Raw genomic sequence first — 115,625 nt, forward strand, 5'->3', positions numbered from 1 at the left:
AAGTGTCACAATTCTATGAGAGCATCTCATGCGCATTTCCTAAAGTTCTTAAAATAGTTGTAAGTGGTTTTAGTTCCAAAAACAGGGCAGTTGTCCATAGGTTGTGTCTGGTATTACAACTTAGTCCCTACTTGCGAAGCTGCATGTTCAGATCTCAGTGGTTTATACCTCCTTTGATGAAGCGGTCAGGTGGGTCAGAAAATTAGGAAAAGGTATGCTGATGGCCAAGACAGATATTGAAGGGGAGTTCTGGTTACTGCCGGTGCACCCTGATAGTGTCTGACTGCTGGGTTGCTTTTGGGAGGGGGCATACTTTATAGATCAATTCCTGCCCATGGGCTGTTCCATTTCTTACTCCTTGTTCGAGGCGTTCAGTAGCTTCCTGTAATGGGTTGTACAGGATGTGTCTGGTGGGGTGCCAATAATTCATTACCTGGGTGAATTTTTGTGCTTCAGCCCAAAGAACTCACCACGATGTGAGTCTACATTTGCACACCATGGAATGGGTGGAGGAGAAATTCGGAGTCGCCCTGGCACCCGGGAAAACTGAGGGCCCGGCCGCGCAAATTTGTTTCCTGGGGATCGTTATCGACTCAGAGAAGTTGGAACTCCGTTTACCAGAGGAGAAGGTGGCGACATTAAGGGCCGAAGTGGCAAGGGCTAGGAGACTTAAAAAGATGATGTTGAGGGAGACACAATTGCTGCTAGGTAAGCTGAATTTTGCATGCAGGGTGTTGCCTATGGGGCGCATCTTCTACAGAAGGTTGGCAGGGGCGACGGCAGGCGTTAAAGCCCTTCATCACTACATCAGATTATCAAAAGAGCATAAGGAGGATCTGGTGGTGTGGGCCACATTCCTTGAAGGGTATAACGGGCGTTCATTGATAATGGAACAAGTGACGGACAATGTCGATTTAGAACAGTCCATGGATGCAGCAGGTAGCACAGGGTTCAGCGCTTATTTCAAGGGCCAATGGTGCGTGGAGGAATGGCCCAAGGATTGGAGTGAGGCAGGGCTGGTAAAAAACATTGCATTGCTCAAAATTTTCCTGATAATTGTAGCAGTTACACTGTGGGGTCTGCAATTTCGCAACAAATGAATCCGTTTACGCTGCGATAACATGAGAGAAGTCCTGGCTGTTAACAATATGTCAGCGTCTTCCCCACCAGTTGTCAGGGTATTACGACAACTGGTATTGGGAGTGTTTATTGATAAACGCCTGTATAACAGTTTTGCATATACTAGGCAAAAAGAATTCGATTGCTGATGCTCTTTCTCATTTTCAGTGGGATCGCTTTCGGTCGGTGGCTCCGGAGGCGGAGGAGAGGGAGCTCAAGTGCCCACAACACTTATGGAATGTGGCATTTCTGCAGCCCAACCATTATTAAAATCGTCCTTATCTCTTAGCACATGTAAGGCCTATCAAACAGCTTGCTGTCTGTGGGAGGGTTGGAAAAGGGGTATAGGTAATACTTTGTCCGAAGATGATCAGGTAGGATTGCTGCTCCTATGGTTAAGCGAAGGAGCTAGGGAGGGTTGGTCAGTTTCCAAACTAAATCGGTTAATTGGGATTCGGCTTTACGACAAGGGGTTTAGAGATTTGACAAATAACCCTCTAGTAACGCAGGCAGTTAAAGGGTTTTGTCGGGGGCGGGCACAGAGGGATGGGCGGCGCCCTGTGTCATTTCAGCTCCTGGAACGTTTGGGTAGGAATAACACTCTTCCGGCTAGCTTTTTCCTGGGCACTAAGGGTTAGCGAGCTGGTATCCCCATCTAAGAAAAAAGGTGGTGGGTGCTAACGAGGGACGTGTGGGCAGCAAAGGAAAGGGTGGAATTTTGGTTAAGGCACTCGAAAACAGACCAGCTGGGAAGAGGGAGGAAGGTATTGTTGGGAGAGGTGCGGGAGTCAGAGATGTGTCCTTTAAAAACCTTCAAGAATTTTAGGTGGCTTAGGGGGAATTCGGGCGGGCCACTGTTGCATCACGAAGATGTAACATTTTTATCGCAATACCAATTCACCAGCATTTTTTGAAAATGTCTGATCAAAGTGGGATTGGATGCGCTCAGTTTTGCCCCTCACTCCTTCTGGATAGACGCCACAGCTTGTGGTCTGAACGCAGAAACCGTAAAACGCATAGTGAGTTGTGAATCAAAATGGTTTTTATCATATGTGAGACCAGATGCGGTAGTTAACCTGTGAGAAATGCGTATGGGTGTGTTCTAACCATATATTGTCTTCTGCTTAGGTTCTCCTCTACTGGTTTGGATAATGGGCCAATTCTATGTCCACTGGGGTGCGTTGTGGGCAGACGTTAGACGAGATGGAAGGTAATCTCAAGGGACAAAGCCGCCATACTCTGGCTGGGTTTTAGAGGGATGGAATGGAACAGGGTACTGCAGGAGGTGAATAAATTTTATTCGTCTAGATCGCCCCCCCGGACATACTGCTGTTACACGTAGGGGGCAATGAATTAGGAGTTCGGCTATGTAGGGAACTAATTAAAGACGTTAGGCACGATTTCTCACGTCTCTGGGCATCTTTTCCGGGGATGGTGACAGTCTGGTCAGAGATTGTTCCCTGCAAGAGGTGGCAAAACGCCAGGTCAGTACAGAGTCTGAATAGAGCACGGAAGAAGGTGAACAGGGCACTTTCGAAATTTGTTTCCACGAACGGGGAGCGTCAATTAGACATTTTGGCTTGGAAGATTTTTGGTTGAGCAACGGAGTTCATTTAAATATTGACGGAAATGACGTATGGTCATCAGCCCGGCGGAGGGACATCGACTAGGTGATTTTTATGAACGGAAGGGGAGTCTCGAGTACTTAAGGTATGAAGTACTCTTGTGGTGGTGTGCTTAGGGTCCTTGAAGTTGGTTATAAATTGATATAGAAGTGTACACAGGATATGGAACCCTCGGTTATACGTGTGGTATTTGGGTCTGATGATTTGTGGGACTCGCGGCAAAGGAATGTCGCGTCCCGAGCTTGAGGTGCGCGGCTGGCAGTAAGTGGAGTTGTGTTATTGGGATCACCAAGCCCTTCTTAGCTTCAAGGACCTTAACGCGTCTTTATATATATATATATAAAAATACAACACGTTTTTATTATTGTGGTAATAAAAGGCCACTGTGCCCAATTACATCCAAGCCATGGTGTCTGTCGTTTTTGGGGGATAAAGTTAAGATGGGGGCCGGGGCCAACCCACTTTGAATTGACGATACCAACATCAGGAAGGAGGAAATGTGGGAAGTAATGTAGGAAGGATGATGGGGAGGAAGATAGGTGGGAATGATGGAGGGAAAGAAGCAGTGAAGGAAGAAGAGAAGGAAGGTGAAAAGTAAGGAAGAAAAGAAGAAAGGAAGGAAGGTGGCTTGTGTCACAATCTACTCCTTCAATGTCTACAAAAACTTCCATCTTACTCAACGTTGCCTCGCTCATGGGTCATAGTCCACCACTTAGCAGATGCTACGGTTGATGTTTTACATGATCTTGGGTTGTCCCCCAAAGATCTGCTGAGGGTATTCTGTTGATATGGGTGACTGAATACGTCACGACTATTGGATGGTTTGTCATGTTTTGTGTTGGACGTTTTATCTCGCAGACCAGTATCACTGCGGCTGGAGACACAACATACTCCTCGTCCGCCACCGCACATCCTGATGGAGTCTCCTCCAATTAGGAACCTACCAACAGTTCCCTCCACAGCACCCATGAAAGCGAAAATACCAACCACAGTAACACAGTATCCACGAATGAGACCAGCCATGGTGAACAAAAGCCGCAAAACGCAGGTAAGAAATGACCCACGAGGAGACAACACTGAAGACCACCAGGACCTTCTCGATCTTCTCCATCTTCATTCATTGTTCTTGTTCTAGGATTTGAAAAATCACTTACGGCTCCTTACAAACATGACAACGGACTCTACATGTATGCCCCCCATTTGTGGATCCTGGTGATGTGCTTTTATCTTCTTCCGGGGATGATTTTTATCATGATTTCCATCTTGTATTTGTTTAAAATGAAGAAGTCAGATAAAGGAGAAGAGGACACAGCATAGTATAGCCTGAGATCTTATCCATGAGACGGGCCAATGCTTCAAAGATAGAGATATTTTGCGTCAATAAAGATCTAGTAGTGAATAACTGAGTGAGCGGCATCTGATTATTGTGTGAACATGGATCATCTCTACTGGTGTCTCTAGTGGGGTTGATACTTGGGGCTTCATATTTGCATCTGCGCCTGGTATTTCTCTTTCTCTATTTTTTGGGGTATTTTTCACTTTTCATTTATGCCTTATTCTTTTAATTTGCACTTATTCTACTTTATGTGTCCTCCTGTTTTGTTTTGTTAAGTATTGCAATTGTGGGCATATTTATTGTTCAGTAGATGTTTTCTGCCAATTCATCAATTGCCACTTTTCAAAAAAATTTCAATAGTCCCCCTTCCCTGACGTAATTTTTTTAGTGATTTTTTTTTCCAGAAAACCTACCATATTTCAAACAGATTTTGTGACATTTTAGCTGAGTATGTTATAAAAAGATTAAAAATTAAGAGCATTTATCCAATTCCTTAAAATTCATGAATCGTGTTTTGAAGAATTTTACGTCAACAAAAAATATCAACTATACAACAAGACAAAAAAAAGTGACTTAAAAAAATGAAAATGATGAATCAGGCCCTGGGGGATCTAGAACTCTTAGACAATCCAAAACCTTCTGATTTAACTGATCACACAAGAGATTCATGTGATTGGTCGTTTCTTTGCAGAAACTGAAGTGAAATAGTAAAGAAAACATCTATGAAGCTGAGAGAATACTGAGATGATGACCATGTGATCATTATACATCCATATAGTCACATCATACCGCTATATAATCACATTGTACAGTCATATGGTCATGCTGTTTTTCCAGGTGGTCACATTATACCACCATGTGGTCACATTATACCACCATGTGGTCACATTATACCGCCATGTGGTCACGACCTATATCCATTTTCCTGGTAATCATCCATAAAGTTATTATTATTATTTAATTAAATAGCGCCATTGATTCCATGGTGCTGTACATAAGAAGGGGTTACATACCAAATACAGATATCACTTGCATTAAACAAACTAACATTGATAGACTGGTACGGAGGGAAGAGGACCCTGCGGGCTTATATTCTACAGGATTGGGGAAGGAGACAGTAGGTTGGGGGGTTACATTAACTCTGGTGTTGTTGAGGTGGCAGCAAGCAAGGTCATGGCAGGCTGTAGGCTTGTTTGAAGAGATGGGTTTTCAGGTTCCGTCTCAAGGATCCAAGTGTGGCGGATAATCGGACGTGTTGAGGCACAGAATTCCATAGGACGGGGGAAATTCGGGATAAATCTTGGAGGCGATTGCGTGAGGAACGAATAAGTGTGGAGGAGAGAAGGAGCTCTTGGGAGGACCGGAAATTACGTGAGGGAATATATCGGGAGATTAGTTCAGAGATGTGTGGAGGAGAAAGTTTATGGATGGCTTTGTAGGTCAGTGTTAGTAGTTTGAACTGGATACGCTGGACAATTGGGAGCCAGTGAAGGGATTTGCAAAGGGGGGAAGCAGAGGAGTAGCGAGGCGAGAGATGGGCCAGTCGCGCAGCAGATTTAAGGATGGACTGGAGGAGTGCGGGAGTGCTAGCAGGTAGGCCACAAAGGAGGTTATTCTGGAAATATTTTTGAGCTGGAGGCGTCAGGAGGTGGCGAGAGCTTGGGTGTGGGGTTTGAAGGACAAGACAGAGTCAAGGGTTACTCCGAGGCAGCGGATTGTCGGTACAGGGGAAAGAGTGATGTCATTTATTGTGATAGAAAGATCAGGTGGGAAAGATATGTGAGATGGGGAAAGATAATGAGTTCAGTTTTGTCCACATTAAGCTTGAGGTAGCGAGAGGAGAAGAAGGAGAATATGGCTGCTAGACATGCTGGTATTCTGGACAGCAGAGAGGTGGATCTGGGTGTCATCAGCGCACAGATAGTAATGGAAGCCATGGGATTTTATGAGCTGTCCCAGGCCAAGGGTATAGATTGAGAAGAGTAGGGATCCTAGAACAGAGCCTTGAGGGACTGCAACAGAGAGGGGGCGGGGTGAGGAGGTAGCGTGGGAGTGGGAGACGCTAAATGTGCGGTTAGAAATGTATGAGGAGATCCAAGATAGGGCAAGGTCTTTGACGCCAAAGGAAGAGAGTATCTGTAGTAGGAGGCAGTGGTCAACTGTATCAAAAGCAGAGGACAGGTCAAGAAGAAGTACAGAGAATTGACTGTTAGTTCTTCACTTGGTTGCATGCGTTTCTCGATCCATGACAGCAGGTATCTGCGAGGCAAGGGATAAATAGTACCCTTTTACTATAATTATTTTTTTCCCCCATTAAAATAAACACACCACACATTTCTTTGTTTGATTAAATTGTCCACAGCAGCCGTTTATTAACATAAAATACAAAGATTATAAACCACATCCTATAGGGGTGGTCCTCGAAGCCCCAAACTATTTTAAAGCAAGAAACCAATAGTGTCTTTGTCTCAGGCCAGATTGCGTATTACCTCCAGCCGCTAAGCACCAGCTCGGAGGCACCAATTCAAACAGCCTGGCCAATGAAACATGCCCCAAACCCATGGGCCCTCCAATCCATTCCCATGGGATCAACCACCCGCGACCACTGAATACCATGTAGGGGGGTCCAGAACTTCCCGAGGCCCCCCACCACACTGATCCACCATTAACCATGATCACCAACTTCAAGGACCTCCCCATGCCAGCTGCCATGACAAGCATATTAACATAATATAATAAGCACAGTTCTCAGAATTACCCTAGATTATCCAGCAGAAGATTCAAAGGGTAGGTGAGTGGGAGATGATATGTATGGGATGGTGGCAACCTAAAATGGCTGCCAAATTCCAAATGGCCATCCCTTATATACCCCACTCCTCCCCTACAAGTGCACCTGCCCCTTAAAATACCCTCCCCTACAATCCTTACCAACGAAATCCAATATGAATACCTTGCCCAAACCCCATTCACACCCCAGTTCAACCAGCCTTCCCTCCCTTTTATCCCGCATTAACCCTGTCATGCCGGCCTCCCTCTGAAGCCAGGGGCTGAGTACGACCTGAGTACTATAATTATTTTTGTCCCCCTTTAAAATAAACACACAACACATTTCTTTGTTGGATTAAATTGGCCACAGCAGCCGTTTATTAACATAAAATACAAAGATTATAAACCACATCCTATAGGGGTGGTCCTCGAAGCCCCAAACTATCTAAAACGAAGAAACCAATAGTGTCTTTGTCTCAGGCCAGATTGCGTATTACCTCCAGCCGCTAAGCACCAGCTCGGAGGCACCATTCAAACAGCCTGGCCAATGAAACATGCCCCAAACCCACGAGCCCTCCAATCCATTCCCATGGGATCAACCACCCACGACCACTGAATACAATGTAGGGGGGTCCAGAACTTCCCGAGGTCCTCCCCCCCACTGATCCACCATTAATCATGATCACCAACTTCAAGGACCCCCCCAATGCCATGAGCACAAATATTCTGACACCTCAAATATTTGTGTCCCTCCACACTCTTAAACCTTTTCTGTGCCCTCCTGAATTGCCAGGAACCACTTATCCGTACCAACTGCGTTTAAGTGCACCCCTTCCCTCCTCCAAAATTCCCCCTCACCAGACTCAAATTCTGTATGGTGTACGGCCGAAGCCCCATTTCGTACCATGAAACGCGTCACCGCCCTATTTACCTTTATCCGGGCTGTATTGATTCCCTCAGTTGATCGGGCCCTTCGCCAGACTTGTCGTGGAACAATATCAGACCTAATAACCAAAACCTTTGGGAACATTGCCCATAACCTCAATATATCAAATTTGATGTTCTTTATGAGTTCCCTGCAAGACCTCTTACCCAGGTCATTGCCCCCCAAATGTAGCACCAGCAAGTCAGGGACCCGATAAAGCCTCACAAAGTGATGGAATTCAGCCAGGAGTTGCCTCCACACCATTCCCCGTTTCCCAATCCACCGTAGAATGGCTTCATCCTCCAAGAATCCTAACTGACGACCGGCAAGCCTCACCGCTGCCCGTAATGCAGCCCAGAAGACAAAAGAATGGCCCATGAGCCATACGAGCCGGGGACTTTCATCTGTGAAGTCAAACAAAATGCAAATCTAAGATAAACGGTAACATCAAACAAGAACTGGGAACATTCTCTTGACTACAACCAAGCCGGGCGTATATCAGACCTAAACCGTATGGATTCCCACCGTCCGATCTTCTTGATTAACTCGTCACAGCCCCCTCCTGGCTGCCTCGGTAGCTGCCCCAATCCTGAAAGAGTGACCGCTAAACTCTTGGCGGGATACCGCCAGCCTCAAGACATTTTTTAGCACTGCTAAAAACTGGTAGCGAGATAGAAAAGAACCATCCTCGTGAACCAACAACGGTGATTTGTGCCCCCCTGAACCCAAACCAAATTCTCTCACGCAGCGTACCGGACACACGTCAGACCCAGCCACTGTGAACAACACCACTTTACACCCCTTTTTAAATTGATCCGTCTTTGAACAACGAAGAAATACTTCTATTCTATCCAAATATAAATTCATATCCTCTTTTGAAAGAGCCCCACTGATGAACCTTGATGGGCTAACCAACTCACCTAAACGAAAAGTTCCCGAAAAAGGCCAAAGAAAAGGCTAACCGGAATAGTCTGATCTCCCATGGCGACTTGTATACTGATGTGAGAAGCTGCCCCAATGTTAACAGCAATCCATATGATATGGGCCGCTTACAATCTCTCACCTTCCAACCCTTCCGCCAACCTTTCAGCGCTTGGCGAACCAATATCGCTTTTGTTACGTCCGGAATACCCCTTATTCTAAAGCCAAAGGCCAAACCTGCCATGAAATTATTTATTTTTGGCACCGACCACCCTTCCTCCCAGCAATGTCCAACCAATAATAATAATAGGCTATCACTTTCTAAAGGGTTTCCCATAGCAAATTTCCATTCTTCCCACAGCTGCCAAGCAACCTCATATGAAGACCAGGTCCTCGTAGATAATGAGTGACCAATCAGATTCCTTACAGCTCGAAGGGAAGATTCCATAGTTCTGGAGGGCATACCAAACCCCATAGAGCCAAAGAGACCATGATTGGAAAAAGGTTGATCAATGTATGATTACCCAACAAGTTCCGATCACGCCATAACGCTGGCCATTTCTCCTCAATCCAACTACCACGGAAAAAGATAGCAAAACCACGCTGACTGGACACCTCAATTAACAATCCCAATTCGTAGGCATTCACCAACGGAGCAATCCAAACCGACTTGCCGTTATAAGCCTCCAAAAACTGAGCCCATACTTCCAAATCGTCACGCAACTCCTTCCGCAACCTAATGAAGTGGTGAGGCGATTTTACTCCTGCCGTCGCTAATGACAAACGCCTACAAAATGCCCTGCCCATTGGCATAATACGGCACGCAAAATTCAATTTTCCGAGAAGAGACTGCAATTCACGCAATGTAACTCTATGTAGCTTTCTAATTCTGGATACCTCGCCCAACAAATCAACTACCTTATCAACGGGTAGCCTACACTCCATTTTAACTGTATCAATTAAAATCCCGAGAAAACTCAAAGACGTTACCGGACCCACGGTCTTTTCAACTGCCAAAGGCACACCAAATTTCTTAGCCACACTCTCCATTGTATGAAGCAACACAGAACAGACAGGAGAATTAGCAGGACCAACATACAAAAAATCATCCAAATAATGGATGCAGGAGTTTAGACCGGACACATCCTTAACAACCCATTCAAGAAAGGTGCTAAAAGTTTCAAAGTACGAACAGGACAGCGAGCAACCCATTGGGAGACACCGATCTACAAAAAAGCTGCCGTTCCAAGAGCAACCCAATAGATGCATGCTGTCCGGGTGTACTGGTAACAATCTAAAAGCCGCCTCTATGTCCGTCTTTGCCAATAATGCCCCTTTACCAAAACACCGGACCCAACTAACCGCCATATCAAAGGAATTATAACTCACCGAACACAAGCCTGGATCAATACCATCATTCACCGATGATCCCTTTGGAAAGGAGAGGTGATGAATTAGCCTGTATTTTCCCGGTTCCTTTTTTGGGACAATACCTAGCGGAGACACCCACAAGTTCTTTATGGGCTTTGAAATAAAGGGGCCGGCCATTCTCTCTAAAGCTACCTCTTTTGTTAATTTTTTGTCGACCATCTCAGGAAACTGTAACACGGATTTTAAATTTTTGGCATTAAATTGAACTTCACTATCAATAAACGGTATCCTAAAACCAACTCCAAAACCTTCTTCTAATAATAAGGCCGCCACCCTGTCCGGGTATCTATTTAGGAATAGCTGCATCTCTGCCAGACGCACTAGTGTCACCCCTCTTTTCACTACCCTCGCTGCTTCTGAACTTTCCCCCTCTGAAACATATGGATGCGCTATGGCTGCCACCACATGAGGAGCAGTCATATTTAAATTTACATTTATTTCCGAATTTACAAGATCCTTCATTGAAGAGGAAACATAAACCTTTTTGCACAGCTGCCGAGTGTCCCGATTGGTCAAGACCGCTGCTGCTCCCAGGAAAGGACTGGTTAATTTGCCCACTCCTACTCGGCGCTGTTACCCTCAGCCGTAAAGCAATATCCTTATGATCCCAACGGATACTAGATCGTACCGCTTTCCTGTGAAGAAATTGTTCGTCATAACTTAACCACACCTGTCCCCCATACACCCTATATGCCTCCCCAATTGCATCCATGTAACAAAAAAGCCCGGAACAATTTTCTGGATCTTTCTCGCCTATCACACTGGCTAGTATCGCAAAAGCTTGTAGCCAGTTCTTAAAGGTCCGTGGTATAAGACGGAACCTTCGTTTTTCTTCTTCCTCTTTTTTGGAATCATCCTTTCTAACCTTGTCTAGGTTAAAATGTTCCAATGGTAGTAACGAGAATATCTCTACATATTCTCCTTTCCAAATTCTTTCCCTCACTTCGATCTTCAAATGTGACCCCAAAGGCCCTTCAAAGCAAACATATACTTCCCCTCTTGCCATATTGTCTAGCCTTACATTGTCGCCCTTGTCCTTCTCGCTTTCGCCCCCCACAGCCTGTGTTGTTCCTGGTACCTTATGCCCTGTGACGTATTCGTCCCCATCCCCAATAATGAAGATAAATCCCTTAAACCCTGCATCAGCATACCAATACCCCCGCTAACCCCCCCAGAAATGTCTTGACTGTTAAACGCCAAAGAAGGTAACGGGGGCCTGAAAGGAAAAGTTAGCGACGACTCACCTGGCTGCCTGGGTGCTGTGAACCCAGCAGCCACTGATCCTGAATCCTGTAGCTGACGACCTCCATCCGATCCTTGCTGACCACCATATGATGTAAAAGGGGGACCCGAAGGGCCAGCAGCCTGCTGCCCCGTTAAGCGCACTGATCCTGAATCCACGTCTTGTGGGGAGTGAGCCGACCAATGGCTGCTGCCAGCCTGGCTAATGCCATGAACTGCTGATATTTCTGATAAGGGGCCTGGGCCAGCACTGTGCTGCCCGTATGGAGATTCATGAACTGTATGTGTGCTGCTGCCTACCCCCCCATCCACAGCGCCAGCCGCTTGCTGCCCGCAACTAAGGGCCAGATTGACAGCCGCCGTGGCCGCACTATGGGCGGAGCCTGCATTGTGGGCAGAGCCGGCCGGATCATGGCCGCCCACTGCTGATTCCATTCTCCCTGCAGCCCGGACCAACGAAGGATGGACAGAGCCGACCGCACGATCGACGCCGCTCCAACGCTGAGGGGCCCCCAGGTTTGGCTCCCGTCCTCGTGCCCTCCTCACCTCGCTGCGCCGAGCAGGTCCCCGCCGTGGCCCGGGGTCTGCCGCACCAGGTCCAGCTGTCCTGCCGCTCCGGGCTGTAGAGGAGGAGGCCGACACCACCTCCTGATGCAGGTCCCGGAGTGAACGTGGATTCCTCCCGGAGCGGGAAATACCGGCCGCGGCCGTGCGGGCCCTGCTCCCGACCGGAGGGTCCCTAGAGGGGCTCCTAACTTGCCACCGGACCCTGGGGGTTTCCTCAGGACTAAGGCGCGCATTACCAGTACCCTCAAGCAGACTTTGGACCGATGCCTGCAACCAATCCGCCCCATTCAGATCAGCTGCATCCCGCAGCTGCTGCAGCACGACATCAATGGCCTCCATCCTGGCACAGATGATATGTATGGGATGATGGCAACCTAAAATGGCTGCCAAATCCCACATGGCCGTCCCTTATATACCCCAATCCTCCCCTACAAGTGCCCCTGCCTCTTAAAATACCCTCCCCTACAATCCTCACCAACCAAATCCAACATGAATACCTTGCCCGAACCCCATTCACACCCCAATTCAACCAGCCCCCCCCCCTTTTATCCCGCATTAACCCTGTCATGCCGGCCTCCCTCTGAAGCCAGGGGCTGAGTACAGCCTCTCATAAGTTGCTTTCCAATAAGTATTGCATTCTGAGGTAGAAAGAGAAAGATGAGTCAAATACATGAGTGGAAGGATAAGATAAGCTGGCTCTGCAATGATGCACTGCGCTGGGAGCTGTCAGTGAAAGTGCCAGGACGTGCTTACTGCAGCCACTCAGTGCTGTGAACGGCAACTGTAGACGCTTCGTAGACACCAGTGTGACTGAAAGCCGTCGGTTCCTGGGATGAATAAAGTCCATTTTGTTCCCGTGAGCTGCACTTTCAATACAGCGGACTCTCCATGTATGCCCTCCATCTGTGGATGCTGGTGATGTGCTTTTATCTTCTGGGGATGATTTTTATCATCTTGTATTTGTTTAAAATGAAGAAGTCAGATAAAGGAGAAGAGGACACAGCATTGTATAGCCTGAGATCTTATCCATGAGACGGGCCAATGCTTCAAAGATAGAGATATTTTGCTTCAATAAAGATCTAGTAGTGAATAACTGAGAGAGCGGCATCTGGTTATTGCGTGAACATGGATCATCTCTACTGGTGTCTCTAGTGGGGTTTATACTTGGGGCTTCATATTTGCATCTGCGCCTGGTATTTCTCTTTCTCTATTTTTTGGGGTATTTTTCACTTTTCATTTATGCCTTATTCTTTTAATTTGCACTTATTCTACTTTATGTGTCCTCCTGTTTTGTTTTGTTTTTTAAGCATTGCAATTGTGGGCATATTTATTGTTCACTAGATGTTTTCTGCCAATTCATCAACTGCCACTTTTCCAAAAAATTTCAATACTCCCCCTTCCCTGACGTAATTTTTTTAGTGATTTTTTTTTCCAGAAAACCTACCATATTTCACACAGATTTTGTGACATTTTAGCTGAGTATGCAACTTTTTGTTATAAAAAGATTAAAAATCAAAAATTAAGCGCATTTATCCATTTACTTAAAATTCATGAATCGTGTTTTGAAGAATTTTACGTCAACAAAAAATATCAACTATACAACAAGACAAAAAAAAGTGACTTAAAAAAATGAAAATGATGAATCAGTTCCTTGGGGATCTAGAACTTTTAGACAATCCAGAACCTTCTGTATTAATTGTTCACACAAGAGATTCATGTGATTGGTCGTTTCTTTGCAGAAACTGAAGTGAAATAGTAAAGGAAACATCTATGAAGCTGAGAGAATACTGAGATGATGACCATGTGATCATTATACATCCATATAGTCACATCATACCGCTATATAATCACATTGTACAGTCATATGGTCATGCTGTTTTTCCATGTGGTCATGTTAAGGGAGGGCAATAACCCTTCACGGCTGACCAAGTGAGTGTCAAATTATTATGTTGATTGCGCAATCCACAGAAAACCAAACGGAGGCAATGCGTGCTCTGTATTGGGAGGATTCAAAGAATCTCTGATCCCATTTATTTTGCTTAGCATTTTATATTGTTTTGAGTATATCAAATAGCCAATTAACTCTACAGCCATACTACAATGCTATAGGCTAACTGATGTTAGTACAATTATTACGGAAAACACATATATGGTCATATTATCATTGTTAGTTTGAAGCACTATGGAAATTTTACAAGGTCAAACCTGGCCTAAATAAGTTAGATAACTGAGTGTCTGACAAAATGTTCTCTTGAGAAAAAGTTAGTGTGAGATAAGTTCCATGGGAAGAGAAAGAAAGAATGTATGTTATGCAAGGAGTGATAATAACATGATTTTAAAGCAAGCAGACAAAATGGAGTTGCTCTAGCATGAGTATCAATATTTCCTTTACATTCCCCCCTAAAAATTATGTTATCATCAACAATAGAGGTGCTTTTCCCAGTGTCATGTTTTGAGCCTGAGGGACATTGGTCTGCACCCAATTAGTGCCCTTGCTACCAATTGGGGCTATCGCAGCATGTCCATCCCCCCTTGTTAGTTGATATAATCATAAGCTCAAATCTGAGGTTTTAGTAAAACATATATTAACAAGCAAGCAACAATATGCCACACTCTTTGGTCAATTTGTTATGTTTGTTATACTCTTCCCTGAGTTTCCTAATGTCTTCCATTTTAGTCTTTAACCGTTTGGTAGAGTCAGGATCAATATAATGACAACAGGCTGGGCCTATAACTTGACACATCTCTTCTTGAGCTGCTGTCAAATAGTCCAGCACGAAAGTATTTTGATTAGCCACTATAATAAGTTGATTCTGCACCGCAACAGCAGTATTAATTACTTCCAATACACTCCAAATCTGGTCATCTAAGTAGTCAGTGACTTCCACTAACTTGTCCCACATTTGTGTTACCATAGGGTAGAGGAAGACGGTACTAACTATCTTATCGGGTATACTCATTCGGACTAAAGGAGGTCTTCCTGATGGGCGTGGGGTGTTGTCTTTGGCATGTTTAAAAATGGTATAAAGAGGGATGGCTCTCATATCTACTTTACTATGGGGAATAAGATAAGTGGCTGAAGTTAGCTGGGTCAATGTACAAGTCCCCCCTACTCCAACTGGGAGCCATTTGTACGCATTATTCCCACAGACCCAATATGTGGGAGAAGGTAAATCCCATAAAGCTGAATGCTGTAATACTAATTTATATAATTTATGCACCAAATCAATAAAAACGGTGTTATTTGATAACATACACCATGAAGGCATTTGTCCCAGGGGGCTACAATATTCAACATTCGGATTGCCACATGTTGGATCACTAGGCTTATATTCAGAAGATTCATTACAAGGGACGTTACCAGATATTTTATAACGTGTCATTGGTGCCTTTTATAAACAGATTTGCATGTACCCATGAGTGATTATGAATGTATCTTTCCAATAATGACGGTCTGGGACGGACCGCCAGAAAGGGCATACTAGCGGCTGAAACTGGTGAGTGAGTACATATCCAACAGTCACTGATCTGGTTCTTTTCTAATTGTCTCAATTCTTGTACCAAAATCTGATTTTGAGTAATGAACTTATTATTAAAGGGGTCAGTACTCTGTTGTAGACTATTCCAGGTATTGACTAGTTTAACCATACATTATACCACCATGTGGTCACATTATACCGCCATGTGGTCACGACCTATATCCATTTTCCTGGTAATCATCCATAAAGTTATTATTATTATTTAATTAAATAGCGCCATTGATTCCATGGTGCTGTACATAAGAAGGGGTTACTTACCAAATACAGATATCACTTGCATTAAACAAACTAACAATGATAGACTGGTACGGAGAGAAGACGACCCTGCCCTTGCGGGCTTACATTCTACAGGATTGGGGAAGGAGACAGTAGGTTGGGGGGTTACATTAACTCTGGTGTTGTTGAGGTGGCAGCAAGCAAGGTCATGGCAGGCTGTAGGCTTGTTTGAAGAGATGGGTTCTCAGGTTCCGTCTCAAGGATCCAAGTGTGGCGGATAGTCGGACGTGTTGAGGCACAGAATTCCATAGGACGGGGGAAATTTGGGAGAAATCTTGGAGGCGATTGAATGAGGAACGAATAAGTGTGGAGGAGAGAAGGAGGTCTTTGGAGGATCGGAAATTACGTGAGGGAATATATATCGGGAGATTAGTTCAGAGATGTGTGGAGGAGAAAGTTTATGGGTGGCTTTGTAGGTCAGTGTTAGTAATTTGAACTGGATACGCTGGACAATTGGGAGCCAGTGAAGGGATTTTCAAAGCGGGGTATTTGAGGATTAGCGAGGCGAGAGATGGGCCAGTCGCGCAGCAGATTTATGGATGGACTGGAGGAGTGCGGGAGTGCTAGCAGGTAGGCCACAGAGGAGTATTTGGCAGTAGTCGAAGCAGGAGATGATGAGGGCATGCACAAGCAGTATAGTAGATTGAGGGTTGAGGAAAGGACGGATTCTGGAAATATTTTTGAGCTGGAGGCGTCAGGAGGTGGCGAGAGCTTGGGTGTGGGGTTTGAAGGACAAGGCAGAGTCAAGGGTTCCTCCGAGGCAGCGGATTGTCGGTACAGGGGAAAGAGTGATGTCATTTATTGTGATAGAAAGGTCAGGTGGGAAAGATATGTAAGATGGGGAAAGATAATGAGTTCAGTTTTGTCCACATTGAGCTTGAGGTAGCGAGAGGAGAAGAAGGAGGATATGGCTGCTAGACATGCTGGAATGCTGGACAGCAGAGAGGTGACATCTGGGCCATAGAGGTGGATCTGGGTGTCATCAGCGTACTGATAGTACTGGAAGCCATGGGATTAGTACTGGAAGCCATGGGATTTTATGAGCTGTCCCAGGCCAAGGCTATAGATTGAGAAGAGTAGGGATCCTAGAACAGAGCCTTGAGGGACTGCACCAGAGAGGGGGTAGGTGAGGAGGTAGTGTGGGAGTGGGAGACGCTAAATGTGCGGTTAGAAAGGTATGAGGATATCCAAGATAGGGCAAGGTCTTTGACGCCAATGTAAGAGAGGATCTGTAGTAGGAGGCAGTGGTCAACTGTATCAAAAGCAGAGGACAGGTCAAGAAGAAGTACAGAGAATTGACTGTTAGTTATTCACTTAGTTGCATGCGTTCCGGTGACGCGTACCTTAGCATACTTGGGGCCCAGCCAGTTCCTCGATCCATGAGTTGCTTTCCAATAAGTACTGCATTCTGAGGTAGAAAGAGAAAGATGAGTCAAATACATGAGTGGAAGGATAAGATAAGCTGGCTCTGTAATGATGCACTGCACTGGGAGCTGTCAGTGAAAGTGCCAGTGTGAAGGTTTCACCAATTTAAGATACACTAGGTAACTGCTCTCCTCCAAATTAAAGATGTCCGAGAGCATTCAGAGAAGCTAAATAACCAAATCTGCTAATCTGGTTGAAAAACTTCACTCAGGGACTGAACCACGCAAATGGCATACTTTATTACGTCGACATGGGGTTATATAGTATTCTCCTTCTAGGTGGGATTAGTAAAATTTATTGCTCTTTTCTGATAACTCGGCACGCTGTAATTTGTTTGTCCATGTATCTTTTGACCTCAGTAACGCCTTAGGAATTCCGATGGGAGGGGTGAGTTCGTCTCTCAGCGCCATCTTTGCCAACTCGACATGAATCTCTCTGTTATCAGCCGTGCACATGCATACGTCATTCCCAGGAAATAATTTAGTTGTTCGTATCTACAATAAGAATAGAAGCTATTAGTTATATATTCATTAACTATTAACATAATCCATGTTCATATACACATTTCCATACATACATACACATAGATAATTCCATCATCTCTATATTGATTCACACTGATTAGGTAATCTATTAAAAGAAACTAATTGGTTTTCTATAATATATATTTTACCTTGACAGACCCCCCTAAAATCAATTATTTGCTTTTAATATCCATATGCTAAAAATCAGAGGGGGAGAAAAATTGACCCTATGTTAAGGCTATTCTGGAACCCTACGAGGTGACGGGCGCCCCGTCCCTTTTAGATGGACCCACCGACGTTCCTAAATCTAACTCATACGAAGACCTACAGGAAGGGGATGGAGACCCTAAAAGATCTAGTGACTGGGTAATCGAGGGCCACCCCTAACACAGAAATATGGATATTAACTTTACAAACTCATTTACTTCCGGTAATCTGTCTGATACAACACTTTTGTTCTAAAGGGAACTGTTTGTTCATAGATTTTGAGAGCCTTAGTAACTTTCCCTGTGGAAAATGCTCACCTATCATTTTGCATACCCCTCCTTTTTCTGTAAGTGACATATCCAGAGCTATTCTGTTTTGGAAGGCCATGGTAGATGTGGGTGCTAGTTGGTCAGCTGTCCCTTGTAAGGCATTTTTGGTGTAATTGACAAATCTTTGTTGGTTATAATATATGTAATTTATCCAATCTATATTCTTCTTAACGGTTATTATGGACTCAAATCCCGCCTTCACTTGGTCTCAGGCCTTGAATTCGTCTGGCACCCCCCTAAGCACTCCGAGGACATCAATATATATATGTGGGTCAAAACTGCCTTTGGGGTTAAATTCTCTCTTTGCCCTGTATGTGCATGCAAACGCAGCCTCTATTTCCTTTTTGGATTCCTGGGACTCAGATATAAGGTAAACAGACATTATTGCTTTAGTTAAGGCACATTCCCCAGTCTATTTGCCCTCCAATCTAATCCTAATCTTCATGTCACCACATTCAAGGAAGTGTTGTACCAGAAAACTGGAATATCATTCTCTTTAGTAATAATTGCTTGGAATGCACGTGTTACCGTAACAAAGGCTTCCCCCCCAGCTACTGTCATCAGACAAAGGAACATCAGGGTTGTGGGTCTGAGACCACCTTCTTGCAATGGGATGTGTGGACCCATGGTGTTCGGCCTTCGACCTTCACAGCCGTAGGTGATGTAAGCAACATTTGGTAGGGCCCTTCAAATCTGGCATCCAGTGTGCCTCGCACGTGATTCTTTATCCAGACAAAATCTCCAGGCTGGATGCTGTGAGTACCTGGTTCAAGATCTGAGTCTGGAATAGAAGAGTACACTGCAGCATGTGTTAGTTTTAACTCTTTAGCAAGTTCGACAACAAAATTCACAAGCTTATCATTCCCTGAACTAAGCTGCTCTGGGTAATATCGACCCATTCTAGGTGGCCCCCAAAACACGATCTCATATGGTGTGAGCCCTGTGGGTTGTCTCGGGGTATTTCGAACTGAGTATAGGGCAATAGGCAGCACCTACAGCCATGGAAGTGACAATTCTTTACTGGCTTTAAGAATTTTGTTTTTTTAAAGTGCCATTCATCCTTTCAACTTTGCCGCTACTTTGAGGATGATAAGGAGTATACAGGCCCAAATCCGCCCCAATCATCTCCCAGATTGATTTGGTAACTTCTGCAGTGAAGGTGGGTCCTTGATCACTTTCAATCACTTCTGGAATCCTGAATCTGCAGATAAGTTCTGCCAGAAGCCTTTTCACTGTAGTTCTAGCAGTTATGTTGGCTACTAGGTGTGCTTCTGTCTAGCCGGAAAACATATCCACCACCACCAGAACATATTCATATCTTCCACTCTTGGGTAATTGCATATGATCAATTTGGATTCTCTGGAATTGATACTGTGACTTTGCCAGTTTCTTCTTTGGCACATGTTCTGTTCTTCCGGGATTACAAGTGTTACAAATCTCCTAGCTCCCAGTATAGTTTGTAGCAAGAGCTGAGATCTCGGGTACAATATAGAGTTTATTGATAGCTGAAATCATCTGATTCTTCCCTCTATGTACCTTTCCATGAGCCCACTGAACGACTGCAGGATACAGTGCTCTTGGCAGATATATTCTTCTTCCCACTCTCCAGATTCCGTCATTACAAAACGTTCCTCCCCATCCGATCCATCCTTGTTTTCCTTTTTCCGTTACCGCATTCTGCCGGTCCACTTAAGTCCTGTGTGTCGGATTCTCTTCCAGTCTTTGCTCCTCTTCCTCTTCCTCCTCTTCTTCTTCCAACCCCAAATTTCTCATTCCCGTTTCTTCCTCATCCCCTCGTTGTCTCTGACTTCTGATAAGCACAAACACCTCCGTACCCCCCCGACACCTCTGCTTCCTCTGGAAATATTGGTTCCATAGCTGCTGCTTTTGCTGTAATGTCAGCCCTTGGCTTCCTCTGAATTCAGTTTCCCATGAGCCTTAATTTTGATCACAGCCACTTGCCTAGGTAACTTCAGAGCTTCTAGCAGACTTCTAACTGCCGCTGCATTCCGGATTGGAGCTCCACTGGCTGTCTTGTAGCCCCTCAGGGCCCATATCAGGCAAATGTTGTGGGCAATCCCGAATCCGTTCCTCGAGTCCATGTAGATATTGGCCACTCGACTCTCTGCGCACTTGCAGGCTTCGGTCAGAGCATACAGTTCGGCCTCTTGAGCTGACTATAAGATGGCAGCGGTCCAGCAGAAACAACCATTGGTGGGGACACCACTGCATATCCGGTATGATAAGTTCCATATTCATCTGCGTATCTGGACCCGTCAGTATACAGTATCAGATCTGCTTCAGGCAGTGGCTGCTCAGAGACAGTAGGTAGGTGAGAGGTTTCTGCCTTCATGACCTCAAGGCAATCATGGTCACTCAAATCAGGGTATTCATGGTCTTCTGAGGACCTCCCTAAGTCTTTAGAGCAGTCCCCCTTGACAGAGGAAGCAGAGTGGAGGGTTTCAAGACAGTACATCGCCGAAGAGCTATATTTTCTGGTAAAAGGAGCTCACATTGGATTCTGACACGACGTTGCATGGATAGATGGCTGTACTGGGTTTATGCAAAGATAGCTTACAAATCATGAGGGGCTAATATAGTTGTAGGATGGCCAAGTACAACATCTGCTGTTCTGTGGAGGAGTTCTGTAGCTGCGAGCACTCCTTTGAGATACATTGGAGCTGTTTGCGCCACTGGATCCAATTTACTGGAATAATATCCGATGGGTCTCATGTGGCCTCCATGTTTTTTGTGCCAGAACTCCTGAGGCATGGCCACACGCTTCAGAGACAAATAGAAGAATGGAAATTCATAGTTGGGAATCCCCAGTGCAGGGGCTGAAATGATGAGTTCTTTCAACTGGTCCATTGCATCTTCAGCTTCTTGGTCAAAATGCAGGTCAAGCTCAGAAGAGTGGACCCGATCATATAGAGGTTGCATGAGAGCTGACACATTAGGGATCCACTGCATGCAGTATGTGACCATTCCCAGGAAAGCTTGGAGTTCGTTGACAGTTCTCGGGTACGGGATGTCACGGATGGCAGTTTTCCACTCTTCGGTGAGATTCTTGGTACCTTGGGATATGCAATGACCCAAAAACACAACTTTGGTACAACACAATTGTAGTTTTCGCAGAGTAACTTTGCATCCGATGGTGGCCAGAAATTGGAGCAAAGATAGGTGAACCTGTGGCAAGTTTGGTCGTCGAGACAACAGAGGAGTAGATCATCGACATATTGTATCAATGTGACTTCAGGATTCTCACTCTTCCAGGGTTGGAGACTGGTAGTTAAGGCCAGTGTAAAGTGATGAGGGGAGTTCTGAGCTTCTTGAGGTATAACTGTCCAGGTGTACTGTACTCTGTGTGTAAAAGCAAAAAGATACTGACAGTCTGGATGTAGAGGCACACTGAAGAAGGCGTTTGGCAAGTCGATTACTGTAAAATGCATTGCCTCAGGGGGAATTTCACTGAGTAATGTATGTGGATTTGGCACCACTGGGGTCTCCAAGATTGTAACTGCATTCACAGCTCTCAGATCTTGCACCATCCTGAATTTATCCGGTTCTCCTCTTGCAGTTTTCTTCTTCACTGGAAACAATGGAGTATTAGCAGGAGAAACACAGGGAATTAATGCTCCTTTCTTGAGTAATTCTTGGATCTGGGCATCTAATGACGCTTCTTGGGCTGCTTTCAGTGGGTACTGTGGGAGTCTGGGAATCCGTGCACCTTCTTTCAGTAAAACTTGGACTGGCGGGACAGGCAGCCGGCCTATATCATCAGGACCTTGAGACCAGAGTTCAGGTGGTATGCCGTCAAGATAATGCTGTGGTATGACGGTTGTTGCAAATTGGATGACACACAATGGGAGGGCATGTTCCTTTGCTTGTTCCTCTAATGATAATGGAGTAGAGACATCTAAATGCATTCCATTCTCATCATATGATATCTGAGCATTTAACTTCTGGAGTTGATCTGCTCCCAACAAATTAAGCGGGCAGGCTTCTGAAACGAGCAATCTTGCCAGCAGCTTCTGTTCTTTCCCAATAGGCAATGGAAATGTTAGTCGGGATGAGTGTGGTTTTCCATCCACTCCCACACATGAAAGGAAATCATCAGATATAAGCGTTTCATAGGGAAAATCTCTTGACTGTATTACTGATCTGGCTGCACCCGTGTCTAATAGGAAAGGTAAAGTTCTGTCTTTTAAATCAATTTTGACAGTAGAAATCAGTCCAGATTAGTGGGGGCGTTTTCAACTGAGGTCAAAGTGAGCACGGGTTTGCCACTGTCCTATGCGGGGTAATTCTGGTCTTTCCCCGCAAACCGGCGTGGTGGGTCTCTGTTATTTTGGTACATCTGTTGTGGTGGCCGGTCTCTGTAACTCTGCACAGGTTCTCTTGGCATTGTCTCATACTCTCTCTGTGGTGGCTGCCGTGATGGCTGTCTATACTCTTGGCGGGAGTATCGTGGATTCCCTTGGTAGCGTGGAGAATAATCTCTTCTTTCAAATTGCAGGTTGTAGGAGAGTGGCATTGAGCCATAGAAAGGATCCCCTCTATTCTCCAGACATCCTCTTCTGAAATGCCCTGGTTGATTACAATGGTAACCGATTGGTTCCCTTAGTCTTAAACTCGGTCCTGTACATTTGTTGAGGACCCATCCATCGTGGGGTTGAGGGGTATAGTTGTTGTGGGTATCCTGGGGGATATGGCAACTGTTCTTGTTGATTATCTGCAGGTTGATAGACTGCTAGAGCATCTGGAGCAGGAACAGGAGTCAGTGTAGGTGCTGTTGTAGGCTCTGGAGCAGGCCTTGGAGCAGACCTTGGTACAGCATTCAATTGTTTCTCTATAGCTTTAGCAATGAGGAGTGCCTTTCGCGGGGACATGTCCACGTATTCTGGCCTGGAGTCTGTAAGTTTCGCTGAGATTTCCTTTTTGAGTCCCCTAACAAATGAAGTGACTAGCAGATTCTGTTGGATCCTCTGAGCTTCATCGAACCCTTGATCCTTGAACAGAGTATAGATTCTTGTGTAAAATTTTTCGACATTCTCCCCTAATTCTTGAGTACAGTCCGATACACTGGTAGATGAGTCTGTGAGCCGCTCCTTGGCCCATTGCTGAAATTGTTGACAAAAAGCTCCTCCTGATTGGTAAGTCTCCTTGTCTGTCACTTGGCTGTCATTCAGAGCTACTTGAATTATTGGCCAGAAGGCATCTCCCGCTTTAATGCTAGTGATTTCATGACGATCTTTCCAAGTGGCTGAATAAGTTTGTTGAATTTGTCTGATTCTTCTGTAGAACGCCATAGGGTGTCTGTCTGGGTCAGGTAGTTGACTAATCACTCAATAAACTTGCGAAGGTGTGAATGCCACATATCTATTATGGTAATCTGGCACTAGAGATTCTGACTGAGAAGATGTTGAGAGAGATACTGGCAACACAGCAACAGAAGATGGGCTTGCTTGTCTAGGAAATAGTTCATTTGGGTTATCTTCTGAAGTCCTCTGGCAGCTGAGTGGGTCTGATCTAGCTGTGACACTTTTCACAGCTCGGGTGAGAATTTGAGATTTATGATACTCATTGCTGATTAGTCTTATCTCCTCCAACATAGTTAGTCATCTATACTCCCGTATAGCTTGGACTATCGCTTGGGCACAGGCTTGCATAGGAAATCCATACATTCTTGAATTTATAGCAGGAAGAGCAATAGAAGTAAGGTTCCTTGTTCCAGCATATTTCAGAATATTGTTGATTGTAGCTCTAAGTTGTGACACACACTGATCATGATGATCTTCATCATACAAATTCTGGGTGTAGTGTGTATTGCGGCCTGTATTCCGGGTGTGCCAAGATGGCCACCGCCGGAAGGAAGCACACTACAGGAAGAGTGTGCCAAGATGGCCGCCACCGAAAGGGACATCTGGTCAGAGGCCGGAGATGATGCAATGGGTGTAGCAACATGGCCGCTGCAGGAAGGGTTGGAACTTCGGGTGGACATAGGTATAACAGATGAGGATGGGACACTAGGAGTGGCTTGGATAGTAGCAAGGGGTGGGCCTCCTGGACGGGTTGTATGACATGCAACACAATAATCTGCTGACAATGGATTCTGCTGGCCACAATTAGAACACCCCCAACAATTCATTGCGCCGCCATTATAGGGCGGTGGCGGAGGCATGGTGTAGAGGGGAGGAACAGTGTGAGGTCTGGGACGTGATGCCCCGCATGCAAGACAAGTATCTCTATTATCAGGATTCTGCTGACTGCAATTTGTACAGGTCCATCCCCCCCGTCTGCCATTATCGGGCGGTGGCTGGAGAGCAGTATCTTTGTAGTACACATAACATAGCATCTTTCCCTTATTGTCTGTATTTTCTTCCTCCACCCACCCTTCTTTTCACAAATTCTCTGCTGTTCTATACCAAGCCAAGGCTGTTTGTAACAATCCCTTATCATCTAGCTTTCCCTTTTTCTTTTTCATAATTTCTTGCCATTCTAGCAGCTGTAACCGGCCCTTACCTGGTAGCTCGCATATTTTAGTTAACTGTTTAAGTTTCTATACATACATTTTCCCTTCTTTCGATAACATCTGCGCAGCCTTTTTCCACATGTATTCACTTTGCAACGACCCATTACCAGTTTTCCCCTGTTTTCACTACTTGCTGCATTCAACATCTCATACTGTAATCTACCACCCGGGTACAACCCACACAATGACATTACTTTTCAGTTTTCTCTACATATTTCCTTCCTTCTCTTCTAGCAACTATATATTTGGGGTCCTGTCGCTCCTGATCGAGCGACCCCTGCGACACAAACAATGTCTTTAGTTTTTTCATGATTTTGGCTGCAGGTGTCCCGTCCCCTTAGACTTATGATCAGACCAGGCAGATGATACACAAGTAGAATTGTAACAAGTCCCTACACTCCCTAACAAGCACTGAATTGATTATTTTACGACTTAATGAGGCACTTAACACCTCGCGCACCCGTCCTAGTGACGTCTTAATATACGACTTAACGATGCAGTTGGCTCCCCCCCCTCCCCCCCGTATTCCACATCTTAATAGAGGATTGGTTAACTCCACGTGCCCGCATCCTAATGACGTCTTAATACACGACTTATCAGTAACTTCACTCCCCGCGTGTCCCCCAACTTAATACACGACTTAATAGAGAATTGGTCTGCCCCGCGTGCCCGCGTACTAATGATGACTTAATACACGACTTATCAGCAACAGCGTCACTCCCCGCGTTATAAACAAATACATTTTCCTGAATTCTCAAGTGTATACGTGTACGCCCCTGCGTACAAAGATCGTTCTAATGGGACGGGACCCCTGATATACCACAGAGCAGCAGCAGCCAGGAGCGACTACAAACCAGAGTTCTTGGAATCACACAGTGGGGACCCGCCCACTCGCACGGGGCTGTCCCTAAGTGCCAATCTAGACACCACAACCTCACCAGAGACCGCTCAAAATACGAGTAAGTTCTACGGATTCATTAAATCTGCAGACTTAATGTATTCAGTGATGAGAGTTGATCAGGCTTTCGCTTTGAGCAGTCCCGGCTCGTCCGTAGGTGGTCCGGTGATGGGCACCCCGAGACCTAGAGTTCCCCTCGAGTGTGATCCGAGTCACGGCACCATTTGTGAAGGTTTCACCAATTTAAGATATACTAGGTAACTGCTCTCCTGCAAACTAAAGATGTCCGAGTGCATGCAGAGAAGCTAATTAACCAAATCTGCTAATCTGGTTGAAAAACTTCACTCAGGGACTGAACAATGCAAATGGCATACTTTTTACGTAGACATGGGGTTATATAGTATTCTCCTTCTAGGTGGGATTAGTAAAATTTATTGCTCTTTTCTGATAACTCGGCACGCTGTTCGTCTATGTATCTTTTAACCTCAGTAACGCCTTAGGAATTCCGATGGGAGGGGTGAGTTCGTCTCTCAGCGCCATCTTTGCCAACATGAATCTCTCTGTTATCAGCCGTGCACATGCATACGTCATTCCCAGGAAATCATTTAGCTGTTCGTATCTACAATAACAATAGAAGCTATTAGTTATATATTCATTAACTATTAACATAATCCATGTGCATATACACATTTGCATACATACACATAGATTATTCCATCATCTCTATATTGTTTCAAACTGATTAGGTACTCTATTAAAAGAAACTAATTGATTTTCTATAATATATATTTTACCTTGACACCAGGACGTGCTTACTGCAGCCACTCAGTGCTGTGAACGGCAACCAGTGTGACTGAAAGCCGTCGGTTCCTGGGATGAATGAAGTCCATTTTGTTCCCGTGAGCTGCACTTTCAATACAGCGGACTCTCCATGTACGCCCTCCATCTGTGGATGCTGGTGATGTGCTTTTATCTTCCGTGGATGATTTTTATCATCTTGTATTTGTTTAAAATGAAGAAGTCAGATAAAGGAGAAGAGGACACAGCATTCTATAGCTTGAGATCTTATCCATGAGACGGGCCAATGCTTCAAAGATAGAGATATTTTGCTTGAATAAAGATCTAGTAGTGAATAACTGAGTGAGCTACATCTGGTTATTGTGTGAACATGGATCATCTCTACTGGTGTCTTTAGTGGGGTTGATACTTGGGGCTTCATATTTGCATCTGCGCCTGGTATTTCTCTTTCTCTATTTTTTGGGGAATTTTTCACTTTTCATTTATGCCTTATTCTTTTAATTTGCACTTATTCTACTTTATGTGTCCTCCTGTTTTGTTTTGTTTTTTAAGTATTGCAATTGTGGGCATATTTATTGTTCACCATATGTTTTCTGCCAATTCATCAATTGCCACTTTTCAAAAAAATTTCAATACTCCCCCTTCCCTGACGTAATTTTTTTAGTGATTTTTTTTCCAGAAAACCTACCATATTTCACACAGATTTTGTGACATTTTTGCTGAGTATGCAACTTTTTGTTATAAAAAGATTAAAAATCAAAAATTAAGAGCATTTATCCATTTTCTTAAAATTCATGAATCGTGTTTTGAAGAATTTTACGTCAACAAAAAATATCGTATTAAATTGTCACACAAGAGATTCTTGTGATTGGTCGTTTCTTTGCAGAAACTGAAGTGAAATAGTAAAGAAAACATCTATAAAGCTGAGAGAATACTGAGATGATGACCATGTGATCATTATACATCCATATAGTCACATCATACCGCTATATAATCACATTGTACAGTCATATGGTCATGCTGTTTTTCCATGTGGTCACATTATACCACCATGTGGTCACATTATAACGCCATGTGGTCACGACCTATATCCATTTTCCTGGTAATCATCCATAAAGTTATTATTATTATTTAATTAAATAGCGCCATTGATTCCATGGTGCTGTACATAAGAAGGGGTTACATACCAAATACAGATATCACTTGCATTAAACAAACTAACAATGATAGACTGGTACAGAGGGAAGAGGACCCTGCCCTTGCGGGCTTACATTCTACAGGATTGGGGAAGGAGACAGGTTGAGGGGTTGCAGTAGCTCCGGTGTTGTTAAGGTGACAGCAAGCAAGGTCATGGCAGGCTGTAGGCTTGTTTGAAGTGATGGGTTTTCAGGTTCCGTCTCAAGGATCCAAGTGTGGCGGATAATCAGACGTATTGAAGCACAGAATTCCATAGGAACGGGGAAATTCTGGAGAAATCTTGGAGGCGATTGCGTGAGGAACGAATAAGTGTGGAGGAGAGAATGAGGTCTTGGAAGGACCGGAAATTACGTGAGGGAATATATCGGGAGATTAGTTCAGAGATGTATGGAGGAGAAAGGTTATGGATGGCTTTGTAGGTCAGTGTTAGTAGTTTGAACTGGATACGCTGGGGGAATGGGAGCCAGTGAAGGGATTTGCAAAGGGGGGTAGCTGAGGAGTAGCGAGGCGAGAGATGGACCAGTCGCGCAGCAGATTTAAGGATGGACTGGAGGAGTGCGGGAGTGCTAGCAGGTAGGCCACAGAGGAGGATGTTGCAGTAGTCAAGGCAGGAGATGATGAGGGCATGCACAAGCACTTTAGTAGATTGAGGTTTGAGGAAAGGACGGATTCTGGAAATATTTTTGAGCTGGAGGCTGTAAGAAAGTCCTTACTAAGAGCTGAAAGAGCCTGGAAAACAGTGTAGGTAATTCTTCAAAGCAGAGAATGAAGTTTATTCAGAGGTACGCGGCAGAACAGTTCAGAATGCAGGCAGGGAAAATACACTTGACACTCGCAGGTGTCTAGATAATCAAAACAGCATTGGGATATCTGGCGATGGTCTGGTCATGGGGTGGCTTTGGTCTGGCGATGGTCTGGCCTTGGCGGTGGACTGCCTGTAGACTGGTGATAGCATGGCAATAGAATGGCCCCGAACAACAGTATCAGAGCCTTTTTATGCATAGCTTAAACAAAGGAACTACATATTGCTGGCGTATACATGATAACATCATACTGCAGGGAAGACGTGCATTTTAGAACAACTATGTGATAATGCAACATGACAATATTCATAAGTATTTTTACCAAACTCCATTAAATCCATAAAACTCCATGTCCTTACTTAAGAAATGACATATTTATAACTATATTGTCCTAATTTCTATACCACAATTACAATAACATTATTTACTACCCTATAACACCACTTATTTACTCTCACATTGACCTGCAGTATATGTTATTAACCTTTTGTATACCACCATACCTGCTAATGGCACTGACATCATTTTATCGCTCCATTGTGAGTAGGACATGTGTAGGACATGCATCTCATTAGCTGCAAAACTCAGTTCTCAAACTTCTGAACAAGTTGGCTGCTAGGTTTATCATGGCTGTTCAGAACATTAGGACTTCTCATTCTTTTACAGAGGCATCAGGGGGTGGCCAGAGCTTGGGTGTGGGGTTTGAAGGACAAGGCAGAGTCAAGGGTTACTCCGAGGCAGCGGATTGTTGGTACAGGGGAAAGAGTGATGTCATTTATTGTGATAGAAAGATCAGGTGGGAAAGATATGTGAGATGGGGGAAAGATAATGAGTTCAGTTTTGTCCACATTGAGCTTGAGGTAGCGAGTGGAGAAGAAGGAGGATATGGCTGCTGGGATTCTGGACAGCAGAGAGGTGACACCTGGGCCAGAGAGGTAGATCTGGGTGTCATCAGTGTACAGATAGTACTGGAAGCCATGGGATTTTATGAGCTGTCCCAGGCCAAGGGTGTAAAGTGAGAGGAGTAGGGATCCTAGAACAGAGCCTTGAGGGACTTGAATGGAGAGGGGGCGGGGTGAGGAGGTAGTGTGGGAGAGGGAGACGCTAAATATGTGGTTAGAAAGGTATGAGATCCAAGTGTTAAAAGGCTCGGATGCCGCACACAGCACGCAGAGAGCATGGCAGAGGTCTAATTCAAGATTTCGTTTCTCCACGAAGGGAGTGTAAATTTAAGTAACACAACAATAATACAGTAAAATCGGACAATAAACAATTGTGGTTTAACTATAACACAGAAAGGATGAACAATATGGCGCAGTCCCAAAAGTTCAGGCTGAATAAGAGAAGGTAGATTACTGGAGGCTTACACTTATCTGTCCTTTAGCGATAACTACGTCCGTCTTCAGAAACTCACTCCGGAGGGTGTCCGTCTTCTGGCGGCAGTGGGCGGTCTCGGGTCTCACCCACTGGGCCCCCAGTCCTTTTGACCACACAACAGCGGTCACGACTCCTTTAAGAGCCGTAGCAAGCTCCTCCGGCGTACAACAAACTGCGTTAGGATCACTAATCCCGGGTGCGTCCTCACCCGTAGGTCACCGACAGATGTGTGGAAAACTGTGCTGATGCAGGTAACTGAACGATCACTTTCTGTAGGCATCCCGGGTGCGTTCTCACCCGTAGGTCACCGACAGATGTCTGGAAAACTGTGGTGATGCAGGTAACTGAACGATCACTTTCTGTAGGCCCGGTACAGACCGCACACCCCTTGTTTTGCGGCAAGCTGTGTCACCCATTCGTCCGTCACCGCAGACAGATCAGCACGTCTCTAGTTCACCGAGGACAGGGCAGCACGTCTCTCTCTTGTTGTCGGCCGGTCAGACTGTTTCTCCCCAACTTCCGGTCTGCTCTCCAAAACCAACTGTCTCTTTCGCTCGAGCCCAGACACCTGACTTCCTCTCTTCCGTCCCTCTCCTCTGTCCCCCAGCATTGTCCAGGAAGTCCCCCGTTCACTCTTAATCCCGTCCCCTGGCAACACTAGGCAGAACCCTGGCAGTTCCGGAGCTCCGCACCTGTCCCTAGGCAAGTCTTCCTTCTTACACTCCCGCTACCTTTGAGCTCGCCATTCCACGGGCGAGAGTTTTTTCACCAGGCGCTCACACTCTCTGACCTCTTGGATGATACGTTGCCAGATGAACTGATCCTGATTGTAGCGGATAGGCGGCACACCAGCCGTGGATCGTTCGGACCAGCGTAAAGCAGTTGGAGCGCAGGGTACTTGAGAGTCGCTGGGGTTCCCAACTTCGCCCGGCCCAGCCTGACGGAGCGGTGGGCCCTCCTCTCTCGTGTGGGAAGCTGTGGGCGATGTGAGACTGGGGGTGGTGCACCAGTCTCTGCAGCCACTGGAAGGTCTTTTCAGGTCCAATGTGTGCTCCCCGCTCATGTGCTTCCTTGGCCAGTGTCCCGATCACACTCTCTGGAACCACTACTTGCCAAGTGTGGCCGAACTCCTGTACCAACTGGACCCGTCTGTACAACAAGCCGTCCTGCAGGCTCAGTCTCTCCCACTACCGCAGCATCTTCAGCCCCTCTGGCGTCAGGGTCCCCCTTTCTTCGCGGTTAGGGATTTGTTTCAAAGCCACCCACCCGCGCAATCTCTCCATCCATTTGCTGTATCCGTACCCATTCATCCCTAGGCCGCCCCAACACGTGTCCTTTCACTTCCCCGATATGTCCCTGCGTAGCGGACAACGGGCTGCCAACCCTCCGGAAGCTGGGCACCTCTTCGGCCTCCAGTTCTTCGTCTCGGTCACGGTCGGGGTGCTCATGGGTCACCCAGGAGAGGGCTTCAGCATGCGTGTTTTCAGCCCTAGGCCGGTAGGTGATCTTATACTGGTACCGAGCCATGCGAGCCATCCATCGTTGTTCCAGGGCTCCCAACTTAGCGGTCTCCAGATGAGCCAACGGGTTGTTGTCTGTCTTCACCAACACTTCAGAACCCGACAAGTAGTCCGCGAACTTTTCTGTCATTGCCCACACTAGGGCCAACAATTCCAATTTAAAGGAGCTGTAATTGTCTGGGTTCTTCTCCAAATCTCAGAGGGAGCGACTCGCATATGCTATCACCCGCTCTCTCCCCTCCTGCTCCTGCGACAGCACGGCCCCTAGACCAAGGAGACTTCAATTGGTGTGAAGAACGAAGGGCTGAGAAAAGTCCGCATAGGCCAGTATGAGAGCTTCCGTCAGGGCCATCTTCAAGGCCCTGAAGGCCTCCTCCTGTTCTCTTCCCCATTTCACTGTTCGATTTTTCGAGCCCGCAGGTATCCCTTGAAGGAGCTCCAGTAGTGGATTAGCGATGCGCTTGAAATTTTTCACGAATCTGCGGTAATACCCTGCAAGTCCTAGGAAGGCCCGCACGTCCTTTACAGTCTTCGGGGTGGGCCACTCTTGCACGGCGGCCACTTTCTCCTGAGAGGGCCTGACTCCTTCACCGGACACCGTGTGCCTGAGGTACTCAACCTGCTTGCGGGATATATAACATTTTTGTGGCTTCACCTTCAGGCCGTGATTTCGAAGGCGACTCAAGACTTGCTCCAGTCGTCGTAGATGTTCCTGGAAGATAGACAATGATGTCATCGAGGTAGAACAGTGTGGCCTCAAAGTTCAGATCGCCTAAACATCTCTCCATCAAGCGTTGAAAGGTCCCGGGATCGTTGGTTAGGCCAAAAGGCATCCGATTAAACTCAGAGTCCCATGGGCAACACGAATGCTGTCTTGGGCGGTCGTGTTCAGCCACTGGCACTTGCCAATATCCGCTGGCCAGATCCAGGGAGGAGAAGTATTTTGCCTTGCATAGGGCGGATAGAGACTCCTCGATCCTGGGTAAAGGGTACAAGTCTCTTACGGTGCAAGCATTTAGCCGCCTGTAGTCCACGCAGAATCGTAGGGTTCCATCCTTCTTCCTGACCAGGACGATTGGAGCCGCACACGAGCTCTGGCTTTCCCGAATCACCCCGTTCTGTATCATATGGGCCAGTATTTCCTTCACCTCCTGGTACATTTGCAGGGGTATCTGTCTATACCGTTCCCTTACCGGAGCAGCATTTTCCGTAGGGATCTCATGGGTGATGGCCTCGGTACATCCAAAGTCGTCCTCATGTCGGGCAAAGACGTCCTGGTACCGTCCCAGCATCTCTTCGACCTGGTACACCTGTTCCGTCGTGAGCTCTGTCAAATCAGCACGCATCTGTTCTAGGATCCTTCGAGCGTCCTTAGTCTGAGGTCGAGTAGACCCCGATCGTACGGTGATCGCCAGGGTCCAGGGATCCCCCCTTACGGCTGACAATTGTATCGCATCTGGCGGTTCCAGCTGTTCTGGCATCCCCAGGATCTGGGCTATTTCGGTCCTGGCGGAAAGAATGAGCTCACTCGGATTCAGGTTCACGCATCGTACCACCACGTTTCCCTTATGGACGGTAGCCAAGGTCCGCGCTACCAATAGCCCCGGAGACATCTTGTCCACGGTGGTTGACTCATTCTGAATCTAGAAATAGAAAGAGAAAGATGAGTCAAATACATGAGTGGAAGGATAAGATAAGCTGGCTCTGCAATGATGCACTGGACTGGGAGCTGTCAGTGAAAGTGCCAGGACGTGCTTACTGCAGCCACTCAGTGCTGTGAGCAGCAACTGTAGACGGTTCGTACACACCAGTGTGACTGAAAGCAGTCGGTTCCTGGGATGAATTAAGTCCATTTTGTTCCCGTGAGCTGCACTTTCAATACAGCGGGCTGGCACCTTTCTAACACTATTACCCTGCAGATTAACCCTACATCTGCAGGTTACTAGTTTTATCCAAAATGACAGGTTCCGTTTAAAGGGTTTGTCCACTACTCTGACAAACCCATCACAATCTGTATGCTTCCCTCTTGTAAAATAACACATACTAACTACTGGTACCGTACCAACAGCACCATTGATATGGTGGCAACAGTGAGTATAAGTGTTGTTATTTTACAAGGGGGAAACATAGGCATTGAGACGGGCTTGTCTGAGTAGAGAAAAACCTCTTTAAGGAGTTAGCAGCCGGTGGAGCTCAGTTCCATCCACGGCTGCGAGAGACTGATCCTGGTTGTAACCGCACCCCGGCACTGACAGCTGCTCAGCATTAGAGCCGGTAGTCAGTCAGGACGGGGGCGCTCACCTGCGCTGCGTCCAAACCGCTGTGTTGTACATTACAAGAACAGTGGATGGATTTATAGAAATCCCATGCCCACTGTACTTCTATTTTGCCTCTCCTAAACTCACCTGTGGCGGCAGTTTACGAGCCACAACATGTCAATTTCTGCTGCAGAGACACTAGTCTCCGCAACAGAAATGTCCCCAATGCAATGTATAGGATGCGATTTTACCTGCGTGATCGGATGCAGCAAAAATACACTGCGTTCAAAGTATAGTCTTAGTGCAGTGGCCGCATGACTTCAGAAGGCTATTAGCCTGCAGATTAACCCCATATCTGCAGGTTAATAGCATTATTTTGCTAGACAGATTCCCTTTAGGGTACGTTCCCACGATCAGTATTTTCTGTTGTTTTGACGCTGTGTATTTATAATGCGTCAAACCCGCAGCGTCCAGATGTTACAACTTAGTGGATGGGATTTCTAAAAAATCCCATGTCCACTATGCGTGCACCTGAGGCTGCGGATCACCCGCAGACACGGACATGCGGCACGTCTTTCTGGACCGCAGTATGTCAATTTCTCTTGCGGAGTCGCTAGTCTCTGCAACAGAAATTTAAACACTAGAAAGTATTGAATGCGGGAAATCTGCAAGGTTCAGTGAACACATGCGGATTCATCCTTGTTAAATACAACGCAGCATTTTAGATGCAGCGAAAATTTGCCATGTTCAAAGCTCTGCTACGTCCGGATCGTGGGTGCAGAGCCTTAAAGCTTTAAAGGGCTTGACTGGTTTTATAACATTAATCTGCAGACACGCTATGTGACTGCAGACCATGAAATAGTGACAGTAGTATGAAGGCATAGAAGCAGAATTTGCAGCGGCGCTCTGTATCTAAGGGCAAGGGGTCTTTTATTGTTGTGTATAAAATGTGAGGGATGGGAGTAGACTGAAACTACATGGAGCAAATGCCCCTGCACACTGTGCCCCTCCAGCTTCGAAACTTTGCAGGAGCACACAGTGTGCAGGGGCATTTGCTCCATGTAATTTCAGTCCACTCCCATCCCCCACATATTATACACATTTTAAAAACTACAATAATGGCCATTAAATACCTTATACATAACTCTGCTGCCACATTATAAATACTTTACTCGTAGACCCAGTGTAGGCAGCAGCTTTACAGGAGGCTTTAGGAGAGAGACCTGCCAGGCAGGCACAGCAGCTTGTCCCTCAGTCTTCAGGCTTCGCTCGAGCAGGCAGAGCTGACAAGCTTCTCCCCAACAGAACAGACAGTAGGCGTGGCTTCAGCAGACGTGCCCGAGCTCTGCATGCTAGGTACGTCCTGCTGAAAGCCATGCTGCACGCACACGGCGGGTCCAGCATTACTTAAGCGGCCCCTGTGCACTGCGGGTTATAATGAGGGCAATTACTTTTAGGACCATGGGCCCCCCGGAGCCTTGGGCCCCGGGTGGTAGCCCAGATTGCCCTTATTATAATCTGCCTCTGACTGTAAGCCATAATCATCAACATTAACAGAAATAAACACTTAAAATAGATCACTCTGTTTGTAATGACTCTATATAACATATGAGTTTCACTTTTTGTGTTGTAGAGCTGAAATAAATGAACTTTTTGATGATATTCTAATATTGTGAGATGAACCTGTATATAGTTTTTAACATAGTTTTTAAGGTTGAAGGAAGACTAAGTCCATCTAGTTCAACCCATAGCCTAAGATGTTGATCCAGAGGAAGGCAAAAAAAAACCATGTGGCAAACACTAAGCTCCACATTGGGGAAAAAAAATCCTTCCTGACTCCATACGACAATCAGACTAGTTCCCTGGAACAACACTGCCTACTTAATATTGCCATATAGTACCTACATAATAGTGTCACACAGAAACTACATAGTAGATTCCCTTATAGAACTTACATAATGAATGTTATAGAGGTCTGTCAAGTCTTTCAGCACTTTATTTGCCAGACCTGGCTTAAGTCACTTAGCATAGTAGATCTCAGGGAGCCTCTGGTAATAGTCATCCATTCACCCCCTATGAAGGGATCTGACCATTGATGCAGAAGCCCCCTGGGTTGGGTCTATGAAGTAGCTGCTGCTAGTTGAGGGTCTTCAAACTTCAGTTCCGGAGAGTTGGAGACGATGATGGAATTGATGGGCAAAGTCGTGGTCAGGAAAATAGCCAGTTCAAGTCAATATAGTTTTTTTTTGGGTTGGGGGGGGAGGGGGTTGGACTTTCACTAAGGGGCCACATGATTTCTATGTTCTCCTCTGTTTGTTGCTTCCATTTAGTAGAAAGCATGTAGAACAACTACAAATAGTGCCCTCTCTGGAGACCCTGCCATGTTCATATAGTAAAAGTACAATATATTAATGTGAATGGGCACTGTGTAATGTTATATTTCACCAGAGGCAGCACTGCAGGGAAAACAAACACTTAGTGTCATGTTTTCTCACAGAATAGAGCCGATCACTCAGAATCTGACCATTGGAGAGGGAGATACTGTTTTATTATACAATAGCTGCAGACTTATGCTGTGAGGGACCCTCTTGAGCCGACAGGAGATGACACTGTGTGAATTGTAAGAGTTTGTTAATGTGAGGAGCTGCCCACTTACTGAAGACTACTTTTCCAGCAACGGACCACCATTTTGTCAATATTATTATTGTGTTTTATTAGTGATTTACTTGTTATCTTTTATATAGTTCTGCTAACTTGTCAGTATGTGCACTAGATTCACTTGTAAAATGTCCAGCATTCCACTAATTTGTATCTCAAGATATCTGTATCTCAGGAGTATCTACCCATTGTTCCAACTGCCAATAATCTTATTATGTGGGTGTAGATTGTAGACACAGTGGAGCCGTCACCACAGGGGGTCTTACATGCAGTCTTAGATGAAGGCTTCTAGAATATTCTTCATTGTTTTTAGCTAACAGTAAATGCTTAAAGGGCAGGGTGATCACTTCTGACCTGGGAGGGGACTGATCCCAGTGAAAGAAAGGAGAGTCATGTTTTATGGAGAGTTGTGTGGAAGGATTGAAGGAAGAGGATGGAGACCGTGGACTTGGAAGGATGAATGAATAAACATGTTACCATTATAGATTTTGTAGTTTGGATTTAAACTTTATTAAAAGGAACTGCTGCTACTGGATACCTGTGCTTTCATCATTTTATCTGCCGTCTAGAGGATCATGGACTGTGGCTACAGACTATACTGGCTGGAGATATGAAATCTGTGGGCCAACAAAAAGTTGGGAGACAGTGAGTTTGGCCTTATACAAAGCCAGTGGAACTACTGAACCCAGATTGGGAACTTGAGGACTGAGAAAACTGTATTTTGGCCATTTACCTGGAATTGCTTTATTACCATGGCTGTTATCAATAAAATATGGTTGCATCGTTAACCTGCCTAGATGATTACTTACAACCTACAACCTCAGATCTTTACAGTTAACACTGTCCTGTGTAGTCTCTTTGATTTGTGTCAGTTGCTTTATGTCGAAAGTAAAACAGTTCATTGACCCACAATGTGCTGATGATTCTGCTGAAAGCTGCAATAGGGACAACCTGTGATCAGCTCACTCTCTGGCAATCATCCTACTTAAAAGGGATTTTTCCAAGCAGATTACTATTTTAAACCTCATAACGACTGATGACAATTATATCTGATACAAGTGGGCGCTGACTTCTGCCCAGCAATAGTGATATCCATCATTACAATATTGTGGGTACTGCCCAATGTACCTATGAGGTTGCAGTAGGTACGGGGTATAATACACAGACCTGCTCCTTCTGCAAGTATCGGTATTGGAGATAGCTGCGATCTGAGATTATCTATTCTTTTGAAATTTGAATCTGTCATGGATTTGTCAGAATTGAAAAGTACTGCAAAGCCTCCAAAGGCTTTTGTTCGAAGTATTAAATACATTTCAGTAAGCGTGTTCAATACTTTTTCCCTGTTCCAATCACAGGCCAGCAGCTGACGTCGTTGTGTACGTGACTGGGGGCGCATGGCAGTGACTTCATGCGCTCGCGTTGCTTTCACGCTGAAGTCAGCTGCCGGCTACAGAAGAGGGCGCCACATGGGGGGAGCGGAGGGAAGGTGAGTATAATGCTATATTTTCTCTTTGCATTAAAGAACAACAGCAGAATGAGGGACAGATACCAGAATGGGGGATATATATACCAGGATGGGCCCAGGATAAGGGACATATATACCAGGATAGGGCCAGAAAGGGGAACATATATACCTGTATATATATATACACTGTATATATGCCAGGATGAGGGACCTATATACCAGGATGGAGGACATATATACTAGAATATGGGGGGGTCCCCGGTCCAAATCTTGCACCGGGTCCCATCGGACTCTGGTGACGCCACTGCATGTGAGCTCTCTCTAGCTGGCAATCTTGTGCAATATCTAAAATAGACAATTCACGCAAATCATATTGCAAATTGTTTGACTATGCCAGGTTCAGCAAAGTCCTAGAAAATTCATCACGGATTCGATTTGCATCGAATCGATTCGCTCATCTGTAAATGTATCCCCTTAGATGGTTTGGTGCATATGGTTTATTGAGCTAAAGTCCTATCCTAAATGATTGCTTGTCAGTATATCACTAACAATAACTGCTCATCTACGGAGATCTGTAGTTGCAGGTGATAAGTGTAGCACGTCCGTTGTGCAATCATGATGACTGTGAATAGAAATTCTACGTTCTGCGCAGGCGTCCGGTTACTACTGAGGATGTTTATGCAGAAATCACTTTTTCAGCCTTTGCTCTTTGCAGAACATTCCTAAAATAACTTTACAGAAGTTAAAAATCTCAAGGGAGAGGCTAGCAAGGAGGATGAAGAGGAGGAGGCATTAACAATCCTCTGTGTGATAAAGTTCACAGCTTGTGAGTCACCGGAGCGTCCCTACATCTTGATATCAGGAGAGCGGCGTCAGCCAATCACAGCTCCGCATTGCACAATAGAAATTATTGTGCCATTACGTCGTCACTAACATAAGTCCAAGATTTTTCCTTGCAGTTTGCTAAAGTAGCCCAAGGCTTTGTTTGCTATTTTCAAAGCATTTAAGTCGTATAGCTTAGAGGAAAAAAAAAGTAAAATGTGCTGTGTTTAAAAAGAAAAAAATGGCATAAAAATAAAAACAATTTAATTATTATAGACATCAAACATGCTGCATGATTCTGTGTGCAACATCACCCCTCTTCTGGCATCTGATAGTCTGGCACAAAAGTCTGGCTCAAAACTGAATGTAATAACCAATAATTTTCAACTATGGCAGCGAATTTATCAAGCCTGGTGTTTCTTATACCGCTGGAGTAAGGTGTGTAAAATTTAAGAGGTGTTTTATAAATTTGGAGCCTCCTTGAGCTGTCTGCAACAGAAAATTAAGTGTACGCCAGTCACAAGCTGGTATAGATTTCAGCTACATGTGCCAGTTTTCGATTATGGTAAGTCAACCTTACTTTTAGTAATTTTTGCCCAATTTTTGTAAAAGTGTCAAAGCTAACATAAAGGGTAAAAAGTTACATAATTTGTCACAAATCCCACTTGTGACTTTTTGCCCCAAGTTTTCTAGCCAACAGGTGACTTATCCCTTATTGACGCAAAATTGGTGTAAAATTGGTGTAAAAAAGTAGCAACATTTTTTGCAAGTGATGTTTTGACACATTTTACATATATTTGCGCTGGATCTGATACTTTTACAAAAAGTGGGCAGTGTTTAGTAAAATGTGGCTTGGTTTACTACTGCGCAACAGATTTACTTATCATGTACGCCAGAAAACTGGTGAAATCTGCCAGATCATGACTTGTTCAACCCCTGACAAAAATTATGGAATCACCGGGCTCGGAGGATGTTCATTCAGTTATTTAATGTTGTTGAAAAAAAAGCAGATCACAGACTTGGCACAAAACTAAACTCATTTCAAATGGCAACTTTAGGGCTTTAAGAAACACTAAAAGAAATGAAGATTAAAAATGTGATACTCAGTAAGGGTAATTTTTTTCAGATCAAGCAGAGGGAAAAAATTATGGAATCACTCAATTCTGAGGAATAAATTATGGAATCACCCTGTAAATTTTCATTTCCAATACTAACACCTGCATCAAATTAGATCTGCTCGTTTGTCTGCATCTAAAAAGGAGTGATCACAGCTTGGAGATCTGTTACACCAAGTGGACTGACATGAATCATGGCTCCAACACGAGAGATGTCAATTGAAACAAAGGAGAGGATTATCAAACTCTTAAAAGAAGGTAAATCATCACGTAATGTTGCAAAAGATGTTGGTTGTTCACAGTCAGCTGTGTCTAAAATCTGGACCAAATACAAACAACATGGGAAGGTTGTTAAAGGCAAACATACTGGTAGACCAAGGAAGACATCAAAGCGTCAAGACCGGAAACTTAAAGCAATATGTCTCCAAAACAGGAAATGCACAACAAAACAAATGAGGAACGAATGGGAGGAAACTGGAGTCAATGTCTGTGACCGAACTGTAAGAAATCGCCTAAAGGAAATGGGATTTACATACAGAAAACCTAAACATAAGCCATCATTAACACCTAAACAGAAAAAAACAAGGTTACGATGGGCTAATGAAAAGCAATCGTGGACTGTGGATGACTGGATAAAAGTAATATTCAGTGATGAATCGCAAATCTGCATTGGGCAAGGTGATGATGCTGGAACTTTTGTTTGGTGCCGTTCCAATGAGATTTATAAAAATGACTGCATGAAGAGAACATGCAAATTTCCACAGCCATTGATGATATGGGGCTGCATGTCAGGTAAAGGCACTGGGGAGATGTCTGTCATTACATCTTCAATAAATGCCCAAGTTTACATTGATATTTTGAACAGTTTTCTTATCCCATCAATTGAAAGGATGTTTGGGGATGATGACATCATTTTTCAAGATGATAATGCATCCTGCCATAGAGCAAAAACTGTGAAAACATTCCTTGAAAGAAGACACATAAGGTCAATGTCATGGCCTGCAAATAGTCCGGATCTCAATCCAATTGAAAATCTTTGGTGGAAGTTGAAGAAAATGGTCCATGACAAGGCTCCAACCTGCAAAGCTGATCTGGCAACAGCAATCAGAGAAAGTTGGAGCCAGATTGATGAAGAGTACTGTTTTTCACTCATTAAGTCCATGCCTCAGAGACTACAAGCTGTTATTAAAGCCAGAGGTGGTGCAACAAAATACTAGTGATGTATTGGAGTGTTCTTTTGTGTGTTTGTTTTTCATGATTCCATAATTTTTTCCTCAGAATTGAGTGATTCCACACTTGGTGCAACAGATCTCCAAGCTGTGAGCACTCCTTTTTAGATGCAGACAAACGAGCAGATCTAATTTGATGCAGGTGTTAGTATTGGAAATGAAAATTTACAGGGTGATTCCATAATTTATTCCTCAGAATTGAGTGATTCCATAATTTTTTCCCTCTGCTTGGTCTGAAAAAAATTACCCTTACTGAATACCATATTTTTAATCTTGATTTCTTTTAGTGTTTCTTAAAGCCCTAAAGTTGAAATTTGAAATGACTTTAGTTTTGTGCCATGTCTGTGATCTGCTTTTTTTCAACAACATTAAACAGCTGAATGAACATCCTCTGAGCCTGGTGATTCCATAATTTTTGCCAGGGGTTGTATACGGTAGATTTAATTTTCTGGAGCATGGACAACCCAAAGATGCAAAAAATATACCATGAGGTGTGCGGCTTAATCAGCTTGCTGCATCTTAGTTGAACAAAATTCTAAGTCTATCATGTGTGATACTGGATGCTGAGATAAGTTATCTAAGCTTATCACATTTGATGCTGTTGGCTGAGTCAATGTATGTGCAGTAAAGCCTCATACACACTAGATAGTTGTCGGTTTGGTACACCTACGCCCAGGGCCGGCTCCAGGTTTTTCTGGGCCCTGGGCGAAAGAGTCTCAGTGGGCCCCTTTAATACATACCACGATTCATGATGCACAGATACCGCAGATATGAGCGATATCTATTGTAAATTCTACAAAAGCTCAGAAACGGGCGAATTGCTCCACACAGAATACTGGCCCCCATATAAGGCCCCATACGGAATACTGGCCCCCATATAAGGCCCCATACGGAATACTGGGCCCCATATAAGGCCCCATACAAGGCCCCATACGGAATACTGGGCCCCATATAAGGCCCCATACGGAATACTGGCCCCCCATATAAGGCCCCATACGGAATACTGGCCCCCATATAAGGCCCCATACTGAATACTGGCCCCCATATAAGGCCCCATAAGGAATACTGGCCCCCATATAAGGCCCCATAAGGAATACTGGCCCCCATATAAGGCTCCATACGGAATACTGGCCTCCATATAAGGCTCCATACGAATACTGGCCCCCATATAAGGCTCCATACGGAATACTGGCCCCCATATAAGGCTCCATACGGAATACTGGCTCCCATATAAGGCTCCATACGGAATACTGGCCCCCATATAACGCTCCATACAGGATACTGGCCCCCTTATAAAGCTCCATACAGGATACTGGCCCCCATATAACGCTCCATACAGGATACTGGTCCCCATATAATGCTGCATGCCGGCTGTTACCCGCCACATAATGCCCCATACAGGCTGTCCCCCCCCTTATAATGCTCCATGCAGGCTGTTACCCCCCACATAATGCCCCATACAGGCTGCCCCCCCCTTATAATGCTCCATGCAGGCTGTTCCCCCCACATAATGCATTATGCAGGCTGTCCCCCCCCTTATAATGCCCCATGCAGGCTGTTCCCCCCCCTTATAATGCCCCATGCAGGCTGTCACCCCCTCTCTCTATAATGCCCCATGCAGGATGTCACCCCCCCTCTCTTTATAATGCCCCATGCAGGATGTCACCCCCCTCTCTTTATAATGCCCCATGCAGGCTGTCACCCCCTCTCTCCATAATGCCCCATGCAGGCTGTCACCCCCTCTCTCCATAATGCCCCATGCAGGCTGTCACCCCCTCTCTCCATAATGCCCCATGCAGGCTGTCACCCCCTCTCTCCATAATGCCCCACGCAGGCTGTCACCCCCCCATATAATGCCCCATGCCTCCATACATTAAAAAAAAAAAATCAAATACTCACCTCCCTCCTCCTCACCTGCTGCAGCTGCTCGGGTCCGGACTCCAGCGTTGTCTGTGTCTTCCTGCTCTGCGCTCCCTGTGACGGCTTAGGGGGACGGCGCGGTGGAAAGACGTCACCGCGCCCTCTGACCAGAGACGTCACAGGGAGCGCAGAGCAGGAAGACAGCGGATCTGCGGAGGCACGGGGAGAGGTAAGTATCTGGCTGCCGGGGCCCTGAGCAAGCGGGGAAGAAGGGCGGGCGCTGACACCGCTCTCCTCCACCCATAGCCCAGCGGGGTGCGCGACTGCCAATGGGCCCCTCTGCCTGCTCAGGGCCCCGGCACTTGCCCGGGTGCGCCGGGTGCTGACGCCGGCCCTGCCTACGCCCCCATACTCAGTGAAGCTCGGCGTAGCATAGCACTCCTCGAGGAGAACCTTATCTCACAGAGAACTAAAGTATTGATGGTTGGAATCCAACGTGCTGATCCTTATATCCCCTGACAAAATCTGCCAGTGGAGAGTTGGCAGATACACATTAGACTGGTAGCCGATCAAACCAATATCGATAGGCTTGGCCGACTTTAGTCAAATGTATATGGGGGCCTTGAGCTTGCCAACTATCATACTGTCTGCTGAGTTGTGAAGAGGGGGTATCTATAATAGGTGCAGGGGTTGCAATCTCATCCGGGTCCTGGAGCCTAAGGGGCCCAAAGGGTCCCTTTGGCCCTTATGACAAGACTATTGCTATTAAATACCTGCAATAGGGGGCTCTGATTTTGCATTGGGGCCCATGAGGTTCAAGTTACGCCACTAGATGTGTATCTCAGCTCTTTACACATCACAGTCTTCTGATCTGTAGATGCATCTAATCCTATCATTTTGGATACTGTGTACTGAGTTGGTGTACCTAAGGCTACCATCTGTGATACTGTGTGAGCAGCTCTGCATTAGTTGCAAACAGTATAAGTCTTATCACCTAATACAAATGACAAATAGTGTGAACAGGGTCCGACACTTCTGAATAATCAGTTTAGTAGAAAGTCAGTAGCAGAGCTGCCAGTATCGTGATATACGTCACAGTTCAGATGAAATAGAGTGGATAAATCAGAGTGGCAAGGCACCCAAGTCGATAAGAACGGAATATAGAGTCGATCCACAAGACTGAATGAATAGTAAAAATTGTATTTATTATACTCACAAGTGTAGTTAAAACAGCGCTTTATGTCATAAACACAAATGCATTGAGCAATCCACCTTGTGGCAGACGCCGAGTGTGTAGCCTGTCCCAGGGTTTCGCCCTACAAATGAAAGCTTCTTCCAGGGCATGGTCGGTGTTCTGGTGATAAGTCCAACTATGCCATGCTGCATGTTTAATTACATCAAAAATGGTTTACAAGCCATGCAGTTTGATGTAATTGGCATAGTTGGCACTGTCATTATTTTAATTTTACACATTTGGGGGATTTTATTTTGCTTGCAATTCATTTGGTTTCATTATGTTGTATGGTATATGGAGTTACCACCAGAACACTAACAACAGCCCCAGAAGAAGCAGTCATTCGTAGGGCGAAACCCTGGGTCGGGCTGCACATGTGGCAGAACCAGTTCACACTATCTCTCATTTGTTTAGGCAGTGAGCATTCACTCCATCTCTACCTAAAGTTTTAGCGCAGTGGTTATTTGTTATTTCAGTTGTATATTTTCTGGGATTGAAGGATTTATCCCCAAAACTGCAACAGCTCCATTGGGACGTTTGTCAGGATTGCTGCAATAATGCAATTTCCTTATTTCCGACCCCATATTCTGTACTTTAATATGTTTGTGTGATCTGGATGTAATTCAGAACATTCCTCTACAGTCCGGGTGACTTTTCATTTAAGAGTGTGGCAGTAGTCAGGGTGACTTTTAGTTCGCTTTAAGCTATCGCTTCCCTCCGTTGGGATATGGTAAAATGTCAGGTGTGTTGTTCACCGTTTTACGTGCCTTGGGTTCTGTCAAGGTTTCTGTTATTTTTGATGCCAGCAATACTGCAGAATGTGATTGAAAATGACCGAAACCTGGACTGAACCCCAATGACTATCATTATAAGTCAATAGGGTCTGAATATATAAAATGGAAATGGGATCCCGTGAGCGGAATCACACTGTCCGATAAACGAGCAGCATTAATCAAAGTGTGGCTGCACTATTTCAGCCGTGTAATGGCTGCTACATTTTAGAGAAAATTTCATTTTATACCTTAGTCAGTCATCTTGGATGACGAGTCTGAGGCCGGTCCCGGAGGCTTCTCTCAGCTTCCCAAGACTGACAAGTCTCTCCCTCTGTGTGTAGGAGTAGACCTAGCAGTCTAGGGGAGCGGAGTGAGACATCCAGGACACTTAGTCCCCAGCTGGCTTCTCAAAATACAATTTCAATCTTGCAAAATTCTAAAAAGAGGAAGGGGGATTTATGGAACCCCTGCCCTAAACCTGGTGGATCTACAAAATTGGGGGTTGGACGTCCCCATCACAACCAATCACTGCGCAGCCTTTATCTTAGGAAATGGAAGCTGAGTCATGATTGTTAGACATGGGCCAGTTTTTAGAGATGTGGTCCATCACTTTTAGTTTCCAAAAAATTAATGACATGAAATCAAAACACAAATTCTGCTTCAGTTTAATCTTAATTTTATTAAACAAATGAATTTGTTCAGGCGGGTTTCGGAGCTGACGCACCATTAAAAGACGTCATGGGTACACACCCTTAGAGTTTACAAGACATAAAAATGTAAGACAAATATATAAAACAAACAAAAGCTGACGTAACAAAAGGCGCGTATTTCACTTATCTAATATTATTAGACGGCAGCACTCCGCGTGTAGGACCACACAGCAGCCCAAGACCTCATTGATCAGAAGACCCTCTTGGCCAAAGCAACCAATCAGAAACCTCATTTTAATACTCCAGGGCAGCTTAAAAACTGAAAACTGACTTCTGATTGGTTGCGATGATCAATCCTTCCACTTCCTTCTGAGGCTTTGTATGCGGCCGTTCACTCTCCTCCTTCATATAGAACAAATGTAACAAAAAAAAAATATACAAAAACTTTCTGTGCAGGACTAGCAATTATATATTATAAAATATTTACACTTTTTTTTTTCTTATCACAGAAAGTGCTTAAAGGGAAACTCCATAAAACGCCCGCAGGCTCTCTAAAAGGTTAATATTTGCTTGACCCCGGTAGCAGCGACTGACTGACATGGACGTGTCAATCACTCTTAGTGCACATGACATTGATCTGCGGACTGTCCTGTTTTTGTGGGATTCCCAGCAGAACGGACACAAATAAACCAGGACATATATATATATATATATATATATATACCTCCAGGGCAAACTGGGAGCAAATCAATGTCCCGCAAGTGGGGATTCAGGTCTTCAGAGGTATTGTCATTGGTGCAAATTCATAGAGCACCCGAGAAATAACAAGATGGTCGCAGGGGCAATAGTAACCCTTTTTTTAATAGTGCACATCAGGGAGAGGACGAGGCAGGAAATTTCACATCTCCCTGATGAAGTTTCTCCGTGATGTGCAAATGTCATAAAAAAAATATAAATAGAAATAAATACATAAATTATATATTTTTTAAAATAACGTTCACAGAGTACAACAGCAGCAAAACCACATTTCATATACCGGCATCCTGATATACTGATTTCAAATAGTGCACTTTCTTTAAAGTCTTCCCTACATGCACACAGTGGAGGTAGTCATGAGCATATTAACCGATGACTATGAATGAATGCTGCTGCTTTGAGTGAATTAAAATGGTTGTCCACCCTCCTTTTTTTTACTTAAATGCATGTATTTTGGGCTAAAAATAATTTTTGCAATTGGGTTCCATTAAAAATTTTGCACCATTTGACTTTTACAGGCTCTTTTCCTTCCCTGTAAATTCAACTTTGATGTGGTCTGTGGTCATAAATCAGCTGCGAAAAGAAAAAAAGGTGAATTGAAGAGTTACAAACTCACCTGTTAAAACAAGCTCACTGACGGATTCTCAGAAAGCTCATTCTGCAGCTAGTTATAGATAGTGCAACAATGAGGCTATAGAAGGCAAACGGTGCAACATTTTTAATGAAATTCAATTGCAAAAAAATGTTTTATCAAAAAAGTACATGCATTGAAAAAAAAACGTCATCAAAGGTGAACATCTCATTTAATTCTGGACAATTTTCTGGCTTCTTCTCTAGTGCACTACAGATTAGTGCACACAATTAAAAAATCTCTATAGTCCTCTCATCACTTATTCTGCTCATCATGAATATTAAACACATTTCAACATACTGAGTACGTATTAGTTGGACCGGTTAGGTAGAAGTGACATTTGTTCTGCTTGGCTTCATCTCTAGTGCACTCCCAGTTGGTGCACACAATGAAATAACAAAATAGGCAAAATGTTTATCGTCTTTCGATTTCATGAGAACAACAGTAAACAAAAGTCTTCTTTTAATTAGGCATTTGACCATCAAGGAAGACATTTCGAAGACTATATATAACAGCCTCAAAGGGGTTGTCTCATGATCATAAATTGGTAAAATTGCAAAGTGCTTGTAAAAACAATCAACTTTGCGATTTACATCTTATTAAAATTTTTAATTCTGTAGTTTGCTGCTCGTTCCCTAGATTACCGGCCACCTCTGCAGTCTTATCAGTGGTGGCCCAGTTTCCTAGGCAGAGTGCACATTTGCAAACTCTTTGCTGCAGAGCTTGTAAGCGCTGCTCTAAAGCTGGTCGGAACACTGGATCCAGCTTATTTCTGTGCTTCTGCGTTCCTATGATGCCGCAGAGGCAACGTTACCTCTGCTAGTTCGCATTTTGGAGCGACCATGACGCTGGCCAAACTGTTAATTTTCAGGAGCGCACCATCCATGATAGCAGTGAGCCAGGGGGTAGAGAAGCGGGGCTCTCCTAAAGATAAGGATAACCCTTTAATAAGAAAAAAATCCGTTTTTTTTGTTAATATTACATTACTGTAACAATAGTAATTTTTATCCACAGCAGTGACTTAATGCTGCCTATGGTTAGTATACTATATATTTTTTTCTATCTAGGTTGGGCAGTCTTTGTAGAAGCAGTATTTGCCCCTCTGGACTTCTTCTCTAGTGCACTCCCTGTAAGTGCACACAAAGACATAACACAAGATTGTTCAACGCTTTTAGTCTTCCCATTTATTACAGAGGAAGAAGCCATCGTGCGAGAATGAACAGGAGTCAAGAACCTTCTGCCTGTCTGTTCACAGTAAACAAGGAAGACTTTTTGTGGACTATGTCAACCTTTAACGAGAAGCTTCTATTGGTTTTTTTTACTCATGGCAGCCATTTTTAATTTCTTCTTGCAATAATATCCAGTATTTTAGTACCTATGGGGAATCTCCACTGATTGCTGCTATTTTATAGACCTTACACTGCACAGCTGCAGCCGAAGCTTCTTCTCTACTACCCTCCCAGAATTACATGGAAGTAATTCAAGACAGACAAAATCTTGCGCGACATTTTCTTTAAAGGGCAATGAGTCCGGGTTTAAAAACTAAACTTTTTTTTAATACTATATTATTCTCTGCTGTCTACAATACTGCATAGTTTCGCCTTTTTGCAATATCGTTATTTTTTTTTTATGTTGCCTAAAGAATGATTTAAGCACAGATAGTATTAGGCCATAGGGTGGTTATAAATACATGAAAAGCCCACAGCAATCCTTGTCTATTAATGGGTTTTTTTAGGTCATCAGTACATAATTAATTGGCCTCCCATTGTAAAACTCAGAACAAAGGAATCTTTGGTGCAATTTATAAATCTCTGTTTGTAAACCTTATTGTCTCCTCAGTGTTTAGTCATCTAGTGGATAGTTTACAGGGTTTTGTTTGGCTACCTCCATTTTCTGTCTGGATCAAGGGTGCACCTTAAAGGCAAAGTAAATCCCATAAGTAGATACAGAATGCGTTAACAATGCATCCAGTGCTTGATCATTAGTTATACACTGATGCTTCCTGGCATAAATACCAATAAACGGAATAATTATATGTTTTCGTTCATTTGGCATGCTTCATTCCAATGTTTCACAGGTTCTGGAAGAAATCTGGATAAAAATAGCCTTCATGATTTAAAGGAGGAAACTCCACTTTAATTCAGTAGCTGGGCACTGGCAGGCCCACCATAGCCGTTGTGTTTAGAGTTTCCATTAAATTTCAGTAGTGCAGAAGGGCTTTGAAAACTCTACAGAATGCCAAGGCGAGCTCTACAAGGGGTGTAAAGGTAGCAGTCACACCTGGCTTTGGTGCCACCAAAGACACCAGCATTATAAATGGCACATAGTAGGTGTGGCACCTTGCTACAAATAACACACAGAGGCCTAAGTTACACCTCTAACTTCTGAAGCCTTTGGTGGATGTTTCCCCTTTAATGTTCTACGCACTTCTTCTTGTTTCTTTTTTAAAGACGCACTCAACAATCATAGCGTCTTGGAAAAAAACAAACAATAATGCCCTAAAACACGACTAATTCTAGGGTAATGCTTATAGCATCAAGTATGGGTCACAAGAACTCTCTGAAATGACTTAATTTCACTTGGCACCGACCACAAAGCTAAGCAAAAAGTGGTATTGCATCAAGTAACGTTGTATCTCTGCCATAGAGCTTCTTTTAGCAAAAAGTTTTTGTTTCCCTTTAAGCCCTGAATTTACAACAATAGTAAAAACAAAAGTTACTGTACAAAAAAAATGCAAGATATTGTATAAAATACTTCATGGCATAAAAATAAAACAATATCTACAACACAAGAGGTCATACCTTTAGAATATATTACAAGCCAACGTAACCTCTTCTTACGTTTCCTCTTTGTATTCTCCTATGTCATTATCTTGCCTGTTTACTCCTACTCTGAGCCACATGAGGAGGTAATCAGTGTTCACATTACAGCAGCAGGAGGAGATAAGCAGGGCTGGGGCTTGACAAAATCAGCCTTGGAAAAGGATTTAGCTCCATAACTTACACTGTAAAACATCAACAAACCTATATCCAGTTGTCGGCATGAGGATCCAATCCCATTAAGACATACATATAACAAATAAACAACAGTACTTATCGAGCACCGTGCAATAAGGCACTGAGATCAGGAGCAGGAAAAGTTACTCGCTTCTGATCTTTTTTCCTGTAGTTCTTATTTGTAGTTGAACCTAGCTGGTTGCACCATAAAAACAAGGAGGCACGTAAAATAAAAGGCCCTATTCTACTGCCATATGAAGGGTGCAGGCAGCTTAAGTAAAGGAGCCATATTAATGCACTCAAGTGACTAAGCCAAGGAACATCAGAGGCTTTTGGTCCAAGTGAAGCAAACCAGAAATTTCTGATTTGTACTAATTCATAGGAATTTTTTTAGTTCTTAGATCATTTATGATATTCTCACAGCATCCCCCTAGATTCATATCATCTAGCTGTTTAAGCACGTTTTTCATAGAGGCCCGTTTGCCATTTTGCTCCCTCCATTTCTCGAGTAACTGGTAGCTGCGTTCTTTACAGTCATTAAAATTATCATTTGATATTTGATTGATTGTATTTCTAGGGAGGTGTAACTTCCGGGCGAGATGAATCATGTTTTTCTGATCCACATTATCAATCACAATATAGAAAAAATCCGACCACTCTGAAAAAAAACAAAAAACAATCTGTGAATTATTAAAAAAACAAGTTTTTTATTTTACTACATGCAAATTCACTTCAACCCCAAATCTAAAAAACAAAAACAAATGTTGGGACAAGGTGTAAAATGTAAAGAAAAGAAGAATGAAATGATTTGAATATCTTCTATAGCCATATTCTATTCACACAGCAGAATATAGGACATGGATCAGAAGTGGAACGTTGGACATTCACTTCTTTTGAAAAAAATTAACTAATTTAGAAATTGACGGCGACGACACATTTTAAAAAAGTTGGGGCAGAGTTGAAGAACGGTTGGAACAGTACTAATCAAAAGCAGCTGGAGGGTCAATTTTAAACTAAGTCACATGAGTGTGTATAAAAATATTATGTTAGAGAGGCTCTCAGTAGCAAAGATGGTCAGAGATTCACCAATCTATGAATAACTGCGTCTAAAAATTGTGGAACAATTTCAGAAAAACATTTTTCAACGTAAAATTGCAAAGACTTTGAATATCCCACCATTTACAGGACATATCATCAAAAGATTCAGAGATGGTGGAGAAATCCGTGAGCACAAAGGACAAGGCCAACGGTCAAAAATGGATGATCTAAGAGCATTATTTGGACGAGCAAATCACTGAATGGGCTCAGGGATACTTCCAGAAATGATTACCTAACAACACAGGTCAATCTATAAATGCAAGATAAATCTCTATCATGCAAAGAATAAGCCATATATCAGCACAATCCAGAAACGCTGCTGTCTTCTCTGGGCCAAAACTTATTTAAATTGGACGGAGGCAAAACGAGAAACTGTTCTGTGGTCATAGGAATCAAAATGTGAAATTCCTTATGAAATCCACAGATGCTGTGTCCTTTGAACTCAAGAGAAGAGGGACCATCCTGCTTTTTATCTGTGCACAGTTATGCATCTCTGATGGTATGGAGGGCTTAGGCTGTGTGCCCACGATGCGTTTTTGGTGCGTTTTTTGGTGCATTTTTGCAGCTCCAGAAACGCATTGCATACCTTATCCCATGACTTCCTATGACATTCTGCAAGTTCTGTGCACATGGTCAGGATTTTTTCTGCGCAGATTTTACTCGCAGAAAAAATACGGACATGACCAATTCTTGTGCGTTTCTGCATGCGTATTTGCCTATACAATGCATTGGAAAAACGCATGGCAAATACACATGCAAATACGCGTCAAAAACACATGTAAAAACCGCATGCGTTTTTCTGCCAAGGAGATGAAGAAATGCTCAGGAAAATCTCTGCTTCATTTCTGCATAGTGGGCACTAAGCCTTAATGCCTATGGCAGGGGCCGTTTACACATCAAAGTTGCCATCAATGCTGAGTGTTATATAGAGGTCTAAGTACAACATCTGCTTTATCCAGGCACTGTCTACTTCAGAGAAGGCCTTGTGTAGCGTCGGCGTCCCTGCCCCCTGCTAGGCAGGGACGCTGTTCCCCTCACCTCTCCGCTCCGAGCCCGGCGTCCTCCTCCCGCTCTGCTGGCAGCGCGCGCTCCTTCCCGGCCACGGTGCTTAGGGCGCGCGCGCGCGCTCCCCCCTCTTGAAGGGGCCGCGCGCGCAGACCTAAGGAGTCCCCGGCCAATGGCCGGAGGACTTCACAATATATAAGGCACCTCCTCCAAAATGGAGGTGCCCGAGCAATGTTGTTGCACTGTTCACTACTCTGCTTCAGCCCTCAGGTCCCATTGCCTGTTACCTGCCAGTTACCTGCCAGTTTGCTGCCTGTCATCCGCTTTCCTGCTTGCTAGCCTGAGGTCCGACGGTCTGCCTTCCGACACCTGTCAGTCTGTCTATGGACCAGCTTGCCCGCTCACCTGGGAGCGCTCACCTGCTACCTGTCTGTTAGCCTACCTGGAGGCTCCGCCGTCACATGCTGTGACCACCTGCTTATCCAGAGACTCTCGCCTGCTCACCTGGGAGCACCCATCTGCATCCGCCTGTTAGCCTACCTGGAGGCTCCGCCGTCACATGCTGTGACTACTTGCTTATCCAGAGACTCTCGCCTGCTCACCTGGGAGCACACACCTGCCATCCGCCTGTTAGCCTACCTGGAGGCTCCGCCGTCACATGCTGTGACCACCTGCTTATCCAGAGACTCTCGCCTGCTCACCTGGGAGCACACACCTGCCATCCGCCTGCTAGCCTACCTGGAGGCTCAGCCGTCACAGGTCGTACCAACCCTATACCCAGAGACTGTCCCGGTCACTTGCTGTGACCTCCTGCCCGTTCACCCAGAGACTGCCCCGGTCACTTGCTGTGACCTCCTGCCCGTTTACCCAGAGACTGTCCCGGTCACCTGCTGTGACTACCTGCTCGTCTTCCCTGGTCACCACCCGCTTCCTTACAAGGATCGCCCCCTTGTATAGTTGCTCAGAGGTTCCGCCTCCCAGACCCGTTACAGTTTGCTCGGGCCATGGAACCCGGTGGTACCCAAGCTCCCTCGCTCTCGGACCTATGTCATGAACTGTCCCGTCAGAGGTCCCAACAGGAGTCCATCCTGGGTCACCTGCGGAATGTCAACTCTCGCCTGGACACTCTGACTGCTCCACCAGCAACCACCGCTAGTGTCATGACTCGCAACCCGGCAGCGCCGCTGCCCACCAATACCATGGTATCCTGCCCTGGACCCCGGCTTTCTGCACCTCCTCGCTATGGAGGCGACCCCGCTCAAGCTCGGGGCTTCATAAACCAGTGCACCCTGCACTTCGAACTCTTGTCCCACCAGTTTATCTCCGACCGGTCCAAAGTGGCCTTTATCATGTCCCACCTCACGGGGGAGGCTCTGGCTTGGCTGAATCCTCTATGGGAGAGAGGAGACCCTCTGGTGTCCGACTTGTCAGCCTTTCTCACGGCTTTCCGGAAAGTCTTCGATAAACCCGGACGGAAGACCTCATCCGCATCGTCTCTGCTACGCCTCCGTCAGGGAGATCTCACCGTGGGCCAATATGCCATACGGTTCCGTACCCTTGCCTCGGAGCTGGCCTGGGATAACGACGCTCTGGTGTCTGTCTTCTGGGAGGGTCTGTCCGGCTGTATTAAAGATGAACTCGCCGGTCGGGACATTCCTACCACTCTCGACGACTTAATAACTCTAGCCACCCGGATTGACCTACGGTTCCAGGAGCGCGCCAAAGAGGTCTCTCGTGAGAGAAGGTTTCCACGTCTAGCTCCCATCTTCCAGAAACCCGTTATTCCCTCCGTTTGTCCCCAGGCACACTCTCCTGAGCCTATGCAAGTCGACCAGACCAAGATGGTCAAAACCCGTCAAGACTTACACCGTGCCGAGGGGAGCTGCTTCTACTGTGGCAGTAAGGAGCACCGGATCCGTACCTGCCCGGAGAGGTCGGGAAACGCCTGTGTCTAGGATCGCTCAGAGAGGTCGTCCTAGACAAGAATAAATCCTCTCCATCTCTGCTGTTGTCAGTCTCAATCGTCTGCGGGGAGAACCGTTATTTCGAACTAGCCCAACTTGACTCTGGAGCAGCCGGGAATCTTATTTCACAGTCCCTGGTAGAGAAATACCGCATCCCCACCAAACCTCTGGCTGTACCCTTATCTGTCGCTGCCGTGGATGGGGGCCTCTTACCACGTCCCATCCAACTCATCACCGAATCCATTACTCTGCAGGTGGGAATGCTGCATTCTGAGAGTATCTCCTTTCATGTTCTGCCTGGACTCTCTCATGCCCTCTTGCTAGGCCTACCTTGGCTCCAGAGACATGCACCCGTGCTTGACTGGCAGACCGGAGAAGTCCTTCGCTGGGGACAGGACTGTCATAAGACTTGTTTGGTTCCCGTCCATCCCGTCCGTCCTTCTCCTACCCCAGCTAATCTACCTGGACTTCCGATTCCTTATTGGTCATATGCTGATGTCTTTAATAAAAAGGAGGCAGAGACACTACCCCCTCATAGACCATACGACTGCCCTATCGACCTGTTACCCAGTACTACTCCTCCCCGTGGGCGTATTTACCCATTGTCCGCTGCTGAGACCCGGTCTATGTCCGAATATATTGAGGAGAACCTGGCCCGGGGATTTATCCGAAATGTACCTCCCCGGTGGGAGCAGGCTTCTTCTTCGTTAAAAAGAAGGACGGCTCTCTCCGTCCCTGCATAGACTATAGAGGCCTAAACCAGATCACGGTGAAGAATAAGTACCCCCTTCCGCTCATTCCGGAATTATTTGATCGTCTGAGGGGGGCTAGAATCTTCACCAAACTGGACCTTCGTGGGGCGTACAACCTGGTCCGTATCCGTCAGGGGGATGAATGGAAGACGGCATTCAACACCCGGGACGGCCACTATGAATATCTGGTAATGCCCTTTGGTCTCTGTAACGCTCCCACCGTCTTTCAAGAGTTGGTCAATGACATCTTCCGGGACCTTCTCTACTCCTGTGTGGTGGTGTACCTGGAGGACATCTTGGTCTTCTCTCCGGATCTCCAGACTCACCGGAGGGATGTTTGTCAGGTCCTGCTCAGGCTCAGGCAGAACCACCTCTTCGCTAAATATGAGAAGTGCATTTTTGAGCAGACCTCGCTTCCGTTTTTGGGCTACATAATTTCTCAGACCGGCCTACGAATGGATCCTGAGAAACTGTCTGCCATCGAGAAGTGGCCTCGACCGGAGGGGTTGAAGGCCATTCAGCAGTTCCTGGGCTTCGCCAACTACTACCGCCTCTTCATACCGCACTTCTCTTCCCGGACTGCCCCAATTTCTGCGCTCACCCGTAAGGGCACTAATCCCAAAGAGTGGCCGCCTGAAGCAGAGGAGGCCTTTCTTTCCTTAAAACAGGCCTTCTCTTCCGCCCCGGTGCTGCACCGCCCAGATGGCAACAAGCAGTTCTTCCTGGAAGTTGACGCCTCCTCCTCTGGAGCCGGAGCGGTACTTACCCAAAAATCGTCTTCCGGGAGAATGGTAACTTGTGGCTTCTTCTCCAAACTCTTCTCCCCTTCGGAGCGCAACTATTCCATAGGAGATCGAGAGTTATTGGCCATCAAGAACTTGGCTTACCTCCAGCATGCCCAGAGACTTAACCCGCGCCAAGCCCGGTGGTCCTTGTTTTTTGCTCGCTTTGATTTTGTTCTTCATTTTCGCCCGGCTGACAAAAACATCAAGGTGGACACCTTGTCCCGATCCTTTCTGGTGTCTGATCTCGAGGAGGAACCTAAACACATCATCGATCCCGCCAGAGTAATGCAGGTGGCTCCCGTGAGTCTAAATCGTCTCCCTCCCGGTAAGACGTTCGTATCACTACCTGATCGGGAGAAGATCCTACACTGGGGTCACTCGTCTAAACTAGCTGGCCACGCCGGTCAGAAAAAGACCCTCCAGCTTATTACCCGGCACTACTGGTGGCCTACCCTGCACAAGGACGTAATAGACTTTGTTTCTGCCTGTGTGTCCTGCGCCCGCAACAAGGTTCCGAGACATCTGCCAGCCGGTCGCCTCCTTCCGCTTTCTGTACCTGCTGCCCCCTGGCAGCATATAGCTATGGACTTCATAACTGATCTCCCCGTCTCTGCTGGTTGTACGGTCATTTGGGTGGTCGCTGACCGCTTTTCCAAGATGGCTCATTTCGTTCCCCTGCCAGGCCTCCCGTCTGCACCCGAGCTGGCTAAAGATTTTATCCGCCACATCTTTCGTCTTCATGGCCTGCCCCTCCACATCGTGTCGGATCGTGGGGTACAGTTCACCTCACGCTTCTGGAGAGCCACTTGTAAACTGCTAGACGTCACCCTTGGACTTCTCCTCTGCTTACCACCCACAGTCTAATGGTCAAGTGGAGCGGATCAATCAGAACCTGACCAGTTACCTCCGGCACTTCGTTAATGCCCACCATTCTGACTGGGTGGATCTCCTGCCATGGGCTGAATTCTCGTACAATAACCACGAGAGCGAATCTTCCTCCAAATCCCCGTTTTTTGTAGTCTTCGGTCAGCATCCTCGGATCCCATTTCCCGTCTCCACCTCGGTGGATAATCCGGCTGCGGAATCTCTCGTTAACAAATTTTCCTCCATTTGGGAGAGTACCCGATCCGCACTCCTTCAGTCGTCCGAGCGGATGAAAAGACACGCTGACAAAAAACGTCTGGATCCTCCACAATTCCGTCCTGGGGATAAAGTCTGGCTCTCGTCCAAGTATGTCCGGCTCAAGATTCCTTCCTATAAGTTAGGGCCTCGGTTCATCGGTCCTCTGGAGGTTCAGTCAGATCAACCCGGTGGCCTATAAATTGAAACTCCCGGCCAACCTACGGATCCCTAACTCCTTCCATGTATCTCTCCTCAAACCCGTGGTACTTAACTCTTTTTCCAAGTCTGCAGGTACGCCTCCTGCTCCGTTTTCTGCTGAAGACGAGTTTGAGGTAGAGAACATTCTGGCCACCAAAAGGGTAAGAGGAAAGACCTTTTTTTCTAGTAGATTGGAAGGGGTTTGGTCCTGAGGAGAGAACGTGGGAGCCCAGGGAGAACATCCATGCCCCTCTCATCCTTGCTAAATTTCTGTCTGGCCTAAAAAAGGGGGGGCCTAAAGGGGGGGGTACTGTAGCGTCGGCGTCCCTGCCCCCTGCTAGGCAGGGACGCTGTTCCCCTCACCTCTCCGCTCCGAGCCCGGCGTCCTCCTCCCGCTCTGCTGGCAGCGCGCGCTCCTTCCCGGTCACGGTGCTTAGGGCGCTCGCGCGCTCCCCCCCTCTTAAAGGGGCCGCGCTCGCCGTCCTAAGGAGTCCCCGGCCAATGGCCGGAGGACTTCACCATATATAAGGCACTTCCTCCAAAATGGAGGTGCCCGAGCAATGTTGTTGCACTGTTCACTACTCTGCTTCAGCCCTCAGGTCCCGTTGCCTGTTACCTGCCTGTTACCTGCCTGTTACCTGCCAGTTACCTGCCAGTTACCTGCCAGTTTGCTGCCTGTCATCCGCTTTCCTGCTTGCTAGCCTGAGGTCCGACGGTCTGCCTTCCGACACCTGTCAGTCTGTCTATGGACCAGCTTGCCCGCTCACCTGGGAGCGCTCACCTGCTACCTGTCTGTTAGCCTACCTGGAGGCTCCGCCGTCACATGCTGTGACCACCTGCTTATCCAGAGACTCTCGCCTGCTCACCTGGGAGCACCCATCTGCATCCGCCTGTTAGTCTACCTGGAGGCTCCGCCGTCACATGCTGTGACCACCTGCTTATCCAGAGACTCTCGCCTGCTCACCTGGGAGCACACACCTGCCATCCGCCTGCTAGCCTACCTGGAGGCTCAGCCGTCACAGGTCGTACCAACCCTATACCCAGAGACTGTCCCGGTCACTTGCTGTGACCTCCTGCCCGTTCACCCAGAGACTGCCCCGGTCACTTGCTGTGACCTCCTGCCCGTTTACCCAGAGACTGTCCCGGTCACTTGCCGTGACCTCCTGCCCGTTTACCCAGAGACTGTCCCGGTCACCTGCTGTGACTACCTGCCCGTCTTCCCTGGTCACCACCCGCTTCCTTACAAGGATCGCCCCCTTGTATAGTTGCTCAGAGGTTCCGCCTCCCAGACCCGTTACACCTTGTATATTTCAGCAAGACAACACTAGACCATATACTGCATCCATCACTACAGAACGACTGCACACAAGAAGTTTGGGTGATGGACGGACGCCCACAGTTCCGACCTTTCAACAATACAAAACATTTGCCGCATTATGAAATGAAAAATCCGGCAAAGACCCTGAACTGTGGAGCAGCAAGAATCCAACATGAGACAAGAACGGGACAACGTTCCTCTCCCAAAATTTCAGAAATGTTCTCCTAATTTGCCTGTCATTTAAACTGTTGTAAAAAGAAGAGGGGACCCTACATAATGGTGGACACGGGTCGGGCACAACTTTTTTGTACTTTATCACTGTGATCAATTTCTAAATGAGATAATTATTTTCAAATGAAATGGAAAAATGTCCAACATTCTGATCTGTGTCCTATGTTCTGCTGTGAATAAAATATGGTGGTAAGAGATTCCCAAATCATCACATTCTTGTTTTCTTTGCATTTTACACATCCTCCCGACTTTTAGAAATGGGGGCTGTACAGTATTTAGCTTTTTGGTTTTCTATATTCGTACATATACAAAATAAGTCCACCAGATATCAAAATGTTAGCATTGCATCCCAGAATCTGTTCAATGGGCTCATTCTGTATCCATTTGATAAAATATATAGTTGGGTGTTCAAGAGGATATACAATCATTTGTCTAAACCTGGTCAGCAGGTGTCATAGTCATGCTCCAGCTAGGTCCCACACAGCTCTGAAAGTGGGAGACAACTAAAACTATACAGTAAAGCAGGAGTGAGGAACCTCAGGTCCAAGGACCATTTACAGTCCGCAATGACCTTTTCTCCGCCTTCCCTGGGGCGTATTCCCGATGACCGCGGTGCTTGGGATGGCAGCTGCATTTTGATGACTGCCGGCTCTTTCATTTCTTACTGGTCTGGGAGCGGTCACTACTGAATGCTGCATACGCGTGCAATGAAAGGTTACACCCGGACACTAGCCAGTGCCAGTATCTGGATGAACTCTGTGAGCAGAGTTAGCGAGTGATGCACTTCTGTTCCAAAGAAGAAGATAGCAGTGTCTCCTGTGATGTCTATGCCACAGCCCCAGAGTCTCCTATGATGTCTATGCCGCAGCCCCTGCTTCTCCTGTAATCATTATATCGCAGCCCTGGCTTCTCATGCGATGTTTATGCTGCAGCTCCATGTTTCCCGTGATGACTATACCGCAGCCCCAGCATCTCCTATGATTATTATAACGCAGCCCCCTGCATTGCCTGTGATTATTATATCGCACACTCAGTGTCTCCTGTGATGCCTATGCCACAGCCCCAGCGTCTCTTGTGATGTCTATGCCGAAGCTCCGTGTCTTCTGAGATAATTTTTTCCGCAGCCCTAGAATCTCTTGTGATTATTATACTGCAGCCCCAGCGTCTCCTGTGATGTATACAGCAGTCTCAGTGTCTCCTATTTGATGCACATACAGCAGTCTCGGTCTCTCCTATGTAATGTATAGATACAGCATTTTCAATGTCTCATATATGATGTATATGCAGCAGTTTTGGTGTCTCCTATGTGATGTATATACAGCAGTCTCAGTATCTTCTTTGTGATGTCATGTATATACAGCTGTCTCAGTGTCTTCTATGCAGGGCTGTGGAGTCGAAGTCATGGAGTCAGAGTTTGTGTACATTTTGGTGGAATCAGAGTCGCAGTTGGAGTCCGTATAAAATGGACTGACTCAGACTCCTAAAATATATAATACATTGGGTACAGTAGTACAATGCAGTATTTGCTGTACATGTTTTCACAAGAATTTGGGAAAGTTATGAAATGTCCTATAAATGTCTGTTCTGTTCCTGATCTAAGGATTTAGGCTTTTCGTTGAGATAAATCTGTGCTGCACTTTATGTACATGCTCAGTAGTGAGGCTGTGCTGTGGAGTCGGAGTCGTGGAGTCGGAAGTCAGGGAAATTGAGGAGTCAGTGTTTTGGCTTACCAACTCCACAGCCCTGCTTCTATGTGATGTATGTACAGCAGTCTTGCTGTCTCCTATGTGATGTATATACAGCATTCTCTGTGTCTTCTATGTGATGTATATACACCAGTCTCAGTATCTACTATGTGATGTATATACAGCATTCTCTGTGTCTTCTATGTGATGTATATACAGCAGTCTCAGACCCAACAACTATCAGCAGACATGATGTCAGAGTGGAAAACCTCTTAAAGATCCTTACAAGTAAAAGAGCTAAAGAACACAAATGCACGTTATCTCATACTTACGCATATCACATGGCTGCAGTTTGTCACAGTCTTTACAAGGCTGCAAAAAAGAAAAAAAAAAGGTCAGTAGTGATAGTTTTATTAACCCTTTAAGGACACCACCATTTTTCACTTAAATGTTTCATCCCCGCCTACCAAGAGTCATAATTTTTCTTTTTCTTTCGAAAATGGTTGGTTTGGTCTCCTAATTTTCTGAGCTATATCTTATATTATTTCTTCATTGACAAAGTTGTGTGTGGGCTTATCTTCAGCAGCACATATGACTTTTCTCCAATGGTTTTTATTGATTTTTTTTTTATAATATAACAAATAACATTTAAAGGAATAAAAAATGAGACAAAAGATGGGTGGGAAAGGGTTAAGGGTATAAAGGAACATATGACTTTTGATCCTCAGTTTTTTCTTGCATTGTTTTAGTAAGCAAGATGACTAAAAATTGATATTTTAGCATTTGTATGCCATTTAAAGGGAATCTACTAGTAGGTCCAACCTTTTAAAGTCGTTAATATGGGCATGCATAATATAATATGATACTTTCCCAGAGAGGGAACCCAGAGAGGTTGTCAAAACATACCCAGAGAGGTTGTCAAAATTAGGCCTATTTACGTTGGAAAAGAGAAGGCTTAGGGGAGACCTCATAAACATGTATAAATACATCAGGGGGCAGTACAGAGATCTCTCCCATGACCTGTTTATACCAAGGATGGTGACAAAGACGAGGGGGCACACTATGCGTCTGGAGGAAAGGAGGTTCCTGCACCAGCATAGAAGGGGATTCTTTACGGTCAGAGCCGTGAGACTCTGGAACTCTCTGGGAGAGGAAGTGGTGATGTCCAACTCACTTAATGAGTTCAAGGGAGGCCTGGACGCCTTTCTTGAGAACAATAAAATTACATCTTATGCTTAGTGATAGTTAATTAATCCAGGGATTTAATCTGACTGCCAGATTGGTGTCGGGAAGTGAATTTTTCCTCAATGATGTAAATTGGCCTATACCGCATGGGTTTTTTTTGCCTTCCCCTGGATCAACGCTGCGGAATAGCTGCAGTGCACAAGAAATAGGCTGAACTGGATGGACGCTTGTCTTTTTTCGGCCTTATAAACTATGTAACTATGTGATCCGATGTCCTATTCCAGAAAAATTCACATTTTTTCTCAATATGTAAATGAGTTGTTAACCCTAGAACGCATGACCATAAAAATCTACATTTTCACATACCTGGGGCCTTTTAGGCCCGTGTGCAAATAACATGGAATAACTCAAACAAAAATGACAAACAACTATATACCTGAGGAATACCTAGAGTTTCAAAATTCTAACTAAAGTAATCTTGCAGAAAATAGAAAACAATTAACAGGGCGGGCCAGCGAGGCCCCAGGTATGCGTTCTAGGGTTAAGATCTATGGGCAGTACGTAGATCTCCCTGATAATCTGCCTCCCGAGCTTATTTTAAATGAAATAGTGTGTTACCAGTGTGAGACATATAATGACTGACAGTCTGCTCTCCTGATCTACATGTCTCACACTGGTGATTCCGTCTTTCATTTAAAATAAGCCCTGGAGCAGATTCTCTGGGAGATCTATGTCCGACCAATAGATCTTAACAGCTCATTTACATATTAAGAAAAACGTAAATTTCTCTGGAATAAGACATCAGATCGCAGATATCAAGAAATCATTTTATTTAACTTTCTATGACCTAAGTGCCAATATCGACGGCTTAGGAGGATTGATCCTACTGACAGATTCCCTTTAACATGCAGGATAAATTACATCATGTTTTAATAGTTACAGACGCAGTGATATGAAAAGTTTGTTGGTCTATTGTTTACATTTTTTTATGTAAAAAATGTGGAAACAAAGTGATTCAAATGTTCATGTTTTTTAGTTTTCATTTAAATTATTTTGTTTACCTTTTCTTAGTTCTAATAGGAACTTTAACATGCACTCGACACATTTGTCCTCTGATATAATACACCGCAATACTTCTGTATTGCAGAAAGTTGTCCTCTCTTACAACTGTGTATGTTGCAGGGCTAAATAGGAGTAGTAGCATGGATCAAATGGGGGTCACCATTAGGCTCCCCCCAGCAGCACTCCGTTAGCAGGTCCCACTCCAATTAACCGCTTAGATGTTGTGGTCACCATTAACTGCTGCATCTAAGAGATTATACTGATAGGATCAGAGTTTATTGGCAGCTGCAGGCGGGTGTCATTTGTATAACACAGCCGTCACCAGCCAGGTATGGAGCAAGCTCAGCTCCTGAGCCGGCTCCATGCACTCCTTTTTGTTCACATCCGCAATATAGTGGATGTCGCTAAGGAAAATATTTAATTTATTGTAGGCATCGCCTAATAAGTTTAGAGCAATAGTCTATGGCAGCGATTCTCCAGATGTTGTGAAGCTACAACCCTCAGCTGGAATGGAAGTTGTAGTTGTTCAGCAGCCTAGAGGTCGCAGGTTTGAAATCACCTCCTCAGGGGCGGATAAACCATTGGTGCACCCTGGCCACACAGAGGACCAAGAGGTAAGGAGGCCACTACCACCTCCAAAGCAGGTGGAATTGTGCATTATGAGGAGCTATTGGTATACAGAGTGCCCATATACTGTTCCTGCACAGGTCTCTCATCTGTGTGTCCACCATTGCACCTCCTTATATATAATATGATGATTACATACTCACCACTCCCACCTGAGGGCTTTCTTCATACTCCACATCACCCTCTGGAGACTTGGCGACGTGGTTCTCCACAGGTTCCCTCTGAGCTCCTACTAAACAGGGCCCCGCCATCTGATGAATCTGCTGTTCAATTCTCCCAGATTCCTGGAAAGTTAAGAAACATAGAGAGGAACTCAATAAATTACAGATTTATGATGGTGTAGAAACAAAATATTGTCTGTCTCTTGGAAAACAGTCAGCTCCTGAAAGGCCAAAGTCCTCTGCGTCCCTAATAGATTACAGAAGCAGAGAGCAGCTATAAGGAATGTTCTCCTCTCTTTGAGGACCTGCATTGCACAGACAGCTCCTTAACCTAAATAAGAACCTTGTAATGCTTAATTTCTCCTGTAGAGGTGCTGCAGTTATACTGAGCACTTGTTGTCAGGTTCCCTCATGCATTAAAGGTGTTATTCCCATCATCATAGATGCATATTGTTAGATAAATCTTGTAAAATCAAGCACTTTTGCAATTTACCATTTATTAAAATTTACATCCGTTCTTGAGATATGAACACTTTTTTGTGTGTTTACAGCTTGTTGCCTAGGAGACCGACCACTGCTGCTGTCTAGCTTGTAAGCAGTGTGCTGAAGCTGACGGGATTTAGGCGCCATCAGAGAGCTCCAGTGATCCTGACCAACTTGAAAACAGCACTTACAGGCTCAATAGAAAAGAGCTTGTAAGAGCTGCACTTGTTCTGCTGTCTAGTGGCGGTGGTCGGTATCCAAGGCAACAAGTTGTAAACTAAAAGAAAAGTGTTAATATCTTAGGAACGGTTGAAAATTTTAATAAGCAGTAAATTGCAAAATTCCTTGTATTTATAAGCTCTATCATTTAATATTTATTTTAAGAGGGTAATAACCCTTTAAAGCTATTTGGATTTTTTTGTGATCAGCAAATTAGCCCAGGGTTCCCTTATAAAATGAGATTGCAGATAACAATCATTGCACAATGTGCAGCAGCTCCTGATGTAGGGGACTGTGAGCATAACTACTAGCGGGTACTTTCCCCAATGGTGAGGAGCATGTGATATTACTGTCGGAGGAGCTTTATCTATCCTTCCTCACAACCATCTGCTTGGGAAATGATAGGATACGGCTTCTGAAACAGGCACATGACACTTTATAATCACAAGAACTTCTACACAGGAAACATACAGGCGTCACCAGTGGGCGGCGTTCCGGGGGGGTTTCCTCCTCTTTGGGATCTTTATCCTGGGTATGGACGGAGTCTAAGGAAGTGTTTTCACTGTTCTGAGTGATGCCAAGGAGAGAGTTCTGCATTAAAATAAATGGAGGATAATGACAAGGAAGCAAATGGCGTGTCACATAACGCCCCGAGCGTGCAACTCCGTACCACCACACAAGCCGCACCTATAAGGGTACGTGCCCACGGCATGCTTTAGACACTGAGTTTTTTCTGCAAAAGATGCTTTTGCAAAAAACGTGGGCTGTGTTTTTGTTGAAACTACTTTATTCTTTTTTTTTTTTTTATTGTATGTATTGATAGTTATCAGACTTTTTTTTTTAGTTGTGTCAAAAATTTGGAAGAGAGGGAAAGGTTGATCCAGCTTCCAATTCAATTTCAGGGACGTATTAAAATCTTACATTTTTTTATTTCATCGATTAAAAATAAGACAGTGGAAAAAGTCCACATATAGAAAAACGACCTCTGACAATACAGAGGTAAGGAGGGGACATGGAGAACTATGAAATTACCAATTTGGAAGCCTGGAAAAGCTAAAAAATACAGAGCATATGCCCAATAAGTCATTTTTACATTGCCGTGAATATATATATATATATATATATATATATATATATATATATATATATACATACACACGTGGTCAAAATTGTTGGTACCCCTCATTTAATGAAAGAAAAACCCAGAATGGTCACAGAAATAACTTGAATCTGACAAAAGTAATAATAAATTAAAAATCTGAAAATGAACAAATGAAAGTAAGACATTGCTTTTCAACCCTGCTTCCACAGAATTTTAAAAAATATTAAACTCATGAAATAGGCCTGGACAGAAATGATGGTACCACTGAAAATAATGTGACAAAAGGGACATGTTAAATCAAGTTGTGTCCACTAATTAGCATCACATATGTCTAGAATCTTGTAATCAGTCAGTGGGCCTGTATATAGGGCTACAGATACTCACTGTGTTGTTTGGTGACATGGTGTGTACCACACTCAACATGGACCAAAGGAAGCAAAGGAAAGTTGTCTCAGGAGATTATAAAGAACATTATAGACAAGCATGTTAAAGGTAAAGGTTATAAGACTATTTCCAAGCAGCTTGATGTTCCTGTGACTACAGTTGCACATATTATTCAGAAATGTAAGATCCATGGGACTGTAGCCAACCTCCCTGGACGTGGCCGCAGGAGGAAAATTGATGACAAATCAAAGAGACGGATAATACGAATGGTAACAAAAGAGCTCAGGATAACTTCTAAACAGATTAAAGGTGAACTTCAAGCTCAAGGAACATCAGTGTCAGATCGCACCATCTGTCATTGTTTGATCCAAAGTGGACTTCATGGGAGACGACCAAGGAGAACAACATTGTTGAAAAAAAATCATAAAAAAGCCACAGTGAAATTTGCCAAACTACATGTTGACACGCCACAAAGCTTCTGGGAGAATGTCCTATGGACAGATGAGACAAAAATGGAAGTTTTTGGCAAGGTACTGTACATCAGCTCTATGTTCACAGATGGAAAAATGAAGCATATCAAGAAAAGAACACTGTGCCTACTGTGAAGCATGGAGGAGGCTCTGTTATGTTCTGGGCTGCTTTGCTGCATCTGGCACAGGGTGTCTTGAATCTGTGCAGGGTACAATGAAATCTCAAGACTATCAAGGGATTCTAGAGAGAAATGTGCTACCCAGTGTCAGAAAGCTTGGTCTCAGTCGCAGGTCATGGGTCTTGCAACAGGATAATGACCCAAAACACACAGCTAAAAACACCCAAGAATGACTAAGAGGAAAACATTGGACTATTCTGAAGTGGCCTTCTATGAGCCCTGACCTAAATCCTATTGAGCATCTTTGGAAAGAGCTGAAACATGCTGTCTGGAAAAGGCAACCTTCAAACACGAGACTACTGGAGCAGTTTTCTCATGAGGAGTGGGCCAAAATACCTGTGGAGAGGTGCAGAAGTCTCATTGACAGTTACAGGAATCGTTTGATTGCAGTGATTGCCTCAAAAGGTTGTTCAACAAAATGTTAAGTTAAGAAGAACCATCATTTCTGTCCAGGCCGATTTCATGAGTTTAATTTTTTTTTAAATTCTGTGGAAGCAGAAAAGCAATGTCTGACTTTCATTTGTTCATTTTCATAGATTTTTTAATTTATTATCACTTTTGTCAGATTCAAGTTATTTCTGTGACCATTGTGGGTTTTTCTTTCATTAAACGAGGGGTACCAACAATTTTGACCACGTGTGTATATATATATATATATATATATATATATATATATATAGTCCATTTTTTAGCTCTTTTTCAGGTGGGTTCCAGGCACCTGAAAAAACTGCATGTGCACATACCGTTAAGGCTTGTTTCCCATGATGAGTTTTTAATGTTGCAGAATTTCTGTACCATTTTTCCACCCATTAAGTAAAATAGGTTACTTGCATTTTTTCTAAAATACGCAGCGGAAAATACTCAACAAAAACACATCGTGGAAACGCAGTATAACAGTGACTTTTTGAAGAGATGTTAACATCCCTGGTTATGTCTCCACAGGTGTATTTAGGTGAGCGACAGTGAAGACATTCCATCGACAGGTGCTGGCGAGAAGTGAGCATGATACTTGCTGCATCCTGACAGGCACCTGTCTATACATCGTTCACCTTCCAAAGCAGAATAAGAAGTATACAAACATACACTGCTTACCTTACTGTTATCATTAGCCTTTCCTAAAAGGAAACAAATACAAATTGTTATTAAGACTTTATCTTCATAAATGTAAGAAAACACATTTAAATGTAAGCCTGTGTGAAAAAATGATGTCTGTTGAGAAAACATTCAGATTTCTGCTGAGCACCATTACTTACTTCTGTACCAAATGTATACAACAATCATGATGATGATGATGATGATTAGGAGAAAACCCACTATAGGTAATGATATATATAGGTCTGTAAAATAAGGGAAAAAAATAAGTATTGGGTAAAATGTTACTATACTGGGAATTACTTAAAAAGCAATGCCCATAATGCACATAAGTTAGCAAAAAACTTCCATTCTAAGGGGTCCCTCACACTAGCGTTTATCGGATAGCACTCGGACCAATGTTATACTAAGGGTCAGTGCAGATCTGCAACTCTTTTCTCATGCCGATTCGACATGAGAAAAAAAGTCGCAGCATACTGAGCAGTTCTGGTTGGCAGGGGTGCCGGGTGTCGCACCCCCACCGATCGGACATTGATCCTAAGGATGAGCCATGTTAAAGTAGTGCACAACCTCTTTAAAGAATCGAACACGTAGTTTATGCATTTGATCCTCTATACTCACCTGATTGGGATCCTGCTTGGTCATCTGGTGGATCGGTTGGTACTAAAATCAATAAAAGTACATCCAAGAGTGAGCGGAACAGAAAATACCAACATGAATGATCTCACAATGGGAACTGTCTTCAGTAGGTTTCTTGTACTTGCCCCCCCCCCACCTTCCCTGCCCAGTTGCTGCTCACTGTCATCACCATCAGTGAAGTGAGAGTCGATTAATTTTAGCGTGCATCCATATAATCCGTGTGCTGTATGCGCTCATGTACATTGCATTGTGAATGGAGAAGATGACGTGGAAAAACCTAAACTCTGTATTCTCCAAGCCCATAAAACATTCAGCTCCCAATCACACATATTAATGCCCAGGAGTACTCCCTTGTCACTTACTTGCTTTGCGCCTAGTCACATCATTGAATGAATCATTTGGCTTCAGCACTAAAAATGATAAAAAAAAAGGAGTGAATGTAAAAAAAATTAAAAATATAAGGTACATATAGCAGTATTAATGTGAGAGAAATGGGGTACTAATGGGGATATTCTAGTATGGGGATAGAAATGAGAGTAAGGAAATAGATCTTTTTTCTATGTTGTTTAGTTTTTACTATAGATCTATGCCCACTTTTTTTCAATGGAATAATTCTGCATGCGAGGTGCAGAATACAGACTGTATACGGTACCGGTCGGCTCGTCGTTCATATTGGCTTTTGTTGAGGTAGGATTTGGTGCAGAAACGTCTTCACAAACTGTGTCGTTAGTTGGCGTACATGGATTCTTGATCCGTTGACCTTCACCACACCTTAGGAGAAACATGGTGATGTCTTAGGTCAGACTGACACAGTGTGAACCCCCATACAATGCTCAGTCAATACCATCATACAGTGAGCAGATTAATGGCTCCACAAAAAGCAATCTAACACCCATTATGGTCCCGCACACTGTTAAAAAGGTTGTCTGGTGCTGCTCACTTACACATCAGGAGGCAAGCGGTGCTGATGACGCTGCATTGGAACATGGCTGTCAGGACACATGTACTCTAGGCAGTTATTATGCACCCATTAGAACAAGACACTTTAAGGCTACCTGTCGATTGTGCACGCATCGTAGCATGTGTTTGCAGAGTCACTCACCTCATCAGTGCTACTCACCTCCTAATGCGGAAGTGAGTGGTGCCTAACAACCACTCTGGAGTGCGCCCTGATATAACTGAGACTTTCCTTCAATGCTGAGCGATAGTCCTGCTCTTTTCATTGTAGGAACATAGTCACCAAAAATCTGGCATGCATATAGAATGATCAAAAGTAAAGGGGAAATCAAGAAGATGTAGATAAAGAGTTAATCTCATATACAGCACCACCATGTAGGACCAGCAGTCCTGGGCGTACCTACAATAGGTGCACGGGTTGCAATCGCACCCGGTCCCTGGAACCTAGGGGGCCCAAAAAGTCCCTTTGGCCCATATGAAAAGACCAATACTATTAAAGACGTAATTGGGGGGACGTTGGAGCTTTTGTATTGGGGCCCATGAGCTTCAAGTTACGCCACTGCCAGCATGGGTGGTGTTGTATCAGCCAACTTCAAAGTGGGTGCTCTCAGTGATGGTAGGTATTTCTTAATAGGTATTTGATGACAAGAACCTCAATGATATAATTTAAATTAAAGGGCTTGTTTACTTTGAAGGATCCCTTCTCATACACTACCGTTCAAAAGTTTGGGGTCATTTAGAAATTTCATTAATTTTGAAAGAAAAGCACATTTTTTTTCAATGAAGCTAACATTAAATGAATCAGAAATACACTCTATACATTGTTAATGTGGTAAATGACTATTCTAGCAACAAACGTCTGGTTTTTATTGCAATATCTACATAGGTGTATAGAGGCCTATTTCCAACAACCACCACTCCAGTGTTTTAATGGTACATTGTGTTTGCTAACTGTGTAAGAAGGCTAATGGATGTTCAGAAAAGCCTAGAAAACCCTTGCGCAAGTAAGTTAGTCCAGCTGAAAACGGTTTGACTGATTTGAGAAGCTATAAAATTGACCTTCCTTTGAGCTAGTTGAGAATCTGGAGCATTACATTTGTTTGTTCTATGAAACTCTCAAAATGGCCAGAAAAAGAGAACTTTCATGTGAAACTCGGCAGTCTATTCTTGTTCTTAGAAATGAAGTCTATTCCATGTGAGAAATTGCCAAGAAACTGAAGATTTCCTACAATGGTGTGTACTACGCCCTTTAGAGGAGAGCACAAACAGGCTCTAGCCAGAGTAGAAAAAGAAGTGGGAGGCCCCGCTGCACAAATGAGAACAAGACAAGTACATTAGAGTCTCTAGTTTGAGAAATCACAGCTTCTTAACTGGCAGCTTCATTAAATAGTACACGCAAAACGCCAGTGTCAACGTCTACAGTAAAGAGGTGACTCCAGGATGCTGGCCTTCAGGGCAAAGTGACAAAGAAAAAGCCATATCTGAGACTGGCTAATAAAAGAAAAAGATTAATATGGGCAAAAGAACATATACATTGGACAGCGGAAGATTGGAAAACAGTTTTATGGACAGACGAATCAAAGTTTGAGGTGTTTGGTCACACAGAAGAACATTTGTGAGACGCAGAACAACTGAAAAGATGCTGGAAGAGTGCCTGACGCCATCTGTCAAGCATGGTGGAGGTAATGTGATGGTCTGGGGTTGCTTTGGTGCTTGTAAAGTGGGAGATTTGTACAAGGTAAATGGGATTTTGAATAAGGAAGGCTATCATTCCATTTTGTCATACCCTATGGACAGTACTTGATTGGAGCCAATTTCATCCTACAACAGGACAATGACCCAAAGCACACCTCCAAATTATGCATGAACTATTTAGGGAAGAAGCAGGCAGCTGGTATTCTACCTGTAATGGAGTGGCCAGCGCAATCACCAGATCTCAACCCCATTGAGCTGTTGTGGGAGCAGCTTGACCGTATGGTACGCAAAAAGTGCACATCAAGCCAATCTAACTTGTGGAGGGGCTTCAGGAAGCATGGGGGGAAATTTCTCAAGATTACCTCAGCAAATTAACAGCTAGAATGCCAAAGGTCTGGAATGCTGGAATTGATGCAAAGGAGCATTCTGTGATGAAAGCAAAGTTTGAAGAAGATTATTCTTTCTAATAAAAATCATTATTTCTAGCCTTGTCAATGTCTGGACTATATTTTATATTCATTTTGCAACTCATTTGATAAATAAAAGTATGAGTTTTCATGGAAAACACAAAATTGTCTGGGTGACCCTAAACTTTTGAACGGTAGTATATGCAATATGATGTAGATGGAGCAACTCTTACTTTGAAAAAGCCTGTACGTGCTTGCAGACTATGAGTGTTGCTACTGTCATTGACGTATTAAAAGGCATCATATCTCTCATGGTTTCATATATTTTCCATACTATTTGATACCTTGAACACCGGTGGCAGATTTCACAGTATTCATTAGGACCACAATAATACCCGGGTTTGCATTTGCATTCCGTATTGGCTTCCGGTGTACACTTGTGTACTAAGACTTTATCTGCAACATAGAAAGGAAATAAGCAAGTGAGCTCTCCTGTATATATGCATTCACTACTAATTAAAATAATATTAAATACGTTACAGAAAACCTGTCAGAAGGCGGTAGTAGTATGGCTATTGTAGGGATTCACGCTCTCAGGTAGGCATTAGGTAGCATTTACACAGGCAATGTGGTTTGGTCCAAACATGTGCAGTTTTATTACTTTCATAAAACTCCAAGGGATTCAAAAAAACAAAAACAGCCTCTTCTGGGCATAAAGGTATCACAGCAAATAAACAGTTAATTCAGCAGGCACATATACACTGTGTGCAGAATTATTAGGCAAATACGTATTTTGATCACATGATACTTTTTATACATGTTGTCCTACTCCAAGCTGCATAGGGTTGAGAGCCCGCTACCAATTAAGTAAATCTGGTGATGTGCATCTCTGTAATGAGGAGGGGTGTTGACTAATGACATCAACACCCTATATAAGGTGTGCTTAATTATTAGGCAACTTCCTTTCCTTTGGCAAACTGGGTCAGAAGAGAGATTTGACGGGCTCTGAAAAGTCCAAAATTGTGAGATGTCTTGCAGAGGGATGCAGCAGTCTTGAAATTTCCAAACTTTTGAAGCGTGATCACCGAACAATCAAGCGTTTCATGGCAAATAGACAACAGGGTCGTAAGAAGCGTGTTGGCCAAAGAAAGGCGCAAAATAACTGCCCATGAATTGAGGAAATTCAAGCGTGAAGCTGCCAAGATGCCATTCGCCACCAGCTTTGCCATATTTTAGAGCTGCAACATTATTGGAGTATCAAAAAGCACAAGGTGTGCGATACTCAGGGACATGGCCAAGGTAAGGAAGGCTGAAAAACGACCACCTTTGAACAAGAAACATAAGATAAAACGTCAAGAATGGGCCAAGAAATATCTTAAGACTGATTTTTCAAAGGTTTTATGGACTGATGAAATGAGAGTGACTCTTGATGGGCCAGATGGATGGGCCAGAGGCTGGATCAGTAAAGGGCAGAGAGCTCCACTCCGACTCAGACGCCAGCAATGTGGTGGTGGGGTACTGGTATGGGCTGGTATCATCAAAGATGAACTTATAGGACCTTTTCGGGTTGAGATGGAGTGAAGCTCAACTCCTAGACCTACTGCCAGTTTCTGGAAGACAACTTCTTCAAGCAGTGGTACAGGAAGAAGTCGGTATTGTTCAAGAAAAACATGATTTTCATGCAGGACAATGCTTCATCACATGCATCCAACTACCACACAGCGTGGCTGGCCAGTAAAGGTCTAAAAGAAAATAATGACATGGCCCCCTTGTTCACCTGATCTGAACCCCATAGAGAACCTGTGGTCCATCATAAAATGTGAGATCTACAGGGAGTGAAAACAGTACACCTCTGGGAACAGTGTCTGGGAGGCTGTGGTGGCTGCTGCATGCAATGTTGATCGAAAACAGATCAAGCAACTGGCAGAATCTATGGATGGAAGGCTGTTGAGTGTCATCATAAAGAAAGGTGGCTATATTGATCACTAATTTTTTTGTTTTTTGTTTTTGCATGTCAGAAATGTTTATTTCTAAATTTTGTGCACTGATATTAGTTTACCTGGTGAAAATAAACAAGTGAGATGGGATTATATTTGGTTTTTATTAAGTTGCCTAATAATTCTGCACAGTAATAGTTACCTGCACAAACAGATATCCTGCTAAGATAGCCAAATCTAAAAAAAAAAACAGTCCAACTTCCAAAAATATTAAGCTTGGATATTTATGAGTCTTTTGGGTTGAGGTTCGGTCCTACCAGTATTGGTATCCCCTTCAGCTTGAGCTCCAGCAGCATCCAGCCCCAAACTGAAGTGTTCAACTCCATGCAGTGTTCAAGTTGAACAGGCTGCAGCTTCCACATGTTATTCTGCAACTCCAACACACAGACTGCTCAGCTTTCCTAGCTGACTTGTGCAGTCTCCATTCAGAGAGAGACCCTGGCTTGTCTCTCTCCCAGCTACAGCTCACATTTTTGTTGGACACTCACCAGCTTCAACACCCTCCACTGTACTCAACATCCGGCAGACTGACACAAGGGGAACCCATTTCCTGGTTCGTAGTTATAGCCAGGTGCATATAGTTAAGACCTGAAGTTCTAGGATTTAACCCAGTCCTTCCTGGCTTTGCTACACGGTGTAGCGGTTTGTTCCCCAATGAAATCTATACCTTTTTTGTAGAGTTCCAATATGCCGGTCAAATCAAGCTGGACGTACATTGGCCTGTTTCTTTCACGCACACAGTGCACTTCCACCCTAAAGTGCATATGGCTTCTACACTAGATTTCTCCTGACTGGTATATCGTAAAGATGAGATCAGTGTACTTGTAGGCTGCAGAGAAATCTCAACAGATATCAAGGCCCACTGGGTTGGGGTATTATTGCAATGGAGGTAGACATTCTGTTCGCTTGTGAAGCCAAAGGTTGGGTAGACAATAAGTTCTCTATATGTAGCAATTGTAGTCTGGAGGGTACATTCCACATCTCGAATGGGTGCTCCCACTGTCTACATTCTGTACTTTTACTTTTAATAAATTGTATAATATATGATCATTGGAGAACAATGAGGTGATGAGTTTTGTTAGCGAGTACGTAGCTCAGGAACATACTTGAGTAGACTAGGCCTATGTTACCCAAGTAGCCATCAACACCTAGAAGCAGGAATAGCACTTTTTCTGGGCTAATTTAGTGAAGATCGTGCTTGTATATACTTGGAAACCCTTTAAATGGTCGGTTGGCCAGAAACAGTTTTCAATAATATTAACTGCTGATGTATTAAAAAAAAACGCACGGCACACAGATGACAAATGAGACAAAAATCGTTTGAGTTTTCCAGATGAAAATCGGACACTTTTTTATGCTCGTGTGATCCGATTCCCCACCTTAAGGCTCATACAGACATCAGTTTATTGCGTACTGGTTCCGGCAAAAAAGAACCTTGTCATTTAGACGGTCTAGATAGAGTCAGCAATTCAGCCAGTAATAATGCCCAAATTGTCCAGACACACAAAGTACAATGCTTGCTATGCTTTACAACAAAGCACATGGCATCTGTACAGTGGGGTGACCTTCATGTGGGTGTTTTCCAGGCGTTCTGACAGTACGGGATTGTTTTATAGGATTTCTTGGAATTTGTGCAGACAGATCTGATCCCATTTTCTGGGATTCTTTTGTAATGCCAGTGTAAGCCACTAGGCAATGTCTTTTGTTACGTTGTAAGGTGTCCATGCAAAGTGTAGCATTCATCCATGCACTTGTGCACATGTATACAGACAGTCCATTGACTTAAACCTTTTCCCAACATATGATGTACGTGTTCGTCACCCGTCAGGTGTGGGTATAAGGAGCGCGCTCAGGCTGGGCTTCATACGAGACAGCGGTTTGCACAACATACTGGAATGTTGCAGTATATAGTACAGGTGATCAAACAATGAGGACGAAAAAATACAGTAAAATGTAAAAGGTTTAAAAAATAAATAAAAAAAAAAGTTATGACATTTGCAAAAGGAGGAGGAAAAAAATGAAATTACAAAGAGGAAAACTGCGTCCTTTTGGGGTTAAAACGCTCAGGTTACAAAATGTTATCTTTTTTGCATTTCATGTGCATTACCGTCTTTACAGGTGTCGCAAGGTAAGCAGTCTTCAATTCCATTGGGGCTGGCAGTAAAGTCTTTTCCCCGAGTGCAGGCTTCACATACTCCACGGGCGTGGTTCACATTGCAATGCACAGAGACATGCGTTCCTGGTACAAGAGATAATGAATGAGCAGATTACTCCACGTGAACATGGCTACTATAAAAATTCCTTTAAATCTGGTAGTATCAATGCAACCAAACAGGTGCCAGATTGTGAAATATTCTGGATTATTGGACAGTACGATTATTAGAGTCTTTTCTATTAGAGAACCTTCATGAAGAAAGTAAAGTACCAGAATATTAGACTTTCTGGATTACTAAATGCAAGGTTAAATGAGTTTCACAGAACTTCGCATTAAATGAATGTTAAAACCAAGTACGGGTTCTCCGTGCATCATGGCAGGACAAGTCAGTTCAGTGCAGCTTCCCACCTGCTTGTTCTCCATCTCTGTCCTTTTCTGGCTCTATGAAGCCAGAGCTGTCAATCAAAGAAGAGGGGGGTGGAGTTAGAGGGAAGGTGCATTTAAATCCTCTGCCCCTCCACGGTGCACAAAGTGCCTTTAACTAGGTTTGAACAGTGACCTACTACCCAATTCTTTAGGATCACTTTTACTTTTTTTTCTAGCACTGCACCATTCCAGCTGATTGAGTGTTGCAATCTCAACCCCTTTTCTATATATTGCAGTCACTTCCATGCATTTAAAAGGCGGATGTGTCATAGTTCAAAAGTGGTCAGATTTTGCTCTCATTTTATTTCTGTGCACTGAATGTTTATTTTAAATCCACCATTCTAGAGATGTGGGCCGTTTTATTTAGTGCTAAATTGTATGGTTTTCACCAAGGGGTCGTAGCTCACAGGATCCTCTGGGGTGTGTCTTTAGGCTGCTCTGCATAATTGCATTGTGAGTCACACCCCTTTGGTAAAAGACCATTAGCACTAAGTGGAAAGGCAGATAGCTCTGGAACCGTATGGCGGATTTAAAATAAGCATTCTAAAAGAAAGAAAACTCAGGAGGGCTTCAGGAAAAAAAAATAGAACAAAAACTGACCACTTTTGACCTATAGACAGGAGTGTTTGGGCAAAACAAATTATCATATATCCAGAGGATGGGTAATAACCTATTGATTGGTAGGAGGTAGAGATGAGCGAACCTGAACTTTAAAGTTCGGGATTTGTGTCCGGTGCTGAACTCCGAACAAGGACTCCTACCTGAAGTCCGTTTTAACGTTTGTCAATGTCTGGAATTCGGGAGACGAGAGAGAGAATTCGGGTCCCCATTGATTTCAATGGGGTTCGGGTTCAAGTTCGGGTACCTATACCAAATTTTGGACTAACGTTCGGTCAGGTACCAGAACCCGAATTTCCACAGGTCCGCTCATCCCTAGTTAGGGGGTCCAACCGCTGGGACAGCACCGATCTGAAAACTTAGGCACTTTTATCTCCGTTAGAATGGAGAGGTCCTCCGTTCCATTCATTCTCTACGGAGCTGCTGAGTATTGAGCTTCGTTTCTTTTTCCAACAGCCCCAAAGAGAATGAATTGAGTGGCAGGCAGGCATGGGGATAAAAATTCAGTCGGTCCATTGAATAAGTTAAGTATCTTCTAAAACTATTACTGTGCAATCCCTGTAAATGTACTGCAGGGATCAGGATCCAATATTGTGGGACCCCACTAGTAATGCTGCTTCAATATGAGTATAAGACCACTTAAGATCTTTATATAACCTAGAGAAACTTTTCATGACATAAAATCATGTTATACTCTAATGAGTCTTACCTGCTGGACAATGTCTGCAGCAATGACCATTGTACCAATATTCATCATCATCAACATAGCACTCTAGCTCCCGGACAGTTCTATTAAGAGCATTCCCATTATGTAGGTTAGCTGGCAACGCATATGAAACCTGTTACAAAAATGGAACATAGTTCAGACTATGAAACCACCGCACAACTGTAACCACTCTCCATCAGTCCATGTTTTACATCATACTATGCGGCGGCGCCTCTTAAAGGCAATGTTCACACATCGCAGTGCAAACTTCATGGACTGGGAGGTGGGAGATAGTGTCTTAAAGTGTCAAAAACTACTTTCAAACAACTAATTCCTACGGTACCCATGAGAAATGATAACATTTGTCCTAAATTGGAAGATTGGCATTTGAGAGTCTGACTAGCCAATATCATGGCTACTGTGTGCTGGGACTCAGGTAGTTTTTTGGGGCAAGACATCATCTCCCTATCAATGCAATTGAAAACTTTTTAAAACTAATGTTTTCCCTATTGCAATTATGGTGAAGTCAACATCAGTACAGGCTTGTGCATAACTTCCTATTACAAACCTCAACAATTCAACTCATTAAAACATTCATTTTTTTTCACCTGTGGAATTTGCTTTCATCTGTGCACCGCCTATAGTTGGCAAAGAAGAAAAGTGGTGATGGCTTGTCTGTACATAAGGTGTCAACTAACAGTAAGCAAGGATGGAATTCCCCGCAGAAAAAGTAATCGGGCAAAGAATGGTGCCAGAATGAAACGCTGACACTGTAAATCCATATTAACCCCCTGGCGCAAGTGACATAGTTCTAGTCTGAAAAACATCATTCCCATTCGATTTACTAAATGCAGCCAAAAAGAATTACCTTCTTTCATTTAACAGACTTTCGGCAACCTTATTTCTACTTCTACAACTGATTGTAAACAGCTAACTTAAATAGTACTTGTTAAATATCTTGCAATTTTTGCTCCAAATTATCACTGAATTGCACAATTTTTCTTCTTGATTTGATAAATTTGTAGAACGATTGGCTGAAAGTCCAGTGAAATGACCTGTTCTGGTTGTTTTTTAACGCACACGGTATTAATATATAGATAGTATGAAAACAAGTTCTCTTCCCAGAAGGAAGTGGAGACAATTTATTTGCCTTTTACCATTCTTCTAACATGACTCATGTACTTGCTGACACAGAACATTTAGTCATGATGTAATTCACTGTGTCCTGCAAGGCGCTTGCTTACTTAATGTAAGAGGCCTATTATGCCTTAAGGCCGATCACATATTTGCTGTTCTTTTATATATTATTGCCTACTAATAACTAACACATTTTGTGTATCATGTCAGTATTATGTATAAGGATACTATGTACAAGAATATAATTACTATAGTACTGCACCTATGTACAAGAATATAACTACTATAATACTGCTCCTATATACATGAATATAACTACTATAATACTGCTTCTATGTACAAGAATATAACTACTATAATACTGCCCCCTATGTACAAGAATATAACTACTATAATACTGCTCCTATATACATGAATATAACTACTATAATACTGCTCCTATGTACAAGAATATAACTACTATAATACTGCCCCCTATGTACAAGAATATAACTACTATAATACTGCCCCTATGTACAAGAATATAACTACTATAATACTGCCCCCTATGTACAAGAATATAACTACTATAATACTGCTCCTATGTACAAGAATATAACTACTATAATACTGCTCCTATATACATGAATATAACTACTATAATACTGCTCCTATGTACAAGAATATAACTACTATAATACTGTCCCCTATGTACAAGAATATAACTACTATAATACTGCCCCTATGTACAAGAATATAACTACTATAATACTGCCCCCTATGTACAATAATATAACTGCTAAAATACTGCCCCTATGTACAATAATATAACTACTATAATACCGCCTCTATGTACAAGAATATAACTACTATAATACTGCTCCTATGTACAAGAATATAACTACTATAATACTGCTCCTATGTACAAGAATATAACTACTACTATAATACTGCCCCTATGTACAAGAATATAACTACTATAATACTGCCCCCTATGTACAAGAATATAACTACTATAATACTGCCCCCTATGTACAAGAATATAACTACTATAATACTGCTCCTATGTACAAGAATATAACTACTACTATAATACTGCCCCTATGTACAAGAATATAACTACTATAATACTGCCCCCTATGTACAAGAATATACCTACTATAATACTGCCCCCAATGTACAAGAATATAACTACTATAATACTGCCCCCTATGTACAAGAATATAACTGACATAATATTGCCTCTATGTACAAGAATATAATTACTATAATACTGCCCCCCATATACAAGACTATAACTACTATAATACTGCCCCTATGTACAAGAATATAACTACTATAATACTGTCCCCTATGTACAAGAATATAACTACTATAATACTGCCCCTATATACAATAATATAACTACTATAATACTGCCCCTATGTACAAGAATATAACTACTATAATACTGTCCCCTATGTACAAGAATATAACTACTATAATACTGCCCCTATGTACAAAATATAACTACTATAATACTGCCCCCTATGTACAAGAATATACCTACTATAATACTGCCCCCTATGTACAAGAATATAACTGACAGAATATTGCCTCTATGTACAAGAATATAATTACTATAATACTGCCCCCCATATACAAGACTATAACTACTATAATACTGCCCCTATGTACAAGAATATAACTACTATAATACTGCCCCCTATGTACAAGAATATAACTACTATAATACTGCTCCTATGTACAAGAATATAGCTACTATAATACTGCCCCCTATGTACAAGAATATAACTACTCTAATACTCCCCCCTATGTACAAGAATATAACTACTATAATACTGCCCCCTATGTACAAGAATATAACTACTATAATACTGCTCCTATGTACAAGAATATAGCTACTATAATACTGCCCCTATGTACAAGAATATAACTACTATAATACTCCCCCTATGTACAAGAATATAACTACTATAATACTGCCCCTATGTACAAGAATATAACTACTATAATACTGCTCCCTATGTACAAGAATATAACTACTATAATACTGCTCCTATGTATAAGAATATAACTACTATAATACTGCCCCCTATGTACAAGAATATAACTACTATAAGGCTAAGTGCCCACGATGCAGAAATGCTCCGGATTTTTTCTGCATCTCCCTGGCAGGAAAAACGCATGCGGACTTTACATGCGTTTTTCCTGCCAGGTAGAAGCGTTTGTCAAGCGTTTTTGCATGCGTGTTAGCAAGCGCTTTTCCAAGCGATTTTACCATCACTTGGAAAAGTGCTTGACAACTTGGTCACACTATATAAATCCATGCAACCGGCATGGATTTATATAGTGTGACCAAGTTACGATTCTGCAAATGCAGAATCAATAGTAAAAAAAAGAATAAAATGGTGAAAAATAAAAAAAATCATTAAACTCACCTTCCAATGGCCCCCGTTCTCCTTCTCCGGTGTCTTGCGCAGCTCGCGGTGGTGTAAAAGGACCTTCCATGGCGTCATTTAGTCATGTGACAGGTCTAGCGACCACCGACGTCAGCGGTCGCGTGACCTGTCACATGACTAAATGACGTCATGGAAGGTCCTTTTACACCACGGTGAGGCACCCAGGACACCACACGCAACGTGCAGGAGACAGGGGGCCATCAGAAGGTGAGTATAATGGTTTTTTTTTATTTTAATTCTTTTTTACTACAGGTACTATGGTACCCGGGTCTGGAGGAGAGTCTCCTCTTCTCCAGACCCGGGTATCATCCCCACACTGAATCCCTTAATATCTGCATGTGTACATGTAGTCATGCGGATGTTATGCGATTCAATTCAAGTCAATGGCGGCGATTACGCTGCGTGTCCGCAAAATTAATAGACATGCTGCGGATTTTTCCGCAATGATAATCTGCAGCGGAAATTTCCGCAGCATGTGCACAGCACATGCGGATTATCATTGGGGACCATGGGGCACGTATTACCAAGCGTTTAAGCGTTTTCGCTGTGGAAATTCCGCTGCAAAAACGCTTGAAAAACGCATAGTGGGCACGCAGCCTAATACTGCCCCTATGTACAAGAATATAACTACTATAATACTGTCCCCTATGTACAAGAATATAACTACTATAATACTGCCCCTATATACAAGAATATAACTACTATAATACTGTCCCTATGTACAAGAATGTAACTACTATAATACTGCCCTCTATGTACAAGAATATAACTACTATAATACTGCCCCTATGTACAAAAATATAACTACTATAATACTGCCCTCTATGTACAAGAATATAACTACTATAATACTGTCCCCTATGTACAAGAATATAACTACTATAATACTGTCCCTATGTACAAGAATGTAACTACTATAATACTGCCCTCTATGTACAAAAATATAACTACTATAATACTGCCCCTATGTACAAAAATATAACTACTATAATACTGCCCTCTATGTACAAGAATATAACTACTGTAATACTGCTCCTATGTACAAGAATATAACTACTATAATACTGCCCCTATGTACAAGAATATAACTACTATAATACTGTCCCTATGTACAAGAATAAAACTACTATAATACTGCGCCTATGTATAAGAATATAACTACTATAATACTGCCCCTATGTACAAGAATATAACTACTATAATACTGCCGCCTATGTACAAGAATATAACTACTATAATATTGCTCCTATGTACAAAAATATAACTACTATAATACTGCTCCCCATGTACAAGAATATAACCAAGGCTGTGGAGTCGGAGTCAATGTCTATTTTGGTGGAGTCAGAGTTGGTATAAAATGGACAGACTCTGACTCCTAAAATATATAATAAATTGAATTCAGTAGTTCAATGCAGGGTGTGCTGTAAATTTTTTCATAAGAATTTGGGAAAGTTATGAAATGCCGTATAAATGTCTGCTCTATTCCTGATCTAAGGATTTAGGCTTTTAGTTGAGATAAATCTGTGCTACACTTTATGTACATGCTCAGTAGTGAAGCAGTGCTTCGGAGTCGGTGGTTTGGCTTACCGACTCCACAGCCCTTATATATAGCTACTATAATACTGTCTCTATGTACAAGAATAATACTGCTCCTATGTACAATAATATAACTACTATAATATGCCCCTATGTACAAGAATATAACTACTATAATACTGCCCATATGGACAAGAATATAACTACTATAATACTGCCCCCTATGTACAAGAATATAACTACTATAATACTGCCCCTATGTACAAGAATATAACTACTATAATACTGCTCATATGTACAAGAATATAACTACTATAATACTGCCCCCTATGTACAAGAATATAACTACTATAATACTGCCTCCTATGTACAAGAATATAACTACTATAATACTGCTCCTATGTACAAGAATAGAACTACTATAATACTGCCTCTATGTACAAGAATATAACTACTATTATACTGCTCCATATGTACAAGAATATAATAACTATAATACTGCCCTCTAGGTACAAGAATATAACTGCTATAATACTGCCCCTTATTTTAAAAAATATATGTATTACAATACCACCATCTAAGTATGAGAATACAGTATATCTACTATAATAAGTTTGCACTCTTATCACTGTATGGATAGCTAGATTATAGAGGACAAATGTGGCCACCACAGTAGATGCTATTTAATTTGTGGCATTTCTAGATTTCTGAATTTTTCTATTTATGCAATGATTATGCAATGATATGGGATGTTAAGACTATAACATGATTATTACCGTACATTGCTTGTTTTGGGTTCAGTGCTGTGGTTTTGATAGAAGTCCTCTTCAGCTCTTTCACACGTCAGTGTGTCCGGTACGTGTGGTGATAGTTTCCACACATACAGGAGACACTGACAAACTCAGACCCATTCAAATGAATGGGACTGTGCACATGTCAGTGTGCTTCCATGGACCGTGTCCATGTCCGTTTTTTTGCGATGCACGGTCCGCAAAACATCCCACACAGATGACATCCGTGTGACACGTACCAGCACTTGAGAATCAGCGCTACAGTTAGCGCTGTTTCCAAGCGCTGAAAACTGCCCTCATCATGGTTCCCTGCCAGCGCTGCGATCAGCACCAGCAGGGACAATGATGAGGGTAGTAGTAGTCTGCTCCTGTAGTGTCCATGTGTAAAATAAGAATAAAATAATACCATAAAAACCATATACTCACCTGTCCGGAGATGTCCCCCACTGTAATCCTTGGACCAGTGACGCAGAGGAGCCGGGGAGAATGAGCCGCTCTAGAGCTGCGCTCAGTGAGTGACAGGACACCGCTCCTATGCTCAGTTCCAGAGCCGCTTGCTGGAGCGTCTCATTCTCCTCGGCGTCAGAGGATTACAGTGGGGGACACATAGAACAGGTGAGTATATGGATTTTATTATTTTATTCTTATTTTACACAGGGACACTGCAGGAGCAGACACTACTACCCTCATCATTGTCCCTGCTGGTGCTGATCACAGCACTGGCAGGAACCATGATGAGGGCAGTGTTCAGCACCCTGCACTTGGGAACAGAGCTAACTGTACACTGATTCCCGGGCGCCAGTCCGTGTGATCCTGATGCCGCACACGGTTGCTACATGTGTGACACATGCTGTACCTGATGAAATGAAAACTACCCAACATTGACAAGCAGTTAAGTGTCATGACCCCATGTTGTTGTCAGCTAGGACGTCATTTACCTGGGGACAAAATCCATTTAAGCTCAGCTAAATTTATGCAAATTCCCATTTTGCATCACATCTAAAATGTCAAGTGGAAGTTTTGGCTGTGTCCCTACAGATTCAAGCCCACAGTCATGAAGTAAGAATGCTGCAGGTATAGAAAAGGTTTGTGAACTGAACCTCAATGTAACCCCCTCCCAGAACTGACAATGTAGACATAAATAATCATAGTGGGTGTGGGTACGATCATATGGCAGTGGTTATGGTTTGACGTATCATTGCAATGTGATGTGCCCGGGGTGGCAGGAAGTGCAGGTTATACTGACTGCGGTTACTGTACTCAGTTACATCACTCACTTGCAAAACAAAGATTTCCTAGAAGTGGAAAAATATTATGTTTGTGTTTTTTTTTTACATTTATGTCAGTTGTCAATAATTATTACCTCTAGACCCAGAAAAAAATTGAGCATCAGTATTCTGAGTATGTATATGCCCCTAGTGTCTCCTATGTGATGTATATTCCCCATCACAGTGTCTCCTATGTAAAGTATATTCCCCACTCTAGTGTCTTCTGTGTAATGTATTTGCACCCCCCATTGTCTCCTGTGTAATGTATATGCACCACCCCAGTGTCTCCTGTGTAATCTATATGCACCACCCCAGTGTCTCCTGTGTAATGTATATGCACCACCCCAGTGTCTCCTGTGTAATGTATATGCACCACCCCAGTGTCATATATTTTGTAGCCACAATGTCACCTATGTGATGTATATACACCACCCCAGTGTCTCCTGTGCGATGTACATATGGCAGTCTCAATGTCCCTTATGTGATGTTTATTCTGCAGCCCCTTTGTCTCCTATGTGATGTGATCTATATACGGTAGTTTTGGTGTCTCCAATGTAATGTATATTACAGCAGTCTCTGTGAATCCTATGTTATGTATACAGCAGTCTCAGTATCTCCTATGTGATGTATACATTTGTCTCTGTGTCTCCCATGTGGTGTATATAGCAGTCTCTGTGTCTCCTATGTGGTGTATACAGCAGTTTCTGTGTCTCATATGTGATGTATATGCTCCAACCCCAGTGTCTTTCTCCAATGTGATGTATATACAGCAGTCTCGATGTCTCCTATGTGATATATACTGCAGACCTCTTACTGCTTGATTCATATAAACGTGATGTGAGCAGTGATGACTTTTCCACTTTGAGGAGGCCTGTGGTATAATATACATCTGTGTTCGGAACAACTTCATGCTGCGAGTTGTCTACAAAACTTATCGCAAACAGTAGACTGCGCTCCATACTGACACCAACTTGAAAGAGCAGTTGCAAGTAGCAACATCATCAATACTTAACATCACAGGCACACCAAAGAGAAGCTGCTCCAGCCATCACATTAGGGGTGAGTTAATGGTTTGACTAAATAGATCAGAATGATTTTCAAGTTGATCATTTTGTACAGCCCCAGAGTGATGATGTAATTATCCAAATGACCCTTGGCAGAAAAAAGGTTCCCCACCCCTGTCATAGAGTTTTGTTTGTTTGCAACATGACTGCAACCAGCAAAAACTTTATTAGGCTGCAACAATGTAACAGTCATTCCTTGCAGAAAGTAGAGACTGTGTTTTGAACCAATTACCACTAGAATAACGGAAACACCCAACTTTCACATTTAGGAATTAAAGACTCCGAGAATGTAAGAGTTAATCTGTGGCTGGCTCCGCTGCAGGATGGGGCAGGGCGGTGTGACGGAGGGAGCTGCATACTCGTGACAGGTATGATGTAAGAAAATCTGGATCAACGCCAAGTATCACTACCCTGCATGAGCAAAGTAGAGGAGTCCTGGACTCTGCTCACTCCAGGGTTATGTAGGAGTCATGTCTGTTGTCCTTAAATTTTAATAGGGTCTGACCCAATAGTAATGGAAAACTTGACCAAAGCCGTGCAGGACCTTGCGTTAACAGAGATCCACCATATTTTCTATTTCTCCTGCTAGGAAACCCCACAACCTAAACGTTCCCAATAATTGTGTCATATAGCCATGTGGTAGACGAATAAGCAAATCGCTCATTTGGTGGTGGATCAAATTGTAATGCGGGCATAAAAAAAAATTTTGTCGGCATTCTATATTGAAAGAGAACAATTAACGATTTTCAGTTCCCGTACTGTTTGTATCAGTCCATGTGAACGGGCCCATAAAACGAGAGTCGATCCTAAATCAAAATTAGTGCTAAAACTTTTTACCTGGAAGAAGCCATGCAGCACAAACCTCATGGAAATGTGAAAATACAATGAACGTCTGTTAATCTGGCATCTGATAATGCGGAAATCATAAAATTGCATTAACCAAGCGTCTGATAGTTTCTATATTATCTGGCACTAGTTTCAAGTAAAGATCAACAAAACCGGTCAGGAGATTAGTAACCGAAGACTAGGAAAAGGAACCCAAAAAGGAGCTTCTTATCTAGATGTGTTTTTTCCCTCGTTCTCATCCATTTTTTGTCTTTGTGCTCGTTTTTACTAATCTGGTGGCAATGCTTCTCATATACAAAAAAAACCTCTACCCATTAAAAAACAAATAAAAAAAAAAACACGGACAAGTGAACAGCCCCATAGACTATAATAGGAACCAGTTTTATGTGTGAAAAACGTGAATAGAACATGAAGGTGAAAAACGGACGTGTGAATGAGGCCTAATACACAGTTTTAGAAGATTTTGTGTCCTTTTTTTGGGGGGGGGGCTCACTTGCCTTCCTGAAGGTCTAATAACCCACGACGAGAGGTTTTCTAAACCTGTCCAATAATCTGGAATATCAGATAATCCAGATACCTCTTGTCCCTGCAACACTGAAATAATATATATATAAATATATACACTGCTCAAAAAAATAAAAGGAACATTTAAAAACAACAAAATATAACTCCAAGTAAATCAAACTTCTGTGAAATCAAACTGTCCACTTAGGAAGCAACACTGATTGACAATCAGTTTCACATGCTGCTGTGCAAATGGAATAGACAATAGATGGAAATTATTGGCAATTATCAAGACACCCTCAATAAAGGAGTGGCTCTGTAGGTGGGGACCACAGACCACATCTCAGTACCAATGCTTTCTGGCTGATGTTTTTGTCACTTTTGAATGTTGGTTGTGCTTTCACACTCGTGGTAGCATGAGACGGACTCTACAACCCACAGAAGTTGCTCAGGTAGTGCAGCTCATCCAGGATGGCACATCAATGCGAGCTGTGGCAAGAAGGTTTGCTGTGTCTGTCAGCGTAGTGTCCAGAGGCTGGAGGTGCTACCAGGAGACAGGCCAGTACACCAGGAGACGTGGAGGGGGCCGTAGGAGGGCAACAACCCAGCAGCAGGACCGCTACCTCCGCCTTTGTGCAAGGAGGAACAGGAGGAGCACTGCCAGAGCCCTGCAAAATGACCTCCAGCAGGCCACAAATGTGCATGTGTCTGCACAATTGGTTAGAAACCGACTCCATGAGGGTGGTATGAGGGCCTGATGTTACAGATGGGGGTTGACACCGTGCAGGACGCTTGGCATTTGCCACAGAACACCAGAATTGGCAAAGTCGCCACTTGTGCCCTGTGCTCTTCACAGATGAAAGCAGGTTCACACTGAGCACATATGACAGACGTGACAGAGTCTGGAGATGCCGTGGAGAGCGATCTGCTCCCTCAACATCCTTCAGCATGACCGGTTTGGCAGTGGGTCAGTAATGGTGTGGGGTGGCATTTCTTTGGAGGGCCACACAGCCCTCCATGTGCTCGCCAGAGGTAGCCTGACTGCCATTAGGTACCGAGATGAGATCCTCAGACCCCTTGTGAGACCATATGCTGGTGCGGTTGACCCTGGGTTCCTCCTAATGCAGGACAATGCCAGACCTCATGTGGCTGGAGTGTGTCAGCAGTTCCTGCAAGATGAAAGCAGTGAAGCTATGGACTGGCCCGGCCGTTCCCCAGACCTGAATCCAATTGACCACATCTGGGACATCATGTCTCGCTCCATCCACCAACGTCACGTTGCACCACAGACTGTCCAGGAGTTGGCGGATGCTTTAGTTCAGGTCTGGGAGGAGATCCCTCAGGAGACCATCCGCAACCTCATCAGGAGCATGCCCAGGCGTTGTAGGGAGGTCATACAGGCACGTGGAGGCCACACACAATACTCAGCCTCATCAGGAGCATGCCCAGGCGTTGTAGGGAGGTCATACAGGCACGTGGAGGCCACACACAATACTCAGCCTCATCAGGAGCATGCCCAGGCGTTGTAGGGAGGTCATACAGGCACGTGGAGGCCACACACAATACTGAGCCTCATTTTGACTTGTTTTAAGGACATTACATCAAAGTTGGATCAGCCTGTAGTGTGTTTTTCCACTTTAATTTTGGGGGTGACTCCATATCCAGGCCTCCATTGGTTAATAAATTTGATTTCCATTGATGATTTTTGTGTGATTTTGTTGTCAGCACATTCAACTTTTTACAGAGCAAAGTATTCAATGAGAATATTTCATTCATTCAGATCTAGGATGTGTTATTTGAGTGTTCCCTTTATTTTTTTGAGCAGTGTATATATCCACAAAAAATGGAGGCAGCATACAGATAGAGAATGAAAAAAATATATTTATTTTCTTTCAGTTTTTGCTCTTGATCAATACCAGATAGTGTTATGGACTAGGAGTCTAGTTCAGCTAAGTGTCCATACTGATTATCACCTAGCTCTCTAAAATGCCGGATTACCATGTAGAAATTTCTAGAGCAGTCAGATTACCAGGTGATGGCATTGGGGCCTTGGTTTACCTTTAGTCATGTGAGCGAGGAGACAAGGCGGGCCACGGGGCTGCTGCCTGCTCCACACATTCTCATAATATTGACATGTTTTGTTACTGGGCAACCATAACTAATTCACTGAGCGGCGGACTTTGATTTGGGTGTGATCGCCTCTAGGTCTATTCACATGAAAAGTGTAGTGCAATCTCAGTTTTTTTCCATGATCAGAGCAATTTTCTGCTATTTTTCCAAAAGCGCAAGATATATATTTTTTAATGGAACTATTTTTTATACACTAGTCTTTTCCCTATCTTAAGCTTAACCCTATACCTAGCCCTAAACCTATCCCTTACCCTAGCCCTAACCTGCACTGTGCCAGTCCATGAAGAAGCTGCACGGCTCATTTGAGATTAGTAGATGGGCCAAAGTTTTGCACTCCTATAGACTTTGGGGCTTTTGGCAATTTGTGGCGCCGTCCCCTCCGCTACGCCACTGCAGGGTCCACTTCTGTTTTAGGTTAGCGGAGTGTTAAAGCAGCCAATCAGAGCTCAATATTCATTTCCTAATCTGTTCTGGTTAAAATGAAAGCTGCACTGTGGTTGATAGAAGCCACAAGCGAGCGGTGCCAAAATTGTCACCGAGTTTTGTAGGACTTGCATTAGACACGTCATTGTTTGCACATATCTGTGCTAATATTTAATGCCACAATAATGGCGCACTACGTTGGTGGCTCGCCTGTTCTAACATGTTTTGCATGTGTGCCCCATTTTATGGTGCATAATTTATAGAGCTTTTTTCTTAGTAAATATCCCCCCAGCACCTTCAGGCCAATAATTGCAATCGTACCTTGAGCAAGAAAATAGACTGATATATGTTCTTGTGGATTCGTCTTCATACTTCAGCCATGTTCTTTCTATTAGACATTGGTCTTTTTTCATGTAATTCGAAAGACTAAATTGGGGCTACACAACGACTTTGGCTGTAACACATCTCACGTGGCCAAAGACTGCTGTATGTCCCTACTACGCAGCAAGTGAATGGGGTCACTTTGTGACCCGTACACTAAGCAAGTCACCAACAATCCAACAGTTCATTCCACATTATAATGAATACTGAATGAAAATAATATAAATTATTTTCCTAAAAAAAAAAAAAAAGGCCAAAATATTCTAAAGTGACAAATGAGTCAGACTGGGGAGATGTAATGTGTGACACCTTGCTGTCATGTCACCACCACAGCTTTATAGTCTGATAACAGTAATGAATAGTTGTAACTCTCGGCCATGCTGCGTGCGGTATCCTGTTTATTTTGGCAGCCAGGACGAGGGACTGGAAATCCCTTTTTTCTCCCCACAACCAAATGATTGCATCAGTGGCACAAGAAAAAAATACTCCGAATAGAAACCTAAATGAATTATAATATTACATCTATAATAAAGTCATTGCGCCAGTTATCCGCTCCACAAAAAATGGCGTCCACATAAAACTGGCCAGAAAATGGCCGCGCAGCCCTCCCCTCCCCCACAAAAATAAATGTACAGCTCAGTTTATGACTGCAATGAGGTCTGATGTGACGGTGAAATGACGCCATCAATATTTAACCCTGCATATTCTTACTGAACATATCTAGAAAGGAAGACTTTATTCTACAGAACCAAATATTGAGGAGCGATTTGTGTGATTAAATGGATCACAGACAACAGGTAAAAGCAAAAGTCATAAAACGTAAAAGTTTTCAGAACACTTATGAAAGTTTCTCAAATCATAAAACTTTTCTATACTGTCAATAATCAAGCACTTAGTCTAGAAATGAAAGCAAGACAGGAACAGATGTCCTTTAAGGACGAGATTGGAAAACATGGCTGCCTTTTTCCAGAAACAACGCCCCCCATAAGATCTGTTTAAAGTTGTAACTCGGCTTCATTATAGCTAATGAGACCAAGAGGCAAAACAGACAACCTATGGACAGGACTGGTGCTGTTATGGGAAATGTGCGGACATGTTTCACTTATCAGCACATAAGCAGTTAATAATGGGAAGACTTCCCCTTAAAAAGACATCATAGATATATAATTGCCATAAAGGGATGGATAACATCCCACTGATTGTTCATTGCAGTTGTTAATAACATGGTTATACCTAATGTCTATGTATACCTCTTTTTTCTACAGCCCTGAGGTATAATAATTAAAATGACAGTAACTATACCGTACACGCAGGCTGCGTTACTATCGCGCCGTCATATCTACTTATACTTTGCAATCATTAAAAAAAAGCCAATCAATTGTATCTTTATCTATAATCACATCACATTAAATTGCATCATATCAGACACCAAACTATATTCTACTTTTATTTTTCCAATATCCTTATCGATCACTTTCGCTAAATCCACAAGTTTCAATCTTGTATTATCAACACAAAAAAAAAGTCACAATTATCAAACCCAAGGACAAAGTTAACAATCGACTCCAAATCCAAATGTTTCCTTCACCGTTTCCAGATTTTTACGACAAAGTAAATTACTTTTCACAATTGCGGCATTTGCATTGTATAACTTTAGGTAAAAGTTTGTACTCACCTTTAATACGGTCAGTAGCAGCCAAAAACTTAACATTGTAAAAAGTTTTAAACTTTTTTTTTTTTATAAACTTTTTTAAAGGAGACGATCCGTCATAAAAAGAGCCGAGATCAAAAAGTGAACCAGGTCGCTAAGACGCTGTTTATACGGTTCTTGGTGTTATCGTAGCTCTTCCAATGTATATCTGTTCAGCTAGTGAATGCGACTGTAGGAATTGAAGGTGGGGGGAGGGCAGAGCTCATAATGCTGGAGGAGGAGCAGTGATCACAAGACTGGCTGCACACACCCTGCACAAACCTCCTACTGTAATACAGTCACAGAAAACTCTGCAGGGTAAATATTTGCTTCATACCTGCAATTGTCATGTAAATTAGTGCTATGTACAGACCTTGTGGAGCAAAATGTTACCATATTAAGTGATAGTTTCCATTCTCATGAATGCACTGTTACATGTAACTGATTACGACAGTAGGTCTTGGAGTAGGTTCAGCCTAAGGACTCATTCTGAAGTTCAATTTTTTGTGCGTAAGAGAAAATTGGACCGATTATTCTGATTAGACTTTGACCAGAGTTTCGTACAAGTTTCATCTGATTTTCTCGTACGTGTAGAAATTAAAAAAATACATTCTCTACTTTCTCCCTTCTGATAGTCCGTTAAAATACTTTCTCCCTTCTGATAGTCCGTTAAAATACTTTCTCCCTTCTGATAGTCCGTTATAATCGGACCGCACTCGGATGTCATCCTAATGTAGTCCGATATTTTTTCACAGACCCATTAACTAGAGATGAGCGATGTTCGACTCGAACTGTTCGCCAATCTCAAATTCGAGCTGTTTTGGGCGGTGTTCGAGCCGTTCGGCGAACACGAACGATTTGAAAAAAATTCGGCTGTTCGAGGTTATGTTCGATAACTGTTCGTGCACCAAAATCATAACTGGATTTTTTCTCAGTAATGATGAAAATTAATGTTAATACGCAGTTTGAGTGTACAGCGGGGCGGGGGGAGGGGCAGGGGATGGATCTCTGCAGGAATAATGAAGATCTCCATTTTTTTTTCTCTTTCCCGCATTTGCAGTGGGGAGGTGCAATCTGTCAGCCTATCAGCAGCGCACACACGGAGCGAAGTGCTTTTTTTCACACAAGCAAGGGCATGTGTCATTGGCAGTGTATGTCACATGTCCTTGCCCTATAAGACCCAGCCATTTTCCCTGTCGCCACCATTTTCTCACTGCTGCAGCTGCGTGTTAGACGGCACCGCTGTTGCTGTGTGTGCTATACCTTGTTAATTTCAAGCCAATTTTCGCACAAATCTACAGATAGCTTGGGAGTAGGGAATAGTTGTGATTGCAGTCCTTTTAAGGACTAGGTTACAGCATTTCCTACGACTTTTATCAGGCAGGTCTGTGCTCTTAAATAGATAGGTTGGGAGTAAAGACTAATTGTAATTGCAGTCCTTTTCAGGACTAGGTTACATCAGTTCCTATCAGTTTTTGCCAGGCAGGTCTGTGCCAGTGCTGTGCAAGTTTTTTTCACAGCATTTGGCTGAATCTAGCAAAGCTAATCCTTTTTGGCCTATTGCAGAGTGTGTTAGTCAGTGGAGTAGCCTATCTGTGTTGCAAGATATACCACCTGTGTATAGAATACCAATTTTTTTACTGCACCTAGTGAAGTAAAACCTTTTGGGCATAGCATCATTCTATTAGTCCATCTATACTGACCTCCATCAGGTTGCAAATTGAATATAATTTTTTTCTGCATCTAGCTCTGAAAAAATATTTGGGCTTCTAGCAGTGTGTGGGACTTGGTCTATTAGTCCATCTATACTGACCTCCATCAGGTTGCATCATTCTATTAGTCCATCTATACTGACCTCCATCAGTTTGCAAATTGAATATAATTTTTTTCTGCATCTAGCTCTGAAAAAATATTTGGGCTTCTAGCAGTGTGTGGGACTTGGTCTATTAGTCCATCTATACTGACCTCCATCAGGTTGCAAATTAAAAATAATTTTTATCTGCATCTAGCTCTGAAAAAATATGTGGGCTTCTAGCAGTGTGTGGGACTTGGTCTATTAGTCCATCTATACTGACCTCCATCAGGTTGCAAATTAAAAATATTTTTTATCTGCATCTAGCTCTGAAAAAATATTTGGGCTTCTAGCAGTGTGTGGGACTTGGTCTATTAGTCCATCTATACTGACCTCCATCAGGTTGCAAATTGAATATAATTTTTTTCTGCATCTAGCTCTGAAAAAATATTTGGGCTTCTAGCAGTGTGTGGGACTTGGTCTATTAGTCCATCTATACTGACCTCCATCAGGTTGCAAATTGAATATAATTTTTTTCTGCATCTAGCTCTGAAAAAATATTTGGGCTTCTAGCAGTGTGTGGGACTTGGTCTATTAGTCCATCTATACTGACCTCCATCAGGTTGCAAATTGAATATCATTTTTTTCTGCATCTAGCTCTGAAAAAATATTTGGCCTTCTAGCAGTGTGTGGGACTTGTTCTATTAGTCCATCTATACTGACCTCCATCAGGATGCAAATTAAAAATAATTTTTATCTGCATCTAGCTCTGAAAAAATATTTGGGCTTCTAGCAGTGTGTGGGACTTGGTCTATTAGTCCATCTATACTGACCTCCATCAGGTTGCAAATTGAATATAATTTTTTTCTGCATCTAGCTCTGAAAAAATATTTCGGCTTCTAGCAGTGTGTGGGACTTCGTCTATTAGTCCATCTATACTAACCTCCATCAGGTTGGAAATTAAAAATAATTTTTATCTGCATCTAGCTCTGAAAAAATATTTGGGCTTCTAGCAGTGTGTGGGACTTGGTCTATTAGTCCATCTATACTGACCTCCATCAGGTTGCAAATTAAAAATAATTTTTATCTGCATCTAGCTCTGAAAAAATATTTGGGCTTCTAGCAGTGTGTGGGACTTGGTCTATTAGTCCATCTATACTGACCTCCATCAGGTTGCAAATTGAATATAATTTTTTTCTGCATCTAGCTCTGAAAAAATATTTGGGCTTCTAGGAGTGTGTGGGACTTGGTCTATTAGTCCATCTATACTGACCTCCATCAGGTTGCAAATTGAATATCATTTTTTTCTGCATCTAGCTCTGAAAAAATATTTGGGCTTCTAGCAGTCTGTGGGACTTGTTCTATTAGTCCATCTATACTGACCTCCATCAGGTTGCAAATTGAATATAATTTTTTTCTGCATCTAGCTCTGAAAAAATATTTGGGCTTCTAGCAGTGTGTGGGACTTGGTCTATTAGTCTATCTATACTGACCTCCATCAGGTTGCAAATTAAAAATAATTTTTATCTGCATCTAGCTGTGAAAAAATATTTGGGCTTCTAGCAGTGTGTGGGATTTGGTCTATTAGTCCATCTATACTGACCTCCATCAGGTTGCAAATTGAATATAATTTTTATCTGCATCTAGCTCTGAAAAAATATTTGGGCTTCTAGCAGTGTGTGGGACTTGGTCTATTAGTCCATCTATACTGACCTCCATCAGGTTGCAAATTGAATATAATTTTTATCTGCATCTAGCTCTGAAAAAATATTTGGGCTTCTAGCAGTGTGTGGGACTTGGTCTATTAGTCCATCTATACTGACCTCCATCAGGTTGCAAATTAAAAATAATTTTTATCTGCATCTAGCTCTGAAAAAATATTTGGGCTTCTAGCAGTGTGTGGGACTTGGTCTATTAGTCCATCTATACTGACCTCCATCAGGTTGCAAATTGAATATAATTTTTTTCTGCATCTAATCCAGACAATAGTTTTGGCCTAATACCACAGTTTGGCCACTCAGCTCTGCTCGGTTCCCATCCATTGTTTTTTTGTGCAAACAAGTCCAGAGTTGTGAATTAGTTAACCACCAAAATGAGTGGAAAAAGGCCTGCTGCTGGTGGAAAGGGGAATAGGCGTGTTGGGAAGGGGAAAAAAGGTTCTGTCCGTGGGGTAGGTGTTAAAGCAACAGTAACATCTGCAGAAGAAAGACCATCTTCCAGCCAAACTAAAATGTCTACTTCTTTTAGCGGACAATGTGATAAGATCCCTTTCTTACGGCCACGCCAATCGCTACAAATTCCAGATGAGGCACAAAAACAGCAGGTGCTTCAATGGATATCAAGTGCTCCTTTAAGTGGGCTCTCCTCCACATCAACTTCAACATCACAAATACTCCAGTCCTCAGAGGTGTCACCCCAATCGCACTTGCTTCCTCACAGCTCCCAAATCTCCAGCTGCCCGTCTGAGTATGAGGTAGAACAGATGGTTGAGTCTGCAGAGCTGTTTACTCATACTATAGCCCGGGAATCAGAGATCGGCTCCAGCGCCTCTGTGAATCCAGACGAGGAAATGATCTGCACTGATGCCCAGAATCTTTATGAGTCGGATCCAGGACCAGACGCAGAAGGTTCTGACCATAATGTAGACCCTCGTTCCCAAACTGTAACTCCTGTTGGTGGAGACAATGAGGAAGACGATGATGAGACTCAAACACCTGATTGGAGCGACAACTTTAGTTTTTTGTCAGGGCAGGAACAGGTTGGCTCTGAGGACGATGGGTGTGATAACACACAGGGTGATGATGATGAGGTTGGAGATCCCACTTACTGTCAACCCACAGTCAGCCAAGAGATGAGGTCAGCAGAGGAGGTGGAGGAGAATGCTAGTGACTACGAGGTCAGGTTGCGCCTTCCTGGACAGAGACGTAGTACTGGAAGCACGTCAACAACTGCATCCTCAAACACAACTCTGCCTCTCACCACAAGTCATGGTGGCTCTTCAGGTCGCATGGGTGCTAAGCCTTGCATAGCCTGGGCATTTTTTCAGATCGATAAAGATGACCCAACTCGTGTTATCTGTAACATTTGTCAGCAAAAGCTAAGTAGAGGCCAAAAAATACATAGTTTGAGTACTTCATGCATGAACCGGCACATGGACATGAAGCATAAGTTGCAGTGGGAAGCTCACTGTGCTACAATGCGGCCTAGCCGGCTGGGCCAACCACCGTCTGCCACATCTTGTGCATCCGCGGCCTCTTCATCCTCTGTGACTGGGGAGACAGCAGTCACACCTGTTTTGGGACGCAGACCTGCCACCTCTTTACCCGCAACAGCCAGCGTGATTGGCAGGTCATCATTTTCTTTGGAGGTGGTAACACCAGCTGGTGTTGAGCGCTGTCCGACATCCATAGCACCACCTTTGGATCAAGGCAACCTAACATGTCCACCTGCATCTTCCTCACAGACCGGCAGTTTGCCGGGGACACCCTTATCAACCCCGTCTAAGCACAACAGCCAGCCCTCGGTCCCTCAGATGTGGACAAGTAAAAGACCATTTCCTCCTAGCCATGAGAAAGCTAAGAGGTTGAATTTCACCATCTGCAAGCTCTTGGCTACAGAAATGCTGCCTTTCCGCCTGGTGGACACAGAGGATTTTCGAGACCTTATGTCCGTCGCAGTGCCCCAGTACCAGATGCCCAGTCGGCACTACTTCTCAAGGAAAGGTGTGCCTGCGCTCCACCAGCATGTCGCACACAACATCACCGCTTCTTTGAGAAACTCTGTGTGTGACAGGGTGCATTTCACCACAGACACTTGGACGAGTAGGCATGGACAGGGGCGTTACATGTCGCTGACTGGGCACTGGGTAACTATGGTGACAGCAGGACAAGGGGCTGCTGTCCAAGTCTAGCCGTCCCCACGAGTTGTGCGTCAATCCTCTTTATCTCAAAGTTCCTCCACTGCTTCTGCCTCCTCAACCTTCTCTTGGTCCTCCATCTGCACCCAAAGCCTGTCTGGTCATGCCACAAGCTTTCTAACTGCGCAGAAGGGATCCTGCACACCTCCTTACTATGCTGGCAGTAGGGCTCAACATCATCAGGCGGTTTTTACTTTGAAATGTCTGGACAATGTGAGTCACACAGCTGAGGAGTTGTGGTCAGCTCTGGAGAACCAATTTCATGAATGGTTGTCTCCACTGGACCTGAAACCAGGGAAGGCCGTGTGCGACAATGCTGCAAACCTGGGTGCAGCCCTTCGCCGGGGCAATGTCACACACGTGCCTTGTATGGCTCACGTGTTGAACCTGGTTGTCCAGCAATTTTTAGCCCACTATCCCGGACTTGATGGCCTTCTGCAGAGGGCACGGTCGCTGTGTGCTCACTTCCGCCGTTCGCATCCCGCAGCTCAGCGACTTACATCTCTACAGAAGTCGTTGGGCCTGCCACTTCACCGGCTAAAATGCGATGTGCCTACCCGGTGGAATTCAACTCTGCACATGTTGCAGCGACTGTGGCAGCACCGACAAGCCCTGGTGCAATACGTTCTGACGTATAGCCTGGGCCAACAAGATCCAGAGGTGGGGCAAATCACGCTGGAGGAGTGGTCTCAGATCAGGGACCTATGCACCCTTCTGCACAGTTTTGAAATGGCGACGAAGATGGTTAGTGCTGACGATGCCATTATCAGCATGACTATTCCGGTGATTTACATGCTGGAGCACATGTTAAACAGAATTCGCAGTCAGGTGGTGGCACAAGAGGAGGTGGAGGAAGTAGAGGAGGAGGAGTTGTATGCGGAAGGGCTAACATCTGCAAGGTCCAGATGGTCGGCAGCACCAAGGCGGCAGGCATGTGAGGGTGGGGGAGATGGTTTTACCAGGGCGCATGGTAGCAGCCAAACTAGTGAGGAAGGTGCAGGAGCCCAGGAAGAAGTGGAGGACGAACTGATGGAAGACTCATCAGATGAGGGAGACCTTGATCACATTTCTGTTGTGCGAGGTTGGGGGGAGAGGACAGAGGAAGGAAGCATGATTGTTACCTCGCCACCAACACAACAGGGACTTGGTGCTCCTGGATGCGCAAGACACATGAGTGCCTTCTTGCTGCACTACCTGCAACATGACCCTCGAATTGTGAGAATTAGAAATAATCCTGACTACTGGGTTGCCACACTGTTAGATCCCCGGTACAAAAGTAAATTTGCAGAAATTATTCCTGCCATAGAAAGGGATGCACGCATGCAGGAGTATCAGCAGAGACTGTTGCAGAATCTTACATGTGCTTTTCCACAAAACACCAGTGGTGCACGTAGTGAATCTCACAGTTCCAACTTGCCAACCGTGGGACCGTCGAGTGTTCAGCACTCAAACCGTAACAGAAACACAGTATCTGCTGGTAACATCAATTTTGCGGAATCATTTCACCACTTTTTTAGCTCATCCTTTGCAAGGCCACAGGAGACAAGAAGTCTGACACATAGTCAACGCCTAGAGACGATGGTACAGGAGTATCTCCAAGTAAACATTGAAGCCATGACTGTGTCACTGGACCCTTGCTCTTTTTGGGCTTCCAATCTGGATAAATGGCCGGAGCTAGCCACTTACACCTTGGAGATCTTGTCATGCCCCGCAGCCAGCGTTCTGTCTGAACGTGTGTTCAGCGCTGCTGGTGGTGTGCTGACAGATAAGCGCACGCGGCTCTCCACTGATAATGTAGACAGACTCACATTCATAAAGATGAACAAATCATGGATCCGAAATGACTTTTCTACCCCTGTGTCATCCTGGGGAGAGTAAAAGCTTGATGATTGGTTAAAATCACCTCACCAACCGTTTTAAGCTTTCAAATTACTAATCATGTTTATCTGTATCTTGGCTGGAAAATAATTTGGGCTTTGTAGCAGTGTGCAGCACTGATTCTATTAGGCCATCTATACTAAGCTCCACCAGATTTAAAATTACTAATCATGTTTATCTGTATCTTGGCTGGAAAATAATTTGGGCTTTGTAGCAGTGTGCAGTACTGATTCTATTAGGCCATCTATACTAAGCTCCACCAGATTTAAAATTAATAATAATTTTTAGCTGCATCTAGCCCGGAAAATAATTTTGGGGCTCCGAGATGCGCAAGACACATAAGTGCCTTCTTGCTGCACTACCTGCAACATGACCCTCAGATTGTCAGAATTCGAAGTAATCCTGACTACTGGGTTGCCACACTCTTAGATCCCCCACACTCTTCGATCAACCTTTTCATTTTAATAAAGACCAAAAAAATGGTCATTTTTGAAATTATAAGCATTAGCAGGTTATTAGAAACTGAAATCAAACAGTTTTCAACTCAAAACTTTATTCTAGGTGATGGTACATTTGCACTTAGGACCCCTTGTTCGAAAGCAGCTTCTGAACTCTCTCGTCCATTGAATTTGTCAGGTTTTGAATGGTTTCTGCTTCAATTGTTTTGCATGAGGACAGAATACCCTCCCAGAGCTGTTGCTTAGATGTGAACTGCCTCCCGCCATCATAGACACTCCTTTTGATGATGCTCCAGAGGTTCTGAATGGGGTAGAGGTCAGGGGAGCATGGGGGTCACACCATAAGTTTGTCCCCTTTTATGCCCATATCAGCCAGAGATGCAGATGTGTTATCTGCAGCATGAGACGGTGCATTATCATGCATGAAAATGATCTTGCTGTGGAATACACAGTTCTTCTTCTTGAACCATAGCAGGAAGTGCTGTTTGAGAAACTCCACATACATTATGGAGTTCATCTTTACCCCTTCAGGGATCCTAAAGGGGACGACACTCTCTCTCCCCATGAGTCCAGCCCAAAACATTACTCCACCTCCTCCTTGTTGGCGCTGTAGCCGTGTTTGCGTGGGGTGTCCATCAACCAGCCATCCTCCACTCCATCCATCTGGACCATCGAGCGTTGCACGGCACTCATCCGTGAACAAAACAGTTTTAAAATCAGTCTTCATGTATTGTTTGGCCCACTGGAGCCGTTTCTGCTTGTGTGCAGTCGATAGAGGAGGTCGACAGGATGGCTTACGCACAGCTGCAAACCTCTGAAGGACCCTGCATCTTGTTGTTCGGGGGACGTTGGAGGCACCAGCAGCTTCAAAAACTTGTCTGCTGCTATGACAAGGCTTTTTTGCCGCTGCTCTTTTAACCTGACTTAATTGCCTGTAGGAAAGAGTCCTCAATTTGCCCTTATCAGCACGCACACGTGTGTACTGTGAATCAGCTACATACTTCTTGTTTGCCAAGACACTTCATCCTGATCATCGCACAATGTTGATTGTATTCATGCCTTGACCTAAACACTCCACAATTTGTTGCTTCTCAGCAGCCGACACATCCTTTTTCTTTCCCATTTTGGCAGAAAATGTAGGCTGCTTAATAATGTGGGACAGCCTTCTTAAGTAGTCTTGCCTTTCATTGGACACACCTGCCAAACTAATTAGCACAGGTGTCTGCAATTGTTTACAGTGATATAAAGAGTCCTGACACACATCACCATCAATGAGTTTAACTGACAAACAAACAAATTCTTCCCTTATCACTCCTAAACACTTTTTGCATAATAATTTGGAACACAGTGTACATGTGCTTTTCCACAAAATACCAGAGGTTCACGTAGTGAATCTTACAGTTCTAACTTGCCAACCGTGGTCTGTATGGAGTTGTTCAATAAAGGGCCCAAAATTAAGATAACATAGACGGGAGAGGTCTCTATGAATAGGAATTCCTAAGTATTTGATACCCTGTGAGGGCCAGGCAAAGGGAAAGTTGGACTGGATGGAATCCTGTATGGATTTGGGGAGGGAGACATCGAGGGCCTGAGACTTCACTGCATTGATTTTAAAATTTGACCATGTAACTAAGTGATCTATTTCAGCCATAACAGCAGGGATGGATATATATGATTGAGTGATATATACTAGGACATCATCAGCAAATAGAGAGCACTTGTACTCAGTGCCTCCCACCTCAATCCACCTAATATTGGGGTTATGGCGAATTGATGAGAGCAGGTGCTCCATCACTAGGATGTATAAGAGAGGGGACAGAGGACATCCCTGCCTTGTCCCATTGGTGATTATGAAAGGTGATGAAAATGTTCTGACACGCCCCCTGGGCCTTGGGACACCCGGAGTCGGACCCTTTTTGGTGGATGCTGGTGGTTGTAGTCTCCGTGGCGGCGACCCGGTTCCGTGGCTCAGGGCGGTCAAACCAGTGGCGGAACTATTTATGTGGTTTTGATGTTTAAATGTCCGACTACGCCACCCGTGGATTGCAGTCAGAGTGAACCGCCGCTGCAGGGCAGACCGCTGAGGCTGGTGTTGTGGGTGCAGCAGAGCATAGCATAACTCCCCACGGGAGGAGTATAGCCTCAGGGCAGTGTATGCAGAGGATAGGGGTGATGGTGCAGGGCAGCAGCAGTAACGACACGGAGTCAGTGATGCAGTCCAGGGCCTTTATTCGCAGTTCTTATTATCCAGACCACTTCGGCAGGTAACGGCTGCCCACGTCGTACTGTGCTCACCAGGTGAGGGGCTCAGACAACTCCCAGATAACTTTGGAGCGCTTCACAGGACCCCCTTTGTGTGTCCTTTGTCTGGCCTTTCTTACCAATCCTTCTGTCCGGCTGCCTCGGGCCTCCTCTTGGTAAACTTGGCGCCAGTTTCCCTGACCCTATGTGGTGCCTTCCTAGCGGGTGTAGCGAGGGGCTGCGCCACATAAAATGTCACAGCCTCCTGTTTCTAGCTGAGGGTCGTTTCCTGCCTCCACTAGTTTCGGGGACCGGTCTCCCCCTTTGGCCTGACCCCTCCACGCAGGTGGATTCGGGCGTGCGGTGGCGACTCGCCCGTCCGCACCCCTGGGATCCCTTCGTTCATCGTTCCTGGAGCCTTCTCCGCTCCTTTTCCTTCCTTCTCCCTCTTCCAGGCCTGGGCCTCTGTTACTAGGCCCGCCTCCAGAGCAGAGCTCATGCAGGGCCCCTGCTCCCTGTCACTTCTGCTCAGACTTCTCTGCACTGAACTAAGATGGTGCCCACCTTTTATACTCCCTTCTCAATGCACCCAGGAACTGCTTCCTCCCTGCTCCTGCACTACAGGGTTCCCCTTCCTCAGTGTTCCCTCCCCCCACTCCAGCCAGGGACAGGGACTGTCGCGCCCATCTCAGGGGCATATTGGTCGCCCTGCCCCACGGCAATGTGGTGTAATGCATGCAGCAATGTGGTGTAATGCATGCAGGTGTCGGGTCCTGATCCACACTCCATCCTTACCTGAGAGTGAGATATCACACCTCTGGGTGAGGTGCAATACCTCTGTAGCAACCGAGCCCTCAGGGTGCTACAGTTCCATTTATCTTCAGCCTAGGTGACGTATTGCGATACAGGGCTGTGATTTTGGCTATAAAAGGGTCCCCTAGACCCCTACCCCAAGCTTTTTAAGAGAATAATATATGGCGTGCCAGGAGACTCTATGGAATGCTTTCTCAGCATCCAACGAGAGTATCTAATTACAAATTTTTAACTGCATCTAGCCCAGGAAATACTTTGTGCCTAGTAGCAGTGTCTGCTAGTCAGCGGATTATCCCGGCTGTTAAGCAAGCTACACCACCTGTAGTTTGGACACTTAATTTTTTCAAAGGAAATGCTTCGGGACCACGGGATACTCAGTGAAGAGCATCAGGAGGCACCCCAAGGCATAGGGGCTGGAACTGGCGGTAGGACGCCTTGCGGTAGACCGCTGAGCTCGATCCTTATAAAAGCTTTTTAACTGCAGCAGCTTTAGTGGACGCTACTGGAGCTGGAATTATGCGGCTGCTAGCATGAGACTTGCCCTCCAATAGATCCTTGTAAAAGGATTTAAAGTGTATTCATTCAAATTAGAGAGACAATTTAAATTAAAAAGCTTAGAGCTGCCTCTACCACAGGGGGTTCGCTCGACCCACCAGCGGACAGGCACCAGTATTGGGAGAGGGGGGCTGGCCGTCAGGGTCCACCGCGGCTCTGGCACAAACCCGGCGACACGTAGGTGGCACGAGCAGGAACGGACTGGCCGTGTCGGCTTCTCACTTTTTGGATTTTAGAAGGGCATGACATGCCTATATCTGTGTCTCCCCCTCCTTTTACTCCTCCACCTCTTTTCTTTTCGCATGACTATATGTACTTGTCACTTTTCCATGCGTTAGTTATGTCTTCTGAGCAGTTTGTCAGCTTTTGGACACCTTTGAAGGTGTTTTCTATGTGTTTCTATGTGTTTTGTTTGCCTGCCATTGGTTTTAACGGTGTTCGAAGGTGTTCGACGAACTGTTCGGCGAACACACGGGTGTTCGACGAACCGAACCGAACTCGAACACTACGGGGGTGGCTCAACACTACCATTAACATGCATTGTGCGATTTTGATCCTACCGTCGGATCAAAATCGCACATGTCTCTTATATTTGCCGTGGACCACTTGGTGCAAGAAAAAAATCAGACATGTGAATATTCCCATAGAATGTCATGCGTATGAGTGCTATCCATGAAAAACACGCATAACACTTGGATGTCTGAATGAACCCTTATAAGGTGTCCCACACGCAGGTGACTCACGCGGTTCATGGTCCCAGTGTGCCATGGGTCGGCCTTACCTAGGAGGGGCATAGCTAAGCGGCTACCTGGTGTTCACATGAGCTTCTGATGGTGAAGTAAGGCTTGAGCTGCAGGTAGCCGCCAGGTATGACATTTAGGCGGGCCCCAGTACTGAAGCTGCTGAACCCAAGGGTCACGCATGCGGACATGGACTCAGGCTCCGTTTAGACTACTTTTCGGGCAGGACGGATAATGACACGGACTCCCAGACAAGACTGGATTCGGAGACTGGTTTTAGCAGTCTGGACATACGGACTACACGTTCAGGCACTGGTCACACACGGACCAGGGGACGAGGTTCAGGCACTGGCCACACACGGACCAGGGGAAGCATCATTGGTACAAGTTCTTCCTTTTAGTACCAAAGGCATATGTCAAAAACTGTAGTTATGATATAGTGGAAGCATACAGTGTACAGGAAAAATAAAACAGATTAGTTGTGAGCAATACGAAAATGCATATTTTTGCATATTTTAGGAAACCAATCCTACCTCTTAATTCTTGAATTCTTGTTTCTTATTGAGTCCCATAAACCCAAGTGTATAACTTTCAGCCCCATAGCCCCTGCTTTATTTATATCCGGCCCCTCGCCATGTCGTCTGTCTTTTCTATAGTGTAACAGAATGGCTTGTGGTACAGCGCCCCTAGTACAAGACCACACTGGTAACAAGTCAGTTCATGACCTTTCTTACTTCCTAAATCTTCCCCCATCACCTGTGAGTGATATTATTGAGAAGTGGAAGGAGCCGCTGCAACTCAGCCACGTAGTGGAGACCCCGTAGCCTTACAGAGCGGGGGGGTCTGAGTGCTGAGGAGCAGAGGGCAGAAAAGTTACCACCACTCTGCTGACTCCATAACTGCAGAGTCCAGACCTCCTCTGGTATCAGCACAAACACTGGTCGAGCTGCTGCATGCAGCTGTACATCACCAAGCACAATGCTGAGCGTCGGATGGAGTGGTGTAAAGCCGCCACCACTGCACTCTGGAGGAGACGTGTTCTGTGCAGTGATGGATTGCACTTCTCTATGCCACTTGTTATATCCGTCTTTTTAACAAACCTAGCATTATAGTCAGGGATATTAGTCAAGTCAGGCACACGTTTGCAGTCAGTCGTTTCGGGGAATGAGGTGCCTCTGATGTGGCTTTGGGGAGGTGACTCTCATTAAGGTCAGTTGTGTATGGAGTTTCATTGTATCACTCAGCCAATCAAACTCTGTATTAACGTGAAGCAAAACAGCTGTCTACAAATAGGTGGTTGGCTTGGCTAAAACCCTCAGCCATTTTACAAGTCTCATTAAAGTTTTGCATATTGACTAATAGAGTAACTACTAGTTGTACTAGTGAGACAATCTGCAAATTTGGGTTGGAGCATTGTCAATATGACTATTCATAACTGGTCTTCAATATCATCCCCCCCAAAGCAGCATCAAAGTCTGCTAGCTAAACTTTGTGTGTGAAACACCCGTGGACCGATCGTTGTCTCTCTTTACTAATATTCCTGGTCATGTTTCACTTGCAAAACTTGTATTGGACATTGATTTAAAGTCTGCTACCTCCAACAGGTGGGCTTGGTGAGACAGCTGTCTTCCCTCTCGCAGGGAGCTAATTTGCATACCTTTTCCAATGAAGCATTGCCAATAAAACTCCTAAATGAAAGGTAAAGTAGATTTAAGAAGTTGTTGTGCAGTTATAAATATGTCAAGGCACACAAATGCGTGATGTGAGCATGTTTCTTTTGATTTTACTGTAGTGGGAACCCAGGGCCGGAAGCAGGTTTTTGTGGCCCCTGGCGAAAGAGTCTCAGTGGCCCTTTTAACACATACCATGATTCATGATGCACAGATACGACAGAGAAATATAAGTATAGAACAATGCATAGATTTTACTTCTTACATTACATGAGGGATATCTATTGTAAATCCACAATAGCTCAGAAACTGCCGAATCCTCGCAGCGCACAGTGCAGACCGGACAGTATAGTCCTCCATACAGTATTATAGGCACCACATAGTCCTCCATACAGTATTATGGACCCCATATAATGATCCATGCTGAATACTGGCCCCCATATAATGCTCCATACAGAATAATGGACTCCATATAATGCTCCATAAAGAATAATGGACCCCATATAATGCTCCACACAGATTAATGGACCCCATGTCTTGCTCCTTACAGAATAATGGGCCCCATATATTACTCCATACATAATAATGGACCCCTGTGACGACACAGCTTTTCTTCTTAATTATGCCAGACATACTTTCTGATGGCCAAGAGCAATATACCTTTTTTATGTTGACTTTTTTAACCTGTGTTCTTCTTTGGTTGATTAACACAGACTATTGTTTGAATAATCCTGAATGTTAACACTTGAGTTAAAATGCACTGCAACTCATTGTCTGCAAATCTTGCAAGATAGGGTCAGGGAGCATTACTGTTTGATAATATGCTGATTATGTATTATACCAGCCCAGGGAGATGTTGATTCGCCAAGCAATGGAGGACAAACTATGCAAGTTGATTAAATGCTCAAACAATGAATCATGAGCTCTTTCCACCTTCGGCCCTGACCCTTGATCTGTGAATGATGGCTGCAAGTACAATTGTAATTTATAAAAAGGGGGTCTCTGCCTCTATTTGGGGTCATTCTACAGCATGTCAGCTTATGGGATTTTGGCACCAGCTGGAGGAATACAGATCGGCTCCATTGACCATTAATGAACCCTCAGACGTCTTGAAGAATCCAGATTGAGACAATCAGGTCACCTGGCCCCAGACTTCACTAGTTTCCTAAGCTTGTCATTACCTTCTGTCTTTGGGGTCACGCCAAAAGTGGGGTACCACTGGTGGGGGTAGTTGGCCCTCGAAGCCCGGAAATTGCAGCTACTCTATTCTCGGCGGGCCAGCGGAAGAGTGAGGACGCTGTAATTTACACCATCTTGGGTACTTGCTGGGACTGTTCTATCTGTTTATTGTCTGCTTTGTGGTTCAATAAAGTATTGCCACACTGTTTTACCCTCACCCTGTGTTATCTGAGTAGTGTTACTACTCCTTACAGAATGATGGGCTTCATATAATGCTTTCCCGTGTTTTCACAACCCCATGTAATGTTCCATACAGAATAATGGGCCCCATATAATGCTCCATACAGAATAATGAACCCCATATAATGCTTCATACAAAATAATGGGCCTCACATAATGCTCCATACAGAATAATGGACTCCATATAATGCTCCATACAGTACAATGGGCCCCATATAATGCTCAATACAGTATAATTGACCCCATGTAATGCTCCATACAGAATCATAGACCCCATATAATGCTCCATTCAGAATAATGGACCCCATATAATTCTCCATACAGAATAATGGACCTCATATAATGCTCCATACAGAATACTGAACCCCAAATAATGCTCCATACAGAATAATGGGCCCCATATAATGCTCCATAGAGAATAATGGGCCTCATATAGTGCTCCATACAGAATAACGGGCCCCATATAATGCTCCATACAGCATAATGGACCCCATACAATGCTCTGTGCAGAATAATGGGTCCCATATAATGCTCCATACAGAATGGGCCCCCATATAATGCTCCATACAGTATGGAACCCATATAATGCTCCATACAGAATGGGCCCCATATAATGCTGCATGCAGTATGGGCCCCATATAATGCTCTATACAGTATGGGCCCCATATAATGCTCCATACAGAATAATGGACCCACATAGTGTTCCATACGGTATAATGGACTCCATATAATGCTCCATACAGAATAATGGACCCCATATAATGCTCCATACAGAATAAGGGGCCATATAATGCTCCATACAGAATAATGGGCCCCATATAATGCTCTATACAGAATAATCGGCCCCATATAATGCTCCACACAGAACAATGGACCCCATATAAAGCTCCATACAGATTAATGGACCCCATATAATACTCCATACAGAATAATGGACCCCATATAATGCTCCATACAGAATAATGGGCCCCATATAATGCTCCATACAGAATAATGGGCCCCATATAATGCTCCATAAAGAATAATGGGCCCTATATAATGCTCCATACAGAATACTGGAACCCAAATAATGCTTCTTACAGAATTATGGGCCTCATATAATGCTCCATACAGAATAATGGACCCCATATAATGCTCCATACAAATAATGGGCCCCATATAATGCTCCATACAGAATGGGCCCCATATAATGCTCCATACAGTATGGGCCCCATATAATGCTCCATACAGTATGGGCCCCATATATTGCTTCATACTGTAAGGGCCCCATATATTGCTCCATATAGTATGGGCCCCATATAATGCTCCATACAGAATAATGGACCCACATAGTGCTCCATACAGTATAATGGACCACATATAATGCTCAATACAGAATAATGGACCCCATGTAATGCTCCATACAGAATAATGGACCCCTATAATGATCCATACAGAATAATGGGCCCTATATAATGCTCCATACAGAATAATGGACCCCATATAATGCTCCATACAGTATGGGCCCCATATAATGCCCCATACATTAAAAAAATTAAAAATCAAATACTCACCTCTCCTCGCTGCTCTGCTCCAGACTCATCAGCGACGCCGTCTTCCGGCTCTCTGCACTGTGACTGCTCAGAGCAGAGGGCGCGCTGCAGGGACGTCATCGCGCCCTCTGACTAGAAACGTCAGAGTGTTACCAGACGCGGGAGACGCCAGATCTGCGGAGGAACAGGGAGAGGTAAGTATTGCAAGTGACGGAGCCCTGATCAAGCATGGGGGGGGGGCACACTTGCGGGCGCTGGTGCCGGGCTCCTTCGACTCACGGGCCCCATAGTGTGCTGGGGTCCCCAACGGCGATTGGGCCCCCCGCTTGATCAGGGCCCCGGGACTCGCCTGGGTGCACCGGGTGGTGACGCCGGCCTTGTGGGAACCATTGGAGAGAGGAGAGGGCAAATTCTACTGCAAGTATTTGGACTGGTGCAGCCAATAGAATAGGTCAAGTCCATAAACATGAGCAGTGCACAGAAAAAGAGATCCAGGGGGAAATAAGAACATCTACAATAATGATTCTCTATGGAGCTGTTATATACGCCTCGTCGACTTCATCAATTAGGTGGGAATTACAAGGAAAACACTGCAAATAAATTATTCTTGCAGCAAGCAAACTATGTTGCTAAAGTGAAATTGTTATACTATACTCTTAAAATAATAATTAACTAATAATTAGCAACCAAACTGGTTACAAGACTTACATTCATAAAAAAAATGTTTAAAAATAATTTACTGTAAAATAAATACATTTGGAACCTTTCAGAAAACAACATTAACTTTAATATTTGTGTATTGCATAAAAAAAATAAAATTGTAGACTCTTCTTATACTGATTGTCTGTGTTATTGATGACACTATCGGAGAACAATGCAGCGAAACATGGAAAGTCCTCTTGCATAACACACTCTGAGACGTGGAAACAAGCTGACCGTACAGGTTTTGTCGGCTTTTTTATACAATGTGAAAAGAAAAATACTGAAATAAACATTTAGTCCTCAGGCATACAGCATGTATGATGAGAGTGACACATTTTATACTTTTACTCTATCGTGAGCCGAAAACTGGCATCAAGTAGAGATGAGTCAACCCGTTAGGTGGTAAATTATAAAAGGGGCAAAAGGGCACTGATCTGAGGGCCTACACCATTGGCCGCCTTTATCACCCTATTCCCCTCTTATTTAAAAGGTTGTTATAATTTACTTATGGAACATTTAGAAGGCCAATTAAAGAGCGGGATTAGGAACCACAGTGATCCCTGCCGTCCTCAGTGCAGTGTTTACTAGCTTATGTAGGAACTTGTAAGCTCTGCTCCTATTTGACCACTGTTCCAGGCAGCAGGGGTGACCGGAACTCTTGGCAATGAGTTGTGAACAATAATATTAAAAGGTGAGCTACTGGAAGAAGAAATGAAACAGTAAGTACATTGCAAAATGTTTTATTTTGCAATGTCTAGATAACGAACCCTTATCAAGATGATCTAACCTTTTAGAGTGTCCATACACATTGGATAGCTGTTAGCAGAAAGCTCATGTAATTGACAGCTATCTCTCCTGAGCACCCTTATACACATGAACTCTTAGCCAACGGGGAGAGAAAGCCGCTGCCAGACATCCTCGGCAGCGGCTTATCTTCCTTAAGAACAAAAAAATTAGGCTGCTCACTCCTCCTTTATCCATAGAACCTGCTAAGCAACAACTATCATCTCCTATCTTGGTAATGGGAAAGGCGGCCTTCAATAAAGACAAATTTTACAGATTTCACCCATGAAATGAGATTGAAAGATCAGTTTAGAAGGGAAAAGAGACAGATTTCTCTGATAGGATATATTCAAAGTTGCTTATTTTCTTGTGGAATATTGATTTATAAAATAAAAATTCAAAGTGCTGACCCTTCTTAGTCCCAAACGATGATGGGCGGAGGGGGAATCAGGTCCCACCAAAATTGTTGGATTTAATGTGTATGGGGGCTTTTAAATCAACTTCATTATACCTTTATGATATGAGCACTACATAACAGTGCCAAAGGAAGTATGTTATGCGATTACTGTGTGGCACAAGGTATGGTTCACTGTCTGGCAGCATTGTAAGTACAGTACAGTATTTTTTAGCTGCATCTGTATAGCGCCATTATTGCTGCACGATATTATATGGCTCTATTGCTGAAACTGTATTATTCTTCATTTTCTCTATGTAGAAAATAAATGAAAATAAAAATGACCCTGAAATGTTTATCTATGGGTCTCCACAAGACTTGACGTGGCCCTGCAGTCAAGAGACACACAGAATATGGTATTTGCAAAAATTGCAGAACTGTAAAAAGGTTACTCAAACCACATTATGATACTTGTGACGTTCTAGGCAGGGGCAGCAGTATGAGGTCTAGATCAGTGTGGGATCGATGTGACTTCTAGTGCACTTTATGTATGAAAGTAAAAGTGCAGCAAAACGTCACCAAGTGACATAGGGGAAGGAGAGGAGCCACAGCGACTTGGTTATGTGACCTTTGTTTCCAACAGGAAACAGCTTGATTACTGCTCTGCAAGGTGGAAAATTGCGGAACCTATTATGTTCTGACATGTTTATATTGTGCGTGTCGTTACACAGACAAGAATTGGGTGCAAAAATCGATTGCAACATATTTGACCCAAGGGGACAATGACGGTTTACCTTGTCTTCCCTCCTCCCCCTCTCTGGGCAGTGACAGCTGCACATAACAGAGCATGCTCACTACACTCTCACACCAACTGCAGCAACCTGTGACTGATGGATAGAAACAGAGTCGTTTCCAGTAAATATTTTAACTCCTTAAATATGCAATATATGGTAAAATACGCTGTTTAATGCTAGGATGCACACTCTTGCACAACTTCTATTATCTGAAATGTGTTTAATCTGCTAAGAGGTCTCCTGTAGATCTATAGATGTAGAAAAGGAAAACAAAGTATGATTTATATACTGAGAAGAGCCCTGGATTGACTCATAATTTGTGCTATTCTCTTGCTCTTACTGGTAGGGAACTAGGAGAGTTTCTAAACGTTTTTCAGTAACATACTAGTAAAGTTTATAATCGGGTATATAGCATCTGTTACCACATATCACAATACAAACTGTATACATTACTAAGTAGACCTTGTAGGCCTGATAAGTAGGCTGTGTACACATTTTAAATCCATGTCAGCATGGCTGTATAATCCTTTGTGAACATTTACTATCTCTGATTTAGTCTAATGTGACAGTTCATCAGTGTCCCTCCTCCCTGCTGCTGAATACCTGTCGACCTATTCTGATCTACCTACTCCTCAGTGTCCCTCCTCCTTGCTGCTGAATACCTGTGCACCTAGTCTGATCTACATACTCCTCAGTGTCTCTCCACCCTGCTGCTGAATACCTGTCCACCTAATCTGATTTACCTACTCCTTAGTGTCTCCCCACCCTACTGCTGAATACATGTCCTCCTGGTCTGATCTACCTACTCCTCAGTTTACCTCCTCCCTACTGCTGAATACCTGTGCACCTAGTCTGATCTGCCTACTCCTCAGTGTCACTCCTCCCTGCTGCTCAATACCTGTCCACCTAGTCTGATCTATCTACTCCTCAGTGTCCCTCCTCCCTGCTGCTGAATACCAGCCCACCTAGTCTAATCTACCTACTCCTCAGTATCTCTCCTCCCTACTGCCTCTCCTCCCTACTGCTGAATACCTGTCCACCTAGTCTGATCTGCCTTCTCCTCAGTGACTCTCCTCCCTTCTGCTGAATGCATATCCACCTACTCCTCAGTGTCCCTCCACCATGCTGCTGAAAATCCACCTACTTAGTCGACTTGACCAATTTGGACGATAACATGATATTAGGCTGTGCTGCTGTAATGACGAATCCTTAGGACCCGGCTATGCATTGGTTTTTTCGCTTAAAAAAGACACAACTCCAACTCATCTTGGTCCTTAGGATTTTTCATTACAGCAGTAATTGTTATGATCCGCAACAAGTACTAAGGAAAGAAAGGGGAAAGCTATCCCTACAGTAAGACTAAGCTGAATCCCTACGATGTAGCGGGCTGCCTGTTCCTTGCGAACAGACCCGCCTTAGTCCTCTGCTAGTCTGAACGAAGACCTAACGCATAAAGGGGCGGGGTCCCTAAAAGAACTAAGGACTGGAACAAAAATGGGACACCTCCTAAACAGAGAAGTTGTTGCAGAACACAAAAGATAAACTGACAAAAAGGTACTAGATGTCCCAGAAGGACCAAGCGAACTGACAGAGAAAGGCACAGAGGCACCTGGCTAGCAAAACAGTCAAACAACACTGGAGTCCAGCACAGCCAAAAGGGCGGAGCTGGAATATAAAGGCAGATGGTCAAATGACCGCAAAGCACAAGATGGAAAAAACAAACAGGAGGGTTCTAACAGTAATATTTTCAAGCATGTATAGGAGTTGTGGTGCTCAGGTAAGCACCCTTCTTCTACTTTTCTTGTGCCCAAAGGGTATCACCTGATGGTCTTATGCGCTTTTGTTCCTCTACAGTTTTTTTACCAAGTCTTATTGACAGTTTTTCCTTTCTACTGATGAATCTCTTCCTATCTAGTCTGATTGACAGCAGTCAAAATCCCTCCTCCCTGATGAGATCTCACACTGCTCAGTACAAGCTTCAGCTGTCAGTCAGGCTGGGTGGGCAGAGACTAAATACACTTGGAATTTCAAAACACAAGATGGAAAAAACAAACAGGAGGGTTCTAACAGTACCCCCTCTTTTATGAGAATCCTCCGGATCCTCCATGTCCAGACCTATCCCGAAACCTCTTGTGGAAAGCTCTAACAAGCCTAGGAGCAGAGACATCATCCGCCCTTACCCAGGAGTTGTCTTCGGGACCAAAACCCTTCCAGGAGACGAGATACTGTAATCTCCCTCTATGCCATCTAGAATTCAAGATACGAGAAATATCATATTCGCCGTCTTCCACACAGGAGGAACTGTGACAGTGGCATCCCTATGATTAATCTTCCAGGAAGTAGGGACATCCAACCTAACCGCAGACGGGTTAATAACCTGAAGCACTTTAAATGGACCCACAAACTTAGGACCCAGTTTTTTAGAGGGAGTCCTCAACCGCAAGTTTCTTGAGGACAACCAAATTATGTCACCCACAGTAAACAAAACGTCCTTACGTTTCCTGTCAAAATACTTCTTGGACTTCTTGGTAGCCTCTTGAAGGTTGCAACGTACATTAGTCCAAACTCTCTCCAAATCACCGGAAAAATTCTCCTCTGGCACCGCCGACCCCAATTTGGAGAACGAACCAAAAGACGGATGTCTCCCAGTACAACAAAAAAAAGGAGAACACCCAGCTGAGGAGGATGTATGATTGCTAAGAGCAAATTCTGCAAGAGACAGAAACTCAGACCACACCTCTTGATTGTCCGCCACAAAACAACACAAAAACTGTTCTACATCCTGGTTCTTTCTTTCAGTCTGTCCATTAGACTCAGGATGATACCCAGACGAAAATGACAAATGGACTCCCAACCTGTCACAAAAAGCACGCCAAAAGCGAGCCACAAACTGAGGTCCTCTATCAGAAACAATATCCGTGGGAACGCCATGAAGCTTGACAAGCTCCTTAACAAACGCCTTAGTGAGAGTCTTGGCATAGGGCAACTTAATGAATGGAACCAAATGACACATCTTACTAAAACGGTCCAAGACCACCCAGATGGCAGTAAAACCCTCGGACACAGGCAGATCAGTAATAAAATCCATTGTGAGATGCGTCCAAGGCGCACTAGGAACCTCCAGAGGGCAAAGCAACCCCGCAGCAGGAGTATGTGAAGCCTTTGACCTGGCACACACAGTACATTGACGCACCCACTTGATGACTTCTTTCTGCCATCCAGGCCACCAAAAACTGCGACTGATAAGTCTCTTAGTCTCCGAAATTCCTGGATGACCTGCCAACCGAGACTCATGGCACTCCACAAACAAATCTCTCCTAAAGGTTATAGGCACGAACAACCTCCCATGGGGAGTATTAGATGGAGCATCATCTTGAGCTTTCAGAATCCCATTCTCCAAAACGGAGTCCAATGCCGCCACCACAACTCCTTTCTGTAAAATGCTCTCCTCCTCCTCGGCACCAACCGTAGGAGAGAAGCTGCGAGATAAAGCATCGGCTTTAACATTCTTAGTACCAGGGATATAGGTAACAGAAAAATAAAACCGAGAAAAAAAAAGTGCCCACCTAGCTTGACGGGCATTCAAGCCCTTGGCAGCATCCAGATAGATCAAATTCTTATGATCTTTGAAAACCTGAATAGGAAATCTAGCGCCTTCCAAAAAATGACGCCAATGATCAAACGCGAGTTTAATAGCCAGCAACTCCCGATTTCCAACATCATAATTCAGTTCGGTTTCCGAAATTTTTTTCGAAAAGAAGGCACAAGATGTACTCCACCCTTGTTTTCCTGAGACAAAACTGCTCCGACCCCTACCGATGAAGCATCGACCTCGACCAAAAAAGGCTTGGTCTCATCAGGCTGCATAAGGATAGGGGCAGAACTGAACCTCTCTTTGAGATACTTAAACGCCTCAATGGCCTCAGTAGTCCACTGGACCGTATTCGCACCTTTCCTGGTGAGATCGGTCAGAGGCTTAACAATTATAGAAAAATTCTTAATGAATTTCCTGTAATAATTGGCAAAACGCAAAAATCTCAGTATAGATTTCAAACCAATAGGCCTAGGCCATTCCTGCACAGCCTGAACCTTCACATGGTCCATCTCAAAGCCCTCGCTGGAGACAATGTAGCCCAAAAAACAAATTTTCTGCACAGCGAACTCACATTTCTCCAGCTTAGCAAAGAGTTAATTATCACTCAATAACTGCAAAACGTCACGTACACTCTGCCAATGGGACTCCAGATCTGGCAAATAAATCAAAATGTCATCTAAATACACAACCACATTCTTACCAATCAAAGGTCTCAGGATGTCATTAATAAGGTTCTGAAAAAATGCAGGTGCATTGGTAAGACCAAAAGGCATCACCAGATTCTCAAAATGACCTACCGGAGTGTTAAAAGCAGTTTTCCATTCATCACCCTCCTTCACACGTAGCAAATTGTACGCCCCCCGGAGATCAATTTTGGAGAACCACTTGGCTCCCACCAACTGGTTAAACAAGTCAGGAATTAACGGCAATGGGTAGGAATTGCGTACGGTAATCTTATTAATTTCACGAACATCCAGACATGGACGTAAACCGCCGTCCTTTTTTTTAACAAAGAAGAATCCAACTGCCACAGGTGACTTAGAAGGTCTAATGTGACCAGCCGCCAGGCTAGTCTGTATGTACTCCTCCAAGACCTTTCTTTCAGGGATAGTCAGATTAAATAAGTGACTTTTGGGAAGAGTAGCACCCGGAACAAACTCAATGGCGCAATCATAATCCCTATGAGGAGGTAAAACTTGCGACTCCTCCGAAAAAACCCTCCAAAAATCTTGAATAGGTACAAGTAATTCCCCTTTTTCCACAGCCGCAATGCGACCATTACAACATTTATCATAGCACTTCGGACTCCAAGACTTTATCATATTAGTAGACCAGTTCAGCAAAGGATTGTGCAGTTTTAACCAAGGTAATCCTAGAAGGACTGGAGAGGGTAAATTATTTAATACAACCAAGTCCAAAATTTCTTGGTGAAGTCCATTGATAGTGAGGGGAAATGCAGCAACCTTGTGAGTAATACATTTCAAGGGAGTGTTATCAATTGCAATCACAGAAATAGGTGATGACAAAGGTTTGGATTTCAATTTAAGTTTTTCCAAAAACCCTCTATCAATCACATTAAGTATTGAACCACAATCCACAAATACCT

The 115,625-nt window shown here is 44.0% G+C and overlaps 1 protein-coding gene across 4 annotated transcripts; it reads right to left on the bottom strand.

The window, feature by feature from the left end:
• Window positions 1-45,833: 45,833 nt before the first annotated feature.
• On the bottom strand, window positions 45,834-110,480 carry LOC141173776 (uncharacterized). 4 transcript variants are annotated; one of them, XM_073658190.1, is made up of 13 exons: window positions 110,425-110,480; window positions 76,530-76,659; window positions 74,729-74,860; window positions 70,969-71,080; window positions 68,218-68,336; window positions 67,928-67,975; window positions 67,548-67,589; window positions 67,088-67,171; window positions 66,927-66,949; window positions 64,171-64,266; window positions 62,980-63,120; window positions 60,295-60,334; window positions 45,834-50,462 (listed from the first exon to the last, which is right to left on the bottom strand). In XM_073658190.1, exons 1-13 carry the CDS (start codon window positions 110,467-110,469, stop codon window positions 50,176-50,178), a joined length of 1,299 nt encoding a protein of 432 aa, XP_073514291.1. In that variant the 5' UTR covers window positions 110,470-110,480; the 3' UTR covers window positions 45,834-50,175. The 4 variants fall into 4 exon arrangements, with proteins under 4 accessions (XP_073514291.1, XP_073514290.1, XP_073514288.1 ...); XM_073658189.1 differs by having other exon boundaries at window positions 62,989-63,120; window positions 64,171-64,290; XM_073658187.1 differs by having other exon boundaries at window positions 64,171-64,290.
• Window positions 110,481-115,625: the final 5,145 nt, after the last annotated feature.

This window comes from Phyllobates terribilis, unplaced genomic scaffold (assembly GCF_046119375.1).
Source record: "Phyllobates terribilis strain yellow unplaced genomic scaffold, ASM4611937v1 Scaffold_13__5_contigs__length_258822181, whole genome shotgun sequence".
NCBI classification, from domain to species: domain Eukaryota; kingdom Metazoa; phylum Chordata; class Amphibia; order Anura; family Dendrobatidae; genus Phyllobates; species Phyllobates terribilis.

Bases quoted from the DNA above. Each gene is read 5' to 3' on its own strand.
- LOC141173776 (XM_073658187.1), bottom strand. From the start codon at position 110,469: ATGTGCAGCTGTCACTGCCCAGAGAGGGGGAGGAGGGAAGACAAG. The intron at 76,660-110,424 runs GTAAACCGTCAT...TTTTTGTAACAG, and splicing joins GGGGGAGGAGGGAAGACAAG to GTTTCATATGCGTTGCCAGC. The intron at 60,335-62,979 runs GTGAGTATGTAA...TCTTTTTTGCAG, and splicing joins AAAGCCCTCAGGTGGGAGTG to CCTTGTAAAGACTGTGACAA.